A 127,686-nucleotide genomic window follows, 5' to 3' on the forward strand; every position below is an offset into this window, starting at 1 on the left:
TTGTCCTTCAAACGGGGGAAAGTTTCCGTGCCGTAGATAATTAGGTCCCAGAGTCGGGCGGCGGCGGAGCCGGCAGCCACCTGCTGCCTTTGTAGCGCTAATCTTTGTCTTGTAGGAGCGTCGTCCCCAAAGACGCCACGGCAACGCACGCCGAACAAGCAGAATGAGAAAACACCTCTGAATCCCCACATGATCCTCCTCCTCCTCCTCCTCCTCCTCTCTGCTTCTTCTTCTTCTGCTCATCTTCTTTTTCTTCTTCCTCTTTTCACGTCTTCTGCTCCTTTCCTTTTTTTTGTTCTGTCCATCTTCTTTTTCTTCCTCTCGCTCCCCCTGCTCTTCCTCCTTCTCTCCTTCTTCTGTTGTTATGTTCATGTTTTTGGACTGTCCGTCCATCTGTCCGTCTCAGTCTTTCCATTAGGAACACCTGGAGGTTTCACAACATCTGGCACAAACATCCACTTAGACTCAAAGATGAACTGAAAGGTCAAAGGTCACTGTTACATCACAAAGCTTTTTTTTGGCTCAAGAATTAATTTGCTAATTATGACACAGTTTAACACAAAGTCTAATAGGATGAAGTGGTGAAGTTAATATCCAAAAGGTCAAAGGTCAACTTCATGGTGACATCATAATGTTCTGCAAACACTTAATACCTTAAAATTAAATTAAAATCCTCTACTTCCTCTTTCTCTCCAGTTTTCTTCTTCTTGCGTTTGTCTTTTCTTTCTTTCACTCCTTCTCTGACTTCTTTTCTTCTCTTCCCTTTTTTCTTCCTCCCATTCTTCCTCCTCACCCTCTTTCTTTTCCTTCCTCCTCATCTCCTTCGCTCCTCCTCTGTTCCTCTTCCACTTCCTCTTTTTTATGTTGATATTTTTGTCTCCCCTCCTCTGTTACTCCTTCTTTCTTCTTCTTTTGTTCATCTTCTCTTCCTCTCATCCTTCACTCCTCCTACTCTTCTGTTCATCTTTCTGCTCACCCTTTTCCTCACCCTCCTCTTTCCCCTTCTGTCCTTCTTTTTCTACCTCACTTTCTCTCTTTTCTTTCCTCTCTCTCCCTTTTCTCCTCCTGCATCTGTTCTCCCTTCATTCATGCAGAAATTGTTTAATTGTAAACGAACACACACACACACACACACACACACACACACACACACAAACATGTATAAAAATGAAAGGGGAGTGTGGGTGTGTGTGACAATGAAAGTGATATCTTGTGTGTGTGTGTGCGTGTGTGTGTGTGTGTGTTTCTGTGGGGAAACTAATCCCATTAATTCAAAGTGCATAACAAAGAGAGAAAGCGGGTCCAGCTCCCCTGTCGTTCGTCTGTCCTCCCTCTCTCTCTCTCTCTCACTCCCTCCATCATCATTATTCCTCCGTCAGATCGGCGGCTGATTTCCTGGAGGACCGAGAGAGTGCCGACCGACTGACGGAGGGATGGAGGGATGGAGGAGGGAGGGAAGGAGGAGACAAAGATTTTTACCTCCTCCTGGGATCCTTGTGTTGTTTCCTTCTCTTCTTTTCCTCCTTCACCCCTTGCTCCCTATTTCCTTCCCTCTGTCTCTCACACTTTCATTCATACTTTTTCCTTTTTCTCTTTCTGTCTATTTCTCTTTCTACTTCTTTCTTTCCCTCATTCATCTCCATCTTTTCATTTTATATTCTCTTGTTTTTATCTTTCTCTCTTTCCACCTCTTCTCTCTCTCTCTTTTCATCTTTTGCTTCTTTCTCTCCATCTGTCATCCATTCCTTTTTCTTCTTCTATTTCTCAGCTTTCACTCCTCTTTTCTCTTTGCTCCTTCTTTTTCATCCCTCCTTTAGTTTTTCATAATTATTTGTCCGCTCACCTCTTCCCCCTTTATTCTTCCCTTTCTTTTTTCTTTTATGATTTTCTCCTTTCCATTTCTCTTTCCACCTCTCTTTTTCACTTTCCTCCATCCTCCTCTTTTGCTTCCTCACCTCCATCTTTCTTTCTCCTTCACTTTTTGTTCATTTACTCTCCTATTTATCTTCTTTTCCTTCTCCATCCCTTCCTCCTCCTCTTTCCTTCCCCTTTATTTATCCATCTGTTTTTTACCTCTCATCTCTCCATCCCTGTCTCTCTACTCTTTTACCCTTCTTCCTCTCTTCTCTTTCATGTCGTTTGTCTCTCTTCCTCCGTTCCTCCCTCCTCCCCTTTATTCCCTTCACTCTCCCGCCATTTTCTTCTTTTCCTCTCTCCATTTCTCTCTCTCTCTCTCTCTCTCTTCAAGGACATTTATATTATAAAGGATGAATTTGCATATTAATTCATTTCTTTCAATTTTCTCAGATTAGACGTTGTCAACACGTATCAGCGCTGATCAAACCACCACGTCCACCAGAGACCTGTGTGTGTCTGTGTGTGTGTGTGTGTGTGTTGAGGAAAAAAGGAGGGAATGCAACCCGCCTGTTCATGAACACAAAAGTACACACACACACATTCACTAACTAAACTGTGCAGCGTGTGCACAAATACACAAGCGCACAAATATGTGTTAAAAGATGAATGAGACCGTCCTCATTAAAGGAACAGTGTGAGTCGTTTGTTCAGATGCCTTAAACGTTGTCTTTACATTGACCTGACACACCGGCTCTGAATGATGGTGTCGTCTCAGACAAAGGTGCAAACTGTGCGACATCATTCAACAAGACGGCTTCACCAGGTGGATTCTCAGAGAGACGGGGTTGATGCTGGACGGGGTTCTACTGCTCTAATGCTCCAGCCGATCAGTGTATGTTCAGTGGTACCAGTATTTTCTGACTGGGGCAAGGAGACTGTCCTCTCATGGAAAACTGAGCATCAGTCAACATTTGTTCATGTGACAAAGCTCCTCTGAACCAAACCCAACCTCGATCACAGCGTCGTCACACCTTAAAACAGACTCAGTCACTGGAAGCTGTAGGACAGGGGTTCCAAATCTGATTTCTAGATAAGGTCAAAGGTCAGGAACAACTAGTGAAAATAAATCCCTTTTATCAAATTTTCTTACACCTTACAACCAAAAGAAATGGCACCGTTTGCCTACAATTGTTTGCTTGTGAACCTTAGCCGCTCTCACTTTAATGTGCACCGTAGTGTTATTAGAAATTTTAACTTAAACCTGATTAACTTACTTTTCATGTTTCAACAAATAAAGTGCCTTTGTTTTCATACAAGAATAAACATATTAAACAAACTGAACTGAAAGTGCAACGAAACAAGACACTGTAACATCTAAATGATTGAGGAAAAAGTTACAGACGCCCTGAGAAAGTTACAATACAGAGCAACCTAGTGTGAAAAACATCACTGAAGCGCGTCAACGTTGCCACGGTTACATCTCGCCGTAAAAATCTAAAATATGTTGTATTTTACAAAACTATATTTTTTTTGAATGTCATAAACGTCCATTGTATTGTACCAATGCATTGCTAATATAACGTGTGGGCTGGGTCCGGATTGACTTGCCGTTCGGTCCGTCGGGGTCCTGGTCTGGGTGGATGGTGGTGAACACAGCCCAAGACTTTGACACCAGATACCAAGGTCCTGAGTCTCTCGTGTGGTTTGGTTTAATTTCAGTTCAATTCAGTTTTATTTGTATAGCGCCAAATCATAATATACATTATCTCAAGGCACTTTACAGGGTAAGGTCAAGACCTTACTTTGTCACAGAGAAAAACCCAACAGTTCCCACAAAGAGCAAGCGCTTGGCGACAGGGGGGAGGAAAAACTCCCTTTAACAGGAAGAAACCTCCAACAGAACCGGGCTCAAGGTGGGGGGCCGTCTGCCTCGACCGGTTGGGTTTAGGAAGAGATAAAAAAGGGGTGGTGGGGGGAGGAGAGAGGAGAAAGAGAGAGAGAGAGAGAGACCAGGAACAGCTGTGTAGGTCATGGTGTTATCAATAATAATGACAGGTAACAGTGGTTAATAGTAATGATGAGTAGTGGTGGATCTGGATCCTGCTGCTCCAGAGGCAGTTTAGGTGCCAAACACACTTTGGTAAGGAAGGTGGTGTTGGTTTTGTTTTGTGTGGTTGTGGAAACTGCTGGTTTGTGTGATTTGTGTTTGTGACCTGTCAGACCTCACACATTAACCTGGAGAGAACGTTCATATTATTATTACTGATGGAAATGATGGACAAAACACAGGGTTCTTAAAAAACGCAGTGATACAGCTGAAGGGCTGTCCTACTGAAGTGTGTGTGTGTGTGTATGTGATGAGACGGGGCGTTCCCAGCTGTCTCTCCTCCCATCACTCCTCTCTGATGGATGGAGAAGTTATGAATATGCAGTTGATTTCTGGGAGCTGATGGCAGCTGACAAATGGAGCATCTCACCTTCAGTAACCGTTGCTGCTTCCTGACTGTGGTGGGGGGGGGGGGGGTTGAAATTGCACTTGCTGTGTGGGATTTTGTGTTTTGAAGGACAAGACTGTTGCTGACGGGTTAGAGTAATAATCTGAGTCTGTTTTGTTGTGATTGATTCTGGTGACGTCACTGCAGGTGATCAGGGTCCAAAATCTGAACTAACACAAATCAACAGGAAACTTCTGCAGTTGATTATTGACATCAACACAATTCTTTTTTGTATTACAAGTTTTCTGAAATTTCTGGTTTAAATGTGCAAATGATCAAATATTTGCTAATTTGCAGACATTTCCAGAACAGAAATATGACACTGGAAAAATACAGGGGCACAATTCTTGTTTTATTTTATTGACATAGTTTAGTAAAAGATTTTTACTGACGGGATTTTTTCTCCTTTTTAATTTCTTCATAAATTAGAAAATACTGTCCAAGCAAATCAGGCTATGAATGACATTAAAAACAAACATTCACTATAGATGGGAAAATATAATTTAGTTTTTTTTTCATTTCAATTGTTTTCATGTGTTACAAAGTTTATTATTATTTAGTAAATTACATTATTAATAAAAAAGCATCAAACTTGACTATTGCATCAAAAAAAAAAAAACTCCTGCCTGCTTCATCTTAAGGCGGAAGACTTTTATTTTGACAGTCCTGACAGGAGAAGATTACAGCCTTCAAACACACTGAGTATTTCTCCTTAACAAACTTTTAATTTGTGCCTGAACTTCCTGTTTGTCTCATCTCTTCTCTACTGACGTGTTTTGACATTTCACGGTTTCACGGTCCCGAGCTGCTTCCGTGTGATTGGCGGTTTGACAGCAGCTGTGATTGGCTGACCCGTCCTGCTGACACAATGAATGTATTTATTTGTTTTACACCGATTAAAATCATTTCACTCATGTTTCAGTATAAAACACTTCTCCACCCCTGACTTTCTGACTTTCTGAAGGCCTCTTGGTGACATTTGTTGTTGAGCATCGATATTTCCACAAACCTTGAAAAAAGGAATTATGAATGTCCTGATTCTTGACAAGTTGACAAATGTGAGTTGTCCCATAGCAATACTCTGGAAATCCTGAGCCTCTCTCCGCTCTGTTGGACGCTGCAGGATGGTGATTGTTTGTGATGAGATTATTTTCTAAAATGAGACTGGAGTTATTTGAAATCTAACAAACTGTCTTTCAAAATGGTTGTTTTCTTATGTTTTTTGATGAAATTCATTTACAGAGCCACCCAATTTAAACAGTTTATCAGTATTTGAGTCAGTTTTGTGTCCAATTCAATGCTCAGATTCTCATTCACTGCTCATGTTTAGAATTGTTGGTCTAAATATCAGTATAATAACCCAAAACCAACAACTGATATCTGGGGAGCACCAACTTGGGATCTGAGTAATGTGCTTAAAATTTAGATTTATTATTTCAGGTTATGAATATAAGATTATAATAATATTGTAATTAAAGCTCCACCCAGTCTAAAGGTAGATGTCCATGTGTTTGTGATTATAAAGCAGGTCTAGGTTCTATATTAATACTGTGAAAGTATCAAAGCCTCAGTCCACAGAGAAATGCACACAGCCTGTATTCAGAAACTGAGCCTTAAAACCAGCCGTCAGGACTTCTGGAACTTTGTGATGTCACAACAAAGCAGTCACCGCCCTCAGCCACACCCCAAGCTCCGCCCACCTGAACCCAACATCCAACCTTGCAGGATTAGGTTTCTCTGAGTGTTTACCTGAAATGTGCTATATTTTTATTGGATCACTCAGAAAACAGTCAGAGACTGAGATGGTTTTTGGTTCTTTAAACCACAAATATATCTTCTTATGGATATCAACACAAAAAAGTGTAAAATATGGGACCTTTAATGACATTTTCTGAAAGCACAACACAACCAACACTATGACATCCGATAAGTTTGAATTATCCAGTGTAAATATGATTGTGTTCTCTGTGTGTCCCTGTTCCTCAGTGGAGTCCAGCAGCCCCAGCCTCCTGGCTCCTGATAACTCTCTGGAACGATCCTTCTTCATCCGGATGAAGTCGACGCTCACAAAGAGAGGAGTGCACATCAAGTCCTCAGGATATAAGGTCAGGCTGCTGCATTAGAAACATATATTATATAAAATACTTTTTACTGTATAAAACACTTCAGAAAGGTGCTGACTGGGAAATTGTTTCTAAAATTAAAACACACTGAAATCAGTAACCACCGTTTTCTGAGGGGTGAAATGGACCTTGTTGAACTTTTCACTGATGTCACAGTTTATCCAACATAAAAATACTGTGGAAACTTTGAACTGTTTTCAGTTATATTATTATTTTATCTGCATTTTACGTGGAGGGCAGTTTTAAAGAACTTAAAAAAACAATGAGTTAGCTTCATTTAATGACAGAACAGATTTCACGACTATGGTTAAAGTTATTGAAATACTGATGTGATGTATTTTAATTGTGACTGCTGTTATCTATTTGTTAGCGTAGCTGTCAGTCAGTATTGTCTAAATATGAGGCTGAAAAATCACAGTTTATCCCACATTAATGCACGGTTTCCTCACGGTTGACATCAAAGTTTTCAAACCGCTGTAAAAAAAGAAATGGATTCAATGATTTCAGTGAATTCACTGATTAACCATTTATGAACACATGAATGTAATGGTGTAGTATCTTTATAGCAATGACTGGTTTCAGTAAACAGGGAAAAAAACTCAGTAGACTGATGTTAATATAATACTGACCACGCTTTTATTTTGTCATAAAAAAAAGAATCACTTCCTCTTTTGCTACAAGGGAGGCCGACAACTGAATCATCAATGAAGTTTGATGTTTTATTCTCATAGTGTGTGTGTGTGTGTGTGTGTGTGTGTGTGTGTGTGTGTGTGTGTGTGTGTGTGTGTCTGTGTGTATGTGTGTGTGTGTGTCTGTGTGTATGTGTGTGTGTACACCATGTTCCACCTGGCAGACTCAGATCACATGCAAATCACAGTGGAGACAGAGAAGCACATAAATATTCACACATGCATGCATATATTACACATTTGCACTCACTTGACACACATGTCACCACAACACACACACACACACACACACACAATACAGCGTCACAGTTAGTAGTTTGAAAGCTGTGGGGTTGCAGTACAAGCTGAAGGTGTAAGAAGCTGATCCAGTCCCGAGGCAGCTTCCTCCTCCTCCTCTTCCTCCTCTTCCTCCTCTATGACATAGCGCAGTTGTTCCTTTGAGCAAAGCACCTGAATGTGCAGCGGTTTCAGTGTCCAGTCACTGCAGATAGTGGTAAAGCAGAATTTATTTATATCCTCACAAACACGTGGAGGAAGCTTGGTGACATGGTGCAGTCTCGTCTCTCAGAAACTGTTTCTGATTTGCACCTGAAGAAGAGAGAAACATAAATCCACTTTTTACCAACATGATAAGGGAATGTCAATCAATGCATCTTCAAATTTTCAAATTTATTTTCCAACAACATCCACTTGTACAGCATGGTGAATGTTTTTCTTCATGGAAACTTAAAAGACATGATTAGGGACAGATGAAGATGTGGAAACTGAAGATATAGAAACGTTGATACCATGTTCAGTGAACAAATATTTTATTTTAATCTTATGAATTCACGTTAGAAACTGACATATATAATATAAAATAATATAATAAATACATTTGATCCATCCAGATAATATCATGCTCAATTTCTCACATTTATAACAAATCAAATTTCATGAAAATGGATTCAGAATGAAGCGAGTTACAGTCGGGCTTGTAGTGAAGTCTGCAGCTCTGGTGGATCTTGAACACTTGTTCACACACATTGAAATGATCAGCAGTGACCCAGGAAGTTTTACCTGAAACCACAACATTTCACAGTTATTAAGTGATTTGTTATATTTACAGTAGATATCGCAGTATAGTATATTAACCTTAAACTACGTTCTTTCTTTGCCTAATTCTGACCACATTCCATTAAATGTTGGCACTGAAAATAATATGTGATAATGAAACAAAACCTGAACTGAAAAAGGAAACAATAGCATCTGAAGATTTAATTTAATTTAATTAAAAAACACATCATAATGCAAAAAATATCAAAATCAAATAAGATAATAAGATTGTAAGATTACAGTTTTTTATGCCTGAGTTTTGTGTTTTATATTCAACTTTTTTCAGTGCCAATGCAGCTTTATTTATAAAAGTTTTTCACTGCCATTTTTTTTGTTTTCCAGCTCAGGTTTTGTTTTCAATAACAACTTTAATGTTACCGCTGTAGCACCGCAGAAATTACGCTTCACTCATAAAGCAATGGGCAAAACCAATCAGGAAACAGAGTGTCTAAGACAGGGGTGGGCAATTATTTTTTCCAAAGGGCCACATGAGAAACCTGAGCTGTGTTAGAGGGCCAAACCAACAATAACCTGAACTTAAATATATTCAATATTAGTTTTCTGCAACTGTAAAGAGCAGTAAATTATATCATTTGAATTTACTGCTACTGGTAATCAAAATTGTGGAGTAAGTCAAAAATACAAGTCATAAACCGGAAAACAATAATTACATCAGTATTTCATTTTATTTTTAACACATAACTCAGAAAGACTGAATAGTTGTTTTGCAATTAATTAACTTTCTAGCGATTTTGTGGGATATGACATAACTTGCCTTGGCAGCTGCTCCCTGGATGCATGAAGTTTCGTAAAAAAAAAAATCCTTGTTGCTTTTGCAGTTTAGCAAAGCATCAGCCTCCTTGACCCGCTCTTCATCAGACAACGTCTTGTATTTTTCTGCATGTTTGGTCGTGTAGTGCCAATTTAAATTGTAGTCCCTAAACACAGCGACCTGTGCACCAAGCTTTTCCTTTAACATCTGTAAATAACTATTTTGCAGCCCATGCCTTGTTAAAAATGTGGCATTCGGCATCAATCTTTCTGTTTTTCGCATGAGCTGATATTTAGAGGGTCTGTCGGTGAGCTTTCACCTGCACATGTGTCCGTACATAATTAAAAGTCACACTTTCAAAATAAAAGCAGCACAGCGTGGATGGCGTGGACTAGTTTTCATTTACATGTCTTGTTTGTGAGTGACCGCACACGGGCCGGACAGTAAGGGTCAAGGGGCCGGATGTGGCCCGCGGCCGTAAAATGCCCAGGTCTGGTCTAAGAGATAGGGTTGCAAAGTAACTACTAGTATGAGCCAGTAACATGCAACATGCCAAGCTAGCTGGCTTGCTCCCAGTTAGCAAGCTAGCTAGATTTGTTGCTGACAGGATAACAACCTAAAACAGTGAAGTCAAGGAGATATAGTCTTCTGTATTTATATCATCGAAGCCTGTCCTCTTACTTCCACACCTCACTGCGTCTCTGGAGCAGTTTACACTCCAGCAGAGCAGGTTCTGTAAAATCAGCAGGAGTGACACGGCTAATGTGATCGCTCCCTTTATTTCCCAAAGGTCAGTATTGTCAAGACATTTTTTGCAATCTTTTAACAGTGCAAATTTGCATGTCAAAAGAAGTGTGTGTAAGCTCCACTCTGAGTTGCGTTGACACTGAAAACAAATCCTCTCTGACTGTGGTAAAATACACTGAAATGAATGGAGGTCCTGCTGCCGGATGAGAGGACAGAGATCAGTTTCATGTCTGTTCATCCAGGACAGATTTAGGTCCAGCGATGACTTTGGAGTGAGACTTTCCTTCCTCTTTTCTTGTTTGACCCTTGTACTGTATCTGAGAAAGAAAGACAGAAAAAAGTGACAGTGTTTAAAAGACAAGCGAGCGTTTCCCCAGCGAGCAGCAGCTGATTAACATTTCTGGTGGATCCGGTGCGTCCAACAGACTTTTGAAGCGTCACACAAGTTTAAAGCTCTGGATAATTACACCCTTCATTCTCCCTCTGTCTGTCAACTCCTCTTTTTCCACCTCTCCTCTGTCTTTCTCTTGTTCTCTCCATCCCATGAGTCCACTCAGGAAAAGAACTAAAAAGAGAGAGGGGTAAAAAAGATAGCCCCGACTTGTGACCTGACCTGTACTTCTGCTGCCAAATTGAATCTGTGATAGCTTGAAACCTCTGTCTGGATATACACTATTTCAAACTGGATTCTTATCTTCATTTGCAAATAAAATATATTGAGTTAAGTAGAGAAATTTAGACCATAACATAAGGGTTGTGATCCATTTCAGAGCATTTACAAGTGCTGGATAATCAGTTATAAATCAGTTTTATTGCACAGACCAGAACAAACTGGACTCTGTGATTTCCTGCTGGAGATACTACATAAAACAGAAAATAGAACTATGGTAATGTATCAGTTGTTTAATAGAAAAACAAGGAAACTGTGCACAAGCTTCTCTATCAAAAGCTCATGAAAGCAGCAGCAGAAATACTGCAAACAAGAAAACCCACAAATACACTGAGGAGTTTAACTTTGCAAGTTGAACTGAATTTGCAATCTGAACTCTGGTGATTACACTTTAACACACATGTACACGTTTAACAAAATAACCTCATCTTAATGCACAATTAAGTATCTTTTTCATCATTTTCAATCACATTGACAGGATGTGCAGTTAATAAATACACCTGTTAGCTTCACTGCAATGTGCATTTACAAGAAAAAAACATCTACACTGTAAAATATTTTAAATTCAAATTAATAATCTATTATTAAATATTTAAATTTAAAATTGACCTTAACAGCAGGTTACTGCACCATTTTCACTGTAAATTACGTTAAAATGACTTCACAGTCAGCTATGCAATGACATTACTGTGATGCAGCTGTTGCTGTAGAATTACAGTAAATGCTTCATTATGTTTACACTTTATTTATGGATCATTTGTAAGACTGGATGGGTTCACCCTGTTTTACTCAAAATGAACATAGAAATTTTGAATCAAATTTGTTTGCGCAGGTTAAAATCCAACAAATGAGAAATAACACTGAAAAAAATGTGCAGGGAAAAGAAAAATTACCAAAACTGCTCATTTATTATATCCAAAAAAAGTTCACACTGTTAAGAATGTTATTATTTAAAAAATACAAAACAGGAATTAAAGTTGTTCTCAAATATGCACTGTAGTAGTATTTTTGTGCTAAATGTGGACCTGAGTGTTTCTCTAGTCCACCACACAAAATGCTGGTTTATGAGCACCTCTCTCTGACCTTTGACATTACTCTCCATCCAGATGCCCCGCCCCCTAACTTCCCCTCTGTTTGTGTGTGCTTCTCCCGTCCAGGTGATCCACATCACAGGGCGTCTGCGGATCCGGATGGCTCTGACGCACAGCCGCTCAGTGCCCAATCAGATCATGGGGATGGTGGTGGTGGCCCACGCCCTCCCACCACCCACAATCAACGAGGTTCGCATCGACTGTCAGATGTTCGTCACCCGAGTCAACATGGACCTCAAGATTATCTACTGTGAGAACAGGTAGGAGGGAAAATTACCTGTGTGATGCCAAATTCAAGGGTTTCATAAACATTTGAAAATGTGAGTTAAATCTCTGGAGGGCCAAAGTGGAAGAGAAGTCATAAGTTAAAACACATTTTTTTTGGCCCCATATTTTGTTTGGAATCTACTCTACTTGCTACAGGTGAGAAAATTTCCATTCATTAATAGTTTTTAAATATGTGTCGCAATGATTAATGAATTAATATTTTTTCAGCTCAAGAAAACAAAGTTGACTAAGTCTTTCTCTTCATGCACATTTACCGTGGTCCTGCAAAAAAAATGCAGATTACATGTTGTGAATAGAAAGAGTATTATAAAGATTTTATTCCTTATTTGTGACAACACAGTAATCATGTTGGAAATAAATTCTGTTTTTAGATGTACTTCTTTTTTGCAATTCATTTTGCATTTTGTGAAATCTAAATTTTAATCCAATTATTTAGAATTTAAATTACATTTTTATTAAATAAAGGCCAGAAAGGACAAAACATTTAAATGCAAACGCAGTTGGTTTGGTTTATTATTTATTTTCCAATATATACCTCTGTATTTCCAAACTTAAAGATTACAGTCGATTAAAATGTTTGACAACTTGTTATAAGCGATTAAAATTAGAGCTCGACTGAAAAGTTATACTGTGGAAAAGGGTCTGAAACCACTTTCTCAGACTTTGGGACCTCAATGTATATCCGCTTATTTCCAACATATGGATATCTATGTATTTGTCGTTAATCAAATCAAATCAAACTTAATTTGTATAGCACCTTTTGTGCAAAGACTGCAATACAGGATGCTTAACAGTAATAAAAAGCTGTAAAGTAATTGAAATAGGAGAAAATATATATATGAATAAAGAGACAAGTTTAATGAAAGGGAAAGCTAAAATATGTTTTATATAAATAGTAGTTATAGTAATAAGGTGTTGCATTTGGAAATGCTAAGATATGTTTCAGCTAGTTTTAAAAAAATGCCTCTATTATATAGTTTGTTAGCGAGAGCAAACTTACTTACTTAAGTTTTTTTAATTTTTCTTTATTTCTAAAAGTAATGATCCTTCTCAATAAGGTTTATGTTATGCATTCATGAAAAAAAACATCTGTATTGGTATCGATCTCACAAATCCTGTATTAGTCAGTACAGAATCATGTTTTCAGATCAGTCAATTGTCATGCAGCAGCTACAAAATAAAGTCCCTCCGGTCCTCCGTATAAAATGACCTTTTAAGGTTGAGCTGTTTTTACACTGTTGCTCTGATATTTTTGATAATTTAATCGACTATTTTAGAGAAACAGTTTCTTCCCACCCAGTTTTTTCAAGCACCAGTGTCACACACAAAACTCCATTTAACGGTCTGTTATCTGCATTCATGTTTCATACCTGCTGTTCAAGGAAGAAAAAAAAAGTTGTCTCCCTTGTTGGAGCTTCTTATTCATGAGGAAGTCTGACCCAATCCTCCCTGGTTTAACAGTGAAATATGTCACTGATGGATCTATCTCCTTCCCTCTGTCCAGATAAAGCAGATAGGCATCAGGATCTCGCCCAGGAGTTAACCGGCCGACCAGGGAGATTCATATCATGGAAAAAAAACCCTTCATGTTTTATTATAAAAAGAGAGAGGGGAAAAAAATGATAGTAGACAGATTGCATTTTTTTTTTGTGGGTGGAAAAAGAGACACAATGCGAGGCAGATGATGATATTCAATGCGGAGCGACAGAAAGTGTCTCCGCGGCGAACAGACAAACCTCGCTCCCATTACAGCCCCATTTTGAGGATGAGTTTCTAAGAGAATGAGAAAATGGGAGGATGGATTTTTCTAAAGAACAGAGTGTGCTGTTATCTGCCTGCCAGACATTAGTCCCCCCCTCCCCCTCCCCACCTGTCCTCTATCAGAATGATACCGGGGAAATTGTTCTGTCTATCCTTTGGCAAATTTGTTCAAATTAAACCTTTTAAAGCTGATGTGTGTTACCTGTACAATAGACAGACGGCTTCAGTCTCTCTGTTGTTGGGTTATTAGCTTTTTTCCTTTCTTCCCTGGATCACTCTTTTTAATTGTCGAGTACCAGAACTGTCCTGATAAAATTGTCCCGGTGTGACGATTTATACATTTCAGAGTTTCACAACACAGGTGCTCAACTATTTGTCCTTCCTTAGCCAGTAAATACCCTTGAGAAAAATCTTACACTTATGGAGGAGCAAATGTAGGATTTATTGAACTCTACTTTGAATCTGGCCAGAAGAGCAAAGGCTACTGACCTGGTGTAATTCATTAGAACTCAGACTAAAGGGCATTTCTAGAAGACGTAACAGCTCTAATATAGATGTAGTTGACTTTTTGTCACCAGATGCCATACTCTAGGAATCATCATGTGGGACAGGACGTGTTAGATAGGATGCAGCAGTTCTGATATTGAATATTTTAAGTATGTGCAGACAGGACAGAGAAGTTAAGTCCTGTCCCAGTTTAAATACTTGGCAATTCTCTGTATTATCTCATAGGTTCTCAGGGTTTATCTTGAACCTCCAGTGGGGTTTGAGTCAAGGAACCTCACAGCAACACTTTGTCATTGTGTGCTGCTCAAATTTTAGGCCCTCATAGTTCAGTCAGTGTACATTTTGACCTTGACCTCGACCTTCTGCGTCAGTTTCACTTTTCAAAGCACAACCACTTAAGCGCCAGCTGCTTTTGATGAAACCTGTAAACCAGCAGCTCCCAACCTTTTCCAACTCATGGCTCACTTGAAAATCTCAAAAATGTTGGGGGCCTACATCTGCCCGGTAATACAGAGGCCAAACCATGTCAGAGCACTTTTCACTTTAATAGTAACAATCAAACATTCAGGATCTAACTGAAATCAGGGGAAACATTTATGTCACCCGTTGATTCATCATCTTGTCTCTTGACTCTTTCTTTTTAACTCTTCCTGTTGCTAACCAGTTGTCCATATTGATCCTCCAGTTTTTGCCATGGATGTGATCTTTAAGCGTTCAGTCAGACTGCAGTGGTGCAGCGGCAAAGTGGTCTGGCCAGTGACAACAGAAGTTCCTCATTGGTTCCTCATTCCATCATTGGTTCATCACAGTGATAGGCCTTAATATGACCTTTCTCCAAAATTATTTTGCAAATGGCCCCAGCCCACTGGTTGGGAACCACTGATGTAAGAAATACAAAAAATGAAACTTGACTTCATTCAACTTGAAGAAATGATGTGCTACTGAATACAGAGTGAAGATGATGAAGGAGCAGTTCATAATACTAATTATAATGAACACAATCTCTGCATATGACCTCTGTTCACTTGTGTTTCTTTAATGCAGCTCTGGTGCCTGTGTGTTTCAGAATCAGTGACTACATGGACCTGACTCCAGTGGACATCGTGGGGAAGAGGTGCTACCAGTTCATCCACGCTGAGGACGTGGAGGGAATCAGACAGAGCCACCTGGACTGTGAGTACTGTCACCACCTGACTACATGCTTCATTCTGATTGGACACTGCAGTCAAGAAATTCAGAATTGACCTTGGACCCAACAGTTGATCTAAAGATCTCAACTCACGGTTCGGTTATGTGCTTGTTTTGGAGTTTGGAGCTCTTTTGGAGCATTTTAATCACAGTTGCCATGGAGATGAAGATGTTAGAAATTTCTGATACGTTAATGACGACCATGTGATCGGTCAAAAGTTTCAGTACAAACAAGTTGATAGGCTTTGAGTTGAAATTGTGTTGTCAAAATCAACAAATATTTTTTTGAATAACAAACATCTGTTTGTACACACTTTTATTTCTCATCTGCACCATCTTGTGGCCGACAGATGTTACTGCACACACTTAGCTAACCAACCGCAGAGAGGTGGCAGATTTTTAGTTTCAGGTTGAAGTCTGAACACTAGTGTTGCCTGATTTATTTTATCTAATGTATTTGATTTAATTTATTAATACTTTTCAGACATGTGACACATTGGACAACATTTTGTCCCACAGGAAGAGTAAAAGTCTGTTGTACGGGCAACATCACAGCAGTCATGTTTCTAGATTAAACTCTGAAAGTGAAAGGCCACTGAGTGAATTTTTGCTCTGCTGTATCTTTGAAAAGTTTCCTCACAGCAGCAACTCCACAATCTTATTACCCTTGTCAGGAGGCATAATACACTGCCTCTCTCACACACACAAACACACACATACACAGAGTGGGAGAGAGGAAGAGGTTTGGTGTCCCTATTTAGTGGCTGTCTGGATGATTTGCAGCATGCTGTTTGTTGCTGCAGTCAGATTTTACTGTGGTGGTAAAAGCTGAGGAGGCGTTCAGCGTTTCACGGTGTGTCGGAGGTAGTGAAGGCGCTTAGGCAGAACGCCAAATAATAACAACCACAGAGGAAGGGCAACAGGCCTGATGGGAGTCAGACCACACACCACTACAGTCACATACAGTCACATACAGTCAGCTTCTATCAGATATTGTTCACTGCAGCTGATTAGAGTCAGATACACTCTACTACGTTCTGTCTTGCTTTAAGGTATCGCTCCATTCAGGCATCATGAAAGGTTTTTGCAGCCAGAAAAGTTTTCTTTCCTTCCGTTTTCTTTCTTTACTCGCGGTGCAAAGAACTAATTCAGAGATTCAGATACTTACTCCTGTCAGGTGGCTCTGAACTAACCTTGACACAAGCTTTCAGTAGTGGAGCATTAACTATTACAGAATGACTTCCTGTAATTTCACACTTAACTCGGATATTTTCTTACTCACCTGACAATTGTGTAGTTGTTTTCACAAAGTGGAAGATATTTAAGGTTTCAGAAACAATGTGACATGACACATGTGACACGTGACATGTTTACACTTATATTTCCTTACACAAAATGTGAAGATGACATAATGCAGAGCTCACTTGGTGAACTTTTTTGGAAATACTGAAACAGATGACATGCGTCTTCTCCAAAGGTAAAATAAATCTCTACTTCCTCACTGAACTCTTGTAAATGTATTTTAGTTAAAACATATTTTACCAACCTGTAAATGAGTTCTGACTGCCGCCACCACCTGCTGGTGTAACTTGTGACAAAGCTAAAGTAGTGTCACACAACTCATCACAAAAAAAAAAAAAAATGGAGCAGCATGAAGCTCCCTGAAACTTTTTCAATTACCTTCTCCAAAAGTTCCTGAGCTCTGAATATCCAGAGTGGCAATCAGGAAGTGACTCTACAGTGGCCCGGTGGGGTCAGACGGAACGGGGAGGGGGGAGGGTTAGGATGTGTAAAACACAAAAAAAAAAAAAAAAGGAAGTGAAATACGGACGGAGATTATTCCTCTCTGTCTGCAGCGAGGATGGGAGGTCAGGGAGGCGAGCCGGCAGCCAGCGGTTTAAATGACTTGGTTTTTGTCGAGCGTAGTCTAATACAGCACCTTCAGTCACCTCGGCTGCTCGTTTTATTCTTCCTCTTTCAAAATTAATTTCCTCTTTGAAAGGGGGGCTTTCAGAAATGGATGGCTACGAGGTGCTGGAGGTGCTCTGTGTCTTTTCTTCTTTTTTTCTGTCTTTTTTCTCTTCATCCTCCCCATCAATTGGAGCGTGGTCAGATTGTTCTGAAATCTGCCTTTCTTTGGGCCAGTTTAATTTGGTGGCTTTATGAACTCGCTGCTGATTGTGTGGAAGCTTTTTTTCAGAGCAGCAGTCTAATGATTTACAACTTTTCTTTAGCAGACGTGTTGAATCTCTCTTATCTGATTGGATGGTGACAGATGCGGTTTGTGTTGTGGCTGTGATGGGTTTCAGGTTCAGTTTGTGCAAGACTGGAAAACCTTTGTATTTGTGTTCTTGTGTGTTTTAGTCCAATTCGCTTCTTTGATGCCTCAATAAGTATTTTTACTTCTAAACAAGGAGCGTCCAGGTATCCTAATATTGTACAGTGTTAGTGTGGCTACGTGCTGACTCCTCTAGATGATAATTTTTTAAAATCTCACTTTATTTAGTTCACCACTCCAATGGTAGGAGTCATCAAAAGCTGAATGGGGTAGAATAGAAGAAAAAGGAACATTTTATACACAGTTTTGTGAAACTATCGCTCCTTCGGCCTTGAACAATGCAACTATCCAAAACATGTGAAGGGGAAAACTCTGCTAACAACTCAGAGACGTATGAAACAGGACCCAAACCACCTACTGCTTTTTTAGGGGGGTAACAATCCAAAAGGTAATAGTTGCTTTCAACCTCTGACACCAGAAAGTGAGGGTGTTGAGCTCAGTTTGATAAATTCATCCAACCTGAACAACCATATACAAAATTTGTTCCAACCCTCTGATACAACCCATAGCAGTGTTTCCTGAAATAGTGCTTCTCCTTAATCAACTGCTTTACATGCCTTACCTCAAACATACCTTAGGTACGATGTGCAGGTATCAAGAAGGGATATAAAATATTCCCATTTTACATAATCCATGTTTTTGCAGAGTGTTCTTGTCAGGTGAAATAGGGTTGGAAATTAAGGGTAGGTTCCAACTGATGATGCCAAAGTAATTCATCCTATTTTGTGTCCTATGTCTTTACCAAAGGTCAAACTGTCCGATGCATCGCTATTTGTTGCCCTGCCCTTCTCAGGTGTGTGTGAGGATGTTGGAAAGGGGACACGAACCACTTTCTTCCATTTATGGTGCAGCAGAAAGTCCAACCTCAGAAGCAGAAACAAGAAACTGAAATCCAGGTCCTGGTCAAACTGCAAGAAAAGTTCCTGAGTTTCCAGATACAGGAGGTTCCTGGGAAAGTTCTTGTAATCAAAATAGGCTGTAGCTTTTTCTTTGCCTTCAGTTCTGTTGCACACTTGAATTGAATTGAGGCTTTAATGCATAAAATCAAAGGTAGTTCTTAGTTTTGCAGTTCTCCATGTTGTTTTCCAAAAGCTGCTGATCGTCAAGTGATTAAAAAAAAAAGACTTTCTGCACGTTACTTTTTCTGTTTCTGCAGAGCAGGAGTGGCCTGCAGGTTGATTTTTTTTTCTGTGGGATTTATCTCCACGTCTGCTCTCGGTTCCCCTGCTGCTGCAGGAGTCGGATAGTTAGGGAATCGATCAAGGTATATTTTAGAGGGATAGCCTGTTCTCTCAACAGGGATCTAAATTTTAAAAGGGTTCTTTTTAAGTGGAGGACGAGGCGTGATCCCTCTCTGTGAAGAGGCATCACTCTCTAAGTCTCTATCATTACCTGCTGACAGCCGGTCTTAGCCCGGGTCAGATCTCAAAGTCAATCTGTCCTCGTTTCCACTCCGAGAACAGAGAGAAAGAGAAAAAGGAGATAGAGGGTGAACTTGTTTTTTTCCACAAAGAAGGGGAGGGAATGGAAGGGAGTGATTTGTAGGCAGGGAAAGGGTGAAAAGCAGAGAAATACGTGGCACAAAGGATGAAGACAGAAATTTTTCTCAAACAAAGAGCGAGAACTAGGAACAAGTGATTTGCAGACAGAGAAAAAGGACAAGACGGGGGAAAAAGATTTTATTTTAAAAGAAAGAGGGATCAGAAAATGTATTATAAGGTGGAGAATACTGGGGACTAAAGGGTAGCTATTTTTTTTTTACAGAAATTAAGGGAAAGGAAAGATGATACGGTTGGCTCTACAGAGAGACACAGAAAGTTTTATAGAAGTAAAGATGGTTAAAGCAAAAAAAAAAGAGTAGAAAGAAACAGCTGTTCTCAGGAGAACAAGATGGGGAAAATAGAAATGTTGGCTACTCATCTTTTCTCCGAGGAAGGAAGGATGTAGGGTAAAAGCAAAAGAAGGGAAGGTGTGCAGAGAGGACAGAGGACGGGATGCACTTGTTTGTTCAGCCTTAACCCTAACCTGCCAAGATAATCAACAGTGACTTAGGCAGCTTGCTGAGGTTCAGGGTGAGTGAACCACAGCAAGATTCTGGAAAACAGTGTGGAAAGTGGTTTTCCACAACCCAGTGTCCCGGGAAATTCAACAATATTGTTTAATTCTGCACATTTTGATTTGCAGCCAGTGCCAGTGCAGGATGTCGTTAGTTTTTTGTACACCAGTCAGGTACGATATTAAAACCAGGCTGGTAGTCGGCTGCAGAAAGTAAAGCAAGCTAAGTGCTACCTGAGCTGCCACGTGTGCCTGCCTGTGCAGCACGTGCCTTTCAAAATTTGAAACACCAAGCATTGCAGCCATGCCGACTCTGTGTGGCTTCTTGATGTAAGTTGGGCCAGGAAGGATCCACCTGTCGGATCTTCTTGGTCTTCTTCAGCAGCCTCCCTATGTGCTGCTTTAGGCTGGTCCAGAGAGTATAGTATATCTGGGTGGTAGATGGTGCTGGACTGCGTCAGAGTTTCATGCAGGAGACCAGAGTTTGTGTCTCATCATAGTTATTAACAAAAGACAGAAAGTTGACAAGTTTTTTTTTTCACCAGAAAAGAGCTGATTAGGAGCGGGAATAGAATAATAGCAAGGGAATGGGAAAAAGAAAAGACATGGTAGAATAATATACACTTGTCTGCTTACAAGAGGAAGGAGAGAGGAGGGAGTTGAAGGAGGACACAAGGGACACTGTCTTAATAACAAAAAAAGGAGATATTCACTTTCTTAGAGAGAGAGAGAAATAACTGGAGGAAAAACAGAATATTTGGGTTTTTTAAAGCAAAACACAGGAAAAGAGGAAGAAGAGAGAAGCATTTGGACATGCAGAGAGGGAGAAAAGACAGAATTACCAGCGGAGGAGACAACAGCAAAGAGACACACAGGACGTTTCAGAGAGAGAGGGTCATGAGACATTGACATGCAACGGCAAATAAAAAAGAGAGAGCACAAACTTGCACAGAAGAGAAAGCTCGGTGGATTTAAGCCTGCAGGCGTTTTAGTAGAGCTCGTCTCTCTGGACTAACACTGGCTTTAATGAATCCACATACACACACACACACACACACACACACACACACACACACTCCAGTGAGTGTATCTGTCTGTAGACAAAACACACACACACCTGTGAAGCTATCCACACAGGTACGTTAGTAAAACACACACACACAAAAAACATGCTTTTCAGGACAAGCAAAGAACATGGCCAACCTCAATAACCTGAGACACAGACACACACACACACACACACACAGACACACACACACACACAAACTGTAGAAAACACTGGACTGAGTGACAGGAACATCACTTGCTGACTTTTCTATGACTTTTCTACAATTTGATGTTCTCTGTTCTACATTTTTATCTGATTTACTGCAACTGTTCACCGCTGTGTCCGTCAGTTTAATCCGACAGGGTGGAAACAATCCAACGTGTACTCAGATTATCTAAACCACTGTGTTTAGAGGTGAATCTGAAAGTAAGTGCAACTGAAATATAGATAAAAATCCCTTAACTGTGTGAGCAAAACTAAGTCTAGTTCACCCAGGTGGTTGCAAAATCGAATCTTTGTGTTTTTTGTAGTAAGAGACAGAAGTGGTTGATTGTAACTGAACAAACTCATTAAACATAATGATGTTTAACTGATCGGTTATTGAATAATGACCTAATTTCCACCTGTGGTCTGTTTGTGAACATCTTCTCTGAATCAGGAGAAACTTGGATGAAAATGTTCTTTTCAAATCCGAAGGATGGAAACATATTGATACCAACATGCAGACCTAACAATCATCGGGGGGGGGGGTCCCTGTGGGGGTCCCTGTGTTTTTTAGACTATGTTTGTTTACATTTTGTCCGGTTAACAGTCGCTGATTCAGCTGGGGTCAGTTCCTGTTTGCAGCGTAACCCTGGATGTTCAGACAACTGTCACTGGATTAATGTGATTCTGCAGAAAACTTAATGATTCTCCTGATGAAGTTGAGGTTCTGAAGAGTCTGAACAGCTCAGGGCCTGAAGGAGATGTTCACTTACTGGCCACACTTGGTTCTGCAGGATCACATGATGCACATTGGCCCAATAAGACTCTTTCTCATAAACAATCATTACAGAAGTCTGTGAATGAGTAATACAATTATATTAGGTACTTCTGGGGTTATTTTTTTTACAATATGCTTGATAGACAGGTGAGAGGGAAATGAAGTGAAACAGATATGCAACAGATCAATGCTGCAGTATCTGAACTACTAGGCCGATTGACACCACTGTCCAATAAGAATTAGGTCTTGAAGCCATCAGTGAATTATTCTGTGTCATTCATGTGCAAGACATCAGCAGGAAGTCACCTGCTCAGACAGAGACGAACTCCGGTGGTGTGGAAGGTGTGAAGGCCTGAAGAAGCTGGATTCTCCCGGTGAGCAACTTTCAGTGGAATAAATGGGACGCCATCGCAGACTTTATGTCCAAACGAGGTTATTCTTCCCCTAATCATAGAGACTCTACTGGATATCATGTCTTACTAAAGGAAGAGGCTGCTACTATCTGTCCATGAGACTCTATGACACTGCATACCTTTCCTAGAATGTCTGCCTCCCCCTGCACATGCTTATCTATAGGCCCTTGGTTGCTATGGTTACTGCTGATGGGATCAGGGCAGGGATACTAGAAGTAAACAATGAACCACTGCTTACAATAAAGGATCTGTGTGTGTGGAGAAACCTGCCCTAATAATAGACAGAGACCTACAGACCTAATGATACAGGAGAAATACCTGAGATTTACCTGTTGGTCGGACCAGGATTTAAGTTAGGCTTTAATTCCAGGTGTAAATGCAGAGGCTCATTATCTTGTGTCATAGTCCTGATAATGAGGAGACAGTGGGGGAGATGAATTTAGCCTCTGTGACTTAAGCATCATGGAGAAAAACAAAGTCGGGCTTCAGAGGAGACGCAAGGGTCCAACGGACACTACACGACGTTCTACAGTCAGCCAGCAGAGGGCAACAGAGCGACGGGCTGTCCCACTGTTACGAATCCAAATAAAAAGGCTACACAATCACACACACACACACACACACACACACACTCACACACACACACGCACAGTCTCTGTCACACATAACAGAAGGTCATCATCCTTCCATCCTCTGGCAGACAAAGCAAAGAGCGACATAAACACAGAGGGAAAGACGACGTCAGAATTCATGACATTGACCGAAAGAGAAAAAGAGAGAGAGGAGTGATGAAGGAAAAGGAGAAAAAAAGTGAGGTTGAGAGACTTTAAAAGGGAATAGAGCTCCTTTAATCTATTGGTCTCTCCCCTGCAGCCTCAGGCAAGCCTCCAGCACTCCCTCTCTCCCCTTCTCTCTCTCTCTCTCTTCCACTCCTCTCCTTCATTAGTGGCCAATCAGAGAGCGAGTGATTTAATGGAGGAGTAAGAGGAGAGGGTTAACATGTAAACCTCACCTGCAAGACGGAGAGAGAGACAAAGACAAAGGCTGAATCGACGGATAGATGCAGGACTGTGGTTCAAAACATTTTTCATGTCATCGCGGACTCGTGTCACTAGTCTGGATCAAGTCCAGTTGGCAAACTAGAGAGACTCTCCATCATGTCCCCATAAAGACCTGAAACGTTTGTTTATCACGTCACCCTTCTGAACAGTCATCTTCAAGTGCAGGAAGTTAGTGCAGGCAAATCATAAACCAAGGGCTCTTCTGCACCAACTGCTCAGTTCAGGTTCAGTTCAGGCATGTACTGCTTCCAGGACGAAGCCAGAGCCTCGCAGTCTAAATCCGACAAAAGATCTCCACTTCTCTCAGAAGGAAAATAACTGATGCATTTTCTCCTCGAGGCTTATTATGGTTGTTGGTGCTCACTCAGACCGTTCAGTGCTGCAAACTGGACTCAACTCCTACAGACTTCCTGTACCTGCAGAACTCCAGCCTGTACACTGAAGACTGCAGAGGAGACCGCTTTGATTCCTGCCTGTACAGAGGGAAGCAGTGGTCTCAGTGGTTGTTAGCCTGTGGATATTATCCCTGCTGCCTGCTGGGCTGGTCGAGACTCACTGCTGCTGCTGCACTGAGCAGCTGCTGGACAGACAACTTTTACCACCTATTAGATTATTTTACATTTGATTTAAATACTTTTATCATCTCCAGGTCATTTTTTACTTCTGCCACTGTCATGATGGAACATACAGATGAGTTGGTGGAGTTTTATTTACACAAATATCTCACGAATGTTATGAGCCTCATGGAGACTTTTTACTTCTACACATCTAACTGGATGTGTGGATGTGGAGTTAAAGGTCAATATATTTAGATGACTGGACCCAGTTTTACTGAGGCAATACAACACTCAAACATCCTGCCATTGTGTAGCTAACACCTGTAACCTGTAAAGAACCAGCCCACAGGTCGTCTGTCAGCAGGTCAATATGAGCCATAGTTAGGTTCTGTTGCTAGGCGACATCTGGTGGTCGTAGTAATGATGACAGGAGCAAAGGGAAAAGTGCGGTGACGTAGTTTATAGAGCAACAAAGTCCACGTCAGGAGGAGGTTGGGGTGGATGGATGAATATGACCCAGGAGAGCGGTGTTCGATTCCCATGTGACAGTAGCAGTTTGTGTTGTTTCTATTATCCATGACCGTTCATTGTTGTTATTGTAACCATGGCAACAATGATCGTCTAATGTTGCAGAAGAACTCATTTTAACCCAAATCACCATCTTTTCCTAAACCAAACTGAGACGAGACCGTTATTATAGTAACCATGGTGACGAGGGTAGGTACTCGCTCTCGGTACAGTCTACGTGTTTATTATTGTAACCATGACAACCAAGTTCCAGTAGGCCTGCCGCTATTCCAGGAAACACTTCTATATGTTGTAAACGACCTGTGTGGTTGTTCAGCTTGGAGGACTGGTCTCTGATTTTACGCGATGTAAAGAGACGTCAACACACATGAAGACGAGGTGAAAACAGTGTTGGTGATGAACCTACAGAGAATTATCAGCTGAACCTGCAGCTTCATGGAGCTTTAAACTGAGTTTCAGCTCATTGTTTCCCTCTCACCGCTCTCACGGTTGATTCTCACTGTGATTTACAGTACATTTGTATTTAGCCATGATCAGATGGTACAAACGCAGAGAGGTACTAAAGCAGCAGCACCACAGTGGCACATTTCTCTATTTCCTGTTTTTAGGGCTCGTATGTGTGAACGATTTAATTCCACTGCTCATCTCCGTGTTGGTCCAAGGTGTGTTTTTCTTTTTTTACTCCTCACAACACAGATCGATATAATTCGTAGTGTATTTGTTAAATGCATATCAGGCAGCAGATTTAAATGTTTAGAGCAGAGATTTCTCAGCTCAGAATTCGCCGGAGGGTCATTGTCAGTGTTGATTATTTAGTCTTTTATTTATTTAATGTTTTTTTTCAAATGTGTCCTGAAGAATGAACGTCAGCTGACAGGATGGTTTCATATGAGAGAGAGAGTGTACGGTCTCCATGCAGCACAGTGTGCAGTCTGCTGGAGTTACAGAGCCCTGTGTGTGTGTGTGTGTGTGTGTGTGTGTGTGTGTGTGTGTGTGTGTGTGTGTGTGTCTGTCTTCTCTTCCATTGGACATGCTGATACACTGAGCCGCTCTCTGAGGACCTGCAGTCATCTGAACAGGCAGCACTGCACTGTGTGTGTGTGTGTGTGTGTGTGTGTGTGTGTGTGTGTGTGTGCGCATTCATTGTGTCGTTATTTACTCTGCCGTACAAACAAAGCAAGGTCACATTCAAGGTGACGTGATCTCACCATCTCTGCCTTAACATGCAAACAAGTTATTTTCCCCTCCATCTCTCTCTCTCTCTCTCTCTCTGTCTCTCTCTCTCTCTCTGAACAGGCAAACAGAGAACGAATGAGCGCCGACCGCCCGACCAAAGTCAATTATAGCAGCCCTGGGGATGTCGTCTTAAACAATGCTATTAGTTTCTAATAGTTTTTAATTACTGGCCTTCTTTTTATATAAATCACCCTCTACTTTCTCTCTCTTTCTTCTCTGTCGTGGAAAAACCTATTTGTGCCCGTAATTAAATGGAGGAGAGGGATATGAATTTAGTGGCCCTCGCTTCTCGTCGCTGACTGATTAATGCCAATACATATTGCTTGAGATAACCATTTAGTGGTTAATTTAGCCAAATTTATTGCCGGCGTGCCGTCGCAGGGCGGAGCAGGGGTGGGAGGAGGGGGCGGGTTGCCACCTCCCCGAGGCCAGGGGGCGCCTGTCACAGTGACACAGCGCTATCTGGTGGAGAGTGGTGGGTACTGCAGCTCTCTGAGAGATGTGTTGCAATCATCCTTTACACACAATGCACTGAAGATAAAAAAACATTTATGGATGAAGAATTTGATCAAACTTGGGGTTGGATGAGTTGAATATTGCAGAGTTACCAACACCTCAGCCAACAAATTCTCTGCTAAGGTGCTGGAAGTATTAATGAGTCCAAACAGACATACAACTGTTGCTTTGTTCAGTCTGTCTTTATTCAACAGTGTTTTCACAAAGTTTTTACCTTCATCAGGTGAGACAGAGCAGAGTTGGTAAAAGATAAAGACAGAGCAGAGGACACTGCCTAGAAAGCTCCATCTAAGAACACACAACAGTTACCTGGCTATTTGAGAGTATTTGTAACTTTTCATTTATCTTTATTAAACATTCTAATGTTCAACAATATTCAAATAATTATCAATTAATAACCAATAACTTTCAGCTAATCTGTTGAAATGTAAATGTAAATGCTTTGTAAACTCAACCAAATAAAGTGTTACCGAAGCAACAGAAAAATAGATAGATAGATAAATACTTTATTAATCCCTCCAGCAGCTCACTAATGTATTCAGCTGCCTTTGGCTGAGGTGTTAAACTGTCTGATGGCAGTGGGAACTAAGGAAATAAAAAATGGGGACCAGTGTGGGTAAACTAGACACTGCTGCACAGGCTGCTGTCAGTCAAATTACAGAAATAACAACACTCACAAACAGTATTTCTTTCATTTCTAAAGAAATGTTAGGTTCACTGCTCCCAGCTTCACTACTGCAGTTCTGAGATCAGTCAGACACTGACATCTGTACAGTTGGTACGTTGGAGGTTTGGGACGAATAAACACAAACTGTTACTGTGGTTAAATTCAAATTAAACAACATGAGGCGAAATTTCACTTTGCTTCCTCTCTGGTCTCTTAAAGCATGCTAACACGCTAACTGTTAATTTGCTAAGCGTTGAATATCAAACATGTCAAACTGTATTTCAAAGTACATATTGGGATCTACATCCTATCACAGTGTGAGTGTGTTGTGAGCAGACACACACACACACACAGAGGCTGGCAGTGTGTGTTGGTCTGATTAATGACGGCAGCAACAGAGCAGCTCTCAGCCAGCTGTCACATGACATCTGATGACTGCCTCTCTCTCTCTCCCTCTCTCTCCATATCTCTACTGGTCTCTCGCCCTGTGTCCATGTTTTCTCTTTTCTTTTCTTCTGTGATGAACAAGCTGCTCGGTCACTGTGATGTGCCATAGACAAAATATCAAACAAAATACCCCATGAAACAACAAACCTCTCTCTCTCTCTCTCTCGCTCGCTCTCTCAGTGATGAATAAGGGTCAGTGTGTGACAAAGTACTACCGGTGGATCCAGAAGAACGGCGGTTACATCTGGATCCAGTCCAGCGCCACCATCGCTGTCAACGCCAAGAACGCCAGCGAGAAAAACATCGTCTGGGTCAACTACGTCCTCAGGTCAGAGGTCAACCAGTAGTTGTCGTCATGCCAAAGAAAGTTTCTTCACATCTGCACATTCCTAGACTTTGTCTTTTACGAGCAAAGATGTGAAGAAACCAGATTAATGATTAAATGAAAAAAATGACACACATAGATACACGGATGGATGAATTTATGTTACCAGTTGTTGAGTTTAATTAATGTATTAAATGGGAATTAAATAAAACAATCGCACAAATGCATATTAAATAGAAGGGAAACAGTTCCCCTCTATTTAATGCAGGGCAGGTAATTTAATATGAGAGAGAAGAGGAAATAAATTAAGGTAAAGTTCAGTCAGTTAATGTAAAAGTTTAATATAAAGCATAATTTTTAGTATAATATTGATTGGTATTTGTTTCTGAGCATTTCACTTTGTGGAGAGTATTTGCAGAAAATTACTGTTGAATTAAGAAGATAAAATTCCTGTGCATTGTAATGTTTTCAATATAAATTTAAACTTAATTACTTATACCACTACTTTATGCTGAAGATGAATACTGGCTTTTATTTTGGCCTCCTCAGTAGTATTGACTGAGGAAATAAAAGGGCAAATGTTAAAGGTCCCATATTGTATAAAATGAGATGTCCGTGTTCTTTGACTATAGCCCACCTGGACCCACCATCCAGTCTTGCAGGATTAGGTTTCTATGAGTCAGCCAATCAGAGGAGAGGCTCAGATCCTCTCTTCTGATTGGCTGACTGACCTGTTGTTACCAGAGCTCCAGAGAAAAGCCTGAGAGAGGAGATGTAAAACTACACTGAGATGGTTTTTGGTGTTTTTGTCTTAACAATCAAAATATCACACAACCAACTGAAACAAAACCACTTTTCTGTTACTTCACAGTAATCCAGAGTATAAAGACACGCCCATGGATATCGCCCAGCTGCCGAACCTGCCCGAGAAAACCTCTGAATCCTCTGAAACCTCCGACTCAGAGTCTGAGTCCAAAGAGAACTCAGGTAGGGAAAAAGTGAGGGTGGGAAAAAAACAAACGAACGATAGAGGAGTAATCAGACATCCAAATAATCCTAATATATTTAATATTGTTAGGTTTTTAATGTTTTTGTATAATAAAAAGATTAAAAGAGTTACTCCTTGTCACTAAACGTACAAGCAGCTCTTCAAGTGTTACCAGTAGAGTAACCAGCACTAAGAGATACAGCATGAATAAGAGAAGCCAAAGATATTTTATCAGTTGGTGCCAGGGTGCCGTCTGTGCCAGGCTGGGTGGGGATGCACGCCAACAGCTGCAGGGACTGAGCACACACTGGCAGTGCTGCAAAAAGCACCACAAAATGACATAAAACATGGCATAACTCAACAGACTACCACAGAATGCCCCCTCCCCACAGAAAGGCCACAAAGCACCAGAGAACAACTTCAAAAAAATGCACCAAAACACCACAAAAGATGACAAGATGCCACCACATGCTTCTTCTCAACATTTTATGTCTGTGAAACCCAAAAATTAAAGTGATGCCAGTTCTCTTTGCAGACGTAAACATACAGAACGGCGGTAAAGCAGAAGCGAAAAGACTCTGGACCAACTTAAAACTTCTTGTTGTTTATTTACATTTAGTGCAAGTGAAAGAGGGAACAACATGTTTGGTGTCTGCTTCATCTGGTGCGTGTTTCTGACTGTTTGTCTGCTCTAATGTAAGCTTCAAATCAACCATGCTAACTAGTTTACAATCAAGAGAAGTAACTTATTGTAACCTCAAGGCAAAGGATCACATGATTGGTTAACTCTATCATTTTGTGGGTCAACAGGTCACATTAACAAAAGATAAATAAATAAAAGGTTCGGGATTGAAACATCCACTGTGAGGGAACCAGTCCTGGATGTTACTCAGAGCTAAGGCTAATGTTAGCTGCTACATTGTGTTTGTCGTGTCCTCAAAGCCTTTTCTTTTCCAACATTAAAAGTTAAGCATACTGTTGGAAAAAAAAAAAAGATAAATAAATATCCCTCACTTGCTTGTGTTTCTTCCGCCTTGAGTCTGATTCTCAGATCCTCCTCCCACATCTGGACCAGTTCTGGCACACACAAAGAAAATCTTACAGCTGTCAGCCAACATCGTAGAATACCAGCCAGAATCTCTCCAGAAGTGATAGTATATGGGCCAAACTCGGTCTGAGGTCCCAGGCATATGTTGGGCCACAAGCCTCCAGACAGGGTTATACAATAACAGAAAAACTGTTTGATCTTATAATTTTCCTTATCATACCATACTGTAATTCAAATAACATAAATAATTAAATAACTAAATAATTAAAAACTAAAACTGAATAACCAGCAGTGTTTTCCCTTTATTCTCACACCTTCAGCAGGGATAGGATGCTGGATTTTTGCCTGGGACCTCTTAGCTTCAGCCTTTAGTGTTTTAGTAAATATCTTAAATGTAGCCATCAAAAGCTGCTTTTGTCTAATTCTGGCTATAGTGACCAGGAAGGAGGTGGGACAGTCCGTCCTGCAGGTGACCTCACTGTGGTTCCCAAACAACGACCAAGACAAAAGGTTATTACGATTCATAACCAGACGTTTCATTAATTCAGTCTTTAATTCTCATGCGACACAACAAGCTTTGACACCAAGTCAAGTTTTTAAGTTTAATTTTTTTGGACTGTTTACAAGATTAATTGGAAATAACACTGAGAATTTTGATAATGTAACTAGAAACATAATAACTAAGGCTACAGGGACCATAACCTGATGTGAGAATCCATACAGACGACTAAATTAGATGTTTCTGGCATCCTCATTCAGATCTAAAAACACAAATCAAGGATTAACTTTGTGTGCCACCAACATTTCAAGCAGCCAATACTGATGGAGACAAAGCTCTCACAGTGCCAGTATAGTTAAATTTAAACCAATACAGGGCCTCCACCTTGAGCATAATATTATCAAGTCCTGCAGCCTGTGTTGGCATGATGAGAATCAGTGCCAGCTGTTATTCTTGCTGGAGGAGAATGATTCTGGCACGCTGTCGGCTGTAAACTGATGCCAGCTGCTACAGGAGGCAGCCAGCTTGAGCCGGGCTCCAACAGGCCCGAGGTGCTCAGGCTCAACATATTCCTTAAATGAGATATCTGCCCCTTGACCTTTGTACTGTTAGGATGCAGTCTACAGAAAGCCGGAGAGGATGTTACTAAAGGTGCCAAAGGCAAAGATGGGTTCATTTTTATTAGTTTTCACTGGTGCCGTACAACATAATATCAATTTACATGGACATAACATGAAATGGTAACTTCAAAACCATACACGTCCTGCCCAAAATACTCACTAGAGCACCAAATGTGGATTAATCCGCCACTGAAAATAGTCTCTTCCTATTTGTTTACTAAAAACTACAGTGAGCAGCTGTTTCAGGAGCGTTAAGGAAAAAAACAAACAAAACTACGTATTTCTTTTAGTAAGAACCAATGGGCTTGGACCTGAGAGCCACAGAGTATAGAAGTCAGGAAGTATTAAGATATTGTGGTCATGGTTTTTGTCTCATATTCAATATCGTCATCCTTATCCTTAAAGTTGCACTGCCGTACAGTATGTGAATTTGGTTTACATTATGGAGCATTGTGCATTATTTTTTCATAGCTACATAAAAGGTACTTAATAATGTTGAGGGATTGGCGAGATTAAAAAAAAGAAATTGGAGCAGCAGAACACAAGATATCCTGACATAAAGTTCAGATCAAATCCACATCCCCAGTATGTAGAGGCTTTCATTTTAAATCCAAGCTGAAATAACACTGGTGACATAAAAACTAAATTTAAATTATTATCAAAAATCAATCAATCAATTTGGAGTTATTGAAATGCTCATCTCTAACTCTGAACTGGACTCTGAAAAAACAATGGAAATGAGTCAAGGAAATTATTGTTTTATACCTGACAAATCCTGATGCAGTATGTTGATACAGTATCTTATAAATGTCAATAAACCAAACCAAAACCTTCCTGACTTCCAGCCTTAGAATAAATTTGTTTTGCTTGGAAACCACACTTAATGGAGATACAAGGTTTTCCTCAGACAAAGCAATTGAGTCGACATTTCAGGTGCCATGAGGGAGTCAGAGCGCTGCCAGCTGGACAGCCGCTGGCCTCGGTGTGTGCTGGCACAGTTTAAAGTGTGTGTGTGTATGTGTGTGTGTGTGTGTGTGTGCGTGTGTGTAATGGGCTGGACAGAGCCAGCGTGCTTGAACAGCAGCAGCTACAGATACTGAACACACATCAGTGGAGCCACAACATAACACAACACACAGAAATCCTGTCTGGAAAAATAGACTCAATGCCTGATTCACAAACTGACTCCTCAACATGTTAGTCAAATGAAGACAGATTCTAAGGAATAACCTGTTGCCTATGTGCATACAGCTTTTTTTTCGTCAGGATAATTTTGAAACAAACAAAAAAAAAATTCACGCTAACGGCAATGCTCAATGTTGGTTGGTCAGTTGCTCCACAGATTTCTATGCAATTTTGTACAGATATAATGAGGTAATAATGGTCAATCCATCGAATATTTGTTGAGATATATCAGTGTGGAACAAAGAGGTTGACTGACGTACTAAAGGTCATTGCCATTCCTAAAGCCAGGTCACTTCAATGTGGTTTAAAAAGACCTGGTAGAGTCCACACACTCCATTAGTAAACTCATTCAATGAGTGAATGAATGACTTAGAATTAAAGTATTCATGTTGTCTTAGAATATTTAGATTCTTGTTTTGCTACTATGTTCCTGCATTTTTAACCAACTTACCTCCTTCCTCTCAACAGACAATGAGAACGCCAAGTCCGAGGGGAAGCCAGGCCACCAATCAGAACGCAGTGAGGACCCGGAGACAGACAGCAAGCGCCAGCAGCAACCTGGTCAATCACATTGTTCATCTGAACAGGAAATGAAACGCCAGGAAGAAGGAGACAGCTCAAGTAACCCAGAGAGCCAGGACAGCGATGACAGTCTGGAACCTTCAGATGGAGAGGGTGAGGAGCAGGAGGAGGCCAGGGGAGGAGGAGGAGGGGGCGGAGGAGGAGGAGGAGGAAGGCTGGGGAGGTTAGCAGGTCTGGGCGGGTTAGGGGGATTGGGCGCCATTGGAGGACTTGGTAATCTGGGTGGACTTCATATTAAAGTAGAGCACTATGGAGAGGGGGAAGAAGTACAGCTGCACAACTCGCAAACCTCTTCATCTGAGGAGGATGAAGAGGAAGATGAGGATGATGATGAGGAAGAGGACGGAGGCGTGCAAGATTGCGACAGTGCCAATGCCGGAAGCAAGCTCCAAAAGAGGCGGAAGAGGAGGAAAGTGCAGAAATGGGACGGATCACGAAGTAGGAGGCTCCGTCTGTCCTCAACTACTCCCAGCCCTGTTGCTATGGGAGATACCACACCACTGGTTGACCCCTCCCATGCCACATCCGCCACCTCGTCCCACCTCCTCACCTCCTCTGGTTCCCCAAACAGTGCAGGTGCAACATCCTCGGTCCTGAAAATCAAGACTGAGATGACAGAACCAATCAACTTCGACAACGACAGCAGCATCTGGAACTACCCGCCCAACAGAGAGATTTCCAGAAATGAGTCTCCATACAGCATGACCTCCAAGCCAGCTGCTCCAGGAACCCACGAGACCTTCCCCTCACCCCAGGGAGGCTCTCTCCAGGTATCTATCCCCGACTCTGTCCTAACCCCTCCTGGGACTGAGGGAGGAGCTGGAGGAGTGAGGAAGCCTCCTTACAACGGAAGCTCTGCCCCGTCCTCAGCTTCCAGTGCTGCAAGTTTAGCGCCTCCCTCCAGCGCCTCCTCTGCCGACCCACTGTCTCCTCCTCTCTCCGCCTCACCACGGGACAAGCAACAAGGCACTCCCACCACCTCTTCCTCTTCTTCCTCGTCATCTTCCTCCTCTTCCTCATCGACCTCTTCCTCTTCACTGCTGTACTCTGGTGACCTTGAGGCTCTACAGCGTCTGCAGGCCGGCAACGTGGTGCTCCCACTGGTCCACCGGGTCACGGGGACCCTGGCCCCCACCAGCACGACGGCTCCACGGGTCTACACCACTGGGACCATCAGGTACGCACCAGCGGATGTCACCCTGGCCATGGCGCAAGGTAACCTCCTTCCCAATGCTGCCATGAACTTTGTCGACAGCTCGGGGTTCGGCCTTGACCCTAAGACGCCCATGGAGATGCTCTACCACCACGTCCACAGGCTCAATATGTCGGCGGCAGCAGCCGCTGGCCCGTTTGTCGGTTCTCCATCGGCCACGGGCGGTAACGGCGCCCTGGGAGGCCAGATGCCAAGTGCAGCCAATGTTTTCACGACAGCAGAGGGACTTTTCTCAACGCTACCTTTCCCAGTGTACAGCAATGGGATCCACACCACGCAGACGACTCTAGAGAGGAAGGAGGATTAATGCAAAACATTCAAGACCGCATTACTGTGTTTCTGGAATTAACAACTGTGTCAAAGTAAAAGACTACTCACTAACAAAAAAAAAAAAAAGAAAGACTATTTACTTGCTATCTTTTATCAACACGGTGTAGCACTGTGTTTCAGAGAGGGGAGAAAGGACAGGAAAGGATGACAAATGTACTCTAGCACTTTGAATCTGAGCAACTGAGCTTGTGTAATAGACATGAATGACCCTCAAATATGTCCCCCTTTTCTATCTTTTATCTCTCTCCTCTTCATCCTCTTCTCCCCCTCTCTCAGTCTCTCTCTTTGCTCCTGTTTCTTGCAATCAGCAACATTTTTCTTCTGAACAAATGAACAAAAAACAGACTATTCTTTATTGTAAAGAATTCCTTTTTTGCCTACAGAGAATTCATATTGCCTAAGGACTCCACTGGAGCCTGACGGGGATAATTTTTATTATTTGACTTGTTTCTGTTGCATCTTTATGAAGATGCTGATTGTGTGTATTTAATGGAGGACGGTACAGGGATTTGTAATGGACAGAAAACTCTATGTGGCGCTCCTCTATATGTATCTTGATGTGATCAAGGCTTGAGAAGAAAGTTTTTGAACCAAGAGGAGAGGGCTCGATCATGGCCAACAAAGGTCTCAGAGATAATAATCTTTTGAAAAAAGGTTTTTGAGGACGTTTCTCGATTGAGGGAATAGTTAAGCGTTTCTTTCATTTCTTCCTTTTTTATAAAATATTCTAGCTCAGATTTAACTTACAAATCAAGCATTAAGAAGAAAAACAAAAAAGCAATTTCAGCCGGGTAATGACCTGTGAATTATCGAATGTTACTACTTCCTCTTTTATCCCAGGAGTTTACCAACAGGTCTCGCACCAAACATAACCTCCTTTACATCTCTTCCCATCTCAATCTGTCGCTCTTGCTCTTCTCTTTCATTACCTGATCTTAAATCTTTCTGTCTACATTTCTACCTTTCAATCTACAGATTCATGGTGCTACCGACCATCCAGTAACCCTGCTTCAGCTGGCTGATGTGGGTGCTGTAAACGAACCCACAGCTTGTTGACAGACTGATAGTTGTTTTCTTTTTTGGAGGGGGAACAATTTTTTTTTTCTCTCTTCTGACCTTCAGGAAAGTCAGAAATGCAGCAAGAACCTCTAAATCAGCAACATCGCCTCCATGTTACACCTTATATGTCCCTCCTTCATTTGTAGCTCAAAAAAAGCGCAATCTGACTGGGCCATGAGGGGCGACTCCATGGAGTTGATTGGTTGAATTTTAGGCTACATAGTGTTGTTTTTATTATTATGTGTTTTCTAACTGAATCACTTTTAATTCTCAGTGAGACTGAGGCTAATTAGCTAGCGTCACTAACTTGAAAAATGAATGTTGAAAACCTCGACCGGCTCCTGTTTGATCACTGTTTTGTTTTATTTTTGTACTACTACAACTACTTACTTCTTATTTTTTTCCTCCTCCTCCTCCTCTTCTTCTTCCTAAACCAGAATCACCTCCACAAGATTTTCCGAAACAATCCACTCTCTTCCATTTCATCACTGGACCCTGTGATAAAAACCACATATCAAAAAGGAGATTGTAATAAAGACATGCATTTTCAATCAATCAATCAATCAAACAATCAATCCAATAACTACAAAAAAAAAAGAATATGAATTTTTTTTTTTTTGAGGAAGAGAAAAAAAAAATCACATTCCTTTCAGCAACGTTGTCTTTGTCGTTGTTCTTCTGTTTTGTGTTTTTTCTTCCCCAGCCTCCTTTGCCAAAAAAAGAAATGTTAATCTCACAAGTTTGGTGTTTTAAAAGCACTGTGATTCTCGTTCATTTGTAATTTTTTTTTCTTCTACTTTTTTGGTAAAAAGAGGAAAAAAAGATGAGAATAAGTAATAATTAAAATGGTATAAAAACTGTCACAATGTCCATCTTTTTAAAGTTGACAGCCCCGTCTTTACCATCCCGTCATCCTTATTACCCAGTGTGATTAAGCCGTAAAAACGTGTTACCGATGTGTTTAGTGTCACTGGCTGTCAAAAAGTCTTTCATGGCGACTTCTCTCTCTGTGTGTGTTGACTATATGCAGTATATACTGAGCTACTGTAGCTGTTTTTGTCCTTTGTCTTCTCTGTGCTCTATCTCTAGTGTGGGGGAGGGGAGAGGGGTGGGGCTTAGAGTGAAAGGGGTGGGGTTTGTGGGATGATTGACATCCCCCCCCAAAAAATGACACCCTCTTTCTCTCTTTCCTTGTCCCTTTCTCCATCTCCCTCTATCTGCAGTCTTAGTGAAACCAGTGGAGGTTCGTGGAATTTCGTGTTCGGTGGCCTTTGCAAAAAACGGAAAAAAAATTTGTAGAGTCCACCTTTTTTTTCGCTGCTTCCTTTTTGTCTTTGTAAAACCTTGTTTTTTCTTTTTCCGTTTGTTTTCTAAAACTTCTCTCTCTTTCTCCCTCTGCTATTGCTTTTTGCTGTTGTGTAGTCTTATACAAACCTCTTTATCTCGCTGTCTTTTCTCTCAGAGATGAAAAGATTCTTTAACTAGCTCAAAGGTTTATGGAGCCATGTTTTTGCCACTGAGGAATTCTGGGAATCGCAGTTTCCAGCTCTTGAGTACAAAGTATTGAAAAACTAATAAATATTTACACTCTATAGAAATAAATTATGATGAGGATAAAGTCCTAAAGCAGCATTGTAGATGTAGTCCTGGAAAAACCATAAAAGCCTCAGTTGTGAAACATTTCCCAGAGTCCCTTGGGGCTTCTTGTGTGCATTGGGTGTATTTCATTGGTTCCCACCGAAACTTGTTGACTTCCTGCGCAACCTTCTCTCACGGGACAAACAAAGTTAAACAAGTGGTTCAAGGGGGGAGAAAAAAAATCACAGTAGAATTTCAGGACAAATAATAATAATAAAAAAAAAACAATTTTAAAGATTTCTAAAGAAATTAAAAGAAGAAAAAAATATTTCGCACTATAAATCTATTTTTATAGGTGTTTTGGAAAACTGAACTGCATGTTTAGTAAGTTTGTCCGATGCGTTTCACGTGATAGATCCCTCGTTTTGTTTTTTGTTTTCTTTTTTTGGTTTGTTTGTTTTGTTTTTGGTCCAGCAGTTTTTGTGTTTTTTTAAGTCTGTCGAGCCCAAATGGGGACGTGATGGAGGCCTCTTCAAGGAATAAAGTCTGTATTGTCAAACTGACCCGGGCCTCTAATCCCCCCCTTCACATCAGGAAAAACAATCTGTAGCGTCTGTGCTTTCTGTGAAGAATCAATGTCTTGTTACTGCGATTAACATGTAAACAACAACAACAACAAAAGAAACCCAGGTTATGAAATTGAACAATGTATTTATTTATTTTTGTGTTCGATAAGGAGAATGTGATCTGGGCCACTCGATCTGTCAGCTGATTGGTGGGTCGTTTGTGGTTGAATGTTAAATTTGTTGTTTCTGGAGCATTTTGTTTCCGTGCTCCTCTGGATTTTAGCATTTTCTACTTTTGGTGGTTTTTGCGTGAAAAACCCGGGGCAGTGCACAAACGAATGGCAGAGCCCCATTTGGTAGTGAAAAGGAGATTTGTAAGGGGGAGGGGCACATAACTCAGATGAAACCAGGAAATACACCCACATGTAACAAAAACCAAACAGCCGGTCCAAGCTGTTTCAATGTTTTTTCTGTGTTTTATGTCGAAAAATGAAAACTTTGCTGGTGATTTTAAAAACTTAAAACCTTAATCACAGCTGCTGTCAAAAATACATAGTGTTTAAGAATTACAAATATTGAAAAATCACTTCATTTACCTGTGAAGAAACTGTGTCTGTGTTTTTAACTATTTCTTGTACAATTATACAGATTCTTTTATGAGGAACTTGGTGCCAAGTAGCTGAAATACGGGAGAGAGGGAATCTCTTATTATCAATGTTAACAGTGTTATAAAATTCTAAATACAAACAAATTAAAATATTAAAAAAGAGAAAACTATGGTACATTTCTATTTTTTGTTTTAATTTTTTTTCCTCACAGAAGAGGGAAATCTCATGACTAACTGATGCTAACTTTGAGTGCCTGGCTTATTTTTTATTATTATTATGATTATTATTATTATTATTATTTTCAAAAGACATCTTTTTGAGTTCATTTACCATAAATAATGCTGCAAATCCGAAAATGTACATACTTCATTTAGCAGTTGTTCTTTTATAAGTTTACTAGGTTCTCATTCGTTCAGTGGAACAAGTCACATACATGGTTGTCTTTCTGTAACCCGGTTTTGACCATCTTACAGGTGCCATATTCATAATAAAAATTTCTCTCGAATTTGTTACCAGATTGCATCATTTCTTCTGTTTGACACATTCAGCCATTCCGCCGCTCGCCAAAATATTGCAAATTCCACATCTCAGTAAGCTTAATGTTTTTCTGTCCTCCTCTCCTTTCATCTTTGCTTTCTTTCCTTGCTATTTTCTTCCTCATAGGACCTAGTGGAAAATCATTTCAATTTAGATAGATATATAGATTTTTTTTTTTTTTTTTTTTTTACTATGCTATAACATTTTAATGCATTGCTATGCTATGTCATTTTTAAACCTTACTATGCTATGACATTTTTATGCCTCACTATACTATGACATTTTCCTACATATAGAATGACAATTTTATACCTTACAACACTGAATTTTTTTTTCTTTCCTCTACTATGACATTTTTATGTGTTGTACTGTGACATTTTTCTAGTACCTATACTTAGCCATTTTCAGGCCTGACATTTATATACCTTAATATTGTAGGACAACTATATTATGGCATTTTCCTCCTTTGCTATCCCATGACATTTTTATATCTTGATATATGAATATTATATAATATCTATAGTATTATTTGTATACCTTACATTTTTAGACCTTACTGTATATAACCTACTACTTTCTGTACCTGACTATATTATGACATTTTTCTACATTGCTATGTCATGACATTTTTATCACTGAATATATTAAGACATTTTTTTTATCCCTTACTATACTATGACATCTTCCTACCTTGTTATACCATGCTATTTTTGTGTCTTACTATACTATGACATTTTTATGCCTGACTAAACTATGCGATTTTTATGCCTTACTATACTATACTTTTCTTAACCTCACTAAACTATTACAGGTTTATGTCTCGCTATAATATGACATTTTCTATGTCTTGTTATACTATGACATTTTCATACGTTACTATACTATAACAGTTTTATTCCATACTAAACTATGATTTTTTTTTCCCCTTACCATATTATAACATTCTTTATATCTTACTATATTATGACAATTTTTATACCTTACTATACTATGACATTTTTATACCTTACTCTACCATGGTAGTTTTATACCTTACTATACTATAACATTTTTTAAAACCTTACTATACTATGACTTTTTTATGCCTTACTATACTATGACCTTTTTACACTTCAGCATACTATGTCTCTTTATGCCTTACTATACTATGACATTTTTATATCTAATTATACTATGACAATTTTATACCTTACTATACTATGACCTTTTTACACTTTAGTATACTATGTCTTTTTATGCCTTACTATATTATGACATTTTTTTAAAACCTCAATATACCACGACATTTGTTAACCTTTAATTATACTATGACAATTTTATACCTTACTATACTATGACATTTTTACACTTTACTATACTATGACATTTTGCACTTTACTATATTATATCTCTTTATGCCTTACTATACTATGACATTTTTATATCTAATTATACTATGAAAGTTTTATACCTTGCCATAGTATGTTTCTTTTAACCTTACTATACTATGACATTTTTATACCTTATTGTACTATGACATTAAAAAAAAAATAATAATAATAATTCAGATACATTATTTCAATGTGAAAAAAAGGTTTTAAGCAACAACAGCAGTCTGGGTTTGGGAAAGAGCATGATTTTGGTTCAGTGTGTCTGAAGCCACTATGAACTTTTCTGTATTAAACCAAACCAGGATCGTTCCCTAACCATAATCAAGTATCAACATTTGTGCAAGTTGTCAAATGCATAAATTAACAACATATCCTCATTATGTTAAAGGTCCCATATATTACACTTTTCCAGTGTTTTATTTTAAGTGTTGATATCCGTAAGAAGATAAAATTGTGGTTTTAAGAATCAAAAACCATCTCAATGTAGTTTCACACTTCCTCTCTCAGGCTTCTCTCTGGAGCTCTAGTAACAACACGTCGGTGAGCCAATCAGAGGAGCTGAGGGCAATGACTGTATAGTTATGACATCAAGAAGTTACAGGCTTCTTTTATGGTTCAGTTTCTGAATACAGGCTGTGTGCATTTCTCTGTGGACAGGGGCTTTGATACTTATAGTATTAGTTTATACAGTATTAATATAGAACCTCGATCTGCTTTAGAATAAAAAAAGAACACATGGAAATCTCACTTTCTGCAAACTGCTGTCACAAATTAGTTGTATATAAACATACAGGCTTGGCCCACCATATGTTCCAAGAGGCTTAACAATCTGTAAAGCATTCCCACGCCCTCTGAGTTTTAAAACTCCCCCAAAGAAAACCCTTTAACCGGAAAAAATGGACGCAACCTCAAGGAGAGCAACAGAGGAGTGATCCCTCTTCAGACATGCAATAACTGTGCAGTATACAGAATAGAGCATCAAAGTAGTACGGATAATCAGGATGACAACATTATAGATTGTAAACATTAATGAAGAATATGATGTGGAACAACATCAAAAAACTTACAGGTGCCACCAAAAGATAGGGTGTGAGCCACATGACCCCCCCCCCTCCACCAGGAAAGAGAACAGACTACACAAACACACAGGAGGTAAAACCAAGCACATTACTCACACGTCCAGGTGAAGAACACAAACGCATAGAGGGAGAGAGAGAGAGACAAGGAGCATCCTGGGATCGCTGGAGCACAAAGATCCAGATCCAAAAACATCTGGCTGACAGTCCGACACAGACAACCTGAGTGAAGGGAGAACAGGAAGGAGATCATCAGAGGATAGAGAGATAGGCACACAGCCTGGGTGTTCATGTGCTCATGGGAGTAAAAAACAGTTAGAGAAATTTTTTCAGAAAGTTTAGAGTAATCTCAGTGACAGGATGTGACTACTGAACGCACTAGGTTTAATAGATTAATTGAGGCTGCCAGCAGGTGAATGGTTACAGGTATAAGCCCTGAAGTAATCAAAGAATAAGCCACTAACAGCTACAGCATAAATATGAGCTTTAAGTTTGAATTTAAAGGCCTTAACAGCATCGCATGGTCAGATGTCAGCAAGGCGGTTGGGGGGTAGGATCTTTTTTGTAGTAAGAAGCACCTTGAAGTCTGATCTGAAATTGCAGCTGCTGCATTCTGAATCATTTGAGGACCTTTAGTACGAGCACGTGGCAGGCCAGAAAACATTACAATGATCCAGTCTGGATGACACAAAGTCGTGAATTTGGGTCTCAGGATCTGCTTTAAATGGAAAAGAACAAATTTTAGTTACGTTACATCGATAAAAATAGGCGATCTCACTGACATCTCTTCAAAAGAGAGGGCAGGATCAATCATAACACCGAGATTCTTGGCTGTCATACTTTGAGAAATCACAGAGTTGTTAGGGAATAGAGTTTCTATCAGGCTGGGCCAATGACCAGCATCTCGGTTTTCCCTGAATTTAGGAGCAGGAAAATCTTCAACAACCAGGTTTTCACAGGAGGCAAGTGAGTATCATCAGCGTAACAGTAGAAATTAATGCCATGACTGCATATAATTTGGCAAAGAGGTCAAATCTAATAATACAAAAGCAGGGGGCCAAGAACAAAGCTGTGGGGTACTCCATATATCAGATCAGAGGATATTGATTGAGGATTATTTTAGGAAACACACTGTCTTCTTTCAGATAAGCAAGACTTTAACCAGGTAAGGGCCACACCAGAGACCCCAAATTAGTTTTCCGATCAGTCTAGGAATAAGCACTGATCTAGGATCAAAAGCTGCACTTAGCTAAAGTAAAAGAAACACAGAGGTGGAATCTGAAGCCATAGAAACACAATCACAAACACAATCATTCCATTAATTTTGAAAAGAATGGAAGGTTGGGTGCTGGCCAATAGTTAATGAGACACCCTGGGTCAAGGTGTGGTTTAGAAAGAAAAGGTTTAACCACAGCAGTTTTAAAGTTAGTGAGAACATATAGGTCCCAAAACTTTGAAGATATTTGAAAAGTTTAACTAGTTGAGGGTTAAGGACGCTGGTGGTGAATTTAGAAGCCAATGCCAACTTCGGTAATGATCGCAAAGATATAGTCTCAAAATCTGGAAAAAGCAGAGACTATCTGGGATGTAATGCTTGACTGGTTCTGCAGAAAAAGCCAGAGATGAAGAGCTAATTTTGTATCTCTTTTACTCACATCATGAGCAATAAAGGCGAGCAGCGGAGAGACAGCTGCTTTGAGAAAGTTTGGTTACAGTTTGGATTTTGCAGTTCATACTGCTTCAGAGCATGCGTTTCTTCAGTCAACCAGGGTGTTGACCTCTTTGAGCATCTACTTTTGGTGGTAAGAGGTGGAACTGAATCGAGTTGATAGAACTGTGTTCAAATCACTGGCACAATTTTCAACAGGGCCTGTCGCTGGGGTGTAAGGAGCCAGGACCACCAGTAATCACTCAACAAGAGTAATTGACATTGATGGACCAACATGTCAAATGGTAAATACATCACCACCAATGTTATGAGGACCAGCTAGCAAGACTCAAATTTGAGAAAGTAGTGATTTGACAAACTTATGTGATAGAGGAGACATTCAGATCAGAACCACTGTCCTGCAAGATAGAATCACATCAAGAGTGCAACCACTTCAGTGATTAGGTTCACACAAACTGGGTGAAACCAAAAGTATCTAAAGTGCCAGAAAGGCTTTACTTAGACTTACTTCTCCTTATCGGTACAGTACAGCGTTTGCGTCTATGTTGGCGGGCCTGGGCCTGGAACGACAGTAAACAATGACTGGTGTTGCTAATCCAACACTGCTGACACAGACAAACATGTGCTTAGGAGTGATGAAAATACAGATTATCTTCACATGCACATGGCCCCCAACACACATCACTGTCTGGTTAAAGCTCTGTTTTCTTGGTCCACACTGAAACACCACGCCGTTCGTTTTCAGATTTACACACTCTGGAGGTGTCAGCTTTGGGAGGTAGAAAAACACAGTTTTAGTCTTGATGGAGCTCGAAACAGAGAGAAAAAGACACGTTTACAAGTTTAATCAGCTTGATGCAGACGTACTCTGAATAATGAAGTGAACCAAAATGATTCAGTCCTGAAGCCTATATCTGTCCATTTTTTCAGCCAGTCATCCTTTTCTTTCCCACTTTTATTATGTTTGTCACTCGTTCTTTCTTGCCTGTATCGTCACGACCCCCTCCTTCCTTCTCTTCTTCTCCCTTCCCCGCCTCCTCCTCTTCCTCCTCCTCCTCCATGCAGTAATAAGAGCAGAGAGGTCAGTCAGTCGACCCTCTGAGGCCGACCAGCCAACTTTAAATATTTCACACTATTTTAAATGAGTGCACATGAATCATAGATCACAGGCAGCACTCGTCTGTGTGTGTGTGTGTGTGTGTGTGTGCTGAGAGGCTCGAACCTGAAGCTCCTTCTAATAACCTCTGGCTGTCCGTCTCAGTGAGGAGGTCTGATGTGGAATTTAGATCCGACAGCGTCAGTCGTTCACCAGGGGGAGGGAGGGTGCGTAAGAAGCAGCCTTTCATCACCGGCCATGATGGACGGATGATGAAACAAAGTGTTTGAGATGAAAACTCGCTGCGTTTTTCATCTGTGCTTTCACAGGGGCTGATCTCCCTAATTCCCAACATGCACCAAAAGTCAAAACATCACAAAAATCTGTAGAAGTATTTTGGAGACACGCCGTCACTGCTGGAGACATGATGTGACGTTTAAGTTCCTGAAGAAAAATCAGTCATCTAATGTGCCTACAGGGAGTGTGTTCTGCTTAAAAGAGAATTTAAATTGATTTTATTATATTTATCTATGACCAGCACTTGTTCTGAGTTTTATTTTGCATTGTGGGATAATTTCAGTCGACTAAAGTACATATAGAGTAATGATTCTCAGTAGACCAGTTACCTCAGGATAAATCTATGCAGCTGCAAAACTATCTTTGGCTTTTCCTATGAATAGTTTTCTCAAGTGAAACCATGTGAGATGGGAAAAACACTTTATGTTCAGGTCTCAGATGGGTGCAATGGCACATTGTTTCAAAGGCCTCAATATGCTTGAAGCTGGGTTGTAGGCTATGATAGTCTGTCTGACCATGTCCAAATTCAAAAGTGCTCCCACCTGTTCTGATTGGCCACACTCAAAGGCCAGTGAAAAGCATCCAATAATAAACTTAACTTTACCTTCAGACAAAACAGACGAGCTTCAACAATTATTAGACGTCAACTCACAGACCAAAGTTTATTCTTCAAAGGGATTAATAATTTACGATTACAACCTGATTACAACCACAACTTTAAAAGCAAACATCAAAACTTAATTTGGTGAAATGATAACAGTTGTAGGATGAAAATTAAAACACTTATGAGTCTGACTCGTATCCTATTTTCTCCAAGTTCACCTTGCCCTCAGAAAGTGAGATGTTAAAGGTCCCATATTTTACAGCTCTGGGTCAATGAGCAAATCAGAAACCAAATTCTGCAAGGTTGGATGGTGGGTCCTGGTGGGCGGGGCTTGGGGTGTGGCTAAGAGCAGTGACTGCTTTGTTGTGACATCACAAAGTTGCAGAAGTCCTGATGGCTGGTTTTAAGGCTCAGTGTCTGAATACAGGCTGTGTGCATTTCTCTGTGGACTGAGGCTTTGATACTTTCACAGTATTAATATAGAACCTAGACCTGCTTTATAATCAGAAAAGTGAAAAAGTAATTGTGATGACTGATGATATTGAGAAGTCATGAAAAAAAAAAAGAGGCGTTCATTAAAACGCACGTCCTCAGATCTTCCTGTGTAATGACTGACAGGATCAACATTCAGTCTGAGGTTCGTTAGAGCTGCAGTGGTCAATTACTGCTGATGACTTCAAAACCATTAAACATGAAGACTTTCACAGACTGAGGAAGATTGAGGAAGACTGGGCTGTTTTTTTGTCTGTGTCACTCAGACATGAAACAATGTCAAAAATCTCTCCTGCTGAGACTCTTCACTTTTATATGAGGTCGAAAGTTTCTTTGTTTTGTTTGGGGGGGTTTTTGACAATAAAAAGAAACAGGACGTATAATGTTACCTTGGATTTATTGAGGTAAGCTGTGGGCTACAACCTATACCTTTAAATATAGGTTTATACCTAAATTTATATTCCTGTATCACTCAATTAATCTGATACTGAGAAAAACTTTCTCTGATTTCCAAGCAGGGTTGATACATTGACTTTGTCTTGTTATATTCTCTTCAAAGGGGTCAGTCAGTCCCTCTTCTTTTGCTCAGCCTGTGATGTTGATGCAGACCACTGCCCATTCAGAAACAGGACTGTTTCATCAGGTCCTCTCAGCAGCCAGTGACTGGGCTCTGTCATGTTGTAGCAAGAAAGAGTGATGCTGTTCTGCAGTAAATTACATTTTATCAGTTGGTGCACTCACTCAGGTATATGTGTGACCATACATAAACTTTAAAGTAACTTAGACGTTCTTAGATGAATGTTTGTTGTGTTCTTTGAAAGCTTTGTCTCTTCAGGTTACCCTGCGTTTACCTGAGCAGGTGGTAGGTTCCAGTCAGGTGAGGCTGAAAAGATAAAAGTCTGCAGTTTTCATCTATTCTTTATTCTCGTCTCTATGATTTTCTTTATGTTGCCTTTAACTATTTTTCTTTCTGTCTTATTAATATTTTTACCTTGTTTTTTGCATGGAGTCTGGTCCATCGTGCTCCTAACTTCAACAGCTGTTTATATGGAGCGGAGGCACTGCAGTGTTTGTAGATATGAAACCATCAGACAGGACTCATCAGTAACTGTATTAAAAATATCTTTACCTGTCGTGTCTACATTTTGTCACTTGTAGCAGGTGCTGAGGTGTGTTTTTGCCAGAGTGGAGCTACAGAGACACCCAGTGGATAAACAGCAGAACTGCTGCTGAAGAGGTGAGTTGAAATCAGTTAAACTGTTTACTTGGGTGTTTTCCCAATTTAATGTGTATTATGTTCAATCAGCTGTTTGTTCAAATGGGAGAAAACTTTTATAAGTTAAACACCAGTTACAAACCAGAGGCCCTTAACTTCCCGAAATGTATAAAAAGATTCATATACATATATATATTATGTTATGTTTTTTGTCCTAAAGCTCAACAGCATTTTAAATTGAAAATCTGAGGTTAATTTCTCATTCTTATTCTGGATATTTAAAGCATTTATGTAGAATTACCTTGACTGATTGTATTGAGAGTAATTTACATTTGCTTTGACTCTGAATATTAGCCTAAAAATCTGCAAAATGAGAACATAAAAAATAAGTATTTGATAACAGTTTTTTTAACATGTTGTATGAGTTTAGTTATAGGTAATGCTGTAAAGGGTCTGACTTCACAGAACAGTTAATGCTACATTAGTGCTAGGCTAATTGATGGTTGTGGTTTTCCTTCATTGCACCATTTTACATTTTTCAATTATCTGTTTCTTTTCTGTATCAACCATGAAGTTTGTTTTACTTAGGACACCAAACATAAAATATCTGCATCGCTTTTTCCCAGGTTTAATAATTGAAAGTGCAATAAACTGATCCTGCAGAGCTGGAAAGCAACAAAACACTAAACCACATTTAAAAGGAACATAAATCTACTGCCTCGTAAACCTCTGTCTTGTGACCATTTAAAATCATTTTTAGTTTCCTTTTATAAATACCTGCTACTTCCTAATAAATATTTTTTTAACCGGAACAACAATTTTTGCAACCCTGAGCAGTGTCTGTAGGCAGGCTGTTCCTTTCAGGCTCTACACAGACCCAACAAACTTCACCAGTAACTTCAGGGATCCTAACGGTCAAAATCCAGATCTGCTAATTATTCTGTGTTTCTCATTAAGCTCGTGGCTTTGAGTGCAAGATGATAACTGAAGGCTTTTATCTGGGCGCCTGTGGCTGGACAGCATGTATGTGTTTATGTTATATGAAAAACACTGATTATCTTGTTACATTAGCACTTGTCACGGGGCAGAATATATTAATCAGCAGGTGAACAGTCAGTTGTTTAAGTTGACATGTTGGGGCAGGATCAGAGTGACTTTGACAAGGGCCAAACTGTGATGATTGTTCAGCTGGGTCAGACCATCTCCAAGACAGCAGGAATTGTGGGTCGGTCCTGGTACGTAGTGGTCAGTACCCACCAGTGATCCAAGGAAGCATAACTGGTGAACTGCTGACAGGGTCGTGAGCTCATTGATGAGCATGAAGTCTGGCGGTGAGGTCTGACTGAAAAGCTGTAGCATTAATTACAGAGCTGCTGACTCTCCAGCCCCTCATGGTTCCACTTATTAAATCTTATGGTTTCCTGAAATCTTTCCTCAGATTTAACTCAGTTATAAACTGCTCCACTACATTCAACCTACAGCTGCATCTGAATGAAAACAGAGCTGCTGCAACATCCTGCTGAACATTATCAGTCAGCATGTCAGGCTCCACCCATCACCTGACTCACCTGAGATAAACCAAGTTAGTCATTAACACTGATGCAGACTGAAGAAGAGACGATCAGACTCACCTTCAGACCAAACCAACAACTTCCTGTGAGTGAGTCCAGCTACAGGAGAGAAAAGAGGAAAACTACAACACTGCTGCTTCAACCTGCTGACACTCCACACACTGAAGGTGAGTTTGACCAAAACCAGGACTCAGAGTCAAAGTGAACTTCAGTGAAGTTAGTAGAGGGGGGAGCGGAGCCATGACTGACTGGACTTTCTGTCTGCTGTGTTTTCAGCTTCACTCACAGACTAAATGGCTTCCAGATCAAAGGAGGATCTCTGCTGTCCGGTCTGTCATCTGGTCTTTAGAGATCCTGTTGTTCTGTCATGTAGCCACAGCTTCTGTAAAGACCGTCTGAAGAGCTGGTGGAGAGAGAAACCACAACGACTGTGTCCAGTTTGTAAGAGAACTTCAATGTTTGAACCACCTCATAACCTGGCGTTAAAGAACCTGTGTGAGTCCTTCTTACAGGAGAGAGATCAGAGATCTTCAGAGGCTCTCTGCAGTCTGCACGCTGAGAAACTCAAACTCTTCTGTGTGGACCATCAGCAGCCAGTGTGTGTCGTCTGCAGAGATTCAGAAAAACACATCAACCACAGATTCAGACCCATCGATGAAGCTGCTCGACAACACAAGAAGGAACTTCAGGAAACTCTGGAGCTCTTAAAGGAGAAGTTAAAGGGTTTTAAACAAGTTAAAGTGGAGTCTGATCAAACAGCAAAACACATTAAGGTCCAGGCCCGACACACAGAGAGGCAGATTAAGGAGCAGTTTAAGAAGCTTCACCAGTTTCTAGAAGAGGAAGAGGAGGCCAGGATGGCTGCACTGAGGGAGGAAGAGGAGCAGAAGAGTCAGATGATGAAGGAGAAGATGGAGGCTCTGAGCAGAGAGACAGCAGCACTTTCAGACAGTCAGAGCCACAGAGGACGAGCTGAGAGCTGAAGACGTCTCATTCCTGCTCAACTACAAGGCTGCAGTGGACAGAGTCCAGCAGCACCCCCTGCTGGATGATCCCCAGCTGGGCTCAGGAGCTCTGATAGACCAGGCCAAACACCTGGGCAACCTGACCTTCAACATCTGGAGCAAGATGAAGGACATGGTCTCCTACAGTCCTGTGGTTCTGGACCCAAACACTGCTGATCCAGAACTCATCCTGTCTGAAGATCTGACTAGTGTGAGACCAGGAGAAGAACAGCAGCTTCCTGACAATCCAGAGAGATTTGGTTCTTACTGCTGTGTCCTGGGCTCTGAGGGTTTTAACTCAAGGACTCACAGCTGGGATGTTGAGGTTGGAGACAGTACAGACTGGGGATTGGGTGTGTTAGCAGAGTCTGTGGAGAGGAAGGGAGACAACATAGACCCTGGATTATGGGGAATAGGATTCTATGAAGTGGAATACTCAGCATTGTCACCATCAGCTCCAGACACTGATCTCCCAGTGAAGAAGAAGCTCCAGAGGATCAGAGTGAATCTGGACTGGAACAGAGGAAAACTGTCGTTCTCTGATCCTGATACTAACACACACATACACACCTTCACACACGCTTTCACTCAGAAGATGTTTCCATTCATTGGCACTTTGGATAAACTCCCAATGAAGATGTTTCCACTGAAGGTCTCTGTGACAGTGGAACAGAGCAGTTAGAGATAAAGAGGATGATTATATTTATAATGCAGTTTATTTCTTAAAGGGAAAAGTCAGTGAATTGAACCTGTTAAACTGCACCTGTCCTCCTGCTGTCTCATTATTCCAAAGCTGGACATGGTTCATATTAGACTCATTTAACCCTTGTTTTCTTCAAAGAGGAACAGAGCAGCTCAAAGTCTGGAGACAAACCTCCACCTCTCCTCCTCCGTCTTTGAAGCGAGTTGAAGGTGAAGCTGTAGTCTGCTTTTCCTCCATCTCAGCAGCAGAAATCAGCAGAGAAAGTTTTGCAAACCTCATGTAAAAGCAGACAAAGTCCCGAGCAGCTGCCAGTCACCTGAACTCATCGTTCATCCGGTTTCAGCAGCTCAGAACAGAGCAGGTCCTTCTCTCCAGCCTGGACTCTGGTTGGAACAATGAGGAGATGAAATCAAATCAACTGATGATCCAGAGTCCAGGACAGAGTGAATCCACTTTTTCCCATTTTTTGCAGCTTTTCCAGAAGGTTTGAGAGCCTGAGTGAATCCTGCTGGTCTCTCTTGCAGTTCAGGGTAACTGACACCAGGTGGAGACTTTTCCTTCCAATCAGCCACAGCTGCTGCACAGTGGAAACATTCAGGACATATGAACATGAAGGAACACATTAGAATTTATAAAACAGTTTCAGTCAATCAATATAAACCCTTTGAAACTAATTTGTAAGGAGACGTCACAACAATCACATTAAAACACACAAATTATGTAAATATTTTTTTCTCATGTAAATATTCTTTCTTTATATAATTTTTTTTTCTCTCTGACTATGTTTGATATCTGCCCTCGTCTAAATTGTGTTATATGTACATGAATGCAACTTAAATATTAATGTTATAATGACATGTTGTTCAGTTGAATGGACAGCATAGAATTTTTATGCTTAATGCAAACAATGAGAGAAGTTTGGTAAAAGAAAAATAAGTTTAAACAACATAAAATATATTATTAAAATGAACAATTCCAAATGTTTCACTCTCTCTGTGTATAACGACTTGCCTGACCCTGTGAAGTCGTCCGAGAGGATGAGGTGAGGCCTGTCTTGTGTGACGCGCTGCTGCCGAGTTCATTTAAGCTCGCTGAGTCCAAGTGAGTTATTTAATAAAACAGCACAGCTACAATCAGCGGCCCACAAATTACACATTCGCCTAAAAGATGGAAAAACGTGCACGTTGATGGCGTGTGTAACTAAACAACAAACTGAACAAAGGCGGTCAACAAAAATTGCGGCTACCCACACTCGCCTCTCTCCCCCCAGTGCAGGTGAACCAGCTCCCTATATCACCTGCGGCCATCATCCCCCAGTGCCCACGTGACCCAAACCCTGTGCATCACCGTGGCAACCAGACCAAACAAATCGAGAGATGAATCGTCCACCAGTGCAACAGGCTACGGCTCCTACAACCCAGCCCCTAATTATGGAGTTAATCTAAATAATTACTCACATACAGTACCAAGTAGGAGACGTACACATACAAAGAAAACACTTTAAAGCTCAACAAGTAATGTCCACCAATAATCCACAGGGAAATCTTCTTTCTTCTTGAATCAATATATGACTCAAAAGTCCACAGTCTCACCAGTCAAAGTCAAACGGTCAAAAATCCAAGGTGAGCTTCATAACAGTCCAAAAAAAACCAAACTAAAGCCTCAAGTGGCTTCAGCCTCCTGCAGCAGGCAAACCTTTGTGATGGGCCGCTCCGGGCAGCTGCTCCGGGTTTTAATCCGCACCTGACGAACCAATCCTTTTTGATCCGGGAAGGTTTTTATCACTCGTCCCACAGGCCAAGAGTTCCGAGGTGCCGTGCTGTCCGTGATGATGACAAGATCTCCCACGACCAGATTCCTCTTCACTCCTGTCCATCTCTGCCGCTCCTGCAGTTGAGGTAGGTATTCTTTAACCCATCTCCTCCAAAACAAATCAGACATATATTGAACCTGTTTCCACCTTCTATGTGCATATATGTCTGAGGGTTCAAACACTCCTGGTGGTAATGTTGGTGAGGTTTTCAACAGTAGCAGATGGTTTGGCGTCAATGCTTCCAGGTCATTTGGATCCATGGAGGCTTTGGTGATGTCGGACTGTGCAAAGGTCAGGTGTAACTGTCTTCTTTTCTTTACACAGGACATGAGCAAGGTTTTAATCTTCAAGACCCATGCCACTGCTTTCCTCAGACTTGTCCAAGAGGAAAAATATTCAACAAGGTGAGTTACAGGTTCTTCTCTGGCCTGAACAACATTCACTGCAGCAATGTTTTTGACCTCAGGGTCGCCAGGTGAAAGATGATTGAGGTCTTCACGCTCAACAGGCCATTCACTCTCGGGAAGCAAAAGACAGTGAGGCCCTGACACCCATGTAGCATCTGCAACAAACACATCAACTTTCACACCTCTAGAGGCCATATCTGCTGGATTGCTGCTGGTGTCCACATACCTCCACTGGGCCGGACAGGAAACCTTGAGGATTTGTGAGACCCGGTTTGCAACAAAGACTTTAAACCGAGAAGTCTCATTCCTTATGTATTTCAGAACAGATGTGCTGTCCAGAACACAGAGTCCAGCAGATCCATCTGTAACTCTTTCCTCCAGAGCATATCAATGCGGCTGGCCATAGTTGCAGCGACAAGCTCCATCCTGGGGATTGTGACACATTTTAAAGGTGCTATTCGAGCCTTTCCCATCACGAAAGCACTGTGTACTTCCGAGGTCTTTGTTTCCAACAGCAGGTAAGTAACTGTTCCGTATCCATGTTCACTGGCATCGCAAAAGTGATGTAACCGTGCTGAAGCCACTTCTACAAAGCCTGGTGGCTTCATGCATCCACTGACCTCAAATCTGTCCAACAGATGCAGCTGCTGCAGCCAGTCCAACCACTCCTTTGAGACTGACTCAGGCACAGTATCATCCCAGCCTATGCCTCTCCTGCACAGATCTCTCAGGATCTTCTTCGCTGTTAAAACCACAGGGCTCAGCATTCCAAGGGGATCGTAAATGGAACTGACGGTTGAGAGGATTCCTCTTCTGGTAAGTGGTCTATCTTTAAGTACAATCTTGAACTTAAAGGAGTCTGATTTAATGCTCCATTCCACACCCAGCACTCTCTCCACAGGTAACGAGTCCAGCTCCATGTCCAACCCTTCAATGCCTTTTGCTCTGTGATTCTCTGGGATGGCTTTCAGCACTCCAGGTCTGTTACTCAACCACTTTGTGAGAGAAAATCCACCCTTTGAACACAAAGACACCAGATTCCTGTAAAGCAACACTGCTTCATTCTCCGTGGCCACTGATACGAGGCAATCATCTACATAAAAGCAGTGCAATAGTTTGTCCACCGTTTCCTCACTGTAGTGATGCCCATAGTCCTCTGCACACTTTCTGAGAGCAAAGTTGGAACAGCTGGGAGATGATGTCGCCCCAAACAAATGCACCTTCATCCTATGCTCAGCAGGTAGTTGATCCATATCCCCATTTGGCCACCAGAGGAATCTGAGGAGATCTCTGTCCTCAGGGGGAACCTGTACCTGATGGAACATGGATTCAATGTCGGCCATGATCACGACTGGTTCTCTCCTAAATCAGGTCACCACTCCAATCAGAGAGTTGGTAAGATCAGGGCCCTGTAGAAGTTGAGCATTCAATGATGTTCCTTGATATCTTGCTCCACAGTCAAACACAATCCTGATCTTTCTTTTGGTGGGATGGTAAACACCATGGTGTGGTATGTACCATACTTTCCCATCACCACGGTCCAGCTCCTCTTTGGGCACCTTCTCAGCGTAGCCTTTAGCCAGCAGGTCGTTTATAAAGGTGTTATACTCAGTATGAAATGTTGAGTCCTTCTGAAACCTTTTCAAATAACACAAATGCTGCTCAACAATTCTCTTGTTATTTGGCATACTGACATCAATGTTCCTTAAAGGCAACGAAATCTGATAATGCCCCTCCACCTGTTTTGCTGAGTTGGTGACAAACTCCAGGAATCTTTGGTCCTCTCTTGACATTGCAGGTTGTTCCTCAATGCTGCTCTCAGGAAAGTCATTCTTGAACTGTTGCTGCCAGAGGTCATCCAGGTTCATGACTGAAACTCTGTTGACACTTATTTGTGGATGCTCACAGTTAACAGTATCTCCACTGTTTCCTGTCAGTGGTCCAGGAACCACTGATCCAGCCCAGCAAGGTACGGATAGCATATGGTCCATCATTCACGCTACACACCACTTCCAGCGGTTCCAGTGCTTTAGGAACATTGGTTCCTATGAGTAGCTCTATTCCTGCATCAATCTGAGGTAAGTGAATGTCTTTCAAATATGACCATTGTTTAATATCCCTCTCAGTTGGAATATTTCCTCTGTTCACAGGCATGGACTCTTGTGTGTAAGCTCTTGGCAGCTCGAGAAAATCGTCCCCCTCCAATGCTGCAACCTCCAGTCCTGACGCAATGTTGCTGTGTACGACTTTCTCCTGGCCCATGGTTCGGAGGAGAATGCGCCCCTTCCTCCCTGTGAGGTGGAGCTTTTGCATTAAGCTCTCAGTGCAAAACACAGCCGTACTCCCCTGGTCCAAGAAAGCGTAAGTGATAACAATTTTGGTTCCTTTATTAGATTTAACCTGTACCGGCACAATAGGCAGTTTGCAGTCCTGGTCTCCAGCCCCTGTAAGACCACTTGACACCAGTGTGTTATCGACACGCAGCTCTGGGCTCCTCTCTGTCTGCTCAGAATCATTAATGGGTTCCTTGTGAAGTACAGTGGGATGTTTAAGGCTACATCTTGAACAGGAAATCCTTTTGCGGCAATCTTTACTGATGTGTCCTGTACACAAGCAGCCAAAGCAGATGCCATTTTCCTTTAAGAAGCCTATTTTCCTTTCATGAGGCATTCTTCCCATCTGTACACATACATCTAACGTGTGTCCTCCTCCACAGCAGATGCATGCTTTCCTTCCCATTTGTTGAATTTCCCTTTCTTTCTTTGCAGACTGATGTTTGTTCTCCAGAGGGCCGACAGTGGTAGCAAAACTGCTGCCCTTGTTTCCAGGACGAAGCTGTGGCTTGGGTTTGTTTATTCCTCTATTCACAGTTATTGTTTGAGAGTCTTGTATATTGCCAAACACAGGATCCGTCATAATTTTCACTTGCCTTTCAATGAAATCAGCAATATCTGTGAATCTAGCTCTTCTGTCATATCGTTCTTGCAATTCGCATGCTCGGTTTCTCCATTTGTCTCTAAGTTTGTAGGGCAGTTTTTTAATAATGCTCAACATGTTCAAAGGCATATCCATATCCAAAAGATAGTGCACATCCTCCATGGCGTTACAACAGCCTCTAAGAAAGAGGCTGTAGTCCTGCAGGGCCTTTGGGTCCTCTGCTTTAATTGGAGGCCAAGAGAGGGCTTTATCCATATAAGCAGAGGCAATTTTTTGTTCATTTCCGAACTGCTCCTTTAATAAAGCTTTTGCTTTTGTGTATCCTCGTTCTGGATTTATGTGTTGGCAGCTTCTCACAAGCTCTTTAGCATGACCCTTTGTGTGTTGTTCCAAGAAATATAAACGATCACAGCTGTCAGTTGTGTTCCTCTCAACTCCATTCTCAAAAGCTTTGATGAACGTGTGATATTTTAATGGATCACCATCATAAATTGGGATCTCTCTCTTAGGTAGGGCTGAGAGGCATTGCTGTTGCATTAGCAATGTTGTTATGTCGTTTTGTTTCCTCATGATGCCAAGAACGTCACTGCTGGTTTCCAGATCCACTGTGTTAAATCCTTGTTGTCCATGTGAATCTTGTGTGTTGGATGGGCTCATATGAAATTGCATTTGGTTTTGTTCATATGAAGTTGTATTCTTGTTTGTATTTGTTTCAGTTTGTTTTGGAATAAATTCATCTGCATTGACATTGAGTAACTGTTCAGTTTGTGCCTTTTCCAAATATGATTTCATTCCATCCGAGACTTTTGATGTTCTTTTTCCACTAGTTGTGCTTTTTGTCTGGAGAATTTCAAGTTTTGCCATTTTTTCTGCAATTTCAGTGTTCAGTTTGAGCTCTTCTCTCTTTTTGCGCAGGCGTTGTTCCTCTTCTTCCAAAGCATGCTTTTCCTTTAATAATTTGTGCCTCATGTTTAAGGCTGCCAGCTCAGCTTCTGCCACCAAGCGTGCAGAAGAAGTTGAAGAGCGTTGTGACTGAGATGTTTTGTGACTTCCAACATTTGAAACACTGTCGCCTGGTTTAATGTCATCCACAATTTCATTTGCTTCATTCATTTCCACAGAGAGCAATGGTATTTCTGGTGAATCCTGTTGTTCCTGAGAGGTTTTTTGTTCAGTTTCAACCATCCATTTTTGTGTGTCCTTTTGAAATGTGTTGCTGTAGTTCATAATGCTGGAAAACCATTCCTTTTGTTTAATGAGTTCCTCATCAGGAAGTAGAGGCAACAGTTGGTTGTGTGAAGTTGTGGCATTTTCACACAGTGTGTTTAAATTCCCCAAACATTGTTTCACCTGAAACACATCTTCCCTTTGTTTCATGAGCTCTTTCATTTTTGGCATCAAACCTTTGATTTTATCCACAACACGTTTGCGTTCGTTTTGCAGTTTTTCAATTTTATTCACCAGAACCTTCTCAGTGAGTTTCCTTTCCCTGCTCCCAGACTCCATGACAGAGCAGGAGGCAGCGTCATTTGTTTGACTCATTTCAACCCTTTTTTCATTCAGTTTCAGCGAACTGTGACATTTAAATCCTTCCACAATGCGCAATCAGAACAATTCATTTCAACAAGGCAGCATCAGCGTTTCTCCTTGAAACACAATAAACTTTCGCATTCACAAGCGACAGAGCGCGGACGTCTTTCAGCGCACGGAGCAAACAAAACGCACAGACAGCGCGTGTCCGACCAGCATCGCTTCACTCACCTGCTCCAAACCGAGACACTTCGACACTGATGCAATCCGGATTCCTTCTCCACACACATGCACAGGTGAGCTTACCTGTCCTCCATGACAGATGTGTGATGTGGCGCTTTGTCTTTAGTTTGGCGCCACTTCCTGTGCGTCTCGTTGATCCATCGCTTCCTTGTTGCCTTTTTTGTTGACGATATAACGACCTGCCTGCTCCTGTGAGGTCCTCCGAGAGGATGAGCTGAGGCCTGTCTTGGTTTCTTTAAGCTCGCTGAGTCCAAGTGAGTTATTTAGTCATTTAATAAAACAGCACAGCTACAATCAGCGGCCCACAAATTACACATTCGCCTAAAAGATGGAAAAACGTGCACGTTGATGGCGTGTGTAACTAAACAACAAACTGAACAAAAGCGGTCAACAAAAATTGCGGCTACCCACACTCGCCTCTCTCCCCCCAGTGCAGGTGAACCAGCTCCCTGTATCACCTGCGGCCATCATCCCCCAGTGCCCACGTGACCCAAACCCTGTGCATCACCGTGGCAACCAGACCCAACAAATCGAGAGATGAATCGTCCACCAGTGCAACAGGCTACAGCTCCTACACTGTGAGAATGTGAGGACTGGTGTTGTGTAAATGTGTCATTTCTCTACGTAACCTGATTCTAAAGGGAATGGTTGGCATGAATAAATGATAAATAGCAGGAAATTAATAAAAGCCATTCTGACGACTGACAGAGCTGGTAATGGGCCGAGTCTGTCACTTGTGGTTGTTGTACTTCAGGCTCGGTTGTGAGTCGTTGGACTCGAGCCACCAGTCGGACGGCACATCAGCCAGATCCTTTGGCCCAGACTCAGCCGAGATAAAGAAAACTACTTACAGTGAGGGACTGCTTGATGCCTCCTTGTGGAAAGGAGGAATATGAAGTTGGAGTTTCTAACAGCAGCCTGTTCCACCAGGTTCCTAGTGCAACTTGGAGGGCCATTTTAATTGATTTCATCTCGTTCGCAGCTTCCACCAAAATGTGGGGCAGATGGAGGATTGAACTGGAAGTTCACTTGTGTGTGGCCAATTGCTGCTTCAAATCTGGTGCCATAGCCTGGAAAGCACTTTGCAGCTCTGCTTCTCCTGCTTTGAAATTAGTCCCACAGTCAGAGAGGAGTTCAAAAGGTTTCCTCTATGTGAGACAAATCTTATGAAAGCCATTAAGAATGTATTTGCATCCATACTGTTGAGCAGCTCAAGATGTATACAACGTGTTGTTAAGCATTTGAAGAGTATGCCCCACTTCTACTCTGTGCGACGGCCAACTTTCACCATGAAAGGCCCAAAACAGTCCATCCCTGTGGACCAGAAAGGGTCCACAGTCTAAGCCGGGCTGGAGGAAGGTCTTCCATTTTGGCAATCATTGGATTGGCTCCCCATCTCTGACAATTTTGACACTGATGCTGGTGCTAGCAAATGGCTTGATGGCCACGCAGGATCCAATATTTGCGTCTTATTTCCCCCAAGACACGCTCCGGGCCTGGATAGAGCAATTTCTCATCGTAATGCTTGATAATGATGTTTTGGATCCAGTATAATGGGATGGATATTGTCATGGTCAAGGGTCTCCTCTCTTCGAAGTCGACCTCCCACTCTGATGAGACCAAGATCAGGGTCATATTCAGGGGACAGGGGGAGTAATTTGCTACTGTTTGGTATTGATTTACCTGTTTTGAGGGCATTGAATTCCTCAGGGAAGCAATCTGATTGGGCCCTTTCTAGAAGATGTTTCTCTGAGTTTATGTAGCATTGGGCTATGTTTGATTTGTGATCAGCCGACCCATAAAGCACATTCTTTGTTTCTTCCATCAGATTATCCCAGCTCTGTACTCAGATCAGGGAAGTTTGAATCATCTGACATCACTGTGCCACACAACATAGATTTCCTGAGTTCTTCAACAGGCTCTGATTCAGCTAGCCCATGTGGATTGGCAGGCCACCAGTTAGTGTTTAGCAAGAGGAATGGAGGGCCTCGACTCCATCTCTGCTGACTGGAAAGTTCTCGGAGTGTTGTACCCCATGTTATATCATCGGCCAGATTATTCTTTGAGTCAACATATCTCCAGCTTTTTGTGTCTGTCAGAGTCTGGATCTCAGCTATTCATGTGCAACAAACACTTTGTAGCGACAGGAATGTCAGCAATGTCAGATATTAGCCATGATAGGACTGTTGTGGAATCTGTCCAGAGGGTCACTGACTCTAATGGAATAGTGAGTTCAGAACTGAGAAGATGGGCCAGCTGGGCACCGGATAGGGCTGCACATAGCTCAAGGCGAGGGATCGATAGCTGGTGTTTGGGGGCTATACGAGACCTGGCCATAATGAAGCTTTGTTTGTCCTTTGTTTGAAGGTATGCAACAGCACCACACACACGCTCAGAAGCATCACAAAACACATGTAAATGGGATTCTGAAGTGGCTGCGTTGGCAAACCTGATATTCACTTTCCTTCTAACAATAAGGAAAGTGAATATCAGGGAGGTTTTGCAGTTCCAACTCCATGCTTGCCATTTGTTCAACAAACTATCAGGTTTGATGATATTATCCCATTCTCCTTCCTGTTTCCATAGATCCTGAACTAGGATTTTTGTCTGGGTTGTGAAAGGGGTCAGATAGCCCAAAGGGCCATATTGACTTGCCAGAACCTTGTATATATTCCTCATTGTAGGCTGGTGGTAGGTGATGGATCTATTCTTGTAACCCAGCATGTCTGTGAGGCAGTTCCATTGGAGGCCTAGTGTCAGCTCTTGGGGGTCTCCCTTCTCTGAGAGCCACAGTTCAGTGGTTTTGGACTTTGCATCTGGTGGGAGATGTTGTATCACAGCTGGATCATTACTAGCCCACTGTCTAATGTCAAACCCTCCATTGGTGAGCAGATGTCTCATTTCGTCAATGACACTTGGCTTCATGGGAGGAAGGGAAACTTTGGAGACAGTTATCAACATAAAAACAATGTTGAACAGACTGAAGGATCTCCTCATTTCCATCGTGGTGATCATAGACATGTTTGTGGACTGCATAGGTGGCACAGCATGGGCTACAGGTTGTTCCAACTGGTTAGGTTAGGTTAGGTAAAGAACGCAGCACTCTTAAGAGTGCTACGAGGGGCACGGGCACACGAGAACCCATGGAAATAAAAAAAATTAAAAGAATAAATAAATAGGTCTCTTAAAACCTTCTTGTTGGGTTTCAGTGCTTACAAATAACTTAGGGGTGGTGGAAGGCTAAGGCCCTGGACATTTAGGTCTTTTGCTGTGTGATTAAATCTTCTGCTGGGACTGGGTTTCGAACTCCGGTCTACCGTATGCAGCTCTACGGCCTAAGCCACTCCACCACCAAGGGGACACAGGGAAAAATAAGAGGGTCTAAATAAAAGGTAAATAGATAATTAAAAAGTAAAAAAATGAAGATAAAACCCCACGGTTTAAAAGGTTGTCCCTTCAGGTGGTAATCAGGTTAAAAATTGGTAAAAAACCTTTGTTTTTGGGAGGGGGGAAAAGCAGGCAGTCGGCACTCACTGTAACCGTAAGGTTTTTATTGGTCCGGTGCTAGGTTTGAACCCACAGCCCGGGTGGGTGCCCACTGCCTTATCCATTAGGCCAAAAGGATACAACCATGTAAAACCGGACATAGAAATTGGGGTTAAAAGTAATCCTAAAAAGACTGGTTCACAGTAAAACCATCCATTTCAGAAAAAAACATACATACATATGAAAAACATGGTTGTGCTTTGTTCTACCTCAGGTGGAGGTATCTCAAAAACAAAGGCCTTTTGGGAGGTTTTTGTCCTCGACTGTAAATGAGAGCAGCTAAGCTTCAGGTGACTCAACAGTAGAGGAGAATGGTCATCGCTTGTGGAAAAACTGCACATGCTCAGCCAGGAGAGACAGCGTCACAGCAGCGTTAGCTAGCTTAACTGGAGGGATTTTTACCGCCAATAAAACACATAAAAACAACGGTACCCATAATCCTTTGCCATGACTACTCGATGCAGGTACAGATTTGAACAATAACTAGGTGGCACAGTTGTCCTATTTAGCGGGATTTAACCTGAACATTTTTAACTCTGTTACACTGACTCTCCCAGTGAGAAACACCTCATGTTCTCATTGAACTCCTGCACTTTGACATGTGCTCGCTTCATGATGCAGCTGCGTCATTTGGCCACAAGAGGCTGCTGTTGTCCACAGGAGGATGGAGTTTCAGCAGCAGTTTGTTGGACTGGATTTCAGCTGGATGTGGTTTCAATAGTTTTATTTGTGTTTACTTGTGTATAGACTTTATTTTATTGCTTGAATAAATATATAATGTTTTTTATATTTGTCACTTAAAATTACTTTATATTTATATTTTATATATTTATATTTTGTACTCTGCTTGTTAGATTTGTCTGTTAATCCAGAATGTTGTGTTATTGTGGTTGGAGGGAGGGTTTCTGTTTCTGAGGCCTAAATGTTTGTTCTGTTTATTCAACATGAACAAAAAGATAAAGAGATGTAATAATGTCAGTGTCTGATTTTGAAGAACTTCATCACAACTGAACATTTTCTGGTCAAACCATGAGATTTCTTTGTTTTCAGATCTGCTCTCTGTAGCTAACAGCCTCTGGAGCCTGATACAATCTGTAGGTACTGAAGCTGACACTGAACTCCATTCAGAAAACACTGAATTATGAAAAAACTGGTGATTTATCTAACATATTTAGTTTCTTCTGACTTTACAATTTAATAGTTTTGCAAAAAGAAGCAAAACAGAGCTGCTGCACCAATTATTTCCAGCAATGAATCAACCTGTGTTACAAGTGAAGCAGCAGAATTTAGCAGAAGAGGTTTGACAAAGCTCCACCTCTCATCCGACTCACATGAGACAAACCAGGAAACAGTTTGTTCCTGTTCACTAAAGAGACACAGAGTGAAGAAGAGACGATCAGATTCACCTTCAGACCAAACCAACAACTTCCTGTGAGTGAGTCCAGCTACAGGAGAGAAAAGAGGAAAACTACAACACTGCTGCTTCAACCTGCTGACGCTCCACACACTGAAGGTGAGTTTGACCAAAACCAGGACTCAGAGTCAAAGTGAACTTCAGTGAAGTTAGTAGAGGGGGGAGCGGAGCCATGACTGACTGTACTTTCTGTCTGCTGTGTTTTCAGCTTCACTCAGAGACTAAATGGCTTCCAGATCAGAGGAGGATCTCTGCTGTCCGGTCTGTCATCAGGTCTTTACAGATCCTGTTCTTCTGTCATGTAGCCACAGCTTCTGTAAAGACTGTCTGAAGAGCTGGTGGAGAGAGAAACCACAACGACTGTGTCCAGTTTGTAAGAGAAGATCTTCAAAGTCAGATCCACCTTGTAACCTGGCGTTAAAGAACCTGTGTGAGTCCTTCTTACAGGAGAGAGATCAGAGATCTTCAGAGGCTCTCTGCAGTCTGCACTCTGAGAAACTCAAACTCTTCTGTCTGGACCATCAGCAGCCAGTGTGTCTCATCTGCAGAGATTCAGAAAAACACACCAACCACAGATTCAGACCCATCGATGAAGCTGCTCGACAACACAAGAAGGAACTTCAGGAAACTCTGGAGCCCTTAAAGAAGAAGTTAAAGGGTTTTAAACAAGTTAAAGTGGAGTTTGATCAAACAGCAAAACACATTAAGGTCCAGGCCCGACACACAGAGAGGCAGATTAAGGAGCAGTTTAAGAAGTTTCACCAGTTTCTAGAAGAGGAAGAGGAGGCCAGGATGGCTGCACTGAGGGAGGAAGAGGAGCAGAAGAGTCAGATGATGAAGGAGAAGATGGAGGCTCTGAGCAGAGAGATAGCAGCTCTTTCAGACACAGTCAGAGCCACAGAGGACGAGCTGAGAGCTGAAGACGTCTCATTCCTGCTCAACTACAAGGCTGCAGTGGACAGAGTCCAGCAGCGCCCCCTGCTGGATGATCCCCAGCTGGGCTCAGGAGCTCTGATAGACCAGGCCAAACACCTGGGCAACCTGACCTTCAACATCTGGAGCAAGATGAAGGACATGGTCTCCTACAGTCCTGTGGTTCTGGATCCAAACACTGCTGGTCCACAACTCATCCTGTCTGAAGATCTGACCAGTGTGAGACGAGGAGAGAAACAGCAGCTTCCTGACAATCCAGAGAGGATTGATTCTTATTCCTCTGTCCTGGGCTCTGAGGGTTTTAACTCAAGGACTCACAGCTGGGATGTTGAGGTTGGAGAGAGTACAGGCTGGGAACTGGGTGTGTTAGCAGAGTCTGTGAAGAGAAAGGGAAACAACACAGAGTCTGGATTATGGAGAATATTGTTAATTGGGGGTAAATACTCAGCATTGTCACCATCAGCTCCAGACACTGATCTCTCAGTGCAGAAGAAGCTCCAGAGGATCAGAGTGAATCTGGACTGGAACAGAGGAAAACTGTCGTTCTCTGATCCTGATACTAACACACACATACACACCTTCACACACACTTTCACTCAGAAGATGTTTCCATACATTTACACTTGGGATTTCCTCCCAGTGAAGATGTTTCCTCTGAAGGTCTCTGTGACAGTGGAACAGAGCAGGTAATCCTTGTTTTCTTCAAAGAGGAACAAAGCGGGTCAAAGTCTGGAGACAAATCTCCATCTCTCCTCCTCCTTGTTTGAAGCGAGTTGAAGGTGAAGCTGTATTCTGCTTTTCTTCCATCTCAGCAGCAGAAATCAGTAGAGAGAGAGATTTTCAAAATGTCATGTAAAAGCAGACAAAGTCCCGAGCAGCTGCCGGTCACCTGAACTCATCATTCATCAGGTTTCGTTAATCATATTCATCTTGTCTTGGTTTAAAATCTAAATTGTGTTATATTTACATGAATGCAACTTAAATATCTAATGTTATAATGACATATGTTGTTAAGTTGAATGGACAGCATAGAAGTTTTATGCTTAATGAAAACAATGAGAGAAGTTTGGCAAAAGAAAAATAAGTTTAAAAAACATAAAATATATTATTAAAGTGAACAATTCCAAATGTTTCAAACAAACAAACTCAGAAACAGCTCCTACCTGCAGGAAGAGCCAGAGCAGAGCACAGCGACCTGCGTTTATAGGCAGGAAGAAAACCCAACATTTTTACCTTAAACACAGACAACAGAAAACATGGTGGCTGCAGCAAATGATCACTGACTGTGTAGAAGACTGTGGTCATTCAGTAAAATACTCATCCTCCTCTTCATCACGCCTGTCTCCTAACAAACCTGGACCTCAGCGAAACAGGAAACTTCACCCAGGCTACTAGATGTCTGTCTGATGTGTTAAATGTCTTTTTTTATTGTTTTAGTATTTGTTGCTTTTGTTAATAAAGAATTATTGATAGAACCACGTCTCTTGTTTCTCAGTATAACAAACCCAAAAGCCTTTCAGGGTCATTGGTGCCAGTCTGGGGTAAATATCGGGTTAAACCCCCGGGTGGTGCAGGAGGCGCTGTCCTCCAGCCCAGGCACCTGCCACAAGCCTCATGTTACCAGACACAGTGAACTCACCATAAACAGAGCTAACAGTGACCTGCTCTTGACCTCTGACCTGTCTGCAGGAATTATAACTTATTTTACTGAGTGCAGACAACATCTTTCAGTCCTCATACAACAATAAAACACTGATACAGTTAAAGGGGAAAAAAAGACTCACAGCAGTTTTGGAAAAAAAGAAACTTTTATTTGGAAACATTATGGAGAGAAAACAGAACAAAAAGAAACTTGTTTTAGAGTTTTTCATTTCTGAAAATCATTTTTATTTACTATAATACACAGCGGATGACGTTAAAAGTCAGTTGTTTGTACACCGGTGTGACTGGATGAGAGCAGATCTTATTGACAAAATGATGAAAATAAAAAAAGACAAGATTGATTGATGGAAAACTACAGACAAACAGCTTAATCTTTTATTATCTAGCAGCTGCTGAACACCCCCTCCCACCCCCACCCACACCCCCCAACTAAAACTTGAGCTTGTACATCAGGATGCTCTTGGCTCTGTTCCACTTCCCGTTCGCGCCCTTCAATGTCCTCTTCAGTCCAACATCATAAAACCTTAAAATGGGCTTTTGGCCACGTTCCATTCTGAACATTTATCCCCTTTAACATCCCCTTCACCCCCTCACTCACATCTCACAGGACAATCACCTCTCTTTTATCTGCAGCGTCCCATTCCTGACGTGTCCCCTTCAAACTGCCCTTTAACGTTTGCAAAATTTTATTTTTTGGCAACGTTCACACCGGCTTCTTTCCCTCCAGTACGACCTTTACATCAAAAATGTTTACCTATGTGGAGGCACTGGCTCGGTCCTTTCCTATCCCTTAAAGTTTGTGTCTGCTCACATCTTTATTACTCAAACAAATTCAAAAATTCCTGATAGAAGTTGTAGGAAGTAGTGCTACAACTATCAGTTGTTTTCACTATCGATTCATTGTTTTTTTTAGTTTTTTTTGTCAATTCAGAATCTTGTAATAGTCAATTTAAAATATATAAAACAGCAAAAAGATGGCAAATCCTCACAACAGTGAGACAGAACCAGCAAATGTTTGGTATTTTTGCTGAATAAATTATTCAAATGATGAATATATACAAATGTCTGGCTGATATACTAACAGCGGCAGTGGGAAGATTAATTGATATCTTGTGGCAGAATCTGACAAACAAAAGGGAAAAGCTTAAATCTCACTAACCGAGGACGACCTCATCAGCCACGCAGGAAACCGCTGGAAGGAGTGAGTGAGGAGACGCGTCTGAAATGGGACAAACCTTCAATTAACATTTCTTCACCCCCCCATCGCTGACATCCATCAACGCACTTTAAGAGTCTGTTTTTTTTTTTTTCCAGAAAGGGCGGTAAACTCATCTCATGTTTAAAGTCAACAAATGCCAAATTTATCAGACGTAGTCACTGGTTGACCTGACGATGAGGTCGTCATCTGTTCTGATGACTTGTATTGTATTTAGTTGGTCAAAATGTCACTTAGCAGAGGCCTGAAATTCAAGTCCCTGTTGTAAATGGTGACAATGATTTTTTTTTTTCCAAATTCACTCAAGAGAAGATTAAATCTGGATTAAACTGTTTGGAATGAGAGCAGCAGTTGTAACAGAACTGTAACGTCACAGTAATATTTCATCTGAAATTGTCAACAACACAGTAGAAGATGGTGTCATTCATCCTGCTGGGCTGCTTTTACTTCTTACAATATTATTATAATATTCTGAGATTTTTAATTCAGTACCTACACCATGTGACCGAGTTCACAATCTGTATCTGCTCAGTTTCTGCTCATCAACAGTTTTTCTGAAAGATAAATCCTGTCACGTTATTCTCCTAAACATTTCCTCCGTCCATCGGAATCAGAAAATATTCCCTCAGCTGCACGATAAAAAAGAAATTTCACCAGAAATGACACGTCCTTGCTAATTTCGTACAACACAAGAGAAATATATACACATTATGGTGTAGAAATATACTAAATAATTAAAATACTGATAACAAGCTTTTAGTTTTGGTCGTACATATCAAGCAAAGACGTGTTACTGACAGGTCTGTAAAATCCAAATGATTTCTTGGGAGGAAACTTTGAAGAACTGTAGAGTTTGTTGCTTAATGTGGGAAAAGAAATGAACTGAGACTAAATGATTAGAATTAGAATTGTTATTTCCCCATAATTAGCACCAGATTTCCACTGGTGGAAGGATATAGATCCTTTACTCTATAGGCAACAAAACAATGTAAGAAGTATGAGCAAGAAAATAAGCTTAAAACTACTTCAAATCAATGGAAATGGGTAAAACAGAAACGCAGTGGAGCAGACGTATAAATTAGAATGAAAAAAGTACCTTAATATTCAACATTCTACTGAAGGACAATTTCTTTCCAGGAAACTTAAAGGAGGTTATTTGGACGTTACAGCCCTGTAACTGTTACTGATGTATTTCTGATGAGGGTCTGTATGCTATCATGAAGCAGATGGAGTATTTGTATTTTTTGAAGATTTCTCTGGGGGTTCGCCAGCGATTGACTGGGACTCGTCTGTCAGAAAAATGAGGTTCAGCTCCGTCACGTGAAAACATGAAAGAATCAAACTGGGGTGAACAAAAGTTTAGTGTGAAGCCAAACTGATGACTGATGACGATTTGTCGTGTCACTGATGAAGTGAGCGATGAGGGTTTTTTTTTTCTGTTTTCTCTTTCAGACAAGCCAACGAGGAATTAAAGCCTGTTATCACCCCTCCACCCCACCCCCTTCCTCTTTCTCACACTCACACACTCACACACACCATCAGAAAAAAAGATGGGTTTCAGTTATACCATCAGAACCACAAAGAAATATGATTATAGCTTCTGACAGATTATAGTCCAGTACCCCGTGGTATTTCACTAAATCAGCAACTTCTGCCGCTGATAAATTTATATATATATATACTTATATATACTTTCCTCTATTTAGGGAAAACTATTCGACATATAACCAAAAATATGATATTAAGAGCTGATTTCTTGCATGACAGAAAAGAAACAATGCAAAAAAATTAAACCTCTCTCTTAGAGTTTTTCTGTGGAAATGTTCCCCTTAAACCAAAAACAATGCAAATCTGAACAAAAGCTCCTTTAGAGTTTCAACATTTCATTTCTTTTTTTTTTTAGCGTTAAAGTTCACTTTTTTCTCACTAAGTGGCAAAAAACAGAGACATGCAAATTTTAGTTTCCAACAAATCAACAGAACAAAAGTAGAAATGAAAAAGCGAGAAACGTCCTCCACAAGGCGAAGGAAGTAACCGAACACGGAAGACGCCTCCTCAAACCCAACGGATCCAGAGTTGAGTGGTTTCCTCACGCATGTGCCATCGTCGAGGGGTCGGAGGGGGGGTCGTCACTTCAGAACCAGAGGCATCAGTCATTGCATTAAGAGTTAAGAGGCTCTAAGGAGACAGGACAGTTAGCTGAAGATTCCTAGTTCAAGTCCGTAAAGTCAGATTCTCTTGTTACAAGTCCGTCAGTCGACGCTTTCAGTTCCCTCCTGAATCCCCACTTCCCTCTGCGGAGAAGGTACAAATTGGCTGTAATGCAGGCCACAGGTCAGTTCACACAGATACACCACCACACACACACACACACACACACACACACACACACACACACACACACACACACAAACTGGGTAGAAACCAGACGTTACAAAAAAATATAAAAAAAGAAATTTGTGGAAATGATAACAACGTAAACTAAGCAAACAGACATGAAATTGCCGTGTGGGACGTAGGACACAAATCGTGCATGTGCTGTCCTTTAAGGGGTCAAAGTTCATGTAGTGGGTAAGGGTCAATTCATTTTCTTTTAGTACTTAAAACCAGACTCCCACCCCCCAAATCAAAAGATAATCCAAAAGTTCTACTATTTCTGCGCAGAGGGGGCGAGTTCACAGATCCGCTGTTTGTGAGGCTGTTGGATGTCTGGCGTCTTGGCAGAGGTGGAGTATCATCCCGATCATGGGTCAAAGGGCAACAACAGAAGAAGAAGAAGAAGAAGCAGAAGAAGAAGAAGAAGAAGAAGAAGAAGAAGAAGAAGAAGAAGAAGGAGAAGAAGAAATATTTTCCTGTGCTGAAATGTGGAGATCTGCAGGAAGACTCCGTGAAATACTTTCAGCCAACAAAGTCTGTGAATGAATCAGATGACCAGTCAGTCGAACGGCTGATGAATCAACCAGTCGGTCAGAAACAGGCGGGTTAGATTGAAGTTGCAGTTGCGGGGACTCTCTAAGTTTTAACTTCCCTTTTCTCTTGTCTCGGTGCAGGGAAAAGGAGCAGAGGCTTCAGAGGAGCCCAGTGTGCTATTCCATCAGAGTAAGGTCGGAGGGTAATCTTTATTTGCCCCAAATGTGTCCCAGAATCCCCGGAGTCTTAGTCCAACCCTGCTAAACGATTAGTCTTGTCTCTATGTGCCAAATCAAATAAGTTCATTCATCAACTATCCTCAGCCTCTGTATCGTTGAGACGGGGCGTTCAGGTCTGAATATTAGTTCCAAAAGGTGACGTCCGATTGTAATTCTCTAATCCAGGATTACTTCGCAGGATGAGCAGATCTCACAGATTAGGTTCGATCCAACAGTCGACGTGTCTCTAAACCCCAAAGCTCATTCACCTCAGAGTCGATGACAAACAGCAGCTGCTGGATCCCTAAAAATCCCAGACCAGGTCTTTGTTTTCTTACATTTAAACAGCCGACCAGCGTTTTGTAGCAGAAGCCGACCTCCAGGCCATTGTTGGCCAAAAGCGGCTGGCAGCACAGACAATCAACCCCAGACTTCACTTCCCAGCATGCTCCTCTGCTTCTCATATCAGCGGGTCGGGGGGAAGGGTGTGTTGGATCTGCTGCGGTTGAAGGGGCGGGGGCAGCTGCAGCGGCAGCAGGGCCTCCACCATGTTGTGGCAGTGCGGCGGCGGCGTGCCTTCGCTGCTGGAGCTCTCGGCCACCTCGCCGCCGTGGAAGAAGTAGTCGCTCTGCACGATGAAGGACTCGATGACGGCCTGGTTCAGCTTGGTGGTGGACAGCGTGTCCTTGTTCTCGAAGTCGGGCCGCATCAGCGTGGGCCAGAAGCAGATGGACAGGTTGTCGGCTGTCATCAGCGTGGTCTTGCTGTGCTGGCTCACTCTGCAGGAGGAAACGGTTGCAGAGAGATGTTTTTAAAAACTGGACCAATTCACCAACAAACTGCCGCCAGTAACAACAGCTGCAGAGCAGGTGGCCCAGAGCCAATCATGTCACTAAAATGTCTTGAGGTCAGAGGAACCTGTGACGTCTTTTCCACTGCCCATCACACTGTTTTTTTTTTAAATCAGAGCTCAACAAGTTCAATTTAAGACTTTTTAAAGATATTTTCAGCATCACACAAAAAGCAATTAAATCCCTGTTTGTAAACTCAACCTGGCCAAAGGAGGCAGCGATATAACAATAATTCCTAATGATATCGTTAATTTAATTAATGCAACCTGGACCTGGATGAGAGGCAGGAAATGGATGGACATGAATTAAAAAAAAAAAAAAAAACAGTGTAGCCCAGAACAGACAAACCAAACACTGGCTCTAGAGAGGGTCCATCATGTGCTTTTGTTCCCTGCAGTTTTCCCTGTTCAGTTGGTTGCAATCTGCAGATTCACCACTAGATGCCACTAAATCCTCCTTAAAGACTTTCTAATGCCTCCTTTTCTGCCTTTTCAGAGGAAACTGAGTTCAGTGCACACGCGCTGCTTTAACTGGATCAAGTTTAAACTACGTGGATGTAAAGTTGGTTCCAGGAAGACGCAAGAAAAATCTCATGATTGAAACATTATGGTTTGTCAAAGTTTCAGATGTCACTAAGCTGGTTTTACTGTGTTCATTCAATTACACAGTTTAAATGTCACGGCTGAACCCATTATAATGACATTAATAAGTGAAGATGATTCATCATCTGTCATGATGGTGGCGGGAAAATGATTTTGTGTTCCCGGAGCATCTTCAGCTGTGTCAGTTTACACGGAAACATCCAGCAGCTGAGTGATGCTTTGATTCAATTATCGACTGATGAACCGAGACATCACGATCAGAGATTAATTAACTTTCATCAAACTAACGACAGCCGTCATTTAAAGCTGTCACACGGACACAGCGTCCATCTCGTCGGCTGATTTGTTGAGCGTGATGACACGGCCTCGCTCTCGGAGGCGACAGCAGCTTCAGCAGGACACATGACACGATGACACATCTATATTTCATGGATACAGACAGAACAGCCATGTTTTTACACATTACAGCCAGACCAGAGAAAATCTCACGGAGCTTCACGGCTTCATCCATCAGTTTTACGAGCAGCTCAAACGTGTCGTACGAGTCAAGCACAGGTTTGATTTCAGGATTATGATGTCGTCATCTGCATGAATTTTAAGTTCTCTTCACCAGATCATCATCACCATCACGGCTGCCAACAGATTTTATAATTCTAGCAGCATATTTTGCCTCTGCAATGTAAATATTTAGTTACTGAATTAGCAACTAAAGTTATCGAATAAATGTAGAGGAGTAAAGAGGATGATATTTTTTCTGAAGAGACACAGAAGGATAAAGTAGCAGAAAATGAAAACACGAAGTCTGAGTTCTGCTAAACTGAGCCTAAGTACAGGACTCGAGTAAATGTACTTAGTTACTTTCCTCTGCTGAACACATATCTGCAACATCTGTAACTTTACAAGAAAACAAAGGAGCAGTGAAGCTGCATCGTTAAATCCTGTCACAGGTCAGGCGACGCTACCTGCTGCGATGTGTTCACCGTCACCACAGGAGTCCGGACATTTGAGCGTTGAGGCATTTAGCTGCTGTTAAAGCTTCAGTCTGAGGATTGAATTGAGGTGTCCTGCGTATGGGCAAAGTGTGTGTGTGTCTTACCTGTTGAGGTGTGTGATGATGTATTTGAAGACCTGGTAGTTGACAGAGGGAAACTTCTTCACGATTTCTCTCAGGACCTGCAGACGCTCAATGTAGTCCACGATTTCTGACACACACACACACACACACACACACACACACACACACACACACACACACACACACACACACACACACACACACACACACACACACACACACACACACACACACACACACACACACACACACAAAGGGAGAGAAAACAGACGGCGTTTTACATTTTACACACACTCTCTCTTGGGAAAGGAAATTATACTCTTACTGGAAAACAAAAGGCTGTGATGCTGCCAAGAGCAGCTCCCACGCTCTGCATACACACACACACACACACTAAGCCTTGTGGGCAGAAACAATACTACCCTGCATCACGTCTCTCAGTTTTTTCTGACTATGAAAACAAACATTTGTATTTGATTGAACTGATTCTCAGCAGAGTCACAGCAACACGAAAACAGCTGATTAAAGGCTGAGCTCTTATTCTGCAGCCACAGGCTTCAACAGACCAGGAACACAGAGATCTTCTACTGAACTTCTGCTCGGGGTCACACACACTCAGTGGCCACTTACACACTTCAGTACAACTGCTCCGTCACAAACTCTGCCTCATAATGTTCAGTTTTATTCACATTGTTGGTAAATGTGTAAATATAATTATATGTTTATCACTGAGGTCAAAGATTAGAGTATTAGAAACACAACAACACCATCACTGACTCTGACACAGTTTAATTACACCTCAATGACGGTGACAACAAACACTGAACATTACAGGCGTCATGAAAGCGGAACAGTTGTATTGTGTTGCATTAGATTGTGCAGATGTGTGTTTTTATTGGTTTATTTTCTGTGATGTTCAATATTTGTGTGTTTTTCTTTTCATGCAGCTGAAACTATTTGACATGTTTGATGTGTTAGTTTGTTTCTCATATTTCTGAGATGTGTTTGCTTTGAGTGCAGATGTGACAGGGATCAGAGTGTTGTCTGTTTCATCAATTTATAATCAGAGGTCATGAATTCCAGGAATTTTCAAAGACTTTCCAGAACTTAAACACAGAAATTCAATGACCTTCCAGCTGTTCTTTCCTATTGGTTTGTTCAGGCTGTGTTTGTCCTTCCTGCAGCAGCTGAGCAGACAACATCAGCCCCTCTGTGAAGTTTCACTGAGGCAACTTTAAAAGTGCATCTTGTTTCCTTATTTTACGATCGAATCATTCCTCTAATCAACTGATCAATCATCTGATCTCCAGGCTGTTACGAACACTGACAGACACACACCAAAAGCTTCCAGGGCTCCGACTCATGTCTGAAAACATATTTCATTTACACTGATGATTTAATGGAGAAAAGCTAATTCTCACATTTGAGAGGCTGAAATTAACAAAACAGTTTTACTTGCTAAATATGTTAAAAACATTCATTTTAATTTTCTGCCAATCAGCAGCTTGATTTATGAGAGAAGAAAATAACAAATAGTCAAATCTCTCCTGATTTTATGAAAAAAATGAAATGAGAAAACTGAGGCTTCTGCTGACACGAGGATGATCTGATCTAGGAAAAAAAGAATATTTGAATGTTTGAGTGACGGCAAAAATACAAGCCGGCAAACTAAAAACACCTCCTGCTGGATTCCTGAAAAGTAAACCATCTATGAAGTTCCTCGATAATCCTCATCCTCTCCAGAGAATCCATCACTTTCCTGCCGGCGACGGCTCGCTGGAGCAGAAACGCTGCTCGGTTATTAAATATTTAAAGAGCTGATGTGAAATAAGAGCTTCTACCTTTGAGTTGTCACAACAAAGCTACTTTAACACAACCCCGACCATCCTTCCCCATCTTGAACAGCCTCCAGGATATTCCAGACATTCCAGGACCAGCAGGAAACCTTTTTTTTTTTTAAACATCAAATGTACAGCTCTACAGATTTATTCATCCTGTACACCATCAATCATCTTAACGAGAAGCCGACGGGAGCCTTTGACCCTCTAATGGCTGTAAGAGGTCAAAGGCCATTAATCCACGCAGCCACATCCCCACATTACCAAGATAGAAACAGTTTACCACTGGACACAACACTTTAATCCCCTTTTCTTAAATCTGTATCAGTCTGGTGAGTAAACAAACCGTGTACCCACAATGCACTCATTTATTCTGAATGGAAAACAAAGATATTCACTCCCACCACATAGTAAATTTGTGTTTGTGTTCGAGAAAGAAAAAAAAAAACGAACTGAACTGAAACGATCCAGTTTTTCACCACAAAGACACAACGATTAGAAAAAGTCAATTTGCGTAGGAGAAACGTTTCCTTTCTTCTGTCTGGTTAATCCTCCTGATAGCTCTAAGATTTATCTAGCGACGCTCTCGATCCGTAGGTTAGGAACCACTGCTTTAGATCAGACGTCTTAATGGGTCCAAATTTCTGGGCGTGATCCAAAACACATTCTCACCCGGGCGGACATTTCCCTTTAGCATTTACTCGTGCTGATTCAGTAGATTAAAGAGCTGTAGGTATAAATCTAACTGGTTAAAAGCCACACTTACACCCTGCACTGGCTCTTAATGACTGCGTTACCTATTAGGGAATAAAGATTCATTTACTGAATTATTAAAGACAATTTTCAAAGTACCATCTCTACTATTAAACATGACTTGGAAAGATGGAGTCAGCTAAACGTGTCCTCAAAGGGTCAGATATCTGTCAGTCTTTTATCCCAGTTTAATTTTAGTTTTACGCTTCCTCCACCTCCAGGATATTTGAAGAGGGCACAGTCACTGAAATCCCCTTTTACAGGGTCAAGTAAACCTTTGGGCTTTTCAGATGGGAGCCATCCAAACCTGGTTGGATCCGGCCTCCAGATCCCCATGGTTCTCCACTGAGGTCTGTCTGGTCCAACCCTCAGACTCCCCACAGGTCTTTCATATACAGGAACTGATTGTAAGAACCCTGTCTTCAAATCTGGAGGTTTAGCACTGAACTCACTGGAGGGATGGAGTCTGGTAGAGAGATTTATGATTATTTCATGTCAGTAACATGAGCAGCCGTGGCTGAAAAAAGCAGCATATTTCCTGCACTTCACCAAGATTCCCATTGTTCAACAGACGTGTTACACCAAGGAGACCCTGCTGCACCTCATCTCATGATAGATGGTGCCTTTTACTCTATAAATTTGTGCCTGTACAGTTTATTTTCCTGTACGTTCATGTTTTATTTCATTAAAAGTGTGTTAATATTTTGCAGTGTTATAAAGTGTGTGCATAAAAAACCTGTGAACAGTTCAAACTCTCACCAACAAAATATTTTTATGTAGAAAAACAGTCAATTCCCAAATTAAAAATCTTCACACACTGATCTGAGACCTGCAACAACAGAAGAGGACCCTCCCTGACTGGATTAGACTGGATATATCATTTTGAACCAGCAAGATTCAGGTCTCAGGCCTGATCTAGATCAACAGGAGTGATGAACCCGGCTGGGACTGTGCACTTTTCATGCTTTTAACTTTAAAAGTCACAAATCATTAAATTAACAACTGCGTCCCGGCTCGGTTCATCACTTTTTAGCGTCCTCTGGAAACACTTCCTTTAAGTTGTGAGTCTTTGCAGAGCATGACGTCAAACTAATGAAGATGTTTTCTGAATTAGTTTGCATTTTGTCTGTTTGCATGTGTTTTCTGAAGCTGCAGTGTGTTGAGCTCTCAGGGCCACCGTACATTTCTTCATTTGCACGACACATGTAGCAGTGAAAGCTGCCAAAGGTCAAAGGTCAAAGAGTAATAGTAACAGAGGAATAAAGAGAATGAGAGTGATGCGAAAACAAGATGAAAAGAAAAGAGTGAATGAAGGAGAGAGAATGACAAGAGAGAGAGAGAAAGAGAAAGTAAGAGAAAGAAGAAGAGTTCCTGTTACACCTGATTCATTTTCCAGAGAAGAAGAAGAAGCAGCACCGCTCCTGTCTCAGTCTGACAAACTTATTAAAGTGTGTGTGGGCTTGTCACAGATGCATGATGTCTTTCTCCTTCTCTGGATTTTTGGCTCATTAATCTGCTGTCGTCAGCCTGGTGGTTTCAGCACTAATACACACACACACACACACACACACACACACACACACACACACACATACACAGTTGGAGGGTGGAGTGTGTGTGAGTGTCTGACAGTATCCTAGGGCTGAAAAAAGCCTCTTAAGAGTGTATAATGTGACAGAAAGCTCTGTGTGTGTGTGTGTGTGTGTAAACTTAACTAGATTTCTGCAGCATTGACAGCAGTTACAATAGATGAGAGGTTAAAAGTCCACGTGTGTATGAGTGTGATGAAGAGCAGAGTTCCTCCAGATGTCACCAGTTTTTTTTTTCAGTGTATAAACGGGTGAATATTGAGCCCTGCAGTGTTTGAGCCGTTTGTTTGTTGGTCTTTGTTTATTCCTTATCGGTCCACCACTGGCTCTATTTCTGGCTCAGAGGTGTGTGTGCACCTCCAGTTTGTTTTTGTTTTCTATACACTGCACCTTGTGGGAGGTTAAGTGATAAATAAAAAGTATTCATGGGATTGTCTTTGACAGCTCCCACACTTTACTTTAAATTGTCTAATTATCAAACTGGTGAAAAACATTTAGTTAAAGAAACATTAACACTTTTTACACGTCAGCTTTTAGACGGACTGGACCAATGAGATTTAATATGTTAATTATTGAGCTTGACAGGTGGATTTTGTTACTTTTGCACAGAGCTGTTTCCTCCAGTTTGCCGTCTTCATGCTAAGCTAAACTGGCTAAACTGGCTGAAAGGCTGTAGCTATTTATTTAGAATATGGATGTGAGATCGAATGTCTCATTTAACTCTCAGCAAGTGTGAAACTATTCCTTTAACTTCAAACGTCTCTGTTACCTTCAGGTCAAATGTGTAATTTCAAGCATTTTCATCAAATTCTCAAACTTTTCCACTGAGCCCAACAGGGATCAGGAGGAATTTTTCTATTTTGTCTTCACAAATTACTGATTCATGGTTCAGCTATTTTCCAGAATGCGGACATAATGTGTTAAAATGTTGTGTGTGTGTGTGTGTGTTTATTCTTACTTGCGGCCTCCACCAGCTCTGGGTGCAGACTGTAGGGGATGAGTGGGTCTGGCAGGTCGGCAAAGAAAGCCTTCAGTGCTCCGGCAGCGGCGTTCACGGCCACATCCATCACAATAAAGTCGATGCTGTGATCTACAGGAAGAAGAGAAAAAAAGAGAGAGAGAGAGAAAGAGAGGGAGTGAGCAACAGGTTCACAAGGTCACTTGGATTTCGAAGTTTTCCTGCACCTGAATCCTTCAGTTCCTTTTCCTGTTTGTTCTCTGCAGCTTCAACAAAACAACCGGTTTCATCCTCTGCATCTCAAACAGGAACAAACAGGAAAACAGCTCCACCCGCCCAGAGCTGCTGGATAATATGATCAAACCCACCCTCTCCACAGGAACTCCTGTACCCATAATCCTCCAGTTCAAAACCAGACTCCTTAAACTATTCCTCTTGAAATTCCTGTTGTTGTTGAGTGTTTGCAGGAAACTTCACAGGAAATTATTGGGAAACTGCAGATGTTTCTAAAACAAAGCATTACAGTCATAAATAAACTGAATTTTAATTTCCATGAGAGAAAAGGAGCAAGGTTGACAGTTAGCAGCTGCTCTGGTTAACTGCTCATCACGGCGTGGGCTCCTTTCCTCCCAGGAGCAGGTGAACATTGTTTAGGATGGGGGTGTGATCCACGCACAGAAGTTGCACACAGACAGGGGCAGATGAAAACATTTACACCATTCAGACCCTCACAGCTGTGCAGATGTGGAAAACATAAACTGTATCTGAAGCCGAATCCACTGTGAAGCTCGAGTGAGGAGCCGAGTCTCAGATCGGGGTCTGATAACCCGCACTGATCCGTCCAGATACGAGTCCAACAGAGTTTTGCCTCAATCTGAATGGATATCAGAGTCGTCTGCGAGTAGTTGCGAGGCTCACAGCTGAGCTTTGTGTCTGAGCAGGAGAACAGAGCTCCTCTCTGATCACAGCTAACAGAGGTTATCATCAGTCTGTCTGGGGGCACAGAGGCCCGAGTGTTTCTCTGATGGAGCAGCAGGGCTGGGACAGAATACACGTCCCGCTCCAACAACCACTGTTCTGCTGTGTTTTCTCCGTCTGCAGAGGAGGGACGGAGGGAGTCTCTGTTTTGTTAAAGAGTGGTTGTGGCTTTATTCACCAGCAGCTGGGGTCATCTGTTCTGGCGGGAGCTGGAAATCTTGACTCAGCTTTCTCATGAACTCAAAGTCGGCGACAGCTTATTAAAGAGAAAAAATGTTACCAGAGATAGAGGATGAAAAAGAAATATTTATCACTTCCTGTTTTGACACACTGTAATGTCCAAACGATGACAGGAAGGAGGAGGAAGAGGGAGGAGAAAAGAGAAAGAGGACAGAGCCCTGAGGTAACACGACAGCTGTCACACTGAATCTGAAAGACTGCCAACACACACACACACACACACACACACACACACACACAGTGCACCAGAAATACTTTCAAGGAAGTAAAAAGATAGGAGCGGAGGCAGTGAGGAGAGAGATAAAAACAAAAGGAAATGCACAAGTGAATAAAAAAGAGGACAAGGAGAAAGGAGACAAGGAATCAAAATGAGGACAGAAAGGAGGAAATTAAAAGGACAGATGGACGAACAAGACAAGATATGTAAAAATGAGGAGAATAGAGGAGGAAGGAGGGAAGAGGCGTTTTTTAATAAACACTATTAATAACCAGCCAACAAATGCTGCTTCAGCCCAAACTGTTAATGAAGCAGAGCCGTGGTGACCCACAGGAAACCATCGCTGCCCCCCAAGCTGCTTCGTTTAAATCTTCACCTGTTCCCATTAAAATATATATCCAGCTTCTGTGGTGGAAGCAGCCCAGCATCACCTCTTACTGACAGAGGAGCAAATTGGCTCTAATGGTGGATTTTTCACACACACACATTATACAGCGATAAGAACCACTGCAAGATGCACGTGCAAGAGTCTAAACAGGAATAAATGATCTGATAAAGTCACCCAGGGGGAATCCATGGGGGGCGCCCCCCAGGGATGAACTCAGAGTTTACTTCAGATGTGTAGGAGCAGCAGGTTTACACAAGGCTCCAGGGTCTGAGTCATTCTGTCACAGCTCTGGAGACTTTTCTGGGAAGACTTATTAGACCTTTATTAAAAGGTCACCAGAGCCACAGATTCAGTTGTCTGCATGCACAGGAAGCTGTGTCAGCAGCAGCTCTAACTGTCCAAACATACAGGCTGTTTGGTTTTAACAGGCTTGAAACGTTACTTTTTATTTATATTACTGCGTCTTATTTATTGATACTTTCAGCATAAGAAACCTCAGAATAATATCTCAATATAGTCGACCCCAAATATCAGGATCTACCATATTATCACCAGGTTTATGTTTGTCTTTCTTATACCAGCGGTTTCTTTACTTGATAGTGAAGAAAGGTTGAAATGTTTTTATTATGAGGTGAGATCTGAACTTAAAGGAGCAGTTTTCTTCATGTGTTTTTGGATTTTATCTTGGACATCTGTATTTGTACGATTGTCTGTTTGGTCATCAGTTTCAGACACTTTGAAAAGGAGATGTGATCATTTACACAAAAATCTTCATTGGGCTTTAAGAGTTACATCTTAGTGCCCAATTAAGATATATTTTATATATTATATTTTACATTTTGTATTTCCTCCAAGTAACCAGTTATTATTGAAAACAGTGGTTCTCAACCTGCAGTATTAAAGGAATTCATTTTCAACATTGAAAAAAAGTTGAAAAATTCCTTAAAGTGTTTTTTTTTTCCTTTTTTCTCCTCATATTAAGGTCTATCACTGTGATCAGCCAGTGAACGGAGAGTTTATCTGAAATGTGGAAACGCAAACTGATCAACAACAAGAAGGAAGAAGAGGGAAAAAAAAAAAAATCAATAATGAAAGTGAGACTAAATAACAAAAACCACCTCATCGGTCCGGTCTCTGTATTTCATCGTCTGGCTGTAAAATCACTGACAGTGCTGACCGTGTGCTGGTGATTTCTGCCTGTGGTGACTTTATTTATTCTAACAGCCGGTTTGGCAGCCGACCAACCATCATGTGCAGGTTCGACTCTGCTCCACAGGGCATGTGTTTCTCTTTAAACACTTCTGCTGTGCGGTCAGATTTGGAATCAGTCAGAGTTTTCTCTGCGGACTGGATTTATTGCACACATCACACAATCGCTGCTCCCGACTTCTTAAAACAGCACGATTTAAGTTCATGGGAAAATAATTTAGGATCACGATCTGTGAAAATAAGGAGAACGCGCTTTGAAACTGCAGTTCCACATGCGCTCTTTCTTCAGGTTTCCAGGTAAGTGAACGTGTATTTATGAGGCTGTGTTTGAGTGTTTTACCTTGATCAAACTGTTTCTGGATGTTGTCCTGGTCTGTCTTGTTTCCACTGACGCGATACAGGCCCTCAGTCGTCAGACCTGCAAAGACAAACAACACACAACTTCAATAATGGCTCTGAAGGATTTCATTAAAAAAAAAAACAAAAAAAAAGTGCATTAAAGAACTGAATCAAAACTGATGGAACAACAAGAGCAGTGTAATAGGTTTTTATCTAATGTGGTTTTCTGTAACCACATACTGAGATTTCCTTAGGATTAATGCTGAAGGCTGCACAAATTTCACGCCAAAAATTCCTTTAAAAAATAAAAAATAAAAAAGAAGAAGAAAACATTTCTGAAGATTCCTTTTTGGCTTTTTCTCATCAAATTCTTGATCATGTCTGGTTTCCTGTGCATGTTCATCCTGGATGGTTTAAATAATAATAATAATAATAATAAACTTTATTTAGATAGCACTTTTCATACACAGTGTAGAGTGCAGCTCAAAGTGCTTTGACAAATATAAAATAGGCAGGAAGTTAAAACATTGAAGGAGAAAAAACAGGGGAAACGTTGAAGAGCACTGAACCAGAGGCCGCAGTGACAATAACATGAATACAAGAACAAACGTTAAAAAAAAAAAACAACTAAAAATTAGGCTTTTAAAGCTCCACCCAGTCTAAAGGTAGATGTCCATGTGTTTGTGATTATAAAGCAGGTCTAGGTTCTATATTAATACTGTGAAAGTATCAAAGCCTCAGTCCACAGAGAAATGCACACAGCCTGTATTCAGAAACTGAGCCTTAAAACCAGCCGTCAGGACTTCTGCAACTTTGTGATGTCACAACAAAGCAGTCACTGCCCTCAGCCACGTCCCAAGCCCCGCCCACCTGGACCCACCATCTAAACTTGCAGGATTTGGTTTACCTGAAATCTGCTGTATTTTTATTGGATCACTCAGAAAACAGTCAGCCAATCAGAAGAGAGGCTCAGAGCCAGGCACCAACACATCTACATGACTGTAACTGACAAGTAAAGAGCAAATGTTTCCATGGCTCTAAATAAGCTGCTTATAATTATCCACCAATGGTAAAGATACAGCAGAGAAAGAACGAAGACTTGTAGTTAACTAAAGGAGGTGAACCAGCTTCCATTGTAATTATTTAAATAAATGCTTTACCCATGTCGTCCATCCTTTAATGTGCACATCCTTTCAGTCGTAGCATTAGTGTCAGTCTTATATTCATATCTCTCACTGCACTGTAATTTCTATTCTTCTGTTTATTGCATCTCATATTTTATTCTATTCTTATTAAATGCTGTGTGTGTAGTTTTATATGACTTCTTTATTCTTGTCTTCTATTTAATTCCTTTTATGTCTTATGTAAAGCAATGTGAATCAGCTTGTTGTTGAAAGGTAGACTGATGTTTGTAACCATTTCAAACTCACTACTTTTTGCTGGAGCAACACATCTTGTGTGTATGGATGTGTCTATATAACTGTGTGTATTCATAACCACCTTTGTATGTATCATCTGGACCCCGGAGCGGGCTAATACATTTAGCAAATGTTGCATTCTGACACAGGTAGGCGTAATAAGCGCTCTAAACCTCAGCCTACACCTTTATGCTCATTATTATAACTTGTTTTTGACATTTTATCATTATTTTGTGTCGGTTTAAGCACTCGGGTGCATTAATGTTTTTTAGGACGAAGACACAATAGAATTTAATTATTTTCTTGGCAGGTCTCCTAAATAAAACTACATACATGCCAATGGAATCTGGTCCAGAACAGAGCAGTGGTTTGCCTCAGCAGCATTAGTTTCCCCAGCGTGGGTGTTTAGATTTATTGACGATTGAACAATCAACAAAGCTGTGAAACACAATGTTTTCATATTTTCTGTTTCTTGTGTGCAAATGGAAATTTTAACCTGATGCTGGAGCTAAAAGAAAAGTCAAACAAGTCAGTAAAAACACCAAGATTTATCCAAAGAAAATGTAATGGCAGTTTGGCCGACAGCTGTCCACAACCACAACCACAACCACAACAACAACCACAACAACAACAAATAAACAGTAAATCAAGAATTCACTCGCTCTGTTTTCAGTCTTCAGCAGGTCTGAGAGCAGCCTATCACAGCCAGCTGGCACCTGACAGCTGATCTCAGACCAGCGCATATGGAGACAGAGAGTCTTAATTAGAGTTATAATGCGTGTTCTGGCTGCAGGGATGAACACAACACACACACTCCCACACACACACAAACAAACTACCCATACAGGCTGTAGTTCTGCTCTGTGGCTGCTCCAAGGTCATCCACACAGCAGTATACATGCCTGTGTGTGTGTGTGTGTGTGTGTGTGTGTGTGTGTGTGTGTGTGTGTGTGTGTGTGTGTGTGTGTGTGTGTCTGCAGAGGCACTTAAGCGGAGACAGAATTATGTAAATTCAGCTTTAATGGATTCAAGTAAATCGTGTCAAGTGTGAGCAAATGTGGGAGTGTGTGTGTCCATGGGTATCTGTGTTTATCTGTGCCTGAATGTGTGTTCTATGTGTGTGTGCGCCTGTGTGCATGAGTGTGTGTGGTTGTTGACTCAGGTGTATGACAAAACACTCCAGCTTAACTCTTAAATTAACAGAAATCTGAGGAAAGCAGCGTTTTCACTAAACGACCTCGGTCTAATCAGCAACCCACCCAATTTGTGTGCGTGTGTGTTTGTGTGTGTCAGGATCAGAATTAGAAGAACTTTATTGATCCCTGCAGGGAAAGGCTTGTGTGTGTGTGTGTGTGTGTGTTCTGACAGTGCCTCAACCAGTCAGCAGAACCTAAGCTCAGAAAACAGAGGATGTGGAGACCTGCTCTATCGCTGCACATCACACGTTTACATTACTGTACCTGTGAGGACCTGGTATCTCCACACTTCAACCTTCAGCCCGATGACACACTCATATCCGATTAATTACACGACAAAGCAACGCCTTGTTCAAACTCATCTGAAGCCTGAGTCACAGTCATCAAACTCTTCTCCAGACTCTTTGTTCCTGATCCGCTGCTTCCCACTGATGTGTCACTGCCAAGTCAAGGTGTGCTCAGAGTTTCATGTCGACCACAAACCACAAAAAACATCAGAGAAGAGGCCGATTCCTGCAGTGGAATTTTAATAATCACAAAATGAGAAATGTTGATCTGATCTGATCCTCTCTTCTGATTGGCTAACTGTTTTCTAAATGGTCCAATAAAAATAAAGCAGATTTCAGGTAAACGCTCAGAGAAACCAAATCCTACAAGATTGGATGGTGGGTCCAGGTGGGCGGGGCTTTGGGGAATGCCAGAGAGTGGTGACTGCTTTGTTGTGACATCACAAAGCTCCAGAAGTCCTGGTTTTAAGGTTTTAAGGCTCCGTTTCTGAATACAGGGTGTGTGCATTTCTCTCAACATTTTGGTTCCTTTAATTCTTAATTTTTAAAAAGGAGACGTTCTTCTAACCCATAGCTTTGACCTTCATGTTTTCCCCATCAGCTTTTACTTCTTCACAGAAGATTTTTCACCAGGCGGTAACAACCTGTGTCTGTCAGACACTGTCACTGAATGCAGCTGTCGTCTCTAACACTGCGTTGTACTTGAATGTCTCTTGTATTGAAACAGAGTCGGCTTGTGTGAGTCTGACAGTCAACTCCAGTCTAATCTAGTGAACTATTGTGAGCACAAGAAGAGGGAAGCTGAGTTAATTATTGTCAGTATGAAATTGGCTCTTGAACTTCCTGTAAAACTTTATTTCACAGCAAACAGCTCATTGTCAGTGGGTGTGATGAAAAAGTCAGACTGATTAAACCATCACAAACGTACATTTCTACCTGCTCTATCCACTCACGCTGCCTCCCTCCATAACTACAAGCTCACTGTCTGAAACTGAAGTCTGGCTCCACGTTGACCTACTACAATGGGAAATACATCACATTAAGGAAGTAATGTTCCCTTTATCTTCAAAGCTGTGACTTGGCAGAAGCTGGTCTATAAAAATCAGCCGATAACAATCAGTAAACAAACCATTCGTGTGCACAGTGTATACAATTATGTTCCACTATTCACCAGCTGAAGCCTGTTTCCTGTTGTGTTTACTGTTCATATTTACCATTTCTCCTATATCCACTCATTCACCTCTGACCTCAGAATGACTTTCCCGTGTCCTTATGAGGACATTTGATTCTCAACAGGATGTAACACACAGACACACAGACACACACACACACACACACACAGGACCTGAGGGGAAGGACGTTAACAGTACAGCTCATGTTTGCATGTTGGGATCAGATAAGACTTGTCCTGCTGTGATATGATCTAATATCCTGACACACACACACACACACACACACACACACACACAGTACTGTATCACAGTTCCTCACATCACTCTCCATCTCTATCTTTCTATCTCTATCTTATCTCTAGGCTGTTTCACTGTCTCTCCCTCTACCTGTCTGTCTGTCTCTCTATCTGTCTCTCTGCTCATTGGCCAGTTGCCACAGTTATTTTATCTCCGTGACAACCATCTGCTGTGGGAGGGGACAGGAAGCCAGTTCACTAACTGAAAGTCAATCATCGGCTATTTTTAACTCTTAATAAACCAGTCAGGGACACAAACACCCATGCACGTGTTTCTCTCTCTGAACCCTCATCGACAAACTACATTTCCCAGCTCCTCACACCAACCACAACCTTAACCATCACAACTGAATGCCTTAACAGTCCTTTTAAATATGAAGAACCAGCCAAAATGTCCTTACAATGCAGAAATGTCCTCACTACGATAAAACTCAAAATGATGCGAGCAACACAAGCTCAAACGTGTTTTTGTGATTTTTTTTTTTAGAAGTCATTCATCCCCTTTTAAAGCTGTATAAAGTTTATGATGAAGATGAAGATGATGGTTGTCATTATTTTGTCTGTTTCTTTATCCTTTCATGAGCCAAACTTTATTTTCCTGCACCCTACATCAATGCTGGGCTGCGAATGATGATTATTTTCATTATCCATTATCTGCCATTATTTTCTCAATGAGATGTTTTACATAACATTTACATTTACTCATTTGGCAGACGCTACTGCCAAGAGATCAAGGAAAGAAGTTCAATGAAAGTGCATAGTAAGTCCTAGTTAGGTGCAAGGTGCAAAGTGCAAAGCAGCACAAAAGGATGGATGCAACTTAGAGAGGGGTCGCTGCTCATCAAACATGGCACCCAGGTTTCTTGAGACCTTGGTTGAGGTAAGAGACACATATTGATATTGTGGTTGAGAGACTGATCTCCTCGTGATGCTGGCCAGTACCGATCATTGGGCCACTCCTGTGGGGAGGGGATCGGATAAGGATGAGTGTGTTTGTCTATAAAATGTCAGAGAATAGTGACAGGTGTCACATATTATCTCCCACGTTGATCGGCTAATAAGACTGTGTGTGTATCAGAGCCTGGTAAAGATCAATCCTCTGAGCTACAAAAGTGATACCAAAGTAAATTTTAACAAACACTGTTATTGGATATTTATTATTATTATTAAATATATATTTCTGAACTTCTTTATAATTCTGCGTTTTAAGTCAATTAATTTTTTTTGTGACTCGTGAAAATTGTCTGTGTTGAAGTTGTGTATGATTGGTTTCTACATAAATAAATAATAAATAAATGAATGAATAAATCCTACATTGTTCTGCACGTACAGAAGCTGATTATTGTGAGAACTACAAACAGTTCCTGCCCTGAGGAGTCCGTCTGAGTACACAGTCTAAATAAGGTTTAATAATCCCTGCTGTTGTTTTGGGATTCATTCAAAATAGATGTGAAAACTGAAAGCACCACTGAGCCTTTTGTCAAACTAACATCTGCGTTATTGCGCTGCTGACTCTTGACCTGAGCAGTTTGACATGTCTGAGTGAGGTGTTTACTCATCATTACAGAGACAAACGTGAGCACAAATGCTGGATGTTAAACATGTTATTCCCATTAAGATAATGACTTTAAGGTGCTGACATGACAGGCCCGACAGCACCGAGATAATCAGATTACAGATAAAGTCGCTGAGCACGTAAACACGGTTTGTGAACGGTTGTTTTCAGAATACCCACAGACCATCTACCTCTGCAGTGGAACAACATAAAACAGTTTCATCTTTAAATCTCAAGACAACAATGTTTTATTCACTAAATAACGCCTGCCATTGTGTTTTGTCTTCCTCTCCTCTTTTGTTAGTCCATTCTGTGCAGTTACATCATGTCTTTGATGTTTTGCACTTCATTTTCTCTTGTGTAATTCATGGCTGGGAATCAGAAAACAGTGGGGACTGACTGAGATGCGTCTGCAACATTTAGTGTCAAAAACACAGAAAGTTGGCATCAAATTCTTAATCAGATTCTGATATGTTTTGATTCTTTGATCAGATATTCCCTGATATAAATTTTGGAAACTTATAGACTTTCATTTAGACACAGTTCTTTATTCAAAAGGATAAATCTGGTGATATTTGATATATTTTTCATTGTATGAAAATCCCAAATGTATCCCCTTAGTAGCCAGCACTGTGTGTGAATCCAAAGCCTGATAGATCTTACTGCTGAGTCACAGAGCTCCATTGTTGTCCATTTCCATGAACACACACCCTGTAGTTTATTTTGACTCAGTCCCACATGCACCATTCAGCTGCCCCAAATGCTCACTAGAGCACCAAATGTGGATGAATCCGCCACTGAAAATAGTCCCCAACAAATGCAGTATTTCCTGCTTTTTCTTTATTATTTAAAAAACTACAGCGAGCAGCAGTTTTACCATGTTGGCACTGACATCAGATACATGTGAACTGGACACAGCCCTACTGTCATTACATTTTGTCTGTTTACGCTGATCCGAAGTGACCAGATCTATGGCTGTAAATTGATATTGCCCCTTTAATAATCTAAACTTAAACTAAAGATGTTTTAAGGCACTAATGATTCTATCTTTGTTAGTAGTGTTATTTTGTTAATCCTGAACCCAACAAAAACACACACACTGATCAATGCTGCTTCAACGATCTGCTGCTTCTGCTTCACATCAGCAGGTCCCAGCCCACATGTTCCAGTTTCTCATACCCAGGACAGTTTGGCCTCAGCCCGCTCATTATACATGGGATATGACAACGCTAACACGCGCTGACTTCTTTAAGGAAGATGAATGCGCAGGTAAAAGTGCTCGTTTTCCCAGAGGAGACCAAACGCAGCCTTTCCCACAATTCTCAGGCTGAGAAATGAGCTGAGGCTCCTGGTCTGGAAGTCATTCTGCTGCCGATACGAGAGAGAGAGAGAGAGAGAGAGAGAGTGTGTGTGTGTGTCTCAGGGAAAGACCACAGCTTTATGTGTATGAAACTAATGTCCTAAGGTGAGCACTCTCTTTGCTGTTTTCTCCTCTCTCTCTCTCACACACTCACACTCACACACTCACTCACACACACACACACACACACACACACACACACACACACACACAGAGGTTGTGGTCTGGTGGAGTCATCAGTTTCTCCGTTGTGTTAATTTAACGTCTGCCCCAACACACAACCATGAGTCAATATAAATCAATACAAGGCTGTGAGGAGAGTGTGTGTGTGTGTAAATATGATTTAATATCTGGGCACCTTGGGTAATGAGATCCATACACACACACACACACACACAGTCCCAGCCGGCCCACAGCTGCAGTCTGTGCTCAGACTGAGCTCTTTCCAGCAGAGTTTGTTAACACTGAGGTCTCCACTGCTAAATCACTATTTCATCAAATGTCCACTTTCTCTTTGTGTCTCTACTAAATGAAAAGTGTGTTTTGTTCTCAACAATCTCAAACCTAACAAGCGGAGCTGCATGTGCTCCGTGCCGCCTCATGTTCCTGGTTTGTAATTCCTGTCTTGATTTTGGCCAAAGACACGAATCAGCTCGCTCAAACACAGAGACACAGAGACCGCCTGGGGAAATCTGAGGATGGCAGATCAGGGAAATTCCCTTAAAGATCAGTTAGCCAGTCACAGGGAGGACCAGTCAGCCTGTGAGAACAGTCGCACACTGTCTTCTGTGGATCTGGAGGAGCTCTGTCAAAACAATCTGACTCATGTCTGTCAGGGTCATCTGGCTCTGACACTGCAAAAGTATAATTGTGTTACAAACTGGGTGAGTGGGGTTCAGGAGACACAAGTTCACCAGACAGGAAGAGTCTGGAACAGTAAAGCTATTAGGTTGCATTGTGGGAATTGTAGGATCTTTAATCTTAACCCATACAAGGCACTAAAAGCCAGGATATCTCTGCCTCTGCTGCCTCAGTGCAGCTCCTCCTCTTTAATCTGTCTCTTCTGAATCACCAAACTTATCTGAAAAAGTTACATTCAGTTGATAACAATGGCTAAAACAACTAAAATGAAAAATGATTCAAGTGAACAGTAAATCATTTCAACAACAAGATGAGGTGTTTTTTTTTTTCTTCAAATTGCTATTTAATGATATTTTAAGGAGCAAAGGAACAAAAACTGAGTATTTTCATATTGGGTGTCTATTGTGAGCAGGGGGAGAAAATGAATATGTTTTCCACTGGTATTTAAAACAGCCAGTGTCAAATACAGAAGAAGAAAAAAAAAGGTGAGAAGAAGAGTTGAAGACAGACGAATACCCAGATGACAGAGGGCGAGATGTTTCTTCTTGTTCTGTCTCTGCGGCGTAAAAGTCTCATTTACATCTCGTCTACCTGAACCTGAGCAGCAAGAGAGGAGAGGAGAGGAGAGGAGAGGAAGCAGGAGAGGAGAGAGGAGAGGAGAGGAAGCAAGAGAGGAGAGGAGAGGAAGCAGGAGAGGAGAGGAGAGGAGAGGAAGCAGGAGAGGAGAGAGGAGAGGAGAGGAGAGGAAGCAAGAGAGAAGAGAAGAGGAGAGGAGAGGAGAGGAGAGGAAGCGGGAGAGGAGAGGAGAGGAAGCAAGAGAGGAGAGAAGAGAGGAGAGGAAGCGGGAGAGAAGAGAGGAGATGAAGCAAGAGAGGAGAGAAGAGGAGAGGAGAGGAAGCGGGAGAGGAGAGGAGAGGAAGCAGGAGAGGAGAGGAGAGGAAGCGGGAGAGGAGAGGAGAGGAGAGGAGAGGAAGCAAGAGAGTAGAGAGGGGAGGAGAGGAGAGGAGAGGAGAGGAGAGGAGAGGAAGCAAGAGAGGAAAGGAGAGAAGAGGAGAGGAGAGGAGAGGAGAGGAGAGGAGAGGAGAGGAAGCAAGAGAGGAGAGAAAAGGAGAGGAGAGGAAGCGGGAGAGGAGAGGAGAGGAGAGGAAGCAAGAGAGGAGACAGAGGAGGAGAAGAGAGGAGAGGAAGCAAGAGAAGAGAGGAGAGGAGAGGAAGCGAGAGAGGAGAGGAGAGGAGAGGAAGCGAGAGAGGAGAGAGGAAGCGAGAGAGGAGAGGAGAGGAGAGGAAACGAGAGAGGAGAGGAGAGGAGAGGAAGCGAGAGAGGAGAGGAGAGGAGAGGAAGCGAGAGAGGAGAGAGGAGAGGAGAGGAAGCAGGAGAGGAGAGGAGAAGAATCAGGAGAGGACTGTGAGCAGACTCCCGCAGCGGGGAGCAGGGGGAGGAAGAGGAGGAGCAGCTAAACCTTCCTTTAACATGAACACAATCATTTACTCCTCCTCGATCTTCATCTCCCTCTGTGCTTGTTCGTTTGTCAGCTCTGGTATAACTGACATGTTAACACAGCTGTGATGAAGAACCTGAAGCATCATGAATTTTACTGAAATTATTAGAAGACAGTGTTTAGTGTTATTATCAAAAGCAGCTTCACAAAGTGGCTCAACACTAAAACTATGTCAGGGAATCATTCAGGGGCAAGTGTCGTTTTCAAGAAGCTTGACTGTGACACATGACTGTGTCAGAAGTAATAACATAAAGTGAGATATATAAACAACAGTCTGACATCACTGTTAGATTCTTTACATTTCACATTGTGCATCTAAAACATTGTGTTAAATTGAACCTTTTCAATAATCACCTTAGTAATCTTTAATCTTTCTCCACACACACACACACACACACCCAACTGACCTCCCCAAACTCCAGCTTCTCTGTCTGAGCCGAGCTGAGCTGTGTGTGTGTGTGTGTGTGTGTGTGTGTGTGTGTGTGTGTGTGTGTGTGTGTGTGTGTGTGTGTGTGTGTGTGTGTGTACTGACAGTGGGACAGATGTCCAGCTTTCAGGACGCGACAGGAGCAGCCGACCCACACACACACACACACACACACACACTAATTTCTAATGTAACCGAGACAGATGGGCCTGTATTATAAATAGAGCTGTCAGGCTGAAGCTACCTAGCTACTGCTCTATTTACTCACACACACACACACACACACACACACTTGTCCATTTTGTGTTTTGTCCTTTTTAATTCCAATTGTTTCCTCTGATAATCTCTGTCCTGCTACAGAATATAATGAATTATAATGAGGCCTAAAAAATTAACTCACATCTCCAAAAAAAAAAATTACTGTCATTTACTGTCATCTGTTTCTAAAGATGCTGCTGTGCTCTTTGTCTGCACAGCCACCACATCTTTTCTTCTGTTGCATCTTTAAAGCTCCACAGTCTAAAGGTAGATGTCCATGTGTTTCTGATTATAAAGCAGGTCTAGGTTCTATATTAATACTGTGAAAGTATCAAAGCCTCAGTCCACAGAGAAATGCACACAGCCTGTATTCAGAAACTGCGCCTTAAAACCAGCCGTCAGGACTTCTTGAACTTTGTGATGTCACAACAAAGCAATCAGATCCTCTCTTCTGATTGGCTGACTGACCTGTTGTTACTAGAGCTCCAGAGAGAAGCCTGAGAGAGGAGATGTAAAACTACACTGAGATGGTTTTTGGTTCTTAAACCACAAATATATCTTCTGATGGAGATCAACACTTCAGATAAAACACAGAAGAAGTTAAAAAAATGGACCTTTAAAAACAGTAAAGTAAAATATTAAAACATTAACATGTTACAACCTTCAGCTTCACTACAAGTTCAAAAATCTACTACAGCCGAGAGTTGGGACATTTCAACAACGCCAGCGTCAGTTCTACAACACAACGCACACAACGTCACACACACACACACAGCTTTTATTTTTGGTAGGGCTAAGTGACAACACAGGGGGGGAGAGGATGGAGAGAGGAGATAATGACGAGGTGGAGAGGAGGATGGCGGGATGAAAGGAGAAGAGAGAGATGGAGGGGGGTATAAGAGGAAAAAGATATGAGAGGCTGGAAGGTGAGGGGAAGAGAGGATGGAAAAAGAGAGGGGTAAGAGGATGAAGAAAAGGATGAGGGAAGAGGGATATGGGATGAGGATTAGAGGGGACAGAGGGAGAGGAGGATGGAGGAAGAGAGAGAGAGGAGGGGAAAGGTGGAAGAAGCAAATGGAGGGAGAAAGATGAGTTAAAGCTGAAGGATGAAGGAAGAGAGGAGAAGAGGAAGAGGACGAAAGAGATGAAGGAGGGAGAGGAAAGGAGAGGATGAGAACAGGAGAGAAGATGAAGAGAGAAAGAAGGGGAGGAAGAAATAACAGAGGGAAGAGAAAGAAAAGGACAGGAGATGTTCAACAACATGGCCGACTAAACGCCCTCCAGAGACCTTCATCAAAGCCACTGCATCATCATCACACACACAACTGCTGCTCCTCAGTGTGTGTGTGTGTGTGTGTGTGTGTGTGTGTGTGTGCACCCTGCAGCAAGGTGCTCTGTGAGGTCAGTGTCTCTCAGAAGGGCGACAGACTGACGTGTCTGTCACAGCAGGACGACAGACGCCACCCGACACGTTTCCATTCTCAGCCGGTAAAAGACTCGCTCACTTTTCTTCGCCTCTGAATCTCTTTGAGGAAAATTCTGGATATTTTTAAAATCAGTGCTTTTTCACACTCAGGCTCATTTAGACCTGAAAATCACTGTGTCTGAAAAACTGACAAACACATGCTGCAAAATTCAACCAATTACAGACGTTTCTTGTGTCAGGCCTTGATCACAGCCCTGTTAAAAACTGACAGCTGTGGTCATAAATACAGCTGCTGCTAACAATTAATCTATTATTCTGCCTATTATTTTCTCAATTAATCAATTAGCTTTACATGACCAACAGCTGAAAACCCAAACGTATTCCTTTTTATATCATATAAGACTAATAAAGGCTGAAACCAGAGATTTTTTGGGGGGTTTCTGCGAAAAACTAAACGATTCATTGATCAAAATAGTTGCTTATTAATTTTCTGATTATCAACTGATTGATTAATTGTTGCAGTTCTAGCCATAAGCCATACATATTGTTTATTTCTTATCATGCAGGATGTGAAATAAAAAGCACATTTATCCTAATGTGGTAAAAGCTGGAAACACTGTGGAAACAGGAGAAAATGTGGAAATGAGCAGAAACAGTCAATCTGAGACTGGGGAAAAAAACAGTGTTTAACAGACCCGGTGCTGATCCCGGTCGGACCGAGTTTGGGCAAACGACCAATCAAAGCATTCAAAATGAGGCTGATGGGAGAGAACGGCAGTTCCAGCTGAGACGAGGCTGACAGTATCAGTGATCCAGGACATTTAACTGCTGCGGAGTGGAGTTTCAGACTGTCGCTGAATTTATTTAACATTTCAATTTCTGCTGAATGTCAGAAAAGGATAAAACTGAGTGCACACAGACTGTCAGTTCAACACAAAGATTTTCATTATTTTTTTTGTATCTTTCCAAAACAGACTCAACTGATTGGACAAAAGTTTCACCAAACATCTGTTACATAAGCTGACTTTTACTGGTTTGCAATAATCCATCAGTATCAGACATAATTATCAACAGCTGCATTCATATTCCAGTTTACATGCTCCACACTGGAGCCTGATGAATGACTGTAGATGCTCCCTCCATGTTACAGCCTGAAAACCTGGTCTGAAACCTGATCTGTCTGTCGCAGCAATGATTGAGGTTATTCTAACCTGAACACAGTCAGGAGTCATTCCTTTATGTTAGTATTTCTTTATTCTAGTTGCTTTATGTGCTTCAAAATAAGGCAAAAACATATTTTGGTGAAGGTGTACTGTTTCCTGAACATTCAAGATACTTTTGGTTGTGACAAAAAAAGAAATGCTTCTTTTCTTAAAGCTCCACCCAGTCTAAAGGTAGATGTCCATGTGTTTCTGATTATAAAGCAGGTCTAGGTTCTATATTAATACTGTGAAAGTATCAAAGCCTCAGTCCACAGAGAAATGCACACAGCCTGTATTCAGAAACTGAGCCTTAAAACCAGCCGTCAGGACTTCTGGAACTTTGTGATGTCACAACAAAGCAGTCACCACTGTGAGAGGCTCAGATCCTCTCTTCTGATTGGCTGACTGACCTGTTGTTAATAGAGCTCCAGAGAGAAGCCTGAGAGACGAGATGTAAAGCAACACTGAGATGGTTTTTGGTTCTTAAAACCACAAATATATCTTCTGATGGAGATTAGTACAGTAAAGTATCAAACATGGGACCTTTAATTCAATATACCTTCACAAAAGTTGGGTTAAGAGAAACATGGTAATGTCTTATTCTTCTGAATGTTAAGAGTCTGGATAAACACTGCTATAGAAAACACTGGTCTGTGATTGTCTGGTATTCATCTGGTTGTATCTTATACTGGAACACAAACATACTTCTGCTGAATCGTTCCATAATCAGTCGCCTACATTAATCTGAACAAGACTGAAAATAAGCTCAGCAGGGATCAGACGTGCAGCTCATCCACCTTTTCACTTTAAAGAGTCATTTCACACACAATCTTAAAAATAAACTGTTTTTACAGGACGTGCTGTCAGCTGTTTTCACAGGGACCATTACTCCTGCAGAAAGTAGCGCTAACAAGAACAGTGTGTTCTGCAACCAGGACACAGACTCTGTAAAGAGACGCCAGTGATGTAAGCATGAAATACTAAACTCAGTTCACTGCAATTGTAAAGGGGTGAATATAGAAATCTTAGAGGCAGATATTTCAAAACATGGACGAATAAAACAGACACCACTAGAGCAAAGTGAGGAAATATATTTGTGGTGTTTAATTTCAGTGTCGGGCTGCTACTCAATATTGGTTGATCAATTATCTCAGAGCAAATGGTGAAGTCCTCACATTTTTTTGTGCGAACCCATAGATGTTCAATTAACAATGATATAAAACAGAGAAAAGCAGGAAACTTTCAGAATATTTCTGCTTGAAAATTTGCTAAAAATGATGAAAAATGATTAACTGATTATCAAAATAGCTGCAGATTATTTTTCTGTCAGTGCAGCTTGATAAACAGTGATCTGACTCTGAAAGGCAAAAGTTCTCAGCCAAGATTATCAGTTTCTATTTTTGTTGTTTTAGTAAATGGACATTAATGTGATTCACCGTGCCCCAATTAAAAACATAATGGAGCTGGCAGAGGGAACAACACACTGAGACGCTCGACTTCATGATATTTTTTTACTGCTCACTGAGGATCATTAAATGTGGCCACTTCCTGTGTCGCTTGCTTGATATTCAGTTTGCTGCGAGTTTGTTTTCAACATGCTCACGTGTTCGCTGGCGGCACCGTGACAGAAAACATGAGAGAGAGAGAGATTAAAAAAAGATGAAGAAGGGCAACATAAGGGCTTTTCAAGGCAAACTAATGGAGGACTGGACTGCTCAAATACAGCCACAGGACACACACTCTCTCTCTCACGCACACACACACACACACACATTTACACACAAGCCCCATTGGAGCAGATGACTGCCTTGGAGCCAGGTGGCATAGCACTAGCCTCTCTCTCACCCTTTTCTTCTTTCTCTTTGCACAACCTGCCCCAAGACACACACACACACACAGGGTGTGTAGCATGCTAATTCATTTTACTACCACACGATCCATCCAGAGAGTGCTGTAGCCCCCGGCCCGGCTCAAACTGGCCTCGTCTGTCCTTCGCCTTCAGGTTGGCTGCGATTGGACAGGGCCCTAATACTCTGCTACACACACACACACACACACACACACACACACACACACACACACACACACACACACACACACACACACACGGGGCTATATCCAATTTCCTTAATCTAATACTTGCATTGGCCCCTCTCCCTTTAAGCAACATGAAGAAAGGACAGAGAGAAATGCCCACAATACACCTACTAAATCTGAAAACACTGCATCCACAGCACAGATCTTCAGATCATTTTCTTAAAGATCTACATCCACAGTGAAGCTGGAACATCTTTCCCTCTGCAAATAAGACAATGCCAACAGCCAATATCAGCAGTCAGATAAACCATCTGTTTACGCTGTTGAGACTCAATGAAAAATGCACAACAGAATTTCCAAAAGCCCAAAGTGACATCTTTAAAAAATCCCAGAGAAAGTGAATCAACTGTCCTATGATTACAGAAGAAATACAGCAAATCCACCTTGAGAAGGAAGTGTCAGCATATTTTGCCCATTTTCGTTACGAATCATTGGATTAAACAATTGTTTCAGTGGTGAAAAGTAACATTTAGCTTTATTCATTTACATATTTTTCTGACTCTGCTGTCAGACGACTGAACAACTGCCGCTAGATGTTTCTCAATGAAAACATACAACAGACATGGTGTCTCAGAGAAACGCAGTTTCACGTTAAATATCAGTGATTCGCCACCGCTCTTCGTCAGACGCAGGACATCGCGGAGCAGCTGGGAGCTGAGCTGCCAAACATTTTGACCTTTTTTTCTCTGATAACTTTAGATCCAGACGTCCGATGACTAAAATCCTTCATCTGGTTAAAATATAGAGTTGAAAATGACCAAGGTGTAAGAAGTGCATCATTAAAATGTGACTTCAAACAGGATAAAAGTCAATTTTCAACCACAACACTGACACATGAACACAGGACATATGACGTCATAGACAGGCGACCAATGAAACGGACCGTTGCCATGATTAAAATCGCAGATTTCTCTGGTTTGAGAATTGATGGAAACATTTGGGATAATGTAAGAACACAACTCAACAACATACAGAACATAAGTCTAGTTGTTTTTAGACATGTTGATGGGAAAAGTTACAGATTATAACTTTATTTGCTCCAGACTGTGACTGAGCAGACTCACGTCATCGGTTTATTCACCAAAACAAGAGGCCGACATGTGTGTGCTCATCCCGTCTGGAGACCATTTTGGAAAAGCTCAGTTTTGAGAGAGAGAGAGAGAGAGAGAGAGAGAGAGAGAGAGAGAGAGAGAGAGAGAGGGTCATGGTTAAGATCTTGCTGAAGCCAAAAACAAGCAATCACATTCAATTAATTTAACTACAAAGGCAGCATCATGGCCACGTTGGCCTCGCTCTCTCTCTGGGGACCATCAGCACACAGAGAGAGCAAACAAACGACAAGAAATACAGAGGGCGAGCGAAGGAGGCAGAAAGAGCAGAGAGTGCCCAGAGGGAGGGGCCGCCTGCATGAAAGAGGGCAGAGTCCCAGCTTCACCTATTCACCAGGAAAAAAGAGACAGAGAGGGAGGGGGAGAGATGGAGGGAGGGTGGAGGGTGGTGTCTAATGGAGGAGTAGCTGCTCAAATATTCAGCCACAGGCACACACACACACACACCCACACACACACACTTTCCTATCTCTTGGTGTCTCAAAGTTGGTGACCAGGAAATCCACAGGAAAGAGATTAAGACTAGAGGCTACAGAGCAGGATGTAATGCTCTGTGTGTGTGTGTGTGTGTGTGTGTGTGTGTGTGTGTGTGTGTGTGTGTGTGTGTGTGAGTTGAGAAAAAATGTGAATTAAAAACAGCGTAAGCGCCTGAATTTTGAAGGGAAAACTGAACCGAAAACTGAATGAAGCTGACGCACTCAAGAACCTAAAACTGGGTTAAGATGTAAGAGACAGACTGACAGACACGCAACCTCATCAGGGAGGCGTCTGATTGGTCCCAGACTCATTTTGCAGCAGGGCCACAAGTCCAAACATGCAACTTTAAAGTCTTAAAGACAAGTGGTCTGACCCCCACAGAGCCCTGACCTCAGCATCATGGAGTCAGTCTGGATCACAGGCAGAGACAGAGGAACTGTGCAGGTTCTCCAGGATGCTGGAGCAACCTACCTGCTTAGAACCTGAGAAACTGTGAGAAGGTGTACTGAGAACTGGTGCTGGTTTAAAGGCAAAGGGGGGGGGGGGGTCACAGCAAATAGTGATCTGATATAGGGTTTTTTTTTTTGGTTTTTTTTTCCAAATGTTGAATTGATAAAAATGATTCATGGTTTTCTCTTCGAAAGCTTCCTCGCTTTACAGCATTCTTTCAAATGTGCCTACAAGTAAAATATTGGATGGTTGCAGCATCTTACTTTACAGTGAATGGATTATTTTTAGGTTGTTGTCACAGGCCTTCGTCGCTGTTTGTTTCATTGACCAGACGATTAATTGATAAACAGAGCGATAGTGAAAATAATCATTTCATGCAGCCGTACACAGTATATGTGTGTGTGTGTGTGTGTGTGTGTGTGTGTGTGTGTGTGTGTGTGTGTGTGTGTGTGGTATGTGTGTGTCTAAGTGCCAACATCATCTGTAACCGCCGGCAACAACCTAGATTCAGCTTCGCCTCAGTGCGACCACACTTACCACAAATACATCCTGTCACACACGTTTTTTTATGTTGTCTCTCTCACTTTCTCACACACACACACACACACACACACACACACACACACACACACACACACACAATCTGCTCAGAAACCACAGGCAACACAAAAAGCTCCCATGGCCTCTCTGCCTCTCAGCTGGTGGTTTATTACAGGTGGTTAAAACTCAACCGACCATCAGCCACTGAGCTTCCAGTTCCTCGCTCTAACTGGGAAACATCAAACACCACTTAGTGACTCATCTAGTTCAAGTACTGGGAAACACAGCTGAGGCTGTGACTCAGAGTAAAACAGTAGAATAAGCTTCAGTTAATAGAACACTACTGTAAAAAATGTCAAAGGTTACAGAAACAGGCTCATCAGGACCTTAGAGTGGGAGGAAGTCAATCAGTCAATCACTGCAGACTGACTGTTGTCATGTGTAAAACACCTACTGGGGCTGAAATATCCCAAACCCCAGAGTTTCACTGAACACATTCAAGTGAGAGAAAGAAATGCACCAGTGACCCGGATGTAATTGTAAAAGGTCGAGATTTTGTTCTGGGTGACTTCTCGATTCAGTGGAGAAAAACCCAAAGGAACAGAAACCTCATGTGTTTGAAAATAAAATAAAAAGAAATTCTTCAACAACAACTTGTAGCTAAAACAAATTGCTTGGCCTGACTTTATTTCACAAATGACATACACGACTGATTCACAGAGGATCAGCATCACTGTCAATTTAACAATAAGCACAAATCACTGGACACAGCAGGTGATATTCTTTGTGTGTGTAAATATGCAGAATTAATACCAACAAAGGAAGAGAAAACACCCCCACATATACAGAGCTGTACTGACAATAAGCCAGTGCAGGCTTAACAATATTTTTAACTGATCTTCTCACATAAAAACATTAAATATGTCCATAACATCACGATTTGAAACAACAACAACGAGTCTGCACCTTGTTAAAGGTGTTATATGCTAGATATTTGCTTTGCTGATGAACGGGGTGTCTTGCCGGGAGCGGGTGGTGGTCACTTCCTACCAGCTTCTAACATTTTGCATTGACAAGACAGGTTATTACAAGAGCTCTGAGCCGCGCCGCTCCTTCAGGGCAGCCTGGATGCTACAGTGACTCGCTATCGGACAGTGACGAGACGGGCTGGCTGGACCAGGGCTAGCTAGTTAGCATGCTAACATTAGTAGAAGAAAAGAAGTGATAGATGTAGAAGCAAAACGTGAGTGAACACTGGTGCTGCTTTCCACTGCTGGAGACAGCTCTGTGTGAGTAAAGGAATTAAGTTTGATGAACGTTTTCTCTACACTGGTAAGTAAACAGCCGTTAATGCTAACGCCGGCTATGTAGCAATAGCAATAACTTATATAGAGCACCTTGAAATATGACTACACTTCCTGTAGCTGCTTCATTATTACGGCCTTCCAGTGTTTCCTTTGTGGAAAGCCAAGCAGCAGAGAGTGTTTGGTTGAACAGCAGCAGACTGGTGACCTTGTATGTTAACCTCAATAACTACAAACTAAATATACATGATATAAATAAATACTAATTAAATAATCCACTGAATTAAAATGTGCTAGTTTGCTAAAGCATTAGCATCAGCACTGAACAACTGCTTTTTTGAATAAAATTGAATGCCAAGGGAAAGTTTTTCAGCACATTCCACTATGAAGGTAGATGACTCCAAATGTCAGTATCAGCCAATCCTCAATTTATTGACACTGAAATTTATTTTGTCTGTAAATAGTTACAACATTTAGGAAAAATAGCTCCAACGCCATCAGAAAACATCCAGTCTGCTTCAACAGGCTTGGAAAATCACAAGAATTATGTTGTTCAGTCTGTTGTCATTTAGTCTATTCACAACTCATGTGGCTGTGGATTGTTTCTCTGATGGAAGTGTTAGTAATAAGAGTCATTTTCACTCCCAGACAGACAGTAACATCACGAGTCCACAGGTCAGACAGTTAGACCAGTCCCGTCAGGCCGCTGGGAGCACTGGAGCGCTCTGAGCATTGAACAGGAAGCACAGTCAGTGTGTTTCCATTGAACATGACGTCAGTGCAGCCGCCAGCAGGAAAACAGCTCACACATGATCACAAACACAAACACACACACACACAGTGTAGAGTGTAGAGAATGGGAGGCTTGCCAGCCACCAATCAATTCTCAACTTGAACTCTCACTTTTCTACTCTCCTCTGCTGCAGCAGAGAGCTGGAGGCAGATTTATAACACAGGGAAGTGGAGAGAATGATTGACAGGAAAGGGCAGGAGAACACAGTATATTAAAATTATTTCTCATCCCCTGTCAGCTGTGTTTTTGTAGCCTCTTATATCATCTCAAACTCTCTCTTTCCAACCTCAGGGGCCAGTGAATGGCTACTTTCTTCAAGTGCGCACTCAAAGATGCTCAGAGACTCAAATCTATGAATATTATTTTCTTGCATTCACACACTCCACTACAGAGTGAGAGTGGTGATCTGACTTCAAAGCAGGCTGAAAATAGCTAATAATCAGCTTTGTATGAGGCCTGGTTGACATGGCTGCTGAATAATTCTCCAGGAGAGCTCAACGTGGTTAAAAACCAGTCCACTGGGGGTTTCCCTGCCTCCTCCAGAGCCGCAGCAGCTGGGCACCAGCAGAAACTGGCATTGTTTCAACGGGCCGAGAAAAATATAGACGTGTGCAGAAACACAATGCTGCTGATTCAAGAGATTAGATATTCAGGCTGACAGAAACGTCCACTGTGAGTAATGACCATGAACTAAACTAAATGATGTCAATTTAAAAAGGTATGTGATGAAATATATTCCATAAAGACAATAGAAATAAACTAATTTTCACACTGCAGGGAAATTAAAACAAAGCTTGGTCATAAATCTCTACATTGTGAAATTTACTGAAGCATTCTCATAAATCTATTTTGTCTTGTTTAAGCAATATGCTCTTTGGTATAACATGCCAACAAAGCATCTCTTAGGTAAATAAAACATTTAAAAGAGCTGTACTGTCATAAATCTCTACAATGATCAACAACAGTGAAATCTGTCAGATCATTTCTGTAAATGTTTCTTCATGCCAGTAAAGCATCTCTAATGTAAAATAACACTTGCTTTGTACTGTTATGTTTGCCATTTGTTAAATTCAGCACTTTTATCATGGGTTTTGATTAAGAAATAATTATACAATGAGTAAATTGGCAAAAATGAAAAACTAAAATGATAAACTGCGTAAGAAATAAAAATAATTGAAAAGTTTAAAAATTGCATTTCTTCCACGAGCAAACTTTAAGACTTGTTTTATTAGTCAAATAGCTGATGAAACTGAAGAGCAGAGCACAGAAACTCCTCTCTTCCCTCCATCCATCCATCCCTCCTCACATTATACTAAGTGCTGTGGAAGATAACAACCAATGGGACTTCCAAATGCATCAACATCAAAAAGCCATTTAATCACTGCTCTGCCTCTCTCTCTTCTTCCTCTAGCTTTCGTGCCAAATACCATTTCATGTCCCTGGGGAGCAGGAAACATTTAATAAAACTTCTCTAATCGAGTTCGGCGGCAGAGCACTGTGTGGCCTCGCTCATGCAGTCGCAGCCGCCTGCTCGTCATCTAAAAAGACTCCGCTTCTTCTCCGAGACCCAGTTTGTCAAAAGGTTTTAGTCTTAGAGGTCAAAACTGATGTTTTGGGCCTTTTATGTAAACAAACCTGACAAAAGTCGACCCTGTTGTGCCTTTCACATTTTGGCTTCAGGCCCAGCGGGTGCCAAAAGTGAAGATTCAGGGACTGAACTTCAACAGAGAGGCTGATAGTTAAAACTGGTATTTTATTCCCTGGAAGGTAAAACAAATGTGTTATTTAAGCAGGACACCAGATCAAAATTTACGCAGCTCGAGCTGGTGCAGACCGGAGCCTGGGGCGTGCAGTTAAGCCATTTTAAAATATCAAGATGTCAGCCGTTTTGAGTGAACAAAGAGAAATTTTTGGAAGAAGAAGAGCATCACTTCCACTGCTTTATATATCACCCTTCTAAAGCATTGAACCATCAAGACAAACAGAAGCAGAGAATAACCATTTTTCCATGTGACTATTTGTTTATAAGATGCTAGCTTAGCTTAGCTTCGCTAAAAAGGAAACATGGTTGGCATAGAAAATATGAGGATTTTGATCAGTAAACAGCATCAGTGAGCAGAGTTGATGATCTGCTTCTGTGCTGGATATTCATCAATTGTTTTATGATGACTATTCAAACAGAGGTTTAAATAGTTCATCTGTCTTTATACTTTAAAGCTCCATCCAGTCTAAAGGCAGATGTCCATGTGTTTGTGATTATAAAGCAGGTCTAGGTTCTATATTAATACTGTGAAAGTATCAAAGCCTCAGTCCACAGAGAAATGCACACAGCCTGTATTCAGAAACTGAGCCTTAAAACCAGCCATCAGGACTTCTAGAACTTTGTGATGTCACAACAAAGCAGTCACCGCCCCCTTCAATTACAACACAAGAAAAGTGTAAAATAGGGGACCTTTAACATTTAATCAGTGTTTCTGTTATAATTTTACCCTCATCTGCCTCTAAAATAAGCATTTACAACATTGGAAGATACTCAAACTCTTAAACAACTGCTGAAATTGTTTTATGGCTTTTGAAAACAGCAGTTTAAAAAAAAAAAAAACACTGGCAGAATGAGCAGGATATCCTTGTGTCTTCCTTTAGGACAGTTGGACGGTGTGACTTTTTGTTCAGAGGGTCTCCGGTAACCACCTGAGACTTTGCCAGAGGACACCTAACACGCTGCATTTCCCTCACGACAGTGGTCATTTTTCAAAGACACTATTACTGTCTGAATATCTGAGAGAGTTCACTTTTCATACAGAGAAAGGCTAATCAGTGCATGGGTCGAAAAGTTTCTGGAAGTACCTCTCGTCACCTTCTCTCCACTTACTATTCATTCTCATTTCTCTTTTAAAAAAAAAAATCCTTTTAGCTTCTTCTGTAGCTTTTCTTGGCTTTCATTTCTTTTCCACATCACTTCCCTCTCTGGGTATTATCAGGTCTCTGCAGCTCTGACCCTTCACCTTCTTACTATTGGATGCTTGTGGAAATTGGAGGGGTTTTTTCTGTCGCTGAGCTCTCTGTATGTCGTTACGGATAACTGTAAGAGCTTAATGTTGAAAATACAGAGGAGAGATTTGTGCTTGACCTTGTACAAGTGGGTAAAACCATGGCCGTCTAAAAGTCTGATCCCCTGGCTGCTGCATTTTGGAGAAATGTAAGGTCAGGACCTATCAGTGCGCTGTAAAGGCCACACACAAACTCTCCTTCTCGTGCAATGATTCTGATTTAAGCTGACACACATTCAGGTGTATGTGCATTCATGGTTTCCCCATGAAAATACACGCAGATATATGTATGTATGTGTTTAAAAAAAAAAAAAAAAAAAGGTTGATCCATAACAAATGTCTGAATGTAGGACTGGGTATCAAACTTTGACACTCTTCCGCACCAAGTGAATATATTTGATACGAGCCAGGACAGAGAAATCCTCGTAATTCAATACCAAAATGTAAATGTGTAAATGAGTAAATCTCATCGGCATCAGTGAGCCAATAAGGATACAGCACGCTTGGACCAAAATCTAATAATGTTGGTGATTGGCTGTTTATTTCAATTAACACGTTTGCTTGTGTAAAGATACAACTTCAAAGTACAACAAAAATTTGTACCGTAATTTGTTTAGTAATTTTTTTTTTTGTTAAAATGGATTTGAAAAAATTGGTATTGAAAAAGGTATCATTAAAAATCAGTGTCGAAGTCAAGGTATCGGTATCAGTAATGATATTGAAAATTAGTGAACAATACCCAGCCCTACCTGAATGTTTTATTAAATAAAATTCAACAGCGACACAGTAAAAATCCAAGATTTGGTTTCTGACTTTCTGGTTCAGTTAAGTAAAACTTGATAGAGAGAGAACTTGTACGTTTGAAAGATGAGCAAACAAATTATGCCACAGAACTAAAACAGTTCCAGTGTTTCCTGTTCACCAGTGAACCCATCATTTATTTCAGTCACACAACACTTTCAACACCAGAAACAAAAATATTGCCCAAGCCCAGCAGATTCAAAATCGTCACTTCCCAGGTTAAGACAAAACAACACATCATGGATGTCTAAGCTTAATTTGGAACCATTTCAAGCCAAAAAAAAGCCCAGTGAAAACACACAGTCTTTTCCTCTAGATTTGAAGCTCAGACACGGAGCTGAGGTATATCAACAAATACGTGTGTTGCCACTTTTTCTAAGGCCACCCATTCCCTTTCAGAAACCGTCAAGGCTTTGGTTCATTTGCCTTAAATCAACAAACCTTAAAGGGCCTGTGAGACCCTTAGGAAGTCTCTTAGTTGTATTATTATTAGAATGTGATGACTGGAACGCATTAAAAATGATAACAAGCAGATCTCTCCTAACAGGAAACAGAGAGGCAGTGAGCACAGAACAAACATCACCCTTATTTAATGGTGACATTTTATCTCAGAGTTTCTTTAACGGTTCTTTTGACGCCACACACTTCACCCAAAACTCTTGACACAGATGTAAACTTAATTAGATGATTCCTGGAAAATGTCATGTTGAGATTTCACCATAAAAAAATAGAAAAAGCTTGAGATCTGCATTAAATCTACCAGACTGGAAGGAGTGGATGTGCAGTCTTATCTCATACACAAACCCGACCACATAAAGGTCACACACAGAATCACAGTCTCACATCTCCACACACTCTGTCACATTTCACAGCCACGCTCCGTCTCACACACACTTTCATCTCGCAAATAGTCATAAAGTCACAGTTTTTCCTCTCTCACACTTTCTGGTCTGAAACCACAGGCACCACAAATAGCTATCATCGGCTCTCTGCCTCTGTGCCTCTCAGCTGGCATCTTATTACATGTGGTTAAACTCAACCAACCAGCAGGCTGGCCTCCCACAGATTACTGCTCCTCTCTAACACCAACAAATGAAACTGTGACCAACTAAGGTTCATTTATTATCCTGAAACAAATAGGGGATTCATCTATTAGTCTAGCAGTCTAGCTGTGTTTTATTTAAGTAGTTGATGTTCATAGGAAGATATATTAAGGATCTTAAGTAGCAAAAACCATGTAATCCATTGCCAGTTTTGTCCAAAATTGTATAAAACAAGGAAAAGTATCACATCTTCAAATCTGAAATACATCCTGAGAATGTCTGGAATTTTTGTTGAATAAACAACTTAAATTATAAGCAGTTATCAAAATTGCTGTCTGTTAACCTAATAGTTTACTTGAAATATAAACTTATTACAAAATAAAATTTTTCATGCATTAAAAAATACAAAATTTCTCAAATGTTAAATGTTTTCTCCAAACAGAGAGACATAAGAGAAAGCTGCTGAATAAAATTGTCTAAAATTTGCAAAGTTTTGATTTAAATCAGAAAATATATTATAATTGAAAAATATGTACACAAGATGAGCAATATGGACGACTTGATGCACATTCAATTCATTTTGTTTACTATTATAGAAAGTATTAAGGTTCAATTTCCGACCCTTCTTCAGAGAAAATTTGAGTATTGTCTTGACTGCACTTCTCAGACTGAACCTGTCAATCAAACAGCATGGGTCGCATCGTGGCATAATTTCTCCTTGAATTTATAAAGTTTGAGTTTCTGCAGGTGACACTCTCAAAGCGACAAATGAAACAAACACCTTCCTGTGAGTATTTTTCCAGGGAAAGAAACACTATTAAATGGGGAGGAGTGCTCTAACATTTTGACTTTCACCCCCATAAATGTGACAAGTGTCTGGCGTCTAGTGGAAAAATAAAAATAACACAATATAATAGTGATGTTTTAATGATTCCCACTGGGAGACTTTCTTTTCCTTCTCCCCTGCTCAGGGGTCAGAGGTCAGTCAGAGCAGTGGCTCTGGATCTGGCAGAGATTCAGTATCTTAATTTAGCAGGGTGGATCTCAGCAGACAGAAGGGTTCAAGCTCATTTTTCCAAAAAAGAAGAGTCTCTCTAAGCACTGAGCTATCACGCCAACACCCACAATCATTTACAACTCTCTACACTCACAGAACAACCCCACCCTCTGAGCCAGAGAATAAAATGTGTTGTGCAAACAGGTTAAACCCCCACCAGAGCAAACAGGCTGTGTATGAAGACTACCTGAGCCTCTACATAGGTCACTAACAAGGAAACCCGAAAACCCGAAAGGTCTCATCAAGTTGTAAAAACTCTTCAACTGTCTGGATATGAAACACCTTATACAGCAGCAGGCTTTAAAAAAGCACAAAGATGTTCTCACTGCATCTGGTGAGAAATGATATTCCAGAAAAAGAAGGAGGGGAAAAGCTGTTAAATCCACCCAACAGACCGTCTGGACTTAGAGGGTTTCACGGCACTGGCCATGAAATCTCTGATACACTGCTGTCAGCTGGCAGGCGTCGGCATACACCCGCACACCCGCACACATACAGCGTTGGGATTAATCCTAAATTTGGTTGGCAGCCACCAATGGGCTCATGTAGATTCAGCTGAATATCAAAACATATTCGGAAGGGATTTTCAGGACAGGAATTAACAGCCCCAGAACGAAAAGAGCTCAGACACAAACGCTACCTTCAAAACAGAACCGAACACTCACTCGCTCGCTGTGAATACAGGAAATGCCTCCTTTTAATGTACACACTATACATTTGCTGCACATATGGCTTCAGATGGAGGTGGAGGCGGAGAGGAAAAGGGGGTGGGGGATAAGACATGTTTTCAGTATTGTGTTAAAGTGATTTTTTTATATCTACAGTTGAGGGGTTCCTACATTCATTTGGCTGCAGTGGGTACGATTACAAAGCAACAGTCTTAAAAACAACATCTAAAAACCTTAAAGGTTCCAGATTCTACACTTTTCCAGTGTTTTATCTGAAGTGTTTGTGGTTTTAAGAACCAAAAACCATCTAAATGCAGTTTTACATCTCCTCTCTCTGGCTTCTGTCTGGAGCTCTAGTAACAACAGGTCAGTCAGAGAGGCTCAGAGCCTCTCTTCTGATTGGCTGACTGTTTTCTGAGTGATCCAATAAGAATATAGCAGATTTCAGGTAAACACTCAGAGAAACCAAATACTGCAAGGTTGGATGGTGGATTCAGCTAGACAGGGTTTGGGGACGTGCCTGAGGAAGGTGACTGCTTTGTTGTGACATCACAAAGTTCCAGAAGTCCTGACGGCTGGTTTTAAGGCTCAGTGTCTGAATACAGGCTGTGTGCATTTCTCTGTGGACTGAGGCTTTGATACTTTCACAGTATTAATATAGAACCTAGACCTGCTTTATAATCACAAACACATGGACATCTACCTTTAGACATTCCAGGAGCTTTAAAAGAGCCATCCTCTGACTTCCACAGATACTAGAACTGATCAAGGATTGAGCACACAATAAAAAAAAACTGAGCCTGAGCCAGAACTATCCCCCACCCTGAACATGTAAACACACACCAGCAAAAACTCAATAGGAAACTTTACGTCAACAGATATTTTAAAGAATGTCACTGGGGGAAAAGTTACTTTGAGGTCATTCAGCAAGAGGCACTTTTACTTCTTAGAGCTCATTCAAAGGCACTAAACATGGAAAAGAGTACTGAACTGTGTGTAAATACATTATGCAACAAACTCAACACATATTGAATATATTTTAAATATTTATTTCAGTACTCAGAAGGAAAAAAGTAACTCTTTGGCTCACTAGCTTGGGGCATTACTGAGTGTATGAGTTGGCTGTTTGAATCTCTTTGCTGTCACCAAGAAAGAAAATAAACACCTTGAAAACACTCAGAGACACTTTGGTTCAAGTGTCCCCCACACAGTGTATAAATATCTAAACCATGACTTCACTGAGGAATCTCTCAGATTTTGGGAGAGGCCTTCTACTTTACGACAGCTGGGCAGGAAGCCAAACACATACCCAGCATGCACTAGGAGCTTGCGTCACTGTCCAAACAGGCCAAGCATCTTATTTTAAAGCTTTTTTCTTTTTTTATAAATTCAGAATAAGTCCTTTGAGCACGTCTGCTCTTCTGACATCTGACACTTGACACTGACATCTAGGGAGCTGATGAGATGACAATGAGTTTTGTCGTGGGTTTCTTAGGTGGGCTGGGGATTTGAGGGAGCAACCTTTGACCTTAAGGCTGGCTGATGGGGGAGGCTGCACCTAACAGTTGTTTTCAGTGTCAATAATTCTGAAGATTATTTTCCTGATTGATTGATTTATCATTTTGTACACAAAATGTAAAAAAAAAAAAGCAAAAATACTAGGCTTGGGTGATATCCAAAATTTCATGTCTCAACACTTCATACTAACAGTCCAAATCCCAAAAGATATTCAATTTACAATGATATAAAACAACTAAAAGCAGCAAATCCTCATTATTGAAGAAGATGGAACCACAGACTATTTTGGCATTTTTGCTGCTCTGACAATTTTTTGTTCTTTACATAATTGTGCTTTTAGTCACAACAAATGTCCAATAACCTGAAGACCCTTTGACAGGAACCATCTGCGGTTTTCCTTACATGGTCTTGCTGGTATCATCTCATTTTCTTTTCTCCTTTCTTATGGACAGTTGATTAATGGACGGCACGTACTTGTGTAAATCTCTACTTTCATTTCCTTAATCAGTTTTTTGATCGTGGTCATCTTTTACCACCTTATTTTGTAGTCATTCCAGCAGAGCTTTGGCAACACACCAAACACCGTGCCAATGGAGCTCATCGAATTGAAATTGGCTAGTACTGACTGGCAGCCTGGCAGATGGGCTGACAGAGCAGACAATACGCATTCATTTGGTGACATCAGAGCTGAGAAGTGAATCTCCCTAGAATTTAGATCCATCCCACCTTAAATCATCCCTCCACCCTTCCTTTTCTTCACTCAATCACTCATTTGGAAAGATGTGAGAGGCATATTCACAGCAAATAACCACAAAGTGTTTGTATGGAAAAGCAAACCAGCTGTACTTTAAAAGAGTTACAAAATACCAGAGAGCGCCTGGCTGCACCTAAACGCCCAGGCAGATGCAACAAATAAAGACAAAAGGAACAAAAACAACAGAGGAGAGTGGGATAGAAGACAGAGACAGAGACAGAAATGCATGAAAACGCATGACTCACCTGTGCGCTCAATGTAGTCGACGCATTTCTCGATAAAGAGTGGGATGGGTCGCTCAGGGGTCACCAGGTTCTGCAGGGGAACACCAAAGTAGTTGCTCTCCCAGGTTCTCCGGGTGGGAGGGTACAGAGGCTTGGGGGGCTTGGAGGATTTCGGCTATAAGGTGGGGATGAGAGAATAAAGAAGAGGGATGAGATGAGGGAGAGGAGAGTGATTACAAAAGAAGGAAAGGGCAGGAAGGATGGGCGGAGTAGGATGGGTAAGGAAAGAAAGGGGGATGGAAAGGAGGAAGAGACAAGAAAAGGAGAAAAGAGAACAAACAGGGATGGGTAGCAAAAGGAGTAGAGAAAAAGGGAAGAAGGGAAGAAAAAGGAGGAAACATAGAGGCATGAAAGAACAAGGAGGAAAGGAGAAGTGAAATTAAAGAAAACAGGAAATAGCGAGATTAAAGAAAAGATTGAGTGACAAGAAAAGAGGAAAGAAGCCAAATGGGATGATGGAGAGACAGAAGTAGGTAGGGATGAGGGCCAAGAAAAGGGAGGACAGGAAATCAAGTCAAAATAAGTGTTAAAGAGAACGAGAAAACAGGAAAGGTAGAGGGAATTGAGGGAAAGACACAAGGGAGAGCAGAGATGGAGGAGGAGAGAGGGTGAAGAGGAGGCAGAACATATCAGAGGAGAAGAAGAAGAAGAAGAAGAGGAGGAGGAGGAGGGCAATCGGGGAATAGATCAGAAAGAAAGTTAGTGGGATGAAGGGAGAGAGAGGGAGAGAGCAAAGGGAGGTTCATGTGGAGGAAGACAAAAAGAAAGAACACAACAGACAAAATTGTTCTTCGAGAATGAAGCCGGGACGAGTAACGAGGCACCAGGGTTGCTTTGATTTCCCACACTCCTCTGCTCTTCAAAGTGTTGTCATGCCTACAGCGGTTCGGGCTCCTCTAATTGGCCAGGACGGCAACTAAACACCTTCCATTTTGTACCTTCTGGTTCTCCGTTCGCTCTCCTCTCTGATTATCAAAGACAGTTTGAATGTTCCAACAATGCCCTGCATTCATGACGCCATGTAGCACCAGCGGCTGTTTCTCTACTGATTTGCACACTATTATCTGATTCATGCCAGCGTGCGCGCTCACTTGCGTGCAAGTGTGTTTGTCGAAGTCCAATTGTGCTCAGGCTGCAGGAAACTGACAAATAGTCATGCTGTGATTATTTTTGCTGAACACTGAAATTGCCAAATATTGGTACAACCAACAGCCAGATTTTTTTTTTGGTTTATTATATTGCTTAAGTGAGTGCAAACATTTTTAATCAGAAGCAGATGTTGCTGCTTTAGATGCACTGTTTGAATTTAATACGAATTTGTGTCAACATTGCTCTATTTGACTTAAATACTGAGGATCCATTTTGAACACCTAAGTCTGTGAAAATGGAGGAAGTTTATATTGCAATTTGAGATTTCAATCTATAATGAATCTCTAATGCAAACGAACCCGCAAGTAATTTGTGATGAATTAGTATACTGCTGCATGAGTGTGCTAGTGTGTGGGTGTGTACACGCACAGTATGCTAATGTGTGCGTTTACCTTCGTTTCCAACATGGATGTTTGATTTGTGCTGACATGTTTATTCATTTGCACATGTGTGTTTGTTTACAAGAGTGTACGTACACAGTATTTGTCTTGGAGTCTAGATGACAGCGGCTGAAACACATGCACGTGTTTATATAGACCTAGCTCAGCAGTCTCAGACAAGCCTTTAGTGAGGATAAGAAGGGAGGATAAGCAGGCATCTTATCACAGATGCAGCCTCTGATCTGAGATTATACAGACAGAGCCCTACTGTCTTTAACAGTGCGTCTTTTATTGAGCTTTTTTTTTTATTGGTTCTCTGGGGCTTGGAAGGTGTGGAGGCTCATAAACCATTTCAGTGGTGGGGCCGATCAATCAATTATCAAATTAGTTTATTTTCACCACAAGTCCTGGGGCTATTAAAAACAGATATGTGCTCGTATCTCACGCCCTCACACATCTGCTCACACACTACCATACACAATCTTTCATTCTCTCTCATATTCAGTGCACTGAAGCTCTCTTTCACTCACTCGAAATAAAAAAAACACGAAGCGTTGGCTCAGCGTCTTGGAGAGTATAATACCTTTGCTGTCTTTCTTTTCTGTCTTTTGCTGATTTATAAACCACTTTGAAACCATCCTGTTAAAATGAAAGATTCATGCCAGACAAGACTCACCTTCTTTGGTTCCTTTGGTGTTTTGGGCGTCTTCTTCTTCTTCATCTTCTTGTCTTCCTGCTCGGGGTCAGAGGTGATAGCCGGGTTATCTATCCCACTCTTCCATGGGTCGGCAGGGGAGAGCAGTGGGTCCTCCTCGCTGCCCCGGTGGGCTCTTCCCTTTTTCTTTTTCTGCGTGGCGGGGCCAGACTCCTCCCCGTCACTGTCAGAGTGGAATCGTCTTTGGTAGGCCTTCGTCTTACTGAAGAGGATTTTTGAACGGTGTTTGTATTTTGACGGCCGCCGTCCAGTCTGGGACTTCCGGTCGAATCCATTCTCTTCCTCTCCTCCTCCGTGTAGACCGTGTAAACCGCCAAAGGAGTTTCTTATTTTGACCAGACGGCTGTGTGTGTCCTCAGGCACAGCATATATGTCGTCATTGTGGAAGCCCCTAGACCTTAGCAAGGTATCCACAGGGTCTGCATAGTTGTCTGATGCCTCCACATCCTCGCTGTGTGCCATTGGGCCACGTGGCATCCTACGATTACTTCGCATACCAGCCTCAATGGTTTTGAGCAGGTTGGGGTCGAGCTTCTTGACGTTAGGCTTGGGGAGGACTGGTTTGGGCCGCACAGGTGGAGGCACTTTGTGGTTGCGTTCATGGTCTCCCACAGGCGTGCTATGGACGGGATACTCGTTCCCCTCTAGGTCGATACGGTACTTGGCCCGCTCACTGGGAGTGGGGAGGAGCTGAACGTCATCACCTATTGGACTGTAAGGTGGGGGGGCTTCGTTATCATCATCAGATTCTGGGTAATAAGTGTTGTAGGCCGGGGAATGGCTATGGGGGGAAGTGGGGAAGACATCTTCACTGGCACCAGTGGTGCACTCGCGTGAGGAGCTGTCAAATAGGAAAGAACTCTCAATGCTCAGCTTCTTCTCCAGCACTTCATTGAAGAAAGGTGTAAAGACCTCCGTCTGCCGATGATACTGTGACAGTGAGTAGAGTGCTGTAAACTTGGCAGCAATCTCTGTGGCAATGTGCTCCCCCTCCGTCATCAACTCCTTGATAGCGTCATTCTCAAAGAAGTCTGCCTGGCTGTCTGTGATCGCCACCATCTGGACAGGGATCACGTCCTGGACTTCAGCCAAGAACGCCCGCAGCGTCGCCATAGAAGCCTTGCGTTTGGCAGAATAGACCAAAATGTAGCCGTGCACCAGCTCGTCTTTGCGGACACCAATAGCAGAGTGATAGGAGAGGACAGTGACCTGGATCCTCCTCCTGCTGTCACCAATGATCTTGTCTAGTATCAGTGTGTTGCTCTGGCCCGGCTGCCCTGCACTACAGCAGTGTGAGTCTAGGAAAGGCGAGAGGATGAGGTCAACGCTGAAAGGATCCCAGCACATGGCACACATGACTATCCTAAGGTCCGTCTCTGACATGTCTTTGATGGAAGGCAGTGGGGCCAAGACATCAAAGTTATGCTTTAGCCCCTCCAGCACTGCTCGGAGACCCTGCTTAATTTGGAACTCAGTGAATTTACGCGGAAAGGCCCCAGAGGGGATGTCAACAAAGGTGCACTGCAACTTGTTTGCCAACTGTTGGCCCTGGTGCCTCAGGATAGGTATGTTTTTGCAAACGCTGTCCCTCTGATTTGCCAGGATGAGAATAAATGGCAGCGGCTGTGCAAATCTCTCTCTCCTGCTCTGTGCTATCTCTGCTCTGATCCTGCCTATGCAATCTCCGATACAGTTGAGAGACTCTATGGAGTTGAAAACACAGAAGCAGCCGTGTGGCTTGAAAGAGTTGACCCACGTGTGGCTGAAGAGCAGCGTGGAGTTGACATCCACGGGAAGAAGCTCAAGCTCGTAAATTTTACCGTCAAGGGTGTACTCGTCATCTGTGGACTGAGCTCGGATCTCATTGGCTAGCTCCTGTGAGAGACCCTCCCTTCCCAGGAGGCAGAGGTTGATCTTATCGATGTTGGCACTGTTATAGTAGAGATTAGAGCGTCCGTGGTCAAGCTGCACTAGCCTGTTTGCCAAAACCTGCTCTACTTTCAGATCAACACAGTTCTGCCCGCTCAGGCACGTCTCCTTGGTGGGATGGTAAACAAACCCAATGTGTTTAAGGAGGAGAGACTCTCTATCTGGGGCAAGTTTCTGCAGTGCTCTGTATCTGGGCTCCTCATTCAGCACACTGTGAATTTCGCTCATCTTGTCGCAGCTGGGGGTGGCATTCAGATCCAAGTCATAGAACAGCTCAGCATGCTCAAAAAGCATTTCCTGAAAATCCTCTTTGGCCCTTTCAACTATTTCCTGCTGGTGTCTACAGTAAACATCCCTCCTATCTGATTCTGTGATGTACTTGTAGGCCTCGTCCTCCATGACAAAGCACATGACTTCCTCCCATGGCTGCCCTGGGCTGATAAAGTGAACCCTCTCCAGCGTCTTCTTGAACCTCTCTTTCATCTCCACTCTTCTTTTCTCTGACAGCAGGTGCTGGACATGGTTACGGTAAATTCTCTCACCATCCGGTGTGTCAAGGAGGTCGAAAGGTATCCTGCGGTCACTGTTGTCGATGTGGTCTGTCTCATCCCATGGTGTCTGTTCCAGAACCACGAACCAGTACTGGAAATCAGGCCGGTTCCGGATCACACTCTGCGCCTCAGGCCACGTGAGGTGTTCAACCTCCTCCAGGTTATTGAGGATGTTATTAAGGGTTTTCGGTAGCGTTGTCAGATACTCTTCCCTCCTCCTCTTAATGTGCTCCTGTTTTAGTTGTGCAATGTGCTTTGTGAACATGTTGCGTGCTTTCCTGGAGCCTTCCAAGGTGATGAATTCATCGTAGTCGGGTTGGCCCTTCATATTATTGATCACCGTTTTCCATGTGGTGTGGTAATCTCTCACGCTGTGCACCATCAGTTTGTCAAATCTATCTGTTACTGAGGCAATGAGCTGCCGTTGGGTTTTATAGGCCTCCAAATATGGCACAGTTTTTGGTTTTCCCCTTGTTTTATCCAGCTGCTGGATGAGGGTATTGAAGCTGAGCTCCACGTTGACATTGGAGCGTGCTGATGTCTCAATTAGCAGCAGGTTCTTCTTGCTGGCAACGAAGGCCTGCAGGTCCCTCAGGTGCTGATCCACACACTCGTCACATTTTGTGGCAGCAACGACAATAGGCTTCTTTGACTTAACAATTTGAGAGTAGAGGCTGTTGACAAACTTCATTTGGTCATCAAACTTCCTGTTGCAACCCTTGCTCACATCGATGCAGAGCACAAAGCCATCGATGTTCAGCTTCCCATCAGGCATCTGCTTCTGGTCAAAGTCCTGCTCCAAGCCCAGCTGGTCCGTGCAGATGTACATAAGCTTCTCTGCTGACTGGAGCTTGGTCGCCGCTGCCCGTTTCGTGTACGGCTGCAGGTTCGTGCTCCGATGCGGAAGAAACGTCTGGTCATCAATGAACTCTGTTTGCTCAATGATTTGGATTTTACAGTCCAACCCATCATCCCCTCGATGGGACACCTCGCCCCAGTAGAGAAAGTGGTCATTGTTAACCACACGTCCGCCAAAGTCTATTGTGCTCAGCACTGAGGTGTGTTCCGAGTAGTAGCTGTCCGCATCGGGACGCACATACCGATTGCACAGGCAGGACTTGCCCACGCCACAATTTCCCTTCTCTTTCTCCGTCCCCGAGAGGCCAACCACACTGACGGCGAATGTCGGGGGGCGAGCATCCTTGTTCTTGGCCATTATATCCCCCCGCTCATCGCTAACTTGGTCACTTCCAGGAAAAAAGGTCAAGATATCATTCCAGTTCTGCTTCTCAGTGGTACAGAGGCACTTTCATTCTGATTTTCCCTTGGTCGTGGCAAATCCCCCTCCAACTCTCTCTCTCTCTCAGTTTCTATCCTGGGTCTTCTTTAAGCTGGGATAGAGCAGCCGGCTTCTCCTTTTATCACCTGCCTGCAAGACACAGAATTCACAATTAGGAAAAGACAAAGGCAAAACAAACAAAAACATATTCGCACTGATTTGTCCTCACACTACCTCAGGCTCCTTATCACAAATAATATAATTAGCATGTTCCTCTGGGACACACACACACACACGTACATGCATGCACAGTGTACTGGTTTAAAACCACAAATCAGACATGTTAATATGGTATTACAAAGAGTTAGACAAAAGAACCCATTATCACACTTGTGCAGAAGAAAATGATCTCTCCTAAACAGTAAAAGCTTAATAAATGTTTTTGATTGGCGCTACGTGCACTGTTAATAAAATGTGCTGGTCCTGAAACACTACCTTAATAGGTTTATAATGTAAAACTGTGATGAAAAGGCCTCCTGCATTTTTGAATTTTTATTTTTTTAAATATGCAATACCAAAATGACCTTTTGCAGAGCCAAAAACCAAAGTGTGAGAGTAGAACTTATATAAGAGAAAAGGGAGAATAATTTAATCGTGGACCGCAATGTCACTTTTCCCCTCACAGAGAAAAAGAAGTGCTTTCAACCAATTTGTGCCGAGGCAGGATAAAAATGGCATGCAACTCCAGCCCTTTGACAGCCACTGACCTAGAAATGATTTGCTTCGCTGTGAGAATGAAACAGAGAAAATAAATCAGTTCACAGATTTGTTATCATCATCAGCACAACCTAGGGCTACATGATTAGGGCTAAATGTATAATCCTGATTATTTTGCTTGTCTTTATTTTGCCTGACCTTTTGCTCATGATTATTAATCCTGATTAGCACCCATGATGATCTGTGGAACTGAACTGTTTTGATCCGTGCACCTCATCTATTCAACATCAACAACTAGGTGAAATTTAATGATTCACTCCTGACACTAACAATATTCTGCTACTACGAACTGCAGAAATTGAAATGTTGCAAACGCTTCCATCTGATTGACTGTGCAACCTCTCTGTCAGTATTATCTGGGATTGTCACAGTCAAATAAGCCTGAACCTCACCATGACCTAACTAGAGGCTGATAACCGATAACGGCGGAGAGAATTGCAGTCATTGTTGTGTTTTACAGAACGATGGCAATCAGCCAGTGAATTTGCCTGCGTGAGCTGGAACTGCTAGCTGCAGCACGACAGCATGCTGAGCCTGAGAAACTGCACTGGTGTAGGAATCCAGTCCACCGAGGCGAAGCAATGAGGTTTTCCTCTCACTGACTGTTTATAGGGGTCAAGGTGATGATGTCACCTGAGCAGGGTGTGCAAGAAAATAGACAAACAAGACAAAATAAGGCACAAGTCACACAGTCCAAAACAAGGAGGACGCATGAATGTCACTCACAGAATTCAATCATATAATATATAAAAGTAATTTCTTGTTTTAACACCATAAATCAGGAGCTGCTTGCCCCACAAACACACCTCGAGGTTTACATGACGCCAGGGAGCAAAGCAGCCAGCAGGTCCTTCAGGTTTATAAACCTCACCACTGGCCCCTACAATAGCTGCTGTGCTGTTCTATGCGCCACACCTGACTGTAGCAGCAGCCAGGGACGAGTATATCTGAGCTTATGAACAGATGAAGCACTACACTGTATGTGCACATACACTTAGATGTGGTGCTAATTCTCACTACCGAGGTATTTGTGCCTCTAAGGCTAAAACTAACAATTACTTTTAGTACTGATAAATATAGCAATCATCTTTCTTGCTGATTTATAAATTAATTACTGATTCTAAAATGGCAAAAAAAAAAAAACATGGTTACAATTAGTAAAGTCCAAGTGATGTGTTCACATTAAGAACTCAGTCCAACCAACAGCCAAATACAATCCTAAATACTGAATTTATGATTTCAAACACTAAAAGATAAAGTGAGCAATTGTACATAACTGTGATACTGTAATCAGGAAACACGTGGAGTCTTTACTTGGCAACTGACTTAAACCATCAATTACAAAATCTGGAATCTATTAATTTCCTGTTGATCGACTAACCAACTGATTATTACAGCCCCACATTCCACCCCCAGTTCCCATCCAAACCACAGTGTTTGAGAAGATCAGTCACCCAAATCCAAACATCTGTTTTACATTTTTATCAGCCAATATCAAAGTCTGTTTTCACTCTGCTGTCAACACACAGGGCCAATGTAAGACTCAATGAGATGAATAAATGTTAATGTGCATGAGGAGGGGAATGGTAGCAGTGGTGGCTGTACACTGTAAACACCTGCATGGAGCCGGTGATGCTCTTATTACTGCAAACAGCATAACACTACAGCCCAAATTGCATTTGTGCTGCGCTAATGGCTAAAAGTAGCCTTGTGCATCATGATTAGTCTATTCACTGTGATGCTGCAGGGGGGGGATTAAGGTATCACTTGGCAAGCTGGTTTTAGAGATGACTAAATGCTGTTAAGCCCTGAAACACAGAGCAACACGCTGCCAAGGATGGTAAACCTTTTAAAGCTGAGCCCGGCTCAATTTTTAGGTAAAAATAAACTTTGTTTTTAATCACAAAGCGAGGCTCCAGCAGAGATCCCATCCCATCTACTTTAAATGAGGTGCCATTGATTCATTATGTTTCCCCGAAAAGAAACTCCGATCTCGGGTCCAGACAACAGAAATGAATCAAAACTTGTGAACAAAATCCAAACTGCCTCCTAAAAAGCAGCGAGTGAGCTCTCCAGCCACAGCCAACATTACAGCTTTTCCTTTCTACTCTCAGAATAAATCACAAGGGGTTTTGTGGCACACTGACCCCGCCTCACTGGATTTCTGGGTACTCAGTTTCAGATTCTTAAACCATTACCTGCCACTGCCATTTTTCAGCTGCCAACGTGCAAAGTTCCGTAATTGCAGTTTTAAATGTCAGCTACCTCATCATCTGAGGAACTACGGGTGTAATAAAAAGCAACAAACCGGAAAGCAGAAACTACAATAATTTTGCTTCCAGAAATGTTAGTGTCAAATAAACCCAAAGTCAAAAGAAATTTGGTCTAGAAATAATCAGTCGGCCTGCTTCAGGTGTGTAATAAGAGATGAGACCATTTTATTATATGTGGTTTAGGAATAATTTTGTCTTTAGTAGGCTTCTCTCCATCCTTCTACTGTCTAAGGGCACTACATTTTTTGTATTCAATATGAAACAGCTTAACAAAACATCTTTGTTGCCAGATACCAGTTAAAATAAAAACTCAATTACACTGATAATTTTCATTCAAAGCGACACCAGGCTGGTGATTCTTGGAAACACAATTTCCTTTGAAGAGCCTCAGATGTTTTGAAACATAATCCAAACTCATTCAAAAAACTATGTCAACCTCCTCCTGAGTCAGGTCCAGACCTGAAACCGAGCATCACTCGTCTGACTTCCCCTTCAATGATGTAAGAACAACAGTTTAAAGGCCAACTGACGCTATCAACCCTGCCATCGCTCACAGCGTTTGTCAGCACCAGTGCGCTTGTGTGGTTTCTAGAAGCCAATACTAGTATTGAATATTTCCCCACCATATTAGCATAATGCCAATACCAATATGCATTTTTTTTTTTTTGTTCTGGTCTTAGTGCAGTCACACAAGCAAAGCTTTCCAGATGTGCCTATCCACACCTATCAGTTCTCAGCATCTCAGTTCGTCAATTACACAGATAAGTATCTGTTAAACATTCACTTATACATCATCTAGATGGGAAATGTTTTGTCTGCAGGTAACAACCAGCATGAATCAAGATTTACCACCTAAATTCCATATTTTCCAAATTCCTACCACTTCCTCATGTGAAAAACAGGCATCGATCTTGCTACCTTCAAAAACCTAGACAGCATTCAGTTCTTTGTAATTAAGATCAACAGCTTTCCTGCAAACACAGCCCATTTAATAGAAAATGCTGAAAAGACTGACTGTGATTATAATGATAAACACACAGTCCTACTGACTCATTCAGAGCCCTTGTGGATTTATGGACACTAAAACAAGATAATAGCATGTACTAAGTGGAAACAACAAAGAACCCAATTGCTATTTTTTAACACAAATGGATCCCACTAATAATTGGTGCTCTTAACAACCACTATAACTCTGCAATGGAGCACATTTTATATATGAGAGCTGCGCGATGAATGCAAAAAGCTGGAGGAGAACCACCAGGGTTAGATAAAAGCCGGACTATCCCTTTAAAGAGAGTTTGGGAAAAGGGCAAAGGGAGCTGCAGCACCGACCTGCTGCTGCACAGAATTCACCAGAAACAAGGTGAAACAGCTAATGACAGGTGTGGTAAAGCTTCCCATCACAGCTGAGGCATCAGGGGCCAAAACACGCTGGTTAATGTCGGGGAACTTCAGTGACCTGCCCGGTGGCACCCCTGGACCTGACCCCCCATCCCTCCCTCCCCCCGGACTTTAAAGGTGAAAACTGGCAACCCGGCAACTTTCAAAACAAAGTCTGAATACGTGAATTTACCGATAAAAGCTGCCCCCATGTGAAAGCCCCGAACTCAGACAGTTATTACGGCAACACCTTTTCTTTAAAGTAATTTCCCATAGTTTTCCACATGAATCCATTTAACACGTTGAGATAAAACCCGATGAAAGCGGTGGATGTTACCTAAAACATCGAGCTCTCTGAAAAGGGAGGTGAGAGTGAGTTCAGGGAGTTAATGATAACGAGTTAGTTAAGCTTGAATTAAACCAACAGACATAATGTTGATGCGTCAGTGCGGCCAACAGGGTCCGACACGGTGTTCATTTTCCCCGGGAACAGGGAGTGAAGCCCGGCACGGTCCGGCTCGGCCCTGATACTCCAGGAGAGGAAAAACCCACCTTTCCCAATCCCGATTAGCTAACGTTAGCCGAGCTGCGTTAGCCTAGCATGCCAGGAGGATGACGGAGAGTTAGCTGGCTAGCGTTAGCAACACCAATCCCAGGCTAACGCTGGGCAGAAAGCGGGTTAAAAACCACAACCTGGGCTAATTTCACAGCCCAGACTCACATTCTCGCCCCGGTTTCCTTTGGCCCAGAACAGCGCGGTCCTGCGGCCAGGTTTCGCCCACGGAAAAGAGTGCTAGCTAAGCTAATGAAGTCCCAATCCCAGTACAAATACATTCCCTTACCCACCTATTAACATGGTCGCTCCCAGATCCACATACCACGGAGAGGAGGAGAAAGCATTCCCACATTAAAAGGCAAAAAACTCCCTTTTACAGTCCACAGTCTGCGGCCATTAGAGTCCCCCGACAGAATCCAGAGTGGGTCTCCAGGCGGCCCGGTCCCCCGAGTCCAGCGGCCGGTGCCTGTGTCTCGGGGTATTCTGGTGGTGTCGGTGTGGTATGCGCTGTAAGCCGAAACCTGCCTCTCGCTGCTCCCTCCCCTCTCAGCAGCACCGACAGCAGTAATGGCGACTCTCTCTCTCTCTCTTCACTCACCCTTCTCTCAGTCTATGTCTCTCTACCTTTCCATTCAGTCTCTCCCTCTCTCTCCCTCCCTCTCTCTCCCTCTGGTCATATTCATGTTATGAGGCATTATATGTAAAGTCATTTCACTGGCATCCAAAGTGACACTTGAAGTCCAGAAATGCACCAACAAAGTGCAACTTCCATTATGTAATGATATAAAATCATATAAAATTTAAAACATGGGGATGAAATAGACATGGCTGAATAATTCCCTTCCATTCCAATAATTCCATCCAATAATCAAGTGGTCAATGGACAGAAAATTGATTTTCACCTTTTTAAGCAAAAACACAAATCATCAGAACATCATTAAATGTGAATACTTGCTATAAACTCAAGATCTTTGTGTCTTTGACAGTCGCTCAGACAAAAAAAAAGCATTTTGAAAATGTTAATAATGATAGGCATTGTTCCAATAAACAATCAATCAATTATTAAAGATACTGATGATGGAAATAATCAGTGGTTGTGGCTTTACAGTACTTCTATGATGGACTAATACAACATAGCGTAAGATTATCCATGTGTTAATTACTTGAAATAAGGGAAAATATAAAATAATAAGACCACGACCATGTGATGGAGGGTGCAGGGTGACGGATGCATCAAAGTTGATACTGTTCTTCAAGTGACACAAATTTCTAACTAATTTGCATTTAATCAAATTATGATATCAGTTGCCGGCTTTGCCAAGTCGGTAATCGAGCCTTGTTGCAGTTCTTCAACTGACATCCACCTGTAATCATTCAACCCAATCATCAGTGGCTCACAACACGACATGTAATGACTCTATCTATTAATATTTACTATAAATTGTCAATAAATACTAACAAATACCCAGCACAACTCCACAGAGACATAATTCATCTCGTCAAATTGATTAATGCTAAATGCAGAGCCAGTGTCAACAACCGGGGGGCACAGGGGCAAAAATGAACTCATAATGTGTTTTATTTTATTTTAGCTGATTTCTATCTCCTGTTTTATTTTACTCTTTTAAAACTTATTCAAGTGTCTTCTTATGTTACCGTGTGAATCTTTAATTCCTTTCATGTCTTGAAAGCTTGTTGCTGAAAGGAGCTATGCAAATAAACTTGCCTTGTCTTCTGACCCCTACTGTCTGTGCATTGTGCATGAATTAATGAGTCATTAGTAATTTGTTTGTTTTAGCTTGATTAGGCACACATTTACATATTGAGCCAGCAACATACACTGTAAGCACAAGATAATGAAGCTCTTAAAGCCAAGATTTTCATGCATGCCTATTGTACAAGACAGGGCTTTGGTTTAGGTGCAGTTCTGAGGTAATTTATGTGCTTTATTAATTTATACAGGGCAACCAATCTGCATTGGGTACATAATACTTTACTGCATATTTAATATATATCCATATACAATAAGTGACACATTATACCAGCAGTCAGTGAGAAAGTGTATAGTTTTTTCACTTTTATTTAAATTATGCAAACAAACTTACAAACAAATTTGCAGTTAATTAAATGACCACACACTAATTGCATCACCGTGAACCTGGAGCCTGTAGTCTGGGCTTAAAAAATATTCAGTTTGTTTGCTTCAGATTCAGAATCAACTTTATTGTCCAAGTATTTGCTGAACACATGAAATCTGACTGGATATCAAGCAAGAATGTAAATACAGTAAGAGGTTTTAGCATCGCATGTTTACTGTGCAGGAAGTGTTCTGAGAAGTGACTTCACTGCATTACTGTCATGAGCCTGGTCTTGTGGGTAAATATAAAGAGGAAAATCTTCATGTTCAGTATGAGAAACTGTTCTTAACTTATGCCTTCAACACACTGGAACATATGGAGTCACACCCATTAGTTTTCCATCAATACACTAATTAACTTACCCACTAATTACTTCGGCATTGCCGGCAGATAAAAAGATACGTGCTGCCAAAATAGCAGATAAATCATAAAGTTAGACAATGAACTAAAATCTGGTTTAAAGCAGTGAACATTGACCAAATCTAACAAACCTACAGTGCTTACGTGACCTACATGCAGAAACGTGGCATAATAATCACAGAGGTAACCCTACACACTGTGTGTTTTAATATATATAAGGCAGCTGAATGTGTTCCTCCCTCTTCCTCATTGTGTGTCTGTCTCTCTGATCCTGTTTTTATAAATGTTTCTTTCTGTCTTTCTGTCTCTGTCTCGTTTCTGATTCATTTCAATAATCCTCTTTATTGGCATGAATGTTAGATGAACCACGTTGCCAAAGCATCTAAATACAAATTAAATTCTCGCTCTCGCTCATTCTCTCTGTGACGTAATTACGTTGGGGATTTTGTGTTTTGTTTTTTTCTCTGTGAAATTTGTTTAATTATGTACAGTGTAATGTGCCTGGGTAGAAAAAGGCAAAGCAGGTTTTCCTTAGATGCTGTGTTTTTTCTACTTCTGAAATATAGAAAAATATTTTGTCAGTTAATCCATCATCTGGTCCACAAATATTAATCTATTCCAATTCCTATTACAGGCCCTAGTGTGTGATTGTGATCTTCATCTCACACTGCTTATAAAACTACCCTCGGTTTTTACTTCATTAGTAAGTGTTCTTGTGATATTCCAGTCACAATATTGACAGTAATGAAAAGAAATGCTGCAGACGCTGTTAGATAATGGTGGGCTGTGGGTGCACAAAGGAGTCCGCAGTGAAAATCCTTCATTTATATTTCAGTTGTTCTGGGCTGGGATCAATATGGGCTGCTGGTTCCAGTGGATTCCCTCGAGTGCGATGCTGCGTTAATGAGCCTCAGAGCTCAGACGGAATACACTCACCCAGAAAAGAGTGAACAGACTCAATGGGGATGGGTCAGAAATCTAAAATTAACCCAGTGCAAGATGAAATTAAAGGACATGTATGGCATTAAATTATCGTGTTTTAAAAGCTGACACTTCCTCCTGAGATCTTACAGCAAAAAACAACCCCAAACAAATCAAATAACCAATTAAGGACATGTACTGGAGATGTTGTGCAGTTCTGTGTTCTTCTTCCAGATGTTAATGAGGTGAGGTGAGGTCACCTCTAAATACATGCAGCATCTGGTTCTGTGATCTAAACACTGAGGATCAGGACCTGGTTTTGGGTTCAGTCCATCAGAATTAAAGATCCAAGGCTTCTTTCTTAGAGCCACTGTTTTGCACCGGTGATGTAACAGTCCCACAGGGACGGATCCGTCAGAGGAGTGGAAGCACAGACCAATCTGGATAATGGAGCAGAGATGAGGCATGCAGTGTAGCTGGAAGACAACTTTGGGTTGAATGCCTGCAATCATGGACAATCACTGGCCCTGTTTATTAACTAAAAGACAACTACTACAACTGATCAAGCAGAAAACTCATAATGCATGTCTTTCATGTGTGTTCAGGTTTAACATTTGTAACATCCCAGCTCTTAAACCATGACAAAAGGAGGGAAATGCACACAGCTGTACTTGAAATAAAGAGGAAATCACATTCATTTACATGAATGGAAGCTAAATGTCAACTAAATGTATGAAATAGTCTATCAGTAGATGTATGGAAGGGTGGTGTTGCATGGTGTAAAATAAAAAGTACAAGCACACCAAACAAAGGCAACCATGTGGTGCAAGGAGGAGATCCAGAGATGGAGTGAGAGAAAAAATGGGGACAGCTGATGGGGACCTGAAGGGAGAGGCCGTGGCAGAGCCAGAGGGCCGTCACACATAGGTCAGCTTAACAGAGAGCTCCCCTGCAGGAACTTAATGAGATGTAAAAAAAGCCCCTTTCACACAGAGATCCTGTTATATTGCTGTTAATAATTAATTCCTCTTCTGCTGCATTAGCTTGTTTACACTAAACAAACCGAGCCGACAGATTGGCGCCCTAGTGTGAGATTTTAGTTAGCGTGATGGCAATCCGTCATCAGGGGTGTGAAGTTTAACGGGATCCTGGAACTGACTTTGGGAGCTGTTCAAGTGCTGCAGGTTTAAAGTTCTGTCATAGGTCAGCGTCAGTGTGGTGAGCTGTGATTGGTCAAGTAGATGTGACGCTGCATCTTAAAACGATGTTTACAACTAATACAACAACAGTAACCACCATCTCCTACTGCACCTGAAGCGACCAGGACGACCTGTACAGAGAAGAGTTGAACCTGGAGCCTGGGACAGCTGTGCCAGACCACAGCACCTCATCATCACTGCGACAGTCATGTACTCGCAGGCCCACATTCCTGGTAGAGTGTGCAACTGTTTACCTCATGATCATTGTGGCAAGAGATAAAATAATTGCAGCAGCGATAACTTTCCAGGGCTGCTCAAATTAGACTTTGTGAATCATATTTCATGTCTCAGCAGTACCTGAAACAACACAGCCCCTTGTGTTGTTTCAACTTGAACTCTTACTGAGAGTTAGTCACTAAAAAGGTGCAAAAGGCTCCTGAATGTGGGGCATCATGTGAAAGCATGGACCAGGTATATAATGACACACATCTGATTCGCTTAAAGGTCCATATTTGACACTTTTCCTGTGTTTTATATATTTCAATCTCAGTGTAGTTTTACATCTCCTCTCTCAGGATTCTCTCTGGAGCTCTAGTAACAACAGGTCAGTCAGCCAATCAGAAACCAAATCCCACAAGGTTGGATGGTGGGTCCAGGTGGGCGGGGCTTGGGGCGTGGCTGAGGGCGGTGACTGCTTTGTTGTGACATCACAAAGTTCCAGAAGTCCTGATGGCTGGTTTTAAGGCTCAGTGTCTGAATACAGGCTGTGTGCATTTCTCTGTGGACTGAGGCTTTGATACTTTCACAGTATTAATATAGAACCTAGACCTGCTTTATAATCACAAACACATGGACATCCACCTTTAGACTGGATGAGACCCTCAATGATAATTTTATGTAAATGTTTGCTTGTACATTTAACAATAATAACCTGAATGTGAGCAAATACTTCCTGGGATAACCACAAAACACTGGTGCGAAAGGGTTTGTAGTTAAATAGCATCACAGGAGAGAATCTGCGCTCTCACTGGAGACTCTAATAAAGAACCATCAAGCGTATGTTATTGTGTTGTTTGTATTTTGTGTCACGCCGTCTCCAGGTTGCAGCAGACAGATACACAGCTTAGATCCACAAGTGAACCCATTCTCAGGGCTCCACAAACCCTGTACTGTCAAAGGGCATTTTGAGAAATGCAGTAAATCAACACAAAAGTCAAACTTGCTGAGGTTGGTGTGTGTGTGTGTGTGTTTGTGTGTGTGTGTGTGTTATTTGAGGAGTTCTACAGTGTGTACAGTGCAGTCAGTGGCTGCCACAGGCGACCCCTGCTGCAGGCGCTGCACCATCAGCACCTCCATATGGAATCTGCAGATGTTTCACTTTCTGTCAGCCTTTCATGTTTCACACCTTTCTGCTTTGTAAAATCCTGACGGGGTGTTTTTTTTTTCATTCCTCAGCATGCATCCGCATCCTTCAGTTCTCTGAGTCTACAAAGTTTGTGGTGCTGTAACTCAGCACTGTCAAACTCAGCACGAGAGATGACTGCAGCAACACAGGCCCGTGATTGCCTGGGAAAAGGGAGAAGGAGCAGGGCTCTCTCTCAGCCCTCTCTTTCAGCCCGTGCTGATGAAGTTCCTCTGAGCAAGGCGGGATGCAGCAGCAGTGCTGCTAGAAGAACCAGTAGAAGCAGGAAGTTCAAGTCCTGGTGGTTTTATTTGGTATAAGAGGAACAAACTGTAGTTCCTCTATATATGATTGAGAGTATAAATACGACACAACAAGGAACATCAAACATAGCACAATATGCAAAAGTAAAAGGGTAAGAAATGTTGATGTGGAGCAGCAAATCTAACAGACAAAAAAATACAGTTCTTTTTCATATCTGTGTGATTGTAAAGAGAATAAAGCCTCACTGTAGCAGAGGAAAACATTTAGTGTGTCACTCCATCCAAGGTGCCCTCCTCTGACTCTTATCTTATTTACATGTATCTCAGGTATCTTGTTCATAGAAATGGAGACATTGCTGTTCAGCAGGGAGTTGATATTTCAGTTATTCTGACCAGCGGCTGGGAGCAGCGGCTGTTCTGTCTGCAGCACAAAGATGAAGATTATTATGAGACGATGCTGGAGTTGTTGAAAGGTGTATTTTTCTTCCACTGATGGAGGGTAGCTGTTCCTCCTGGATTACACACTGGATTAAACACATTCTGGATCCATCTCTGCTCTGAACACACAGCATGTATCTGCATCTCTCTCCTGGTAAGAAAACAACTGCACAATTTGACAAACCTCACACTCAAATCAGTGTTGCAGCACTAGAGCCCATTGAAAGACATATTCATGTTTGCACGCTTGTGAGTGCAATTGTTTGGCTATTGTGTCACACACAGTTTGAAATGTTGACAGTTGTGTCATTTGTGTTTAATGTCGACCTTTTTTGTGCCTGAGTGGAGCACTGGAGGCCATCAGACTCAGACTTAGTCTTGGACTTGAACTCTGGGGACTTGAGACTCGACTGGGATTTGAGGTTAAGCGACACTGTCTCAAATCAAACTTCCATCACATCAGCTACAAAGCTGCTCACGTCTCAGAGGGTCCGTCGTTGAAGACATTCCTGCAGCCCAAGATTCTGTGAACCTGCGTCCTGTGAACTACACTCTCATGCAGAAGTACGTCTGTGTCTGTCCAGCTGTCCACATCTGTGGATTTTCTGGAATCTTTCTGGCCTTTTACACACTGTCATTGTGAAAGGATTAATTGCTCAACCAGTGTGTTAATGACTCAGTATAAATCCATCTTAACGACCAATCATTCTACATCTTTCCTCTGATGAGGAAAAGACAGTGTATAATGGTCACACCTGCTGGCTGCTCTGGATTTCCTGTCTTCACAACAGTTAAATGTCATCAAACATTTGAATTAAACGCTTAAATAACGGCTTAAGAGATGAGTCAGTTTGCGCCCGTGCTGACGGGAATGTAAAGCATATAGTGCAAAACACACACACACATTAACACTCATTAGCATTGCAAATGTGACAGTCTCTGCTGAGGCGCAGAGCAAAAGACACATGACAGGTGCAATAAATGAAGCTGGGGAGGCTCATCTTCATAAACCTGATCGTTCTGATGAGCTGTGGCAAGAGACTGTTCCTGTTGTGTTCAGCTCGACACTGAGGTTGGAAACGTTTCCTCCACAGTTTGTTCATTTTAAGGTTTGGGATTAAATATTTGAAAATAAACCAAACAAAGTTAAATGTTGCAAACAGCAACATGTTAAAATCACGGACCTGTGAAGGTTTTGCATTTCACATTTCACAATAACAAATTATGTGTAATATTACAAGTAAACCATATTTTCACAAGTACATATATTAAGTAACACAGTTTTCAATAGCAATACAATTTATTTGATCTTTATTTTATCTTTCACATGTGAACATGAATTTCACTTGTGCTTCTTTAATGTTTTCTTATCTTATTGAATTACAGTAGTGCAGTGATGAAAAAATAAACTAAAGGAAACTGAATCCTTTAGTTGAACAGTTTATAAAGTGTAATCTTTTTATTAATTTATTATATATTTTGTATATATATATTATTTATACTATCATATATTTTTTATTTTATCTCCCAACCATCCAACACCAGAAGAAAATAAACCAGAATGAGCACCTTGTGGTTGTATGACTCCACCAACCTGTCAAGTCATAGTTTACATTTAGTGACAGGTCAGTGACCTTTGACCTTTGACCACCAAATTCTAATGAGTTCATCCTTGAGTCCAACTGAACCGAAGAAATTCCCTCGAGGCGTTAGTGAGATATCACGCTGTCACCGGCGCACAGGCATAATTATGTGGTGCAAAGTAAACCGTGTGTGTTGTAAACACTTAATGTGATCAGTGATGACAGTGTTATAGCAGCTCAGGACGCTCTCTGTCACAT

The 127,686-nt window shown here is 41.7% G+C and overlaps 3 protein-coding genes and 1 pseudogene across 7 annotated transcripts in view; 3 read left to right on the top strand and 1 right to left on the bottom strand.

Moving 5' to 3' along the window:
- The window catches only part of LOC139632877 (neuronal PAS domain-containing protein 3), a 287,252-nt gene extending 248,061 nt beyond the window's left edge, over window positions 1-39,191 (top strand). For 3 of the 4 annotated variants that reach the window (XM_071498141.1, XM_071498143.1, XM_071498142.1), the window contains exons 7-12: window positions 6,339-6,457; window positions 11,606-11,799; window positions 15,162-15,268; window positions 27,312-27,459; window positions 28,328-28,443; window positions 32,265-39,191. In XM_071498141.1, the coding sequence (XP_071354242.1) occupies window positions 6,339-6,457; window positions 11,606-11,799; window positions 15,162-15,268; window positions 27,312-27,459; window positions 28,328-28,443; window positions 32,265-33,898 (2,318 nt within the window). In that variant the 3' untranslated portion in view covers window positions 33,899-39,191. The remainder of the gene's footprint in view (window positions 1-6,338; window positions 6,458-11,605; window positions 11,800-15,161; window positions 15,269-27,311; window positions 27,460-28,327; window positions 28,444-32,264) is intronic. The other variant, XM_071498140.1, reaches the window with a different exon arrangement.
- Window positions 39,192-44,269: 5,078 nt separating this feature from the next.
- On the top strand, window positions 44,270-51,890 carry LOC139632527 (nuclear factor 7, brain-like; annotated as a pseudogene).
- A 9,205-nt stretch (window positions 51,891-61,095) lies between these two features.
- On the top strand, window positions 61,096-63,824 carry LOC139632526 (nuclear factor 7, brain-like). Its single transcript, XM_071497439.1, has 2 exons — window positions 61,096-61,356; window positions 61,466-63,824. The coding sequence occupies exon 2, from the start codon at window positions 61,483-61,485 to the stop codon at window positions 62,878-62,880; it is 1,398 nt and encodes a 465-aa protein (XP_071353540.1). The 5' UTR covers window positions 61,096-61,356; window positions 61,466-61,482; the 3' UTR covers window positions 62,881-63,824.
- Window positions 63,825-63,979: 155 nt separating this feature from the next.
- arhgap5 (Rho GTPase activating protein 5) lies at window positions 63,980-119,715 on the bottom strand. 2 transcript variants are annotated; one of them, XM_071497437.1, is made up of 7 exons: window positions 119,415-119,715; window positions 110,341-114,288; window positions 108,097-108,250; window positions 79,235-79,312; window positions 75,863-75,994; window positions 70,746-70,851; window positions 63,980-68,975 (listed from the first exon to the last, which is right to left on the bottom strand). In XM_071497437.1, exons 2-7 carry the CDS (start codon window positions 114,073-114,075, stop codon window positions 68,657-68,659), a joined length of 4,524 nt encoding a protein of 1,507 aa, XP_071353538.1. In that variant the 5' UTR covers window positions 114,076-114,288; window positions 119,415-119,715; the 3' UTR covers window positions 63,980-68,656. The 2 variants fall into 2 exon arrangements, with proteins under 2 accessions (XP_071353538.1, XP_071353539.1); XM_071497438.1 differs by lacking the exon at window positions 119,415-119,715 and adding an exon at window positions 119,290-119,400.
- Between the last annotated feature and the right edge of the window lie 7,971 nt (window positions 119,716-127,686).

This window comes from Trachinotus anak, unplaced genomic scaffold (genome assembly GCF_046630095.1).
Source record: "Trachinotus anak isolate AG129_WGS33_773 ecotype Australia unplaced genomic scaffold, CSIRO_AGI_Tana_v1 ptg000015l, whole genome shotgun sequence".
NCBI lineage: Eukaryota > Metazoa > Chordata > Actinopteri > Carangiformes > Carangidae > Trachinotus > Trachinotus anak.

What these genes read in the sequence shown, in the direction of transcription:
- LOC139632526 (XM_071497439.1), top strand. Translation starts at nt 61,483, where the DNA reads ATGGCTTCCAGATCAGAGGAGGATCTCTGCTGTCCGGTCTGTCATCAG.
- arhgap5 (XM_071497437.1), bottom strand. Translation starts at nt 114,075, where the DNA reads ATGGCCAAGAACAAGGATGCTCGCCCCCCGACATTCGCCGTCAGTGTG. An exon ending in CGACTACATTGAGCGCACAG is followed by an intron (nt 79,313 to 108,096) that starts GTGAGTCATGCG and finishes TTGTCTTTGCAG; the next exon opens with GTCTGACGACTGAGGGCCTG. An exon ending in CCAGAAACAGTTTGATCAAG is followed by an intron (nt 75,995 to 79,234) that starts GTAAAACACTCA and finishes TTCTTCCTGTAG; the next exon opens with ATCACAGCATCGACTTTATT.